The following is a 131659-nucleotide window of genomic DNA, read 5'->3' on the forward strand; positions in this document are numbered from 1 at the left end:
ATATTTATCTCCTCCCTATAAAAATCGTAGTCGATTGCTGCGATTGCCCACGCGAAAAGGAGTACTACGCAAAAATACTGTGGATTGCCTAGCCGGAGTTGGACTGATGAGGGTTATTTTTTTGAAGTGCGGCCGAAGGCCGCCTACGCAGAAGAAAGTTTTACGCAAAAATACTGTGGACAGCATAGACGATTTTTTATTCCAAATTTTCGGCTGCGGCGCTTTTTTTTTTCTTTTTTTTTTAAATACATAATTCAAATAAACTTTTATGGAGTTTGGATTTTATTTTAATTTATAATTATTGGCGACCATTTCCAACCTGGATTAATTTTTAGCGCACGGATATTTTAAAAGAAATTCTGCAATGAGGAGAAAAGTTCTCATTTCTTGATCAATCCTCTTGAACTAATTTTCGACAGTTAAAAGCTGTAATTTCCCATGAAGTTTTTGTGAGTTATTGTTCGAGTTCTCGTGAAACTTTGAAAGTCTGATTAGATTCCCTAGATTAGTATTACTCCACGCTTCCATCTTCTTCTTGGAATACGTTTACGGGCATATAAAGCAATATCCGCTTTCCTTACCCGTTCTTCGACGTTTCAATGGTTTCCAGCTAAATTTGGAGTCCAGAATTACCCCTAAGTACTGTGCACTGGATGAAAGTGAGAGAGTTTGTCCATTCATGTTTGGAAGCTTAAAAATTGGTACCTTAGGCCACAGCCTGCGGCTCAAGAGTTAAGCTCGCCTACGGCCCTAGTTCCCGCTGTTTGTCAATAGATGCTGCCAGCAGTGTGTGCTAGTCGATTATAACATAACCTAAACGTCATAAGCCACATTAGTGATTTTATTTTGGTATCATATGCTTTTGGTTTTGCGAAATGTCTGATTTTGTGCCGAATAATCGTCATTTGCGGGAAGTATGGATTTTAATCTTTCATTCGAAAAAAAAGGCGGCTGAAGCACATCGAGAGCTACAATAAGTGTACGGAGATGCTGCTTTAAGTGAAACAACTTGCCGAGATTGGTTCCGTCGCTTCAAAGACGGTGATTTCAGTGATTTTAATGTTGACGACCGTCCGCGTGAAGGAAGACCAAAAACCTTCGAAGACGCTGAATTGGAGGCATTGCTCAATGAGGATCCGTGTCAAACACAAGAATATTCACGCTGCGAAGGTTATGCCATATATTTGGTGGGATCAAGTTTGTGTTATTTACTATGAACTGTTAAAACCAAGCGAAATCATCACTGGGGATTGGTATCGACTTCAATTGATGCGATTGAGCCGAGCACTGCGCGAGAAGCGGTCGCAATACGCGGAGAAGCATGTAAAAGTGATTCTACATCATGACAATGTTCGGCCTCACATTGCCAAACCCGTTAAAATCTACCTGGAAACACTGAAATGGGAAATAATACCCCACCCACCACATTCTCCAGATATTGCGCCGTCTAGCTGACCAGCAGTTCCATTCATATGAAGACATCACAAAATGGCTTGATCCGTGGATAACCTCAAAAGATGAACAGTTTTACCGCGACGGTATACGAGATCTACCAGAGAGATGGAAAAAAGTGGTAGCCAGCGATGGGCAATACTTTCAGTGATTCACTTGTAACCATCTTTTCATAATAAAGTTGTATTTTCATCAAAAAAAACAGGGAGAACTTAGTAACTCACCTAACATATTTTTTAAGCCGAAAAATGGGGTTGGTGCAATAAATAGCCCTTCTGCCCCTTTTTTGGCATAAAAGTCTGTCTTCTCGTTTCCTTCGTGTCTTGGTAACCAAATCAGTGAGACCTGATTATGAGTAACGAGGTTGTTTAGTGCATTGTTACACTCTATTAGGACTTTTGACTTGATTGTGAAGCAATTCAATGCTTTGAGAACCGATTGGCTGTCCGAAAGTATTTCGATGTTTACTTTCTCGACCCCTCTTTTGGATATGATTTCCACTCTTTCTATTTCTCCGCATGGGAAATCGTGGTATCTGTACTTAGTGTTAAGGATAGGCCCTACTATTCCTGCTCCTACTCCCTGAAGCGTTTTGGATTAATCTGTATATCATTTTCGCGGGTATGATGATGACTTGGGTTAGTGTTCCACTCTTCCCTAGACGCAAAGATAATCTTGTATCTTTTTATAAAATTGAGAACGGATTCCGTGTGGTCATTTGCCTGGGTTATACATACTGCATGCTGAACCCTGTTCAGGAAGTGTCCAGTAATATCTCCTGGTTTAAGTTTTTCTTTCATATAAAAAGAGAGTGCTTGCACAGTAGCTTCCTCTTGTATTGCTAAATGTAGCGGTGGTAAATTTAAAAGAGCTTCCATGCCAGCAGTGCGGGTAGTTCTCATGGCCCCTGTTATGCTTAGGCACGCCACGCTTGTAGTTCACACAGTTTTGATTTAGCAGTAGTTTGTTTTAACCCACCATACCAAAACCCCATATAGTACAATATATTTAGTATTTGGATGTAGATCCAGAAGGTCAATTTATGGTTCAGACCCCAGGATTTACCCAAGAGCTGTTTTGTTGTCCAAAGATTGTTCGTTGCCTTCTTTATTTCTGAGTTGAGGTGGACCTCCCAAGTGATTATTTTATCCAAAATAATTCCTAGATACTTAACTTATTCCTTTAGAGGTACCTCTATTCCATCAAGGCTGGTATATTTAGAACCCTTTTCCTGGTAAATGGGATAATAGCGGTTTTGGAAGGGTTGATTGATAATCCCTCTTTTTTACACCACTCCCAGGTTATATTTAAGGCATCCTACATAACGTCCTTTATGGTCCTTTCGTGGTTGCCTTTAATTATTACAGAAATGTCACCTGCATACTCTATTGTTTTATACCCTTTATTGTTAGGGGTCAGACAGGATAGACCAGAGCAATGGCGATGGTACCCTCCTTGTGGACATCCTTTCGCGGCTGCAACACTTAGAGTAACTTGCCCCAGAGAGGCTCCTTAGGTTTAGCATGTTGCTTACCCATTTATCAATTGCTGGATCGGCTCCCCTATTGGAGAGTGCCAGTTCTATTGCTTGAAAGTTCGAATTTTTGTTAATAAATGGAGTAGACTTGTATCTCTTCTGAAAAAAATGGGTTCAGACCCATATTCATAAAACAGATTATTCAGGTTCACCCCAATGTGAGCGAATTCTATAAAATACAGGCATTCTAAGTTTAATTTGAACAGTCGTTATTAATAAAATATTCTAGTTTAAAAAATTACAAAAGTTATTTAACAAAAAATACAACTAATAAAATCAATAAGAACTTTGAATAAAAACAAATGCGAAATTTAATTCAAATAAACGAATTAGTTCGTCATCTCTCACGTCACCTCTTACATCACTCGACGGTGAAACTGGCTGAAGTCAATACAGCTGTCTGACTACATTTTTTGGAACAGAATAGCGATTACTTGCTAAAGAGGTAATTTTGCCTACTGCAAGTGAAGCAGAAAAGCGATTTGGTTCGAATCTCCATGCATGAAACACCAAAATGATATAAATTTTTGTAGGTACTAATAGCGGTCGCCCTTCACATACAATGCGAAGCCTCTGAGTGTATTTTTGCCACGAAAAAACTTTGCGTAAAAAGGAAATATCTGTAGTTCGGAGTCGGCTTAAAATTGTAGTTCCCAAAAACGGTATACGGGGGGTGTTTACAAAGTATCGCAAATTTTGTGTTTTTTCAAAAATTATTTATTTATTCTTTAATATATATTTTGTCCCCTTCAAAGTAATCCCCACGAGATATTATGCACTTGTTGTGCCAACGTTTTTTCCAATCTTCGAAGCACTTCAAAAAATCATTTTTTTTGTCTTGTTCAGCGCCTTCTTTGATGCCGTCTTTATCTCGTCAATCGTAGCGTAGCGTCGTCCTTTCATGGGCCTCTTCAGTTTCGAGAACAAGAAAACGTCACAGGGGGCCCGATCTGGGGAACATGGTGGCTGTGGCATCATTAGTGTGTTGTTTTTGGCCAAAAAGTCGCGCACAAGCAACGATGTGTGAGCAGGGGCGTTATCGTGATGCAAGAGCCAATTTTTGTTCTTCCACAAATCCGGGTGTTTCTGGCGTATTGCTTCGCGCAAATTGCGCACAACTTGCAGGTAATTTTTCTCATTGCCCGTTTTACCCTGTGGCGCGAACTGATGATGCACAATGCCCCTGTAATCGAAGGAAACAGCAAGCAAAACTTTTACATTCGACCGAACTTGGCACGCTTTTTTCGGTCTTGGTTCATGCGGCAGCTTCCATTGAGATGATTGAGTTTTGGTTTCGACGTCATAACCATAAATCCACGATTTGTCACCAGTTATGACCCTCTGGAGCAAATTTGGATCGTCGCGGACAGAGTCCAACATCTCATTAGCAATGCTCATGCGATGCTGCTTTTGGTCGAAATTGAGCAGTTTTGGTACGAATTTTGCAGCGACACGTCTCATGACCAAATCATTGAAAAAAAATCGAATGGCACGAGCCACTCGATATGTCTAGGCCCTCATCAACTTCTCTAACGGTGATTCGACGATAGGCCAATACCATTTTCTTCACTTCATCACTTTTTTTGTCTGTTGTTGAAGTGCTCGGGCGTCCGGGACGCTTTTCGTTGTTCACATCTTCTCGGCCTTCTGAGAACATTTTGTACCACCGATAAACGTTGCTTTGGTCCAAAGTAGCTTCTCCGTATGACACAGTCAACATTCGGAATGCATCCGCGCACTTAATTTCGTTTTTCACACAAAATTTGATACAGGTTCTTTGATCCAACTTTTTGAATGAGTAAAAATCGACGACGAGCCGAAATACATGCAAGCAAAGCAGCTCTCAACAATTAACTGAACATTCAAAATGGCCGAACTCGTCGGCATGAGTGAGAGACCTGAGTACCATCCTATCGCCACAAAAAAATTGAAATTCGAATATACGTAACCTGCGAAAATTCAAAATTCGCGATTCTTTTTGAACACACCTCGTGTATTAAATCTACATAAATATCCTTCGTTTTTCATCTGTCATAACCATTTGGTCAACAACCAATTCGAAAAGAAAAACTCACACTTTGCATGCCTTCTTTTCTGTGCACTTTCCGAACAAAAATTCTTCCATATCTGTCTTCATTTTCCCGAACATAATTTCAATCTTAAAATATGTTACATAATTAATTTTTTTAAAGAATCTGTCATTCTCAGACAGTGGGTACCAAATATTCACTCGCACGATAGTCAGAAAAATACTTTACTGAAATAGTTGTGGCATTGGAAAAACTAAGCGTAGAAGGAAAAACACACCATCTGCTGAAAAACAGTCGCGCTGGCCAGTGTCTTCTACATGTTTTTCTACATTATTTTTCTTTGCATCATTTCAAAACAGTCCAGGTTCGGGTGCACCTATTGAAAACCCCTCTATATGGTGCTTTAATACAATAAATTTTGTTATAAGTTTAACGCCATTCGCTTTATTAATATAAATTTAATCCATTCCTTTCAGCATCGCATTGCGTATTCGCTGCATGTCGAAATCAAAGCAAAATACCGTAAATAATAATGTGATTAGGTGAATTCCTAAAGGTAAACCGCACCAACACACACAGCTCTCCATCATCGTCACTAAATTGTCAATTAAGAGCAGCACAGAGCGCCGCAGCGTGAATAGACACAAGCACACGCACACACACGAGAGCATATCACACAAACATACATGCATTTAGGCACATGTTAATATATTTGTGAATGAAGCTACGTGTAGCGATGTGTGTAGCAACCTGCCGCAGAGCGAAGGACACCGAAATGCTACGGGCATTGCAAATATTGTGTGTATGTAAGTACTACGAATGTATTTACCGCAAGTATGGGCATTTGTGTAATGTGACATAAGCGCTGGGGACTGATCATTTGCGAGCTAGAGCCGCACATTCGTCTCTGTGCGCGTATGGCGGCGCGTCTATCTATCTGTTTCCGCCCACGCAAGTGTTATTTCGTATTTTAGTGTATGCCCTTACACACCTCCGCACCCGCTGGCGCGCAAAAGCAACTACGAATGCAGCCACAGTGTCATAGTGAATTCCAAGTAAACGGGCAGCGTGCAAGGCAAGCAGGCTGGTAGGCAAGCACGCCAGCAAGCAGGCTCCTAAGCGTTGTGTGCAAAGGCTAGCAGGCAGACGGGCGGGTGGGCGAGTGGACGAACAATTTTGCCGCAACTCGGTCACTATTCACATTCGCATTTGCGGCGTTCGCATTTGTGACGGCGTTGCGTTCGCTTTCTGAGCTGCATAAATCATCGCCAAACAAGATCGGCGCACTATGCGCACACATTGTATCAGTTGAAAAATCTAAACTACACCAACAACAACCGAAAGCGAAGCAACAGAGACAGCAGCACTACCGCCGCCACCGCCATCGCCATCGCCGAAATAGCACTCATGCACTAGTGTGTGGCAGCCATTGGATGGTAGGTAGGCCAGCCTAGGCCAGTCAGCCACAAGCCAAAAATCCAAAATCTCAGCATGATTTATAAGATCGAATATTGCACAACGGCGTAAAGTGGCACGAAGTACCATCAGACTGAACCGCCAGCACCACCACCACCACCACCACCTATCTCGGTGCCGTCGCTACCAAATGCATAGACATTGTCAGTCTAACATATTAGCGTATTTGGTGTAGTGGGCTGCAAGCGAAAAGTCGCTTAGGCGCAGTTATGTACTATTGAAGATCGGCTGAAGATCGGTAGTACAAAAACAAAAAATCAGCATACTCAAAAAAATAGCAGAGGACTTAAGCAATGAACGCGACCGCTGCGAATAGCAGTAAACAGCAGATATCAGGCAGCATGCTGCCGACAGCCGACGTTAGGCCAACAACGCAGGCGCAGTACCAAGCGTCTGGCTGCTCAACTGCATAGCCTGACTGGCCGGGCGCTTCTTTGCCTGGGTGCTTGGGTGCTTGGGTGCCAAAGTGGAAGACCAGTCGCCTCACGGTAGTCACTATCGGGCGTTTGCAGTTCAACGTTCAAGTGGCAGTGTACGCCCTAGAAAAACGAATTGAATCGATTGTTTGGGGCCTTCATTGTGCTGCTGGTGCTGCTGTTGTTCAGACTTCAGCTACCACTATTGCCACTACTATAGCTTATGTTGTTGTTATTGTTTGATCTTCTATTACATATTATTAGTTTCGCAGTTGTTGTGCCAGTGATATTATTGCATAAAGAAATATCGCCTTGTACTCGCATTTGTGCCAAAAATTATGGCTGTTGATGATGATGACGATGATGATGACGGCAACCGCATTGCCATCAGCGCCAACCATCCAGCCAGCCATCAGCAATGCCGCTGGCCTCCAATTGCACAGCCCACCAATTCGTTGATCTACTGTGCCATAGCTTAGTTCCTTAGTATAACACTTTGGTCGATGATACAATCGCGGTTTTGACTTTGAAATGTATTATGTGGCAATAGACAGTAGATGCAATTGGATTGGATACGAAACTGATGCCACCCGCGCGCAAGTGGGGCGGCAAGGATTGCAACAGCAGCCACAGCAGCAGCAGCAGCAGCTAAAAGTCATGGCACAGTAGGTCAAAATATGAACAGAAAGTCAGCAAAATGTACAGATAAGTATCCCTTATAATAAACTAATGTGGTGACAAACGGAAATGTAACAAAAAATTATATATTTTAATTGCGCTTGACAAAGAAGGTCCCGATCAGGTCACAGACGAAAAGGAAAATAGCATCGGCGAAAAAAGATTGGCGGGCACTTAGACGAGAATAATTTATATAGTTTTTTTTCGTGACAACTCTTTGCCTTGAAAATGTCATATCTCTTTTGTAAATATGATATTTTCTCTATACAGCAAAGGCACAATAAGGCTGGTCATCGTATAGTTGGCTTGTGCGAAACTATCTTTCATATTTATCGTACTTCGGGCAAAAAATTGTGCAAATAACTCCAATTAACTTCCACGAATACGTTAATAGATGGTTCCTCTCGCTTTTGTATACCATAATCCTTGTTCACATTTGAGTTTTTTCTTTGCTTCGCCCCGAAAATGTTAAGTACAACATGAGATGTTGTGAGATGTCATATGAAACTTGGAAACTCCACTACAGAAAATTATATTTTAATGAAAAAAATACATACATACAATACAAATATGTATATGGTAATGAACGATTATCGTGGCCTCACATTTTGAGTACTAAACTCTTTAAAGGGATAACGTTTTCGATTCGGTACCAGCTGGTGGTAGCAGAGGAAGAGATAGGCCTCATTTGCATTGGAAATATCAGGTGGATAAGGGCATGGCTTCACTTTGTGTGTCCAACTGGCGCCGATTAGCACGAGAAAGTAACCACTGGAGTGGAAACATCTCAACATCTTCTTCGTAGCTGCCCTGCTCTCGCGGTGCAAACGCTTAGGCATCTTGGCTCTTAGTTCTTTGCTACCCCTGGTGATATAGCAGGCCTTGATATTAAAAATCTGATGAATTTCATCAGCAGCACAAATCGGTTCAAGCAACCGCAACACAGTCATCGTTCATAATCTGCATATACTTAACCCATCTCTAGAAGATCTTAGATTTCTACATACTTATTTATGGTCCTCTTCCTTCGTCTGACACAAAAAGTGCAAACTTGCAAAAGTCGGGTCTATACTCTTAGTTGGTATGCGCGTCTGCTTTGCTGATAATTAATTATAATAACGAGTCTGTCCAATAAATATGGTTTATAAGAGGTCAGTTCATTTAGCACTAAGCGCCGACATAATTTGTCAACCAGCTTTTCGGGCTCGTTTCCTTCATCTATTTTGTATTAGCTGCTTTGATAGGTGTTTCAACTAGTCAACCACTTCATCAGTTACCCTTCCTATCGGAAAGTTCTATAATTTAGAGTTAACAAAACGCCAGTTTGTTTAGCACTAAATGCTGGTCACAGTCGTCCGCTAATATTACAGATGGGTTCATGGTGTTCATCACGTCATTTACTATTAAAAATTTGCATGGGAATTATTGGTTCAACAATTCTGTGCCTATCGGGAAGTTTGGTGCCGATTAGCGCAAGTTCATCAGCTCTATATTTCTCTCATATTTCTCATTTACCTGAAACTCATTCTAATTTCGACAAACTTACTTAGATTACTCAGACATATCGCTCATCTCCATTAAACTTAATTCATTGCATGACTTCTATGGAGATTATCGACTTTTATGTAGTAGTCTGACTAACAGTTAAAATGTAGATATCATCTCACCTTTAAGCGTGAACGACGCCACAATAGTCAGATAAAATGAAGCTAAAAAGAAACATTGAAAAGGTTAAAATACACCCGCTGCCGTGTATTTACCAATGGATATTTCAACTCCAGATGCATTGCATCACACCACATTCAGTGTTCAGCCTTAAAGATACTACAATAGTCAGACAAAAGGAAATCAAAGGTAAACACCGAATTGGTTGGAATATACCTGCCGCCAAGTCTTTGTCCATTGAACTTCGAACGATCTGTTTTTAGCCTCTGCTCATCTCGGCCGTAGCCGAATGGGTTGGTGCGTGAGTACCAATCGGAATTCACATAGAGGTCGTTGGTTCGAATCTCGGTGAAATCAAAATTAATAAACACATTTTTCTACTAGCGGTCGCCCCTCGGCAGGCAATGGCAACCCTCCGAGTGTATTTCTGCCATGAAAAAGCTCCTCATAAAAATATCTGCCGTTCGGAGTCGGCTTGAAACTGTACGTCCCTCCGTTTGTGGAACAACATCAAGACGCACACCACAAATAGGAGGAGGAACTCGGCCAAACACCCAAACAGAAGTGTACGCGCCAATTATTTATTTATTTATTTTTCTTCTCGTCTTCTATCGTCCTTTTTCCATTACTCTATTGAGCGCAGGTGGTTTGTGAAGGCTGTAGTGAGAAGTGCGATCGTTAACACAGAGTTTACAAGTCCTGGAATGTTTGGGAATCCTATCAGTTCTGTGTTTGATCATTCTTTTAATGTCCGATAATCCAATAGAAATTAAAATAAAAAAAATAAAATAAATAAGTACTTTAGGGTAACCATTGAATTAATAACCAAGAAATATAACAACAAACACTTGTTCCTTTAATTTGTGTACCAACTTTCGCTCGGCAGGTACCAATATTTGTATCAATCATTTGATAATTCTTAAAGATAGCACACTGTGCGCCCCAACGTCCATTGTTCAGCACAGTTTCCCTCAATCAACTACTATTGGCCCCCACCTCTTACTCCCCCGTTCAACAATACGTATATTTGTAGTTCTGCTGCCAAAGCACTATTCATTCATCAACTTTGGTATCTGGCAGAATGTCTGTCCATCTAGTTGTAAGTACAAATTTATGGTTAACAATCGACGAATCCGCAACGTTGGTAGTGTCTTGACTCGGATTGGGCTGTGCGCTCGAACTTGCCACTGTAACTGCAGTAATTGCAGCTGTAATACACATTGTTGTTGGCGATGCCGTTGCTGAGGCTGATGCTGCTACATCGCGTGGTAGTGATTGTGGTGGAACTCCTATTGCTAACTATTGCCGCTGCGGCTGCGGCGGCGGCTGCTATAAAAACTGTAAAACATCTTGTTGAGGTGCATTATTGTTCGACCGACATCTTTCAATCGCTTAATTAAATGTTCTATATCTGGCCGCCATAGCAGCGATAGCTGGCACAGCAGCAGAGTAGACGAGCTCAGGTGAGCTGTGCTTTGCTGGGCAAAGCGTGTAATTTTTTAAGTTCCTTGGCCGTTTCTTGAACTATGGATTTTTTTTTGTTTTGGTTTTTATTTCTTGTTACTTCTAATATTTTTGTTCTGAGTTCTCCATTGGTGCGCGATGGCATGACTTCTGCCACTTCTTCTGCTTGATTTTAACTGATAAATAACCGCAAAAAATTGTTGTTGTTATATTTTTTATGCTGCTATTGATTGTTTATTGCTGCCGCTGTTTTAATTTTTTATACCTTGTTTTTCTTCCTTCCTCTACTCGGGCTGCTGCGCCTCAAGGTTACGCTTTATCACTCATTCACTCGCTCGCTTACTGACTCAATCCCTCATTCATTCATTCAGTCCATCGCTCATTATTAATAAACTTCTGTTTCAAAGTGGCAATTATAAAATTTGCAATTTCCGTAGTTGAACTTTTGGGTCAGCTTACCGATTTAAATCAAGACGTAATTGAGTTCGACTGCTTGTAAGAACAAAAACAAAATCGATAAAAAAACATTTACATCCATACATACACACTGATATAACAAGCGCACTACCAAAGTCATGTAGTAAAAAAAAAAATTGGAAACAAAAATTTGCTATCTGTGTGCAAAATAAGTGAAAAAGTAAAAAATTAAAAATTATTGACAAATTTTTGCCAACGAAACATATAGACAGACGTCGTATCTTTGGCTGCCGTACGAGCTGCGCGCCACATAACTGTCGTATTGATCCAATCGGCTGTCTATGTGTGTGCGTGTGTACATAGCTGTAGTGGTATGGGTACGAAAGTACTGCCATGTCTGATTGGATGGCTAACGGAATGGCTGAGTGGCTGAGTGGCTCAACGTCGAAGTGCTTGATTGACTTAGTGGCAATCTGTTGGTAATTCAGATCACAATGTAATTAAAATGAATTTGCGGAAAATCAGGTGAAGGCCGGCACTATAGATTGTACAACGCCCTGAAACTGAATGTTTGGTCCATCGAACGCTTCGTTTGAATGTTTGCGTTGTTTTTTTTTTTTCTTTTTTTTGTGACTGCCGTTTATTATTGTTACTGTTTGATTATTTTTATTAGCTGCAAAAGCTTTACGCGCGAAATTGTAAAGCACTGCAAATCACACCAAATCAAAACCAATCCATCCAATTCATCAAATTTATATGCTCAATCCACAACTGGAGCGTCGAATCTTTTAATCACACATGAATGATGCGAACAAATTGGAAAATAATGCCAGGCTAAGGCTGTGGATGGAGCAGTTGATGCATGCGAAGTGCGGCGTGTGGCTTGAAGATTGCATGTCAGTGATGAGTCTGCAATTCCGCGCTTTAAAATCATAGTCTACATATTAAACTTATATATGCAGTACACAAATGAGGCGCTAAAATGAAATAAAAGTAAAAATAGAAATAATAAAATCGAGTCACTTTGAACTTGAATATCATCGCGTGATCTTAAAGGCACGTACGTAGGCAATTTATGATTATGTAAATTAGTGAGCCGCTATTTTTAGCATTCAAAATTTTACTTTTCCGTTAGCCAAGGCGAGACAAGAGAAGGCAAAAAGTAATGATGATTTAGCAAACAATCTTTTATTACGCATTTCTGCCTCTTCTTGAACGCCAAGTCCAATAAATCGCGTAAGGCGTTTTTTTTTTCTTGTGTTAACTGGCGTCAATTAGACACACCAAGTAAAATCAAGTCCGTCTCCATTTGATTTCTGCAACGCACAGTCGGTTTTTCATCTTTCTCTGCCACCAGCAGCAGATACCTCATCGAATACTTTCAGTGCTGGAGCATTTATATCCAGTCGTACGATAAGAGCAGCAGCAGCTGTCTAGATGAGGAGAAGAAGGATGCAATTTCGCACCTCCTATGCCATTGTCCTGCTCTATCCAGACGTATATTTATTACTTTAGGTAAATATTTTTTTTGATTGTTTTGATTTGGTCTAAGTGAGTTGACTGCTCGAAGCCGACTGTCACAAACACCTAACCTAACCTAGACAATTTTTCAATGAATAGGAAGATCTCAGTTCTGCGGAAATCAGGGCTCCTCTAGAATTTTTGGAAAGTACACACTGGTTTTAGGAGAGATAATTACAAGTTCCCACGCGGCATTACAATGGGCTGGCTATAAGCCTAAGTGTGTCCCACAGGACAACCGCTTAAACCTAACCTAATCTAGCCAGTGGGATCGCTGTATCTTCATTTGTTGTATTATTTTTAGGACGATGTAAAGCTCGCATAGCTTATCAATTTACAGGGTCCGACACTCGAAGTGCAACCATCTTCAGACTGCTCGCGCAGCTGACGCACGGGCACGCGAAAGAAGAAAATCAGTAATGGGTTTCAATCGTAATAGTGCGATTGCATATATTTGGGTGTAAAATCACAACCAGCGATTGTTCGTGAGCTCGAGCACCTTAAAGTAAATAAAATGTTTGTTTATCGCACCATTACTCGTTACAAAGATACTGGTAGCATCGCGAAACGTCATGGAAGTGGTCATCAAAAGACTGCAACGTCACGTGAAATGGTTCAACAAGTGAAGAAACGACTTGAGCGAAATCCCCGACGAAGTGCCAAACAAATGGTGAAAGAACTGAAAATAGGTGACCGGAGCATCCGTCGCATGCTGAAAAATGATCTCAAAGTCAAGCCCTACAAGATCCAAAAGGTGCATGATCTCACACCAAAGCAGCAAAAAGTCAGACTTGAGAGAGCCGAAAACGGTCAATTCACGAACATTGTGTTTTCTGATGAGAAAATTTTTCAAATTGAGCAATTCGTAAACTCCCCAAACGATAGGGTTTATTTGACCGACCATTCATACGAGAATTTAAGTCATGGAGCCAAGTCATTAAGTCAATGGTTTTGGCCGCTGTAACCGCAAATGGGCGCTCTCCAGTCGTTTTCATCGAGCCTGGCGTCAAGGTAAATCCGTAATATTATCGGGAAAGTAATCTTGAGTTTGCTTCGAAGCCGTGGGCAGGCAAACATGTCAACAGCAGACCCTGAACGTTTCAACAGGACTCGGCATCGTCTCAGAAAGCTCGGCCAAGAATGGCTGAAAAACAACGTAGCGCATTTCATAACGTCCGTTCTTAATTTTAGTCCAAAGATTTCCACCTCTGCGTAATAAAGAACTAACATCAAACACAAATAAAAATAATACGCCAATAACAACAGCCGTAACTAACATAATTCCCGAAGTCAGCTATGCTGATGTTGCATCTTCTTCAAGGGAACATAAAGCAGAGCAGGAGCTGACTAACAAATCTGAAAAAAACAATGATATCGAAGAGCTTAAAGACATGGTAAAATCCTAGTCAACCAGATGACAAATATGATGAATATAATTACAATGCTTTTAAAGAATATGAATGGACAAAAGTGAAAAAATTAAAATATTAATTTGGAATGCAAATGGACTAATACAGCACTATTTAGAACTAAAACAATTTTTAGCTGACAAAGAAATTGACATAGCATTGATTGCAGAAACACATTTTACTGACAAAAGTTTTCTGAAATTTCCTAATTATAAAATGTATGTGACAAACCATCCTGATGGAAAAGCTCATGGAGGGACAGCTATAATTATTAAATCAAGCATAACTCACATAGAACAACTCCAATATTCGACGCCTCATCTTCAATCCACGACATTGCAAATAACTATATGACAAAAATGGACCAGTATCTATTTCTTCCATTTACTGTCCACCTAGACATATAATAAACTCAGATGAATATGACAAATACATAAGAACGCTTAACAATAGATTTATTGCAGCTGGAGATCTCAATGCAAAACACATTGACTGGGGCTCAAGACTCACCAACAAAAAGGGCCGTATTCTAATTAACGCAATTAACAAAAACAATTGCAGATTTATAAGTACCGGAGAACCTACCTATTGGTCAACTGACGTGAAGAAAATTCCAGACTTGATCGATTTCTGCATAACCAAACACATAAGCCATAACCAATTGACAATTCAGTCGTGCTATGAACTTTCTTCTGACCACTCGCCGATATTACTTGAATATGTAAGTTATATAAAATCTATAGATACATCTTTTCGCATATTTAATGACAGAACCAACTGGGAAAAATTCCGCCACCATATTGACGATCAACTTATACCAAATGTGATATTAAAAACGCAACTTGACATTGAACGTGCCATTATCCATTTCAATGACGTAGTACTAGAAGCAGGGATCAGATCGGCACCAAAGCAAGAAAATAGAACAAATTCAGCAGTAACTGACATTTCTATGAAGAAGCAAATTATTGAAAAACGAAAGTTAAGAAAAAGATGGCAAAAAACTAGATCACCTGACGACAAGAGAAAACTAAACTTAGCCACAAAAATTCTTAAGGATACTTTAAACAAAAGAAATAACAAAGAAATCGAAAACTATTTGAAGAACCTGACTCCCAACAAAGATACAAACTACTCTCTTTGGAAATGTACCAAAACATTAAAAGCCCAAATAAACCATCAACCACCATTAAAGAAAGGTGACAATTCATGGGCCGTTACAAAAGAGGAAAAAGCGAAAACTTTAGCAAAATACTTTGAAGAGGTTCTATCAAATGACGAAGAAAAGAAAATTGACAACCAAAACAACTATCATTATGACTTTACAAAAATAAAAAGGACGAATACACACGAAATAATAGCTTGTATCAAAAAAGGACTTAAACATAAAAAATCACCCGGATATGACTTGATAACAGGAAAAGCATTAGTGGAGCTACCAACCAAGGCATATATATTTTTGCGAAACGTTTTCAATGCCATGTTTCGCTTGCAATATTTTCCGAAACTCTGGAAAGTAGCAGAGATTATTGCATTGCCAAAACCGGGTAAAGATCCAACTACCGTATCATCTTATAGACCAATAAGCTTACTACCGACAATATCTAAAATTGCTGAAAAATTACTGCATGATCGACAAACCCAATTTCTGGAGAAAAAACGTATAATACCGGATCATCAATTTGGATTTAGAAAAAAACATTCGACTATCCAACAGATCCACAGAATTACAAATAAAATCCAATCAGACTTTGAAAACAGTCGTTATTGTGCGGCAGTATTCTTAGACGTAGCTAAAGCGTTTGACAAAGTGTGGCACAAAGGCTTACTCCACAAAATATTATAAAAATAATGATTCCTTTTGACTACTATCTTATCATAAAAAGCTACCTAACTAACCGAAGTTTCTATATTAAATATGACAATCAATGTTCAGATATTCATCAAATAATTGCTGGAGTTCCGCAAGGAAGAGTTCTTGGACCTCTACTACATGTTTTATTCACCGCAGACATACCACCTCCTGACGAAACTAATTCATCAATTGCTACGTTCGCAGACGATACAATACTACTGGCATCAGATAAAAGCTTAACTATCGCTACTGAAAAACTGCAGCGATACACAAACGCAGTTAAGGAATGGTTCGATAATTGGTGCCTAAAAATAAATGAAGACAAAACCGTACAGGTTATATTTACTACCAAAACAAAATTTACTGCAGTTCCAATAAAAATAAATGGCAAAGCAATTACAATTAAACCAACTACTAAATACCTTGGAATACATTTGGACTCGAAACTAAATAGGAATCACCACATAAAGCAAAAGGTCAAACAAATAAAGGAAAAGCTTCGACAACTTCATTGGTTAGTCAGCACAAAATCCAGACTTACTATACAGAACAAGCTATTATTGTACAAAGCCATGATTAAACCAATCTGGCTATATGGACTACGGCTAAAAAGTCTCACCTAGTAAAAATTCAACGACAGCAATCGAAGATTCTTCGAATTTTGACCATGTCTGACAGGTACACGAAAAATGATGACATTCACAGGACTTTTAATATAGCAACAGTAGACGAAGAGACCAAAAAAATAGCAAGAAGCCACTTTGAAAAAATACAGGAACACAATAATGCAGAAATCAACAAACTTCTGGAAAGGGAAAAAAACACTGAAAGACGCTTAAAGAGAACTCGACCAAGCGACTTAATGAATGCTAGAAAATAATAAATGTGCAAAGGGGTTAAATTGCTGTTAAAGTTTTGTAAAATTGTAATTATGTAGAGTAAAACTTGTATTGAATATTATTTAATTGTATATAGTATTATTCCGTTTATTTTAATTTTTATCGCTTTGGCACTGGTCATTAAGCGATGTATGTAAATCCTGGCCAAATTGTTAAACAACGTACTTAATGTCAATGGACAGATGTATAAAATAAAGGGAAAAAAAATTTTACTATTGTATTTTTACACATTTTTTACTTTGAATTGAATAAAAGTAATTTTCCAAACTAAATTTATGGACTTTTTAATTGGTTACACTAAGAGTGCCAGACCCTGTACCGTCTGCAATATTCGCGGTCCATAAAGTACAGAAATCTTCCGCATCAGCTTTCTCGCGAGCGCTCGCTTTTAAAGTGCGGATTTAATTCACCGAAAGAGGATCTTATTGATCCATTTCCTCTTTAAGTGATCCATTAGGATATCCATCGTATTTCAAAACTGGCATAATTAACGGTAGTTCCCAAGCAAACGAAGTCTTGGGTCATTTCAAAAGTCGGTGCAAAAATAAAAGCTACTGAATTGTTTTGGGTGAAACTTTTTTATTTTTCAACATACTCTTCTTTTAGTCTTATGCGCTTCGTCCAATGCTCTTTTAGTTTATTGATATCTTCCGAGTAACAGGATTTGTATCAGCCTGAAAAAAACGATTCGTTTCTGCAATCACCTCCTCGTTTGAATAAAATCTTTTTCTTGCCAGCCATTTTTCAAATTGGAGGACAAATAGTTGTCGGAAAGATCTGATATAGCCAAGTCTGAAGAATAGGGGGTGTGAAACGAGTGGGAACCCTATTTCCATTCATTTTGAGACTTAAACTGCTGAGGCGTGAGCTGGCGCTTTGTCGTGATGGAAAAGGAAAATCACTAGACTTTCTCGGTTCAAACGAATGTCAAATACAAATAAATAGTCCGATCCTCCTGAAATTTGGTGTGTGTTCTTCCAAGAGTTGCTACTAACTAAACATTACCTCGATACGCGCCAGTAGTGCCATCTCTCTTTTCTCTTTTCTCTCGCTTTTCAAATGACGCTCACATTTCGGCACAGTGAGATTAGTGCCGAAATGCCAGTTCACAGACTGTTTGTTCGATGACGGAAGATAATTCGTCATGTTCTCATTAGCATACCGAACCATTCGTTCGTTTTTTCTATTCAGTACGGGGAATACAGAAGTAAACGCATAGTTATTACTGCAGCTAATTGTGCGAATATTGCTCAAACAACATTTTCTAGCGTTAAAGAAAAAAATCCACATTAGAGTGCCACTCTGCCAGAAATGTTAGGGCCGAATTGTCCTTCACACATCTGACGGAGCTTGTGGGCACGCTCATTATCATTTGACCTGACCGTGTTAAAGTATAACAAATTCAGTCAATGAGGCTTAGAGGTATCTTCTTTTCATGCTATCGAAAATGGCTTTAAAATCGACATAGATGGTGTTTGTTTATTCTTAGATAGATCGCCAAGATCCAACCAACTCATTGACGGCAGACTCTATGCAATTTAAAGCTGGTTAGTTTCACAATAATTGGTGTATTTCGTCATAGACAGGTAATTAGGGGTCATCTAAATAATCTTCCTTTGATGTCCAAGGGGCTAACCTACTCTGCGACTGACGCTGTTTTCATCAGTCAGCTAGTTAAAGTAGTGTTCGCTCCATAAGTGCAGTACACTCTGGACAACAATCATCGGGTAAGTTGCGAAATTTTTAGGTGGAATTTTCAGGCGTTTTTCTCGTAGGCCAGCAATTCTAGCTCTGGGCTCTCACGTATTTCGGCCTCTCTTGCCATTTCGAATAATACGTTTTTGCGCAAGGCGAATTCATTCCAGGTGATGGAACTAAAGCAGATGATTTAACGCTTTGGTGTCTTCATTGTCAAAGGGGCCTGCTTCTCTGTTGCTACTTTCAAATTTTGATATTAGGAATAACTTTTACTCAAACTAAATACAGTAAGTAATGAAATTTGACAATTTTGTCGTAACATTTCAACTTGAATCTTCAAAACTTATATTTTACCCATGAGAACAAAATAGTTCGCTTCCAGCGCCGCCAAGCATTCAATTCATCAGTTCATCAATTTACTTTTGCTCGATAAGACCCCCTTTTGCCTTCACTATGGCCTTGAGACGATCCAGAAATTTTGACCCAAAAAGAATAATCCATCAAATTCGTGTCTGGCGAATTTGAAAACCATTGTGTGGACGTTATGCTCAATTTGAAAAATTCTCTCGTCAGAAAACACAAAGTTCGGAAATTGACCGCTTTCGGCCAAGCGAAACAACTTCTTCGCTCTCTGAAGTCTGACTTGTTGCTGTTTTAGTGTGAGAACATGCCCCTGTTGAATCTTGTAAAGCTTGACATTGAGATCATTTTTCAGTATGCGTTGGATGCTACGGACAGATATTTTCAGTTCTTTCGCCATTTGATTGACACTTCGTCGGGGATTTCATTACTTTACTGACTTTCTTTTTCCGCCTTTATTTTCGACAAAATGCTTCCACGTGCTTGTAAACAATACTCTGGACTATCATTTCTCCAGCTAACAGACAGTTGATGCTCGCACATTAGCTGCGCGAGCGGTCTGAAATTGGGTACACTTCAAGTACCAGATCCTGTACAAACGAAATCGAAGATTTTCAGACGACACTGTAATCAAGGCGAGCGTATGAAATCTGTTTGAAGAGAAATCTTAATAATATTCTTCCTATGGCATAAGGCACTACATTCACGATGAAAAAAAAATTTAATTTGAAGGGAACTACTTTGAAAAATATGAATCCATACTCTTCATTTGACTTAGCCCATGAACCTAACAGCCACCCTTCGTACCTTCCAAGACATTTGGATTTTGCTTAAAAATATGACTCTATTACTTTTCTATATTTTTCTATATTAGTGCGAGATATGTTTGCCTTTGACGTTGCCCAGAAATGGACTTAAGGTCGCATGATAAGATCACATCACATGATGGTATCACATGTTTGATATATTATATTTCACATCATATACATTTTTTGATTTTATATCGATGTCAATCACTGTGTGTGCTTATACATACATACATACAAATCTACTTATACATAGTACATATGTACATACATATATTGTTAATCTGAAGAGCCAGTTGCACAACAATACTTCAGGAAAACTTGAGAAAAAAACTGAATTTTATTTACTTATTAAGATTAAACTATCGTATCTATTATTTGCCACTTGATTGATGATCTCAGTCTACAACATTTATAAACTACGCAATGCTGTCATTCAACGCGGCTACAGCTACTTCCGCCACAATTTAAATGAACGGCTACAAAAATTGTCAACAAAATCAATTTGCGTTCATTTATTATGTATTGCGAACGCTCTGCCAATTACTTACAAATACATTTATGGAAATGCATGCACACACACACACATACACCAATGTACATACGTAATGTATCCACTTATCAATTAAATTTTTTTTTTTCTTACAGTTGCTAGCATAAAAATCCGTACATGTTGGGAGCTCGCATTCAAAAGGTTATGGGGTCCAACAGTTATAAAATTGGTGTATTCTTTGAATGAAAGTATTTACGTAATCGCGCAGTGAAAGTTGAGATACGCATGTCGAATTTTAAGAAAATAAACGAATGTAAGTCGTAGAGAAAAATTTTGGTGTTACGGAAGGAAAAATATCTTACCGAGGAAATAATTAAGTGTTTTTAAGAATTGGTTACTTTTTGAAGAATTATGAGAAAATCAGGTATGTGAAGACTGGCACAGCAAGCTATCAGAAAGACAAGCTCAAGAGAGGGTCACCACTATCCAGAACGTATCAAGTTACAACTCCATTCGAATCGATCGAGGCGCTATGGCTTTCAGCGCTTTATTCAGTTGGCAAAACTTTTAGTATGGAGCTCTGGCTCTAGTTTGAAAAATTGATTCAAAAATTTCAAATAGCACTGCATAACAAATTAAAGGTGAAATTGTATTGGTGTGAAACTCCTTGGCGTCAGGTCAATATATCAAAACCCCCATTGAGTTCGACCCAGGGAGATTAAAATTTTCTTTTGGTGGCCAAATGTTTCGAAAAATTAGCAATAACATTTAATAACGATATGAAATGGACTATATTTGGTAAGAATACATATGAAGAAATAAAAAGTTTCTTTTATTTTTTTTTTTAATTTATGAGTTTTGTCTTTAATCATTTCATAAATTATTTTGTGAGAGAAAGCCCATAGCGAAAAGTTTCCAGAAAAATATTTATAGAAGATGTTAATGCTATATTTCTTTTTTTAAACGGATGTCTTAGGTACTTGTCAATAGTATGGTCAAATAGACCTATTATAAGGGTGGAAAATGGGTTAATATGTTTTATGAAAAAAATTGTTTAGGTATTTATAATTGGCGCTTACACTCATTTTGGGTGTTTAGCAGAGCTTCTGCTCCTATTTGTGTCGTACGTCTTGACCTACAGTCTTGGACACAAGACACTACAGTTTTAAGTCGACTACGAACAGCAAATGTTTTTTTTATGAGGAGCTTTTTCATGGCATAAATACACTCAGCGGTTTGTCATTGCTTTTTATTTTAAACAATTTTTTCTATAATTTTTGGGTTTCATGCACGGAGATTCGCACCTACGTACTTCCAAATGGTAGTCACGTACCAACCCATTCGGCTACGGCGGCCGCCGTAATAGCATAATTACTCCACACATAAACTTAACTTGAGTTACATAGGAACCTAAAGGTGTTTATTCAAGCAGTGAAAGTAGAATATTGAGACAATAGCATACCAAATAAATACAATAATTGAGCGCAGAGCACACAATTTTTTCATATGTTTTTCTACTTAGTTTCACAGAGCAGGATAAACACTCGTAACAAAAAGTAGTTCCTACCTCCTGTAATTCAATACTTACTGTAAACCTGGTCAATTAACGTAACTTAAGAATTAAAAATTAAAAGCTCTCTAGTTTTTTCTTAAGGCTGGAGTAATCGCTTATGCATATTTCTTATTGTCAAGTTGCTCTTAAGGTTGTTAAGTTACTTTAAGTCTAGAGTAATTACACTATGATGACTGACTTTTTAGCCAGAATCAGAAGAAAACGCTCAACATCGTCAGAAATTTTTTTCACAAATCAACGCGATTTTTGAGTCACGTCAAACTAAGACTTTATTATACCACAATTCAAAGGGCTATAAAACTGCATACCGGAAATTGTTCTAAGAATTCTGTTTAAAATAAGGAAATTTTAAGAAAAAAAAGTTTAACTTTTTTTTAAATGCACAAAGCTTGAAACTTGGATTTATTATATGTTTTTTTTTTTTGTAGTAGAATGAAAAATTGTCTCAAAAGAAAATTATTAGAATTAAAGGGGAAACAAATAAATTGTTAAAATTTGCCAATAGGACCCTGTGCTATAGTTATGAAACGTCTAGACTATTTTATAGACTATTTAGAAAAATATTATATTTTAGAAATTTCCGCAATCAACGGTTCTTTTTTGTTTTCAGGTTTAAGTATTTATCAGAAATGGACATGTCGCCAACAGATTGGCATGATATTAACGACGATTTTATACTCGCAGACAAAGACGAGTATGGTCACACATTTTTGAAGACAGTAGAAAGAGAGGTTGAATGCATCTGATTCTTCAAGAATTTTCAAAAAACGAAATTACAAAAGTAGTATTACAAAACTTCAAAACACAATGCAGAGCGCAGCTTTTAAAACTAAAAGACCCTCCGACTATTTGGTTGGAAAATACTCTGACCAAGTTGATTTAGCATTCAGCAACCAGAGCCATGTAATGAGATATTTTACAGTTTAGCACGCAGCTTGGTGATAATTATTGTTGTTGTTGAAGTGGTTGCGTACTTCTATCGAAATAATCCTAATTAGCAAACTGCGTCGTTTTACTACCACTGTTATCTCGTGTTTCTTTTTTTTTTTTATTGAGTCAGATTCATTTCGTGAGATTCAAGTATAGCAGCAAATTTTGTATCTGTAGGTATGTCCAAAATGTCATTAATTTGCTGTAAGAAAAACGAAGTCTTGCTCTAGTTAGAACTGGACAATCGCTTAAATAGTGAACAAGGCTTTCTTTTACCCCCTCCGCCTGATAGCTTCTTCGGATGGGATTGAAAGAAAGGTTAAGTGGGGCTGAATGATCCCCTAGATTTCAATAGCAGTGATACGTGAGATGCTTGGGCGAGAGAATCCTATAGGTAATTCGTCCTCTAGATGTTATACGATGGCCATGTTTTTCTTATTGTAGTGTTATTCTGTAGCAACGTGAAGCAATGGATGGCTTTATTATGTTGAATGAGGTAGCGACTGCCACCGCCTCTGCTATGTCTAAGGTCGAACCTTTTCTTGCTAGCTCATCTGCTCTTTATTCTTTTGATAGGGAATCCATATCAGTTGAATTTTAGGCCAATAGTCGAGCAATTCTAGTTCCTCTCTACACTGTAAAACTAGTTTTGATGAAATGGAATTGGATTTTAAGGCCTTGATAGCTGCCTGGCTATCTGAAAAGATAGCTACTGTTGCACCAATTTCTTTGTGGTTTTACTCGTGGGAATGCCTTTAAGTATTAGACATTAAATTGTTTGTGTAGATAGTGCATATGACATTTCTATCTGTGTACTTTTGATAAACTACTTAAGCCGACTTAGCACTTTTTCTCTGTAAGGTACAAAATTACTTGCTTTTCTGGAAGTATTGCATCAATTAATGATTAATAGCCGTAGCTTTAGTAACCATCTTAATAAAAGTTGAAAAAAATACAAAATTTGTCTACTATAGATTAGAATTTATTGACCTTAAAGCAAAACCTGTTAAAGTCACATTAATTGTTTTGCCAAAATCCACAGTTACGAGTAAATACACTTCTTTTTTTTTTTGAGTTGCATACACTTCACAATATTCTCACTATGTTTCACGCAAAAGTTTTTTCGCAAATTTTTTTATAAAAATATGTTTTATAACAAAAACTTTATAAATGAATTTCCAAACTTTGCACAAAATTCACAAAAATTTAACAAATTTCCCAAATTCAATTTCAACATTTTCAACTGCTTAATCAGCATCTTTAGAAAATTTCTGGTATGCAGTTTTATCATCATCATCATCATCGATCTGCGCTACAACCCGGGGTGGGTTTTGGCTTGCTCCACTATTCACTTCGAAGCTTTTCTATCATTTGCTAGTCACCACCAGTTTCTCACTCCAACTGTTTTCAGATCATTTTCGATGCAGTCTAGCCATCTTTTGAACGGTCTTTTCCTTTTTCTCTCCGCTATCAGCGTATGGTCCACAATGGTTTTTAGAGCGCGAGTACTTTCGGTTCTAATGACGTGTCCCAGCCATCCTATCCTGTGCGATTTGATGAACTTGACTGTTATTTCTCTGTGCAGTAGACTGAGAAGTTCCAAGTATGCAGTTTTGTAGTCCATTCAATTTTAAATAATAAAATTAATCGCTCAAAAATCGCGTTGATTTTTGAGAACTACTTTTTCTTTTAGGATGTGGAATATTTTTTTCCATTTAAATTATTGTACATACTTGGGAGTATTTTATATTAAAAAAATGTTTAGAATATTTATTTAAAGCCTTCTATTTGCCTCACCTATTTCATACATCTTGTTGAGTTGGCTATTTTTGACCTAAATATCTCCATCTAACGCGCAGCGATCTCTTCGTTGTAGACGTGATATGCCGTGAGGATGTGTGCGAGAGCAGTAGCAAGAGAGTTACCACCCGAACTCTTGCGTAGCTTTCAAAATATTTTTCTTTGTTACACTTGATTTCAAATCTTTCTCATATAAAAAAAATGTAATGCTGCAAGAACTGAAATTTTTTTCGTACGAATTTTTTTGCCAGCAACTGTATGTGCACATAGTTAATCGCTGCGCAATGGCGATTGCTTAAGTTGGCGTAAATCGAGCGACAAATAAAGTTGGCTAATAAAAAAAACAAATTGTATCAGAATCGTTAAACTATGAACAGGTTTTCAAGTGCGTCGCCAGTCTCTTCACTGCTCGTAATAAAACTACAGATACCCCACAATTCTTTCTACCTGCAATATTTAAATATTCTTTCAATTATTGAGCACACCTCGAAATGAAAGTTGCCTTAATAAAATCTAAAGGAAGTATTAAATTGACTGTCGAAGCTTATGAAAAATGCGATTTGATGGGAATTACCCATCCTAAATGGGCTCAGCTGCTCTGGCATATTCAGCAGTGTATGGCAAACGCTCGTCTCCAATTTTCATTATCTCAAACATTGACATGCTACGCATGCGCTAATCTATGCCTGACAGTATAACGAACTTTGGAAGGCAAAGATATTGAAAGAAAAGGAGGAGATCGAAAAAAAAACTAAAAATCCAATTGACAATCTCTGACAAATCTTTGAACGCACTAAGCTTACTGCCGAGGCGTGTTCGCATTATGTTTGTCATTTATGATTTTCAACAAGCTGCTGAATATCCGCGCAAGTCAATACCACCATTACTATTATGTTTCAAAGATATGTACCTTCTAATTGAATATTTGTGGGAAGGCAACTATTTGTGCATACACCCATACAAACATTCACATATTTCTATGCGCACATGGCTGATCAACTCAACTCAACGCAGCTCAATTGTTTTCCTGAACATATAAGGAGAAGAGTCCGCTGGTTATTGGTGCTGGTGCTGGTGCTTTTGTTGGCGGACAACCGTTGTTGTTGGTACTAGGTTGGCTGTTGTTGGCCACAAGCTGATGGCTGATGGCTTTTGGCTGTCGTTTTGACGCTTAAGCGACTGATCGCATGATCGGCTGATGGCTTATTAGATACGGCCCCCAAAAAAGAGTGACGAGTCATCCGTCGATCGGATTATGCCACCTACGTTTATGTCCCCCACATCAGTTGCCTGCTCGAATAACTTTGAATATGTGTACTTATATGCAAATGAATAGATAAACAATACACATACATACACATATCTACATATACATATATATTCACATGTGTGTATGTGTGGGCATTACTTTGGCAATAGGAAGCAACAAAAGCCACAAATAATCTGTTACATTGACACTTCTTATTTTTTGACGCGCTTCTAAGCCGTACAAAAAAATTCATATTTAACAATAGGAAATCAGATATTTAAAATCATTCAGTCATGTACAAAACTAACTATCGAAAATGCTCTCATACGCAAGTGTTGCCTCCCTCAAACTGACAGATGGCTCATTATACAGGTTGCGTGGGGTCAGAAAGTGAAGTTTAGTTTTTCAGAAAATTACTGAAAGGGCCAGGGTAAGGTAAAGGGGGAGTTTCGGCCATGTTGGGATAACGTTAAAGTGTTCAGCGCTTTCAGAGTTTGGTTATTATATTACGAGTAACTTTGAGAATTTTATGAAAATTATTTTCTTCATCCGTAAGTCACTATTCGATATGCTTGGTTCGCTGTGGGCATCTTAGCTGCTGTTTTATGTGAAGACTAACGTCACTATTACTGTGATTTCCGATAAATACTGAGACGATGCAAAGATTTTAAGCATTTAACAAAAGTAGTGCAGTAGTAAATACCTGCATTGAGTTTTAACAGGACGGTTGGCATTGTAATCGTGCCCCCCGCTCTGGGGGATCTTGTTATTCCTAAGGGGTGCGTTCCCAGCTAGCGGATGTGGAAACGCCTCCGAGACAAAACTACACTTTGCTCTTTGAACGCACGCATCTGTGTTTCAGGCGGAGGTGTATGCTGTTCAAGAGCCGATGAACTTTACTGTGGAAAACAGATGGAGAGGCAGATCTGTATGTGTCTGCAGCGACAGCAAAGCTGCGCTCATGGCCTAAGATAGCACTCCATCCACTTCAGGGGTAGTTTAGGCCTGTAAATCCAAACTGAACTATATCGGTAAACATAATATACTCATGCTAACATGGGACCGACCCAGGACACGTAGGTATCACGTGTAACGAGATCTCCGCCTCTTTAGCTAGGATGGGCTCTGAGGCCAACTTCTTTTCCCGGAGCCCGTTCTGCCTCACCCTTCTGCAGACATCAAAGCCATGGTTAGCAAACGAGCTACTTCAACCCACAAGCGAGCTTGGCAGGATGGACAAGAAGCTGCAGAAGGACAAAACTGATGTTATCTTTCATGTCCACCGACTGTCGCAGATCCTACTGTCATTAAACAAAAAGCACTGTATGCATGGGTTGGACTAATGACGGGTCACTTTCTATGGGCAAAGCACATGGAAAAGGTAGGCATCTCTGACAGTGCACTCTGCCCAGCATGGGGAGAGTAGGATAAGACAGCGGACCACTTTCTGTGCGTCTGTTCGGCCTTCGCACGAATCAGGCTTGAAGTATTTGGGCCTGATGTATTAAAAAGCGACCATCTTGGTTCCTTGGCACCACAAGACCTACTCAGATTTCTTCGAAGATCGGGTAGATTTAAAGAAAATTACAAAGGGGAACCGGAGTGAAGTACAATGGACTTAAGGAGTTAGGTGGGTTTCAGAGGTTGAAAAAAAGAAGATTTTGACTATTTTGTTTTAGTATATAAAATCATATATTTTATTTAAACAATTCACTATATGTATCTTAATATATAAACAGTATTTTGAGAATTTTTTATTTAAAAATTTCGAAAACTCAGCCGTTGGTACCTCACCTTCCTTGAGGTCTCAAAAAAAATGCTCTTGCCGTGGACAGCATAACTCATTATTGGTTCATCTAAAATCAAAAAGCCAAACGGATTTCGTTAGTCCATGGATAAATCTCATTGTTGTACGAAGGAAACAAAAAAAATTAAAATTTGAATTTTTGACAGGCTTTGAACCAAAAAACACATTTTTTAGTGAAATTTTCGACATACATTGGCTCAAAAAAAATAGTTGTAATTAAAACAAAAATCCTTCGTTCAGTAACTAGATAATGTTATTTTAAAGATTTGTACAAAATTTGAACTAAATCGCTTCATAACTTTTCGAGATATCGTGTCCACCGACTTAAAAGATGGAGTTTTGAGATAAACACGTATACCTGCGATGCGCTCAACTGACGTGGCCTAATGGGCGGAACTTCTGAAGTGTCTATCTCTTAGAATTTTACTCGGATCGACTTAAAATTTTAGGAGAGTATTTTAAACATACTGTACTATTTAATAATAAAAAAAATCGATTTTTTGAAATTTTCAAACCCACCTAACCCCTTAATGGTGTCTGAGTACTGTATTTGCTAGATTGTCCCGACAAAAGAACAAATGCGGCTCGCTAAAAAAATTGTGGTATGACAAATAGAACTAGATGCCTTAAGATGTATTCACCACTGCGTTCCCAACTGACGTGGCCCAGCCGTGAAACCAAAATACCCAAGAAACAGGACTCCGCCCTATGTTCCGACTAGGAACGACACTAAGTTGTAAGGTTACATTAATATTTTTTTTTTTGGATTCAATTTATTGTCAAGGAAATAAAAAAATAGTTATATGGGGAGAGTGCGCAACACTGTCAGGGGGGAAAAATTATCAAAAATCATGGAGAACTTTGAGCCCCTTTAAATTTGCACTTAGTATACTGAAATTTAATAGGCTATAAAACTGCGTAGCCAAAGTTTTTTAAATTCTTATTAAAAAGTTTGAAATTTTAGCGAACATTTTTAGGAATTTTTATAAAATTAACACAAAATTTTAAAATTTTATTTTTAATGATATTTTTTTATGTATAAAAATTTAATGGAAATTAAAAAAAGGACAAGTAGTAAAAACTTGTGAAAAAGTTGTCATACTATAGCTTTTTACGCTCGGTAGGTCAGTGCTTCAACTCGACATCAAAAATATTCTCGAAGGTAATATTGCAAAATTAGACAGGAAAAAGGACTACATTTTTTATTGCATTTATCGTGTATTTTTCAGATGTACAAAATTTGGCCTATTTTTTTAAATATTTCCACCAAACGCTAAATAAAGGCTTTCAATTCTTAAATCGTCAGTGGCTTATCAGGATTGATTAATAGCTTGACTTATATTTAGTAGAATTTCAGGGCTCCCTAATATGTGTTTAGAATCAAATAACACAGGTATTAAGGAGATTAACAATACATTCACTTCAGCTAAATAACAAAAATCGCACTTTGGAGTGCCCGTAAAATTTTTGAATTTTATTTAATTTTTTTTGTCTCTATTTCAATAAATTCTAATGAAAATGCATATATTAGAGCTCTCGATTTTGTTCGCCCGTTTTATAGTATAATAGACCGAGCAAATGAGCAACGAGTACTCGCACACTTTTTCAATGCACTTTTACTCGAAAATTTTCGCACTTGAGCTCGAGTATATCGAGCTTTTTCGTGTAATTTCTCTACTACTTTGAATTATTTTGAACTTTTTGTCAGCACTATTAATCGAATATTTGCTTAAATTTAATCTAAAAAATCTTAGTTTTTCATATTTCCCACTATTTATAGCACACTCTAGACTTCATAATCCGCGTAAGCTGTTGAACCATGACCCAAATGCAAAATTAATAAAATAATTTTGCTTGATATTTTTCTGATTGGTTGTTTTGATTTTGTTCAACGAGGCATAGCAACGGATGCCGGATATTGAAATATTATGGTTATTAATAAAAAATTGTTTTCTATGAAATTATTGTTTGTAATTCTTTCATATGGGTATTTCCAAACCGGCGTGACGTGACATTTGTATGACTAAATGTCAAAAAAAAAATGCTTTACTTAACATTTCGAAACATTTTATATGCATAGTTGCATTGTAATAAAGGAGACTTTATTTTAGTAAACAAGTTACCGAAATTTATTAATAACACTAAATAATATAAGCTAATATATAGGCTGGCGTAACGTTACAAAACACGGAAGTCCCCCTTGTCTTGAATTTTGAAAAAGCATAATTCTTCGAATTTTGTAGAACTATTCGAGTGAAACTTTTTGTCAGAATATTTAAATATTTAAGATTCACATTCCAATTTCCTATGTTAAAAAAATGGTTTCGGTTTTTTTTTTTTTACCACACAAAGTCTCTGGCGTGACGTTACCTGACGTTATGTTACTGAAATTTATATAAATTATTTTTTTTGTTGATATACCAATTTTTACATTTTTTGTAGAAATTTCAAATAGAAGGGGTGTATGTACATAGATATTCAATTCGGGTTAGCGCTGTGTTTTTGATGTTTTGAGAAAATAAACCAAATAAATAGGCACATAACTTTTGACGTTTAAAAATAAAACAAGAATTTTATTTCAAAAATACGATTTTGTTTATTTAAATATTCCAAGTTAATTTTATTATTATACAACACTTTTATGTGAAAACGCAGTCTCGGCTGCTTTTATCTGAATGTCTTCGCTGCTTGATAAATGATGAATTTTATGTATTCCAAAAATTTTCGGCAACTCATTCCACTTTTCTATTAGCAAAACAGAAAACTCTTCTATTTGCTGTGTGGGAATGTAAACTAAGTTAACTCGAAATATATGATTTCGAGCACATTGGTAAAAAGAAACTGCAGTATCCAAAATTATATTTTTCGTTCTTGTTACCTGCCAAACTTTTCGTTTTATCGTTGCTCCTACCCCATCGACCGCACCTTTACCATGAGAAGTTGCAAAATAATTCCACTCTAAAACTTTGCAACCAAATTCAAAAACAAAATCTGGCAAGCCTCGCGCAATATACTTTATTTTTAAACTGAGAGCTACTTCCATCCAAAAAAATATAATTAAATATTTTGAAATTGCCCATCTTCTTTTTTGCTTATGTCTACAAGTTTTGTTAAAAAACAGCACACATCGAATTTATTGTGAGTGAGTTTGTCACTGATTATAGAGTACGATTTTACTTCGCCAACCAGCCAAGCAACGCAAGTAAAAATGGTAACTTGACGGTAGCTAAAATGTGCGCTTTGCACCTCATTTTGACAAGTTAACCTATGTATAATTCTCTGCGAAATCAATTTGAAGAATTAGATCGTCGAAGCTAATGTGATTTTTTTTGCTTTCGAAATAGTTTTGTTGGGAGCGTTTAATAAAAAAGTGGCGTTTAAACAAAGGTAACTGGGCATCTAGTTCGTACAAAAGATCAGACAAAGATCCTTCGGTGTATGTCAAAGCAATGCGGTCTTCAACTTTGCGCCAATGTTTCCATTTAACAGATTCATCCATCAATGGCCAATATTTTAAGGGCACTAATTCATTTCTTACATCCTGAACACAATGTTTGCACTTGTTCATCATACATTTTTCGTTTTTAATGTTGCAACAAGCAGATTCGAGAAATTTTTTAAAGTTGGATGAAAAAGGTTTTATAAAATCCGCACTGCTTTCCAAAACAAATGCAAAATTGGCGTGATGCTTACAAACACACATATTATGTGGTATTTTGCATGATAGTTGCACATGTTTTGGTCGCAATTCGTAAAATGCAGACTTGCTAACGAAGTTAGTAGTTTTCTCCAATTTGTAGAGTACGTACGACTCAGCAACAGATAGCACCATAAAACGCTTGGCCACTACTTCCCCATCGACAATCAATGTGTCGTTTCTACCTGCGGCTTGGACACTAATATCATCTCTTGAGTAAAAGTCTACGACAAACTATTTTTTTTCTTGTATTGCCGATTTAGATTCGTTCTTCAATGATAATGTACCATATTTTTTGTATAACAAATCAACAATATATCTTCTTTTCTGTGGGTCGGCCGGCAAAGCAGTTTTGGCTTTTTTTAATGCCTTTCCTATTGTTTGCCTGCATTTATAGGGCTGATTGGCTTCTGGGCTATATTCTTTGGCACATTCATTTTTCTTTCTCAGGCGAAATGCTTGATGTCTTTTACAATTATGTTTTCATATTGCATCACTTTTATGCTTGCTGGATTCTAACCTTTTTCTGTACTTTGATGCCCTCTCTTTTGCTTTTAAGCGGCTTCTCTCCAGCCTCAGTGGGTCAGTTTTTAGTTTTTCCCTATAGCACTTTGAGTATTTTTTACAATTACTCGAAGAATCCATCTACATAAGATATGATTGAATTATAATTCAGAAAAAGCCATCACCTATCGAGAAAATTACTTACAATATGGCGTGACGTTACGAAACTTTGAAGCTCAATACGACAGAAATTCCTTGCTTAAATGGCGTAATTTTTAATTTAATTTGTAAACTTTATCAACTTTTATTAAAATACCAAATTAATTGCATCTACAATCGCCAGCGCAGTTATAATAAGACTAAATAGCATTTGTATGGCGTGACGTTATTGATGAATATCTTTTAAAAGTAAATGCAAAATTTACCGTTAATTGAAACGTCACTGCTCTTTTACATTGGTTTTACGCCTAGTTGTTGTTATTGCCAAATTGTAGCTATTAGAGTTGAATTGCAGAGTTACTCCTAGAAATTTAAACAGCACAGAGAAAACGCTCTTGTAAATAAAAAAACTGATCACCAAGTGAACATGAAATTTGTGTTCCGATAACTCAAGAACGCAATTAAGGAAAATTTTGAAAATATTACTTTTATGATATTTAAATAGTTTTCTTTAATAAATCAAGCAATTTTTTTTGTTTAATCATAGTCTAGGTTTTCGGTTAAGGTAGACTTTTCTGTGGAAGTTCCCATATACATATCCTAACTCCCTCAAAACTACTTCTACGCGAGCGGGGCCGCGGGTTAAAGCTAGTTGTAGAATAAAATAAAATTTACCGTTTGAAAAATTTTACCATTTTTATTCAGCTAAATTGCTTAAAAGCTCGAAAATTTCAAACAAACACTTGAACAATTGAGCAATGAACGAGTTTCGAGCGAGTACCAGGCGCGTGTCGAGCTACTCACACTGGTCGATACACGGGTATCTGGAGCTCTAACACTCCAATTCTTGACTAGAATAATAAAATTCAGTTAAAGCATTAATTTGACCAGCACAACAACATCTATAACACAAAAAAAAAAACAAAAAAAAACGAAAAAAGTGCTTTAATAAAATAACCTTACCACAGATTTTACTATGCTTACTACGCTGCTACATTTTACGTATGCTTTAAAAGCACCACCGATATGTATGCAAACCGTTAGGAAGTAATACACAAATTAAAATGCGCATATGTATATTGGGAGCGAGCCAACACTTTTTATCTTCTCTTGGCGACCCTCATATGGCCCTAATCGATGGATCTTTCGAACGCTTGAAATTCGCTAACTGTGTTACCAGTCACTCTGGTGGTGCCAATTGGGCATCTCGGAGCTAAATTTTTACAGCGCTATATATTTTTAGATGCGCCATGGAATAACAATGTAAAGCTAGCAATTCAGAAACGATTCAAGCCCTTACGCTGAATGTGGTCCGAACCAAACGTGAGATAGCACTCGAAGTTTGACAACACAGTCTTCGAAAATTTGATAGAGCAGCATTGCAGCGCAGCCAGACGAAAGACACAAATTAACGAAACAGTATTGTATGAATTTAGTAAATATTTGCTCATTTTTTCCGAATTTTCTGAAAGAAAATTATGTTTCTGTTATTTATTTATTTTTTTAATTTTTCTTAAGAAGCTTCTATTTTTACCTCTCTTAGACACACATTTATGCAATTTTTCTAAAATTCTATACCAATACACACAATTAACGTATATCTCCATACATATGTATGTATGCATATGTTAGAGAACATGCCAGCATACTTGCCAAGTATCTAATTGTTCATTCGCCTTATGTATTCGTATTATTTCCTCGTCGCCTTCACGATTTTAGTGTTCTTCTGATTCGCTGAAATGAAGATCGCTGCTTCTTTTTATTTGCTGTTGCTCTTTATGGCTTCTCATTGTTGTTTTTGCTGAGTTTCTTTCTATTTCTACAGCCAATATCAAGCTGGCAAGTAGCGAACTGCAAAAAAAACGAACAAATACAGTTGTTGCTTTTGTTGTCTTTATGTGATTTATAATATGACGATCGTTTGCTTTCGAGTCTCGAATTGACAACACGTTTCATGCTGACTGTTTAATGCATATTGCCTTCACTTTGACTCTCCACCTCAAACACACGCACACAGCGAACGAACACACAATATGACACACGCCGCACAGCACGGCATAGCATGGCTCAGTAAATATGTCCCTCTCGCACCACCGCACTGCACCACACCGCACCTACCTAACCCGCACATACATATGTAAGTCACAAAATACACAGCAATACACACACAACTCTTTGTGTTTATGTTTGACTTTCAGCTCGCCACGCCAACTGCTGACTGCCAAGTGCCAAGTGCCGTCGGTCGATATTTCATTGTTTATTTTCAACGTTTATTTGCTTGCTGTATGTGTCTCTGCATATTTATTATTATTTTTTCTTTTTTTTTTGTAATTTTTGTTGTTGTTTGCCTCTGCTGCTCATTTTCCTTTCTTTTCATTCGTTGATTCACTTCGATGAAGCGGGCGGGTCTTCTGTAAATACATAGCATCGGCTAAAAACACGACGACAACGAAGTGCGGCGGCATCGACTCCTCCGACTCATTTATTTATGTGTATGTATGTATGTATGCATGTGCATGTTTATATATTATATGTACGTATGTTAAACATACTTAGCTTTAGCCAATTATGTGCATCTTAAGTGCGCGCACTTTACTCGCTGCTGAGACGGCTTAGCACAGCTCTCCGCCGCCCTCATCGTGCGCACGCTCATCGTGATGCCTTATCCACCATGAAGTTTGACTATTCAACGGAACAAAATAAATTATTTTTAAACGCTGTCGCTTACGAGTAATGCGCTCGAGCGAGAGCGCGAACCATAGTGAGTACGATGATGCGAGGAGAAGAAGGAGTTTACAATTGATTGCTTAACTAAAAGATGGAGTTTATTTTACGGATCGCTTAACACTAAACTATATAATCGAATATGTGATGAGCCTGTACTTACTAAGTAGCAAGTGATGGGTGCTGCATATATAAGTGTATGTAGCTTGATCGCGGAAGCTCTTCCATGATAATATTTACACGTACTCGTATGTATACATATATCTACATACACACAAGCATTTGTAGACAAACATATTTATGTATGTAGACTAAATCGCATGAAGTGTATCTGCCGGAATGGACGAAGAAGATCAGTGGCGTTCATACTTTTACTTGAGCTAAATTCAATGCCGTTAGATGCCACACCCTCACTAGGCGACACAATTTTCCTTGCCATTCCGACTATCCAGATGCGCCTACATGGCGACTCCCGTTCGCGCGCGACAAACATAAACCACAAGCATAAAATGGTTTGGATTAAGATGCGCGATATGGAATACAAATGGTTTTGCGCACAGGCATATTTAGGCATAGGTGATCATCCAGGGCCCCTTTTTTAACCTTGCATATGAAATGATATTTTTTAGTTTTATTATTGTTAGTAGTTGAAACGATTACAATTAGACAGGCAGGGTTAATAGGCTCTGCAAATTATAGACCTGTGCTCTCAATTTAAATTTCGCTGTTATACCGAAACAGAAAAATATTTTTTTTAATACAGTTTTTATAATTATGTAGATACATATATTTATTTTTTTCCTCTTTGACAAATTGTTAACGGAAAAAAAATTGGAAATAAAGTTTCTTTTCAATTTGACTACAGTAGGGAATACTTGGAGGTCGGTCCATATATTTTTCACAAATTGGGGAGTTTTAAATACCTGGATGTAAGCCTTAGCAGCGTTGCATACCCCCTAATCGGCGTGAATGATGGACTACAAGCTGCTAATAGAAGTTTTTTTGCTCACGTGAAACTTCTCAAAAATAAATTACTATCGAGGCCGTGCGAACTACAAATCTACAGGACGCTAATAAGACCAGTAGCAACATAGGGTTGCGAAGTATGAGTACTGACATCCAACATAAAGAACAACCTTCTCCGCATTGAGCGTAAAATTCTAAGAAGAATATTTAAAGCAGCAATGTAAGCTGATGGATCTTACAGAATCAGAGACAATGATGAGATCAAATAGCTGATATCAGGTCAAAACATTGGGCGTTTCGCTAAAGCTAGCGGCTGAGTATGTCTGGACACCTACTCAGGATGGACGACAGCAGCATTACGAAAAAGACTTTCAACTCTCTTATTAGGGACAGTAAGAAGCGTGGAATACCGTCAAGAAGATGGGCAAACGATTTTAATACAGATTTACGCCTTATATTACATTCTAGCATTTAAAAGCGACGCAATGAACCGTGTCGCATGGAGCGCGATTGTGAAGGCTCACCCCGAGCTGTACGATGATGAGTGTATATATGCGTATAAAGTATAAGAGCACAAACAAATATTCCTCGCCTTACTGACGTGACTCATTTCATGTGCAGATTCGTTATTCGGAGTTCAGAAGCATTTTTGCCTCTCTGAATGCGGGGATTTCAGTTATCTTTAGTGGATAAAACTGAGATTCAAGATTTTATCTTTGTCAGATCTCGCCTTTTGCCCTCTAGACGTGTGACTCCTTTGCGTTGGAAAGACCAGGTGGAGAGGGGCTCGGAATGACTTGATGGTTCAAATTTACTTCGTTTATCACGAAAACTCTCTGTTCAGCTGAACTCAAATCGCTTAGTCGGATACTACGGCAAGCAATATTGGGGCTTATACCTTTTTTGGGTGTTTCGCCGTGCTCCTTCTCCTACTTGCGGCGTGCGTCTTGTTGTTGTTCCACAAATGGGAGGGCCTAGAGTTTTAACTCGACTCCAAACGGCAAATGGTTTTTTATGAGGAGCTTTTTCGTGGCAGAAATACATTCGGAGGTATTGCCATTGCTCGTTGTATATCTTCGAATCTTGGATTTATATGTAAGCCTCGCTACGGATATTAGTCTCATAGTTTCGTTTCGAACTCCACTGAAATAAACAAATCGTTTAATAGAAAACGAGGAAAAGCACGGAGTCAAATGGGCTTTTGTATCGCCATAATTCAGTGCACGGTTCGGCCAAGAAACAGTCAGTCTCCCTAAGCATGAAAGTCTCCCATGACAGAAAGATGGATGGCCATCAACAGTAGATGTAGAAGCTGAAATCAAGAAGAATCTAAGGAAACAGTTTTTCACTGCCTGTGAGAGTGCTCAAGTCTGGGTGCTCTACGGCATAGAATGCTGGGGAACTCTCGATGGTTAACTTGTAAGAAATTGCAGAAAAGAAAATAGACGACATAGGCAGGTTCATAATCAAATCAAGATGGTTCGATAAATAATAAAAAGTAGGGGTTCTACGAGTGGTGTATCAAAATGGCATGTTTAACGCTAATTGGGTCTGAACTGTGCCAACCAGACAACACCTCCATCATCTCCACCACCACCCTAAACCAAACAGGCCCCTTCAATATTTACCTGGCCAAGGTTGAATTGTTGTACAAAACCTACGCGGGTGTCTTATCATCCTCAAAATTAAGTTCGCATTCCATCTCAAAGCGCTATGCGCCCACCAGACGTCGCTGTGGTATCTAATTATAGATAAATAGATCTATTGACGGAAAACTCTTCAAGCTGGCCAAGCAACCAAATCGTTTTGCCTGTCTGAGGCTTCTTATTGCTCTCCAGTACTTACACCAAGTTTACTCAGTAATAGTTCGAGAGGAAGTTGACCAGTCAAGGTTATATGTCCAGAAGCTAAACAGCATCATACAACTTCTTAAAAAGCTTAGAGGAAGAGGTCCGATTTTGGAGATACTTTTTTTGGAGAGATCGGCACTCATATAATTGACGCTTAAACTCTTTTTTAGATGTTTCGCCGAGCTCCTTCTCCTCTCATTTGTGATATACTCCTTGAAGTGTTTTCAAAAATGGAAAACAAGTTTTACGTATCCTCCGAACGGCAGATCGTTTTTATGAGAAGTTTTTTATTGGCATAAAAACACTCGGCGGTTTTCCATTGCCTGTCGTATGCGACCCCTCTTTGAGAAAAACTTTTTCTATCATTTGGCGCTTATCGAGAGGTTGATCACCTTAATTGGAAGCGTGTTGAGCCATTTGCCCAACTCGACAGAAGATTTGGTTATAGGTCCTTATTCGCTCATCCCTCTTTGGTCGACCAGTGTACCTTAATTTATATCTGGAAACAAGATAAGCGAATTCGCTTGTGCAAACTCTTTAGGACCTACGTCTTATAACTCTTACATCGATATGCATCCATAACTAGGGGAGAGTAGATAATTTGTCTTGAGGCATACTAAAGAGATTCATGCTCGAATAGGGTAAAAACCCTTGCAACCTGTGCCGCAGAAAATACCCGTGCAAATCGAAGTTCACCTTTAGAAAAAATTACTCTTAAGTCTATCCTGCCAGCACCTAACATTTTTGATAAAACCTAACAAATCTCCTACTTTTTTTCCTTGTGGTGGAAAGACTAGCTTCTTTATCCCAATGCCAATCTCTTTGTAGGATTTCAGGGTTCAGAGGATTTTTCTATTTCCTCAAATAAACTCATATTCTTTGGAAAAAGTGTTGAAAATACGAAACATTTTCTAGCATCAAACTGAGAATGCTCACGGGCATTCCACAGGTTACTGCAGATTGCGTAGTCACATGCACAGATTGAGATATGATCCATCGACTTCTGCCGTTTCTGCGATCAGTCCCCGGAAACTCCAGCACACCTTCTTCTAGAATGTGATACTATAGCGCGAAGAATGTTAAGACATCTTGGCCGGATGCGGCTGGAAAAAAGGCACATGCAACCAACCCAACTGAACTCTATCTTAGATTTATTAAGGAAACAGGGTTTGGATGAGATACTGTGATGAACAGAGTGCACAAAAGGCAATGCGGTCGAGGTGCAAGCCACATTTTATTAATTCCTTTAGCATCAAATAACCTTAATTAGACTAAGAAAGTCTGAACGCCCTAAAATCGAAAAGTGTCACCATTCTTGCAGCATCCCAACAATTGACGTAAATCCGCTCGTGGCACTGAGGAGCGCTGAGCAGCGACTGATGCACGGATGCAAATAACACATCGCAAACCAACTTAACTAACGATCATTCCCAATGTCCGTCGCCAAGTACCATTCGAATGAGTGCGCGTGCCCGCATCCGTTTCGAATGGCGGAAAAAAGTAGATAGTCTCTGCTTTCATTTGTTTTTCTGAGACACAATCGTCGGCACAAACGTTCGGCCAACGGTTACATTTGTAGGTAGAGCTGGTTAGCTGCCCTGGTATGCACTACATTTCACTGCTTTCCAGGCTGACACACGAAGCGCTTCTGTTGTTTTTCACCGCTCGAAGTGAAGGTTATGTGCGCGCGTTTGTGTGTGTGTGTGTACACAAATGACATGCAAGCCATGTTCAACTGTTCAACTGTCACTGTCCAGTCATTTGTGATTTGATCGATTTCGTGCAACGACGCTATGGACGCTTTTCACTGCTCTCTTAGCCAAGGAAAAACCATGAAATGATTACTTATGAGCTTGTGTGTGTGTACCGTAAAAGCGTGACACTTTGCTCTACTTGGCCACACTTGCATGTTTTGCCACGTCACTTCGGGTTTACGGTTTGGCTTGCATTGCCCGCTTTGCACTGAATTGAATTGGCGTGGCATGGTCTGTGCATTAATCGGAAGCCTGCACGAGAAGACCTTCTCAACTGCATAACTTACAATATGACGCTGTATAGCTGTAGAAGTGCATAGTTGACAGCCAGGACTGGCAGAAGTTCAAACGGGCTAGAGCGCATTCCACTCCAATTTCCAAATGTCAAAATGCCCAACTCAGTAAGATAGACCAGTAGCAGTCGGAGCCTATGATGTACTTCAATGTGTGCACCTCTACTGGTGGTGCGGTTACCGCTAGCCGTTCTTTGGCTCAGTCTGTCTGTCGCCTTGTCCATCAACCGCCTCTTTGTGTGCACGACCAGCTACTTGGCTTACTTGCCAGCCGGCCCGTTGGGCCAAAAAAGATGGCAAGGTGAAGGGTGTGACTTCAAGAGTCACGGACCATTATCATGCAGACAGACTTCAAGACGTACGCGTAAGTCTGATACGAACTATTTGACTTCATATATGAAGCGGTAACTTACGAGTGCGCAGACAATGCACACCACATCAGCAAGAAGTCCGCAAACAGACTGTCAAGCTACGACTTGTAAAACTTTTAGTAAGCTCATGCTCTTCTAGCAGATACGTCCTTGTTTTTCTTTGCTTTTTGTGCGCACAAAAGTCAACAGAGAGCGAGAGTGTTCATCTCGAAAAAAGCATGATCATGACGAGTAACCCGCTCGTGGTCCAACTTCACTTTTGCTGGCCAAACAATTATGCACGACGACGTCGACGATGACTACCACTAGTGGCCCGTAATATGTTCGTCAACAAACGATGCCGTTATGGGCCAAATCATTCAACTCAAATTTGTGTTCTACGTATAGCAGAGAGAGAGAGAGAGCGGGAAGAGAGCAATCGCAGACTGGTTGCGTGTGGAACGCATTCGAGCATTGCTTGCGATCAGTGGTAGTGGCCGGCTGTGGCTCAATCAAGCGCAACGTATTTGGGCGGAAGATACTCCACCCAAACTTAGATACAGGGCACACACACACACAAATACCATATATAAACTACAGCGCTGAAGCTTACGTTGCTGCTATCTTCTACGCAGTCTTCACACAAAGCCGGCGTCGTCTGTTTGCCTGCTGCCGACTGCAAGATTCATTCAGTAAAAGCCGCTGCCGCTGTCTAGCTTCTGCGCCTCCATCTTCAATTTGTTTTTGCACTCGTAAGCCATACTTGCGCTCGGCTTGTTTTGTTACAGTTGTTCGTCTGCTTCCTCTGTTCGTTGGTAAAGAAATTGAGCGACTCAGCTGACGATGCCAGCGACGATCTCATTCGGACATTTTTGTGGCTTTGTTTTTTCTACTCAGCAATGTTGATGCCAGTTGGTGTTTCCCTTGTTGTTGTGCTGCGGTTGCTGGCATTTTGTTGTGATATTGTCGATTTCCTTCATTTTTGTCTATTTGTCTGTCGATTCTAAGTCTTTGCCGCTGCGTTGAATGCCTGGCTTGTCTGCAGTACTTACCTTGTCTTGCCCAATTCCACTTTAGGGTAAACTGAAGCGTTAAGATCACTTTTATTTCAGTACACCACCGCGTAGCTGAGAAGAATGGTCGAGACGCGCCAAAATTTGACTGTAAAAATACATACCTACACATACTGCTAATTTTAAGAGACCAACGTATACCGTTACCGCCACCGTTGTTGGAGACATGCACGCCAAAGCATTCTTCAAATGCATCAGCGTTGCTACTGCCGTCGAACGTAGTGCCGTGGTTGCGAGGGTGTGTCTGCGCATCTAGTGTAAGTGGTTGCATGCGTACTCGAACTGAGGGTGGTGCATTGAGAAAAGAAGAAGAAGCAGCAGTAGCATTAACAGCTCACATATAGTCCGCGCCATACTACCAAACGAACGACTGCAACGACTTTGCGCGCCGACCGCAGTTGTGCTGAGTAGCGCGCGTTCCTCAGCTCAGCTCAGCTAACTGAGCTCCTCGGCTTCATCGTAATCGATGTGGTCGTTCGTTACATTGTGGTATGCGACGTTCACGTCATCGGTCGGCTGAATTAGAGTAAATTTTAATAGTCGCCCATCCGCTCGGTGACGGCTATCGAGGCGGTGGCGGTGGTGGTGGCGGTAGCAGTGGCAGCGGCAGCGATTACTCGATTGGCAATTGTTACATTTCTTCAATGTGTGGATCTATTTCTTGCTGCCCATATTGCTTCTTCTTCTTAAAAGCCGTTACTGTCGTTAGCCATAACATAGCAAAGTGTGTGTGTGTGTGTATGTGTGTTTGTCTATGCATTTGTTTTGTTATTGTTGCAGACTTGTTTTATGAATGCAGAGCAAGTTCGTCGCGCTCACCTCGATCGTCGCGTCTGAACTGAAGCATCTCTGCCGCTTCAACTTAAGCTTCAGTTTCAGCTTCAGCTTGAAGTGAAGCGTTGTCGTCGTAGCGTTTTGCGATGAGTTGAAGGAAATGTACGTCGGCTATGGATTATATGCGCGCGTCATCCAGTCAGCAAGACGATCTCTTACTTTACGGTTGTGTTTTGTCGCAATGTCCGGTGGTGCGCAGGACCAAAATCGAACGAATTCAATGTGTGCGGTGTGTTGAGTGAGTGTTGTGCGATCTCGAATTCGACGAGCATGAGTGTGCGCGCGCGCGAACATCACCGTGGTGTTGTATTACCCGACTAACGGACACTTGGTGGTGTCGTCCGCAATCAATTCGCATAGTCTGCGATTTTTGGTCCACAGTCCGACGTCCGTGTGCGCTCTGATGAGTTTTTGGGCGCAGTCGGTCGGATAAGATTTTGCCTTCTTTTTCCATTTACTACCAAATTTTGTGTGAAAAGAAAATTAGTTAAATACACACACATACACATGTACATAAGAATTTGAAAATGACCTAATTTATGCTCCACTTATGGTATGATGAAAAAAAAAACTAACACAATTATAATGAAATAACGGCATCGAATAGCTAGAAATTATTGTAGCTGATTTTAGAAAATTAAATAATAAAAGCTGGAGACCATTTAAATAAAAAGCAATCACATTATATGCAGAAAGTAATTGCGTTAATGGATATTGTGACTAAATGAATCTTAATGCTGCATTTAAATCGAATCATTGCGGAAGTTTTATGGCAGCAGTGGCTAGTAATTGTTCGCAGTGATAAATGTAAACAAATTGAAGTACTCGTATACTTATAATATCACTCGAGAAAATTGAGACGTTAACATTTTATGCGGTAAATAAATGAAAACAAGTGGAAAAATTATTTAAACGAGTGACTGCGGAGAAAATAAATATTCAATATGCATACAGCCTAGTAAATTAATTGAAATTGTTTTCGCTGGAAGACGCGGAAAACTATTAGCAAAATCAAACTAATATAATATTTATATTAACAATAATTCAATAAAATTAAAACGCATTATTATTGCAACTAAATTAGATTGAATTAAATTTAAAAAAATTAAAATATGTAAATCAAGTTAGCTTAAACTCAACTAAACTTAATTAATCTCGACTAAATTAAATTAAAATAAACTAATTCAAATTATATGTAATTAATTTCAATTAAATTACAAGAAATTAAATCATTTAAATTAAATTCTATCTATTTAAACAAAATTAAATAAAATTAAATTATTAAATTAAATTAAATTAATTTACTTGCATTGAAATTAATCAAATTTCTTAAATTAATCAGAATTATGTTAAACTCAAGTAAAACATTTTATATTAATTATTAAATTAAAGTAAACTAATATTCCAAATTGAATTAATTCAAATTATATTGAAAGAAAACGTATTAAATCAAATTAATCTGAACGAAAATGAAATTAACTTAAATGAATTAAAATTAAATATTGTTTAATTTAAAGATATTATTTAAACAAGTTTAATTAAATTGAAACAAATTAAATTAATTTAAATGAACGCGTATTTGGTTAAACCTAATAAAATCAGATGGAATTGAATTAGGCAAAATAAATTAATCGGCATTAATTAAAATTAAATATAATTAAATTGAATGAATATAATTAAATCAAGTATATTTTAATTGAAAGATTTTAAGTTGAATTAGGCAAAATTAAATTAATCGACATTAATTAAAATTAAATATAATTAAATTGAATGAAATTAAATCAAATTAAATTGAATAGGGCAAAATTAAATTAATCTTAATTAAATTCATTTAAATGAATTCATATTTAGTTAAACCAAATTAAATTAATCGACACTAATTAAAACTAAATATAATTAAACTGAATGAAATGGCATTAAAACAAGTTTATTTAAATTGAAAGGCTTTAAATCAAATTAAATTTTATTTGGTCAAAATTGAATTAATCTAAATTAAATTAAATTGAATTGATTAAAATTAAATTTATTTAAATTTAAATATATTAAATTAAATCAAATGTAATTACATAAATTAAATCAAACAAAATAAATTAATTTGAACTACATAAAAACAAATAAAGTTAAATTTAGTTACATTACACTAAATTACTAAACTAAAAGCCAAATAAAGTAAATTATATATATGGTAGAAAATTAAATTACAATAATACAAAAATTAATTTCAACTATTCAAAATATGGTTAAGTCAAACTAAATAAATTGAAATTACTTAAGTTAATTTAAAATAAAAAAAAACTAAAAGTATTTTAGGTTACTAAATACTTAAAACTAAATTAAATTTAAAAAATTAAATTATATTAAATAAGTTTATATGTAAAAGATCACTTAACATGTGTAATTTAATTTCTTGAACTCAAGTTTTTTTTCATTAAACACTCTATTCCAAAAAATTCCTCACGTTTTATTGAAAAAGAAGACAAAATTTGTTTAATAATGAATATATGAGTGAATATACGCCATGTGCTTCGTATCCCAGTTTTCGAGTCACATTTCAACGTTATCAAACAAGCTATCTGTTATCCCTTTTAGGATGGCAATCACAGTGACTTAAAAGGCTGCAATTAATTGACGACCCCTCCGCTTCATCGCCAAATGCAGTTTAGTGCATAGTTAAATCAAATGCAAGACGACGAATTATGCAACGAAATAGTTTGCCTTTTTGTCAGAGCATCAAATAGTGCATTATTGTCGTCTGTCAGCTTGGCGAAAATTGCGCTTACAAAGTTATTTAAAACTTTATTTTAAAACTCAATAAAACTATGATATATATTACAATTTTTTGTGGACTTCTTAATTCCATTTTACAAACGACTTCTTAATATTTCTAACGAAATCACGCACTTTTCGATGATTTCTGCGAGTAATTCATGTATATGAACGAATTGCCGCTTTTTTTAAACATATTTTCCAGCTTCTGTAAAAGACACGCTAGCAAAGCTGATGCAATAACTGAAATTATTTACATTCGCATACCCTACTAATTTCACAGCATTAACGAATTCACAAATGTTCCTAAAGATGGCGCTTTTTTCGAAAAAGTTCGGTTTTTTGTGGAATAGAGAGTGTAAATGAAATTAGAATAATATAAGTGATGGAACGAAGATCAGTTGAAATGAAATAATGTATGGTTTTTAACACAAAGATTATCACAATTAACAAAAAGAAATTATGTGAAATTAATAAACTCAAATAAAGTACTATAACTATTGGCGTGCAAAATTAATTTCAAGTGCTTCTGACTTCGCTCTGTAATGCCCTTTCACCGACACACAGTTGCTTACCTGCTTCTGCATTTTAAATAGGACTATGAATAAGTTCGTGCGGTTTTTTTTCGAAATTTGAAACTTTATTGACGTAAAATGGTTACAAATTTAATATTCAAAATATTGTCCATCGCTTACTACTACTTTTTCCCATCTTTCTGGCAATTCACGGATTCCCTTTGTGAAAAATTCGGTCGGTTTTGCCGCAATCCACGAATCGATCCATTTTTTGACTTCATCGTAATTACGGAAGTGCTGGTCAGCCAGGCCATGTTGCATCGATCGGAAGAGATAGTAATCGGATGGCGCAAGGTCTGGACTATACGGCGGGTGGGGTAGGACATCCCATTTGAGCGTTTCTAAGTATGTTTTGACCACTTGTGCAACATGTGGCCGAGCATTGTCATGTTGCAAAATAACTTTGTCGTGTCTATCGGCGTATTGCGGCCGTTTTTCTCGCAGTGCTCGGCTCAAACGCATCAATTGTCGTCGGTAGACATCCCCCGTAATCGTTTCATTCGGTTTCAGTAGCTCATAATACACAACACCCAGCTGGTCCCACCAGATACACAGCATAACCTTCAGGCCATGAATATTCTGCGCCGACGTCGATGTTGAAGCATGGCCAGGGTATTCATACGTTGCCCGACGTTTTGGATTGTCGTAATGGACCCACTTTTCATCGCCAGTCACAATTCGATGCAAAAAACCCTTTCTTTTGTGCCGTTGAAGCAGTTGTTCGCATGCCATAAAACGGCGTTCAACGTCTCTTGGCTTCAATTCATACGGCACCCAATGGCCTACCTTTCGGATCATTCCCATGGCTTTTAAACGTTTGGAAATGGTTGATTGATCAACTCCCAAAGTTTTTGCAACCTCTTCTTGCGTTTGAGCCGGATCTTGATCGAGCAATTCCTCCAATTCGGTATCCATGAACTTTGGCGGCGCACCCTCGCGTTCTTCGTCTTCCAAGCCAAAATCACCACTTTTAAAGCGTGCAAACCACTTCTGGCACGTTCGCTCAGATAGAGCATGCTCACCATAAACTTCCACCAAGATACGATGACTTTCGGCTGCTTTTTTCTTCATATTAAAATAATGAAGAAGAATTCCCCGCAAAAACACATTATTTGGCACGAAATTCGATATTTTCAAGTGTGGTAAAAATATTGTTGTTTACGCTTCAAATAAAAAACTTATACTGACGTTTGTGCCTTACGACAGTAGCTCTCCAATGAATGTTTGGAAATGTGGATCGATGGAATAATAATCAAGTTACGCCATCTGTTGTAAAACCGCACGAACTTATAAATAGACCTATTAATTTAGGTCAGATATAGTTATCCGTGCTTAGAATGCAGGCACCTTTACCAACTGAATAACTTAACTATTTAAAGGGATTTTTCAACTATGCCAATATTTTGACGTTGTCAGTGTAATAAAAATATCCGAAAAAAATTTATTTTTTTTTCAACAAAATATTTTTCTATTGCTTTCCCTGACGATTCGAGCAACTTAGAACGCATACTAATTATTTTTCAAATATTTCAGTAACAAAGAAAAAACAATACAAAAAAATGTCCCATAGAACTTAATTGCATAAATGCTCCAAAACATCTAATCTGGCCTCGCCCAATTAACTTAGTGCTCAAAAACTTAATCCCTCTCTTCGTTTATCGGAACTTTTATTCTCCACAAAGCAACAAATACATAACTGCAAGTGGCTTACCGGAACCACCACAACTAAAACAGCAAATACTTTCAATTTGAAAATAGGTTTACACTTTCCGCCATCAGTCAATGCTTCGTACCTATGCCCGAGAGCTGTTACATTTATTGGCGTGCAATTGTCCACCTCAAACACATGCAAAAGTACGTGTGTGCGAAGCCATCGGAAGTGCCAACCGTTAGACAACACGAAGAATTGTCACTACTCGATGAGACAGCATGCAAAACGGCAAACTGAGCGCCATCAGCAACAGTTTCAAATCAACAACAACAAATCGGACTTTAAAACAACAACAATAGAGTACAAAATTGTCAACTAGAGTGATACAAAAGCAGCAACAAACTGCCACAGGCGCAACAAAAACAAAACAACATAAAGTGAAACAATAAAGAAAAGAAAAAATAGCACAAACTACAAAAACGATAAAATTGCTTGTATTAACAAAACGACAAGAAAAGCTGCAATAAAAAATAACTGTAAAGTGCAACATCTCTGTGCTGTGCACAGTAAACAACATCCGTTGGTGCGCCGACGGCTGAAGGAGGAAGTGTCCCAGTGCGCGCCTGCGCGCTCACACGCTTTACAACAACAGCGCCGAGCAGCGCAATAAAGGATGCAATCAAGTAGCAGCACAACAACAACAACAATAACGCACTACAGCGCTTTGCTAGCGGCAGCCATTTAAAATAACGGTTGCACACAAGCTGCCCACAAGTGCACAAATAAAGAAGAAGAAGCAGAAGAGGCAGAAACAAAATAAAGCAGAAAAAGAAAAGAAACGAGACTCTGCTGATCATTTGAATTGTGATTTGTGATTTCTTCCTGCCTGACCAACTGGCTGTGGAGCAGCCTTACAGCCAACCAACCAACAACGAACCAACAACCTATCTGTTGTCTGCCCGTCTCTATGTACAAGCGTGTTTATCTGACGCGCGACCGGGCAGCGGATATCCGTTCCGTTTGCAATTATATTGGGTGTCCGTTGTGCAATTAATTGCAAGCAGTCTCGTTTTAGATGCGGGAAACTTATGCGACCTGGTGTACGAGCTTAAACGGTCCCTACATACAGCCACACACGCACACACAAACACAAACATGCACTTTCGGCTTTCGTACGCTTGCTGAAACCGCATGATTCCGTTGCTCATTTGCAATTTAATCGGCAGATACGGCACTCGAGTGCATTTCCAATTGGTGCTGACCAATACAACGAATAACACGTCGATGTTACAGTTGGTTGGCCGATGTAGCCGAAAGTCCATGCTGCTCAAATTCACAACAATAACAGTAACAGTAACAACAAGAGCACTACAAAACCAGCATCACCGTTAAAGCGCCAAAGGTAAGTGTTAGACAGTCACTTCAGCATTTCCTTCTACAATAACTGGAATTTAAAACGAAACAAAAGAACAAAACCAAAAAACCACTTGTCACACTGTGTAGGTGGAGAGAATAAATTGTGCATAGTGAAATGATATGTCATCTTCAAATGGACAGTTACATGAAAGAGTTTCTTACCAATTAGCATTCAAATATAAATAGACGTAGGCGAAATCGCACTTATAAGCAAATGGCTGTTTGTAGTAAGAGGAGCACTATTTATGTATACCGTGAGCCTAATACTTATTTAATAAGGAGAAATATTTTTTATTGAAAATGTCATTCTCGTCTTTCAAAATATTCTGCCTTCGGATCCATTCATAAATAAGAGTTCGACCCATTTCTAAAAGCATTTAAACCATTCCACTTGAGAAACCTGCAAAAACATGAACGTTCGAATGCTTTTGAATGGCTTTTCCTGCTGTCAAGATTATCTTTGATTTGCAAGCCGCTGACGCTTTTTGGCGCTGCATGGCTAGCGGCCTCTATCTTTCAGAATGAGTCCGTTTCGGCACTGCATTTGAATGACAACTGAATTGATTGTCAGTATTTGTATATGTGGAGTGTCATATTCGTGCGACACAATTTGTAGGAATGATTAAAAGACGGCCAAATCTCTCCTTTGGCCTTACGGCAAGTCCGCCGCAACAACAATTTAGGCATCTTACATTGCAAAACAACTGATTTTCTTGTAAAGGGTGATCAATTTAGAGGTGTTAGATTTTAAATTGAAATTAAATCACGAAAATTCAAATTGATTGCACAGTCTCTATTATTTTTGTGTACAGCCATGCATGACATTTATTTTTTAAAGATAATCCTTTTCAAATGTTGGTCGCAACTGCACCGTAATTCTGCCACTATCCGTAAACATCAATTTTGAATGACTCGCTGGAGGATTTCTGTCGGTATCACGTGAAAAACTTTAGTAATGTTGTCTTCCAATGCCTCAATCGAAGCTGGTTTACCCACAAAGTATTTAGACTTTATATACCCCCACATCTCAAAGACACAAGGTGTTATTTCACAATCTTGGTGGCCAATCTACTGGTCCGATTAATTGCTCACCGAAACGATGGCGCAGTATATCCTTTGTTTCACGGGCTGTATGGCAAGCAACGCCGTCTTGTTGGAACTATTATTGTGGAGATCAAAAGCTTCAACTTCCGGCATCAAAAAGTCGTTTATCATAGCGCGATAGCGTGCGCTATTCACTATTATTATGGCGCCAGCCTCGTCTTTAAAGAAATATGGACCAATGATTCCTCCAGCTCATAGGCCGCACCAAACGGTTGTTTTCAATAGATATAATGGCTGTTCTTAAATGGCTTTGGGTTGCTCTTCACCCTAAATACGGCAATTTTGCTTATTGACCAAGCCATTAAGCCAAAAATGGGCCTCAACGCCAAACAAAATTCACGTCCCAAAATATGAATCTTCGCCGAGTTTTTCAAGAGCCCAACGACTGAAATTATTTGCTTTATATTTACAGCCGCAATATTCTCTTCACTTCGAGCTGTACGTGCTCTAATCGGAAGAGTATCATCCAATACCATAAAATTACTCTCAATTTTGCCGATGGTTTGCCGAATAGGGCGTGCGGTAGGACGATTATAGACACCAAAATTTGGCCTGACCCCGCGATGAACACTTTTCACAGAGCATCAATTTTCGTAATACAGTTGTACAATTTGTAAACGTTGTTGAAGCCTTTCCATGAGGAAATGTCCATGAATACGGAAAAAAACCCTATTGGAAAAAGTACCTCCAATCTTCATTAAGACAACCTTCTGCGTTTTGTACGAAAACTGGGACATTCTGGTGCGGCTATTATTCATTCAACCATTCTTTCATTTTGATCAGTCAAATAGTTATTTGAGTTGATGTGTCCGAACTCTGTTCGAGGAGGATAATTATCCGTCCATTTTTTTCAAACACTCAGACCAACACTTTGATCATTAGGCACTAAGCACTCAAAACCGGCGCTCTGGTAACATATAATAATACTCAGAATTGACCGCTTACTTCGCTTTATTGACCTAACGCCTTATAACATTTTTCTCCTAACAAGCAGCAAGTGCTTCGAGTGTGAAAAATTTCTGTTTAGTTTTGGTTAGGTGTGAAAGACCCATGTGGCGGATTTTTGTTTTGTTTCAGATGCATGCGCTTAGAACTGTGATCCGTGATCTGTAACGATCTTAGAGACGTCTTCGGCAGCAGATCGACTTAATTGAGATCCAAATTGTTATTGTTTACAACTTAATACGAGACTGGCTTTTATGTTTTCGCCCAATAATGAAATCACAGTAAAATAATAATAAAATGGGATTTTTTCTGTTTTCAAAATATTCTCCTTGGAACTCAACACACTTCTGCATACGCTTGAACCAACTTACAAAGCAGATCTTCTACTCAAAAGTGGATACCTCCAAAACGAGCTGTTAAAAGATTCAACAGCTTCTTCAGACGTTGAGTAACGTTGACCTCGCATTTTATTTTAGATGTTCGGCAAAAAACGAAATATTTAAGGGCCAAAGCAGTGCTGTAAGGCGTATAATCCAATAATTCAATCTTTTGATCAAAAGCTCTCTTGTGTGTGCCGATGATTTTCTTTGATTTTGAGAACTCTTCCGAAACTAGCGACCATTTGATTTCAGGTGCTTTTTCTGCGATTAACCGATCGTTTCTGTTCTGTTTCCGGTTATTATATGCGTAGATCCAAGATTTTTCAAAGACGTGCTTTGAACTACCGCGACTAAATTTCTTCAACATTTCTTTGCGCCGATCGGCACGAGTTCTTTTTTGAACGATTGTCAAATTATGTAAATATCCGGGTTTGGCAACTAAACGATTAAGGTCACTGGGTGATCCTTTCTTCGACAGCCTGGGGCAGTGCGTCAACCTAAATTCAATCAATTTTCCCCATTACATCAACAGCTCTGGCTAGCTGTAGATATCTGCCTGTTGGAGGTCTCGTAATGGTATCAAAACAGCGCTTTAGTGCTACTTCTGAAGTGGCAGTGTGACACTTCAACCATTTCGTCAACATACCTAACAAATTATGCGGTATCCAACGGGAACAAGTCCGCTTGGCGACCAAATTTTAATGCATTATTGAAGGTATGTTTGTCTCACTAATGCCTAGAGATGTGTCTATCTGGCGATAGATGGCGTGACATGACAAACTTGCGTTATCAATTGACGCACAGCATCGATTGTTCCTGGCACAACAACAGTTTTTGGACAGCCTTCACGAAATTAATCGAGCAAAGATCGACGATCGTACCAGTGTTTCATACCAATGGTACTTCAACGCCAAAAGGCGAGGCAAGTTGGTCAATGCACTGCTGTCTCAATAAGTCACATCGAAAACCGTGACAAATTATCGCACGAAAATTGTCACCAGTTAATTTCATCTTTTGGACGAGATGAGTTTTTCAACTCAATAAAAAAAGAATTAGTAAAGAAGAAGAGATTCGAATAGAAAAGAAATGCGGAAGTCATAAGAACTATGGGCATATCTGATGTCAAAGAAAAGCTGAAGGCCGAGCGACATGGAGGCGAATTGTAATGAAAACAATGGGTCCCCCCCAACTGCCATGCTATGATGATGACGAACTGAAAATTTTATAAGTTTATGCCAAGAAATGCCAAAATTTTCGATAAAAACATAAAAGTATGAAAAGGCGTAAAGTATAAAAGGTTTGAAGGTGATTTCTGCTTACTTTAAAAGTCGGCCAAGTAATGGAAAAGTTTTTACACAGCTGCAAAATTCCACCTGAGTAATCGAGCGCAAATAAGTAAATACCAGAACCATGGAACTCAGATTAATAAAACAACAACTTTTTGTATAGCAATAAATATTAAAAACTCACTACACCGCTCTCAAATTAGCTCGTTACTAGCTCTTGCTTACTTCTACTGACTAAAGTCAACACGCCGATCTGGCCACATTTTTTTGAGCAGAATAGCGATTACTTGCTAAACAGATCTATTAGCCCACAGCAAATGAAGCAGCACGTTCATAGCAGCTGCCGTAGCCAAATAAATTGGTGCGTGACTCTCATTCGAAAGTGAAACGCAAAATGATAGAAAAAGGTGTTTCTAATAGTGATCGCCCCTCGGTAGGCAATGTCAAACCTTCGAGTGTATTTTTGCCATGAAAGAACGCCCCATAAAAAACCATCTGCCGCTCCGAGTCGTCATCCGCAGGTTCCTCTCTCTGTGGAAATCCTCAACAAATAGGAATAGGAGCTCGGTCAGGTACCCAATAAAGGGTGTATTTGAAGAACTTGACAGTTTAATCATAACACTGTCGGAAAAGCTGACTGGATCTGCCAAAATATCGCATTCGTTTAAGCCTAATAAAATATAGGACTGCGGTAATCCTTGCTGAGCATTACTGTGGAGTTTTCATAAAATAAAAATACTTTTTTTTATTATATCTTAATCAAGTTTTCCAGATTAAGTTATATTAAAACTTTCCTTTCAATTTTTTTAAATGAGTTTTGCTAAACATTTTTCTTTAAGAATTTGTTTATTGTTAAGAACTAATTTTTCTATTTTTGCTGCTATTAAAAAAAATGTATTTAAAAACAATCAAAAGTTATCTTTGAGAGGGGATAGATACTACAAGAAAACGATTAGAAACAGGCTTCAGAGAGTTCAATGTATGGCGCTTATATGTATCAGCGGCGCTCTTAGAACCGCACCTTCTACTGCTCTAAATACACTTTTCGATGGCGCGATTTAAATGTTAAACACACAGCCATAACACTCGATCTAGGTCCAACTAATCCTGTTGACTATTGCTTGGATGAACCATATTCTAATAGGTCATTTACTACTAGAATTCCTAACAGACGTAAGTGAGTTGGTAATGTACCTGGTCGGAAAACCTGTTTATGGCTCTTTACTGATGGATCAGAGTTTAACAATATGGTAATATGGTTGGATTTGGCGTCTACTGTAAGAAGCCAAAAGTAAGCGCTTGGGTAGGTCTTCCTAATCACTGTAACGTATCTCAGACGGAAACTCTAGCCATTAACCTCTTGCCTTATGAATCGAGCGACGATTGCGTATGTCACTTTTGAAGAAAGACCTTTTCGTGCAAACTCGTATTTGATACGAGGTTCTCAGTCTTGGCCAGAACAAGTCATCACGTCTCTGATACGAGCTTTTCACTTTTGAAGTAGGATCACGTCTCCCACACGTCGTTTTAAGGCAAAGGGTTATTAGTATTATTAGGCTACTGCGCACTGCGTCCAAAATAGATCTATTTTGCAAAGCCTGCTGAGGTAACCTATATTTTGTGGCTTTTTAAAAATTTTAGCTAATTCTGGGGTTTATTGTTCCATAATTTATATGGAAGCACGGCAGTACCACCAAGGTGGTCTAGCCATTTTCTTCCTAGTGCAAGACATTTACATAAAATGTGTTCTGAATTTTCAATGTCCATTTCCAATTCCACATCCACACCCAATTTTATGTAAGTAGTAAATCAGGCTGTGGCCTGTAAAGTACCAGTTGAAAGTTGTATGTCTACTCGGCTGTGTGAAAGTACCTTATCCGAAATTCTTTTGTCCGACGTTAGGAATTGTTTCGCTTGTCGCTGACCGATAGAATGTCGCCAGTATTCAATGAACTTCTTCTCCTTCGACCTGATGAGAAGTTCGGTGATGTGCCCCTTTGTAAGTCCACAGACCAAATTAAGGGCATGTTTGTCCCCTTTTCAGCTAGACGGTCCGATATTTCATTTCCCTTGTGTCCTTCGTGTTCAGGGACCCAACCTAGTAACAATGTGTTGAAGTTCCCTAACATTTAAAGCAGATTCAGGCAAACATGTACCATTTTTGAGGTGAGTGTAATTGATAGAAAAGCTTTCAAAGCCGCCTGATTATCTGAAAGTATGTAAATGTGAGTGCCTCTCCCTCACACACATCTCGATGGAAGATTGTTGGGTGGAGACCCATCGGAATTTAGGACCATTGATTCCCGTCCCAGTTCTACCATCTTCTAATTTCGATGAGGCTAATTAGGTAGCTATCTGATTATGACAGCCTTTAGAGAAACCTATATTTATTCTGATAGCCAAGCGGCGCCTAAATCTCTTGGCGAAATTGTGACTAATTCCATCATTGTTCGCGAATGCCGGACATCTCTTAACGAGACTGCGGAATATTTCCGCATCCATTTGATATGGGTGCGAGGACATAGTGGCATATAAGGGAATTGGAAGGCGGACAAATTAGCGAGAGAAGGCACTACCACTCGCCTCCCTCTTGGTATAGAGATAATAGGTATGCCACTCTCAACCTACAAACTGCCTGGTTCAAACACAATGGTAACTTAAGCTAATGCGAGATAGTCTGACATCTAACGCTACAAAAAGAATTTGGACCATATGGGATGTCAGGCAGTTAAACGGTCAAGGAAAATCGTCTCTATATTAGTTGTTTTGATCACAGGTCATTATCTCCCAGATCGGCATGCTCAAAGATCGAATGTACCTCATTTCAACTATTGTAAAAGCTGCAAGAATGGGGGGGAGGAAGAGCCCGTTGAACACCTTCTCTATTACTGTCCTGCATGGTATGCCACTAAGTTTAGATACTTTGGCTCATCGTTTGTGAATGATAGATCAATGGGTTTGCACTTAAAATGATATGGTTTAACGAGGAGTAGCAGGTAAACTGTTTAGTGAGCTGGTTTCGAGGCCGGCTACCACTTCTATCTACTTATCTACCTAAATACTACAATCACAATGAACCTTTGCTGCCCATCTAGTAAGCTACACTTCTTCTAAGATCGACATGATTTATGACAGATTTCTAAGCGCATCATTACGAAACCTCAATTTTTTTATTCGCTAACTGCTGACAATGCAAATACTTGCAACTAAGCTCGAAATTAGCAAATCAGCTTTTGGATGAGTATTGGCATTAGCTAAATTTGCTCTGCAGTAATGGATTTAGGAAGTGCGCATCAAAGTACCTTACTTTATACTCCCTATATTATGTTAATCTACATATTCACGTACTTCACGACCACAATTTATAGCGCTTCTCATGGATTCGTAGTGTAAAATTTCTGTAAATTGGTAAATTATTGCTTACAGGTGGTCTCAGCCTTTTTATTCAAGTTCACATCAAATGAATTGGCACTCGCATACAGATCCATATGCACATTCACTCATGCATACGAGCGCAAATCCACATTCCTTGCAGCCCACCCGATTTTAAGTGAGCACTTGCAAGCATAAGTGCATAAGCAAGTGTCTTCATAACTGTGCCCATCAAATCAATGTAAGGTCATAAAAGATTTTACGATCTCTTTGGTGTCGAGCTTTTATTTGAATTGGACGTATGTATTAAAGTTGACACTTTGCGTGAGATAAGCGTTCTGACTATTAGCCATGGGCATGCCCGTCGCAATCATCATTAAAACCATTGCCACAAATCAATATGTTCTCTAATAATCGATGCATTAAAATCATTACTCATTACACAATGCATTAAATGGAATCAACTTGGCCAATTTGCAGTTAGATGCAGAAGAACAAAGAACGTTATTTTAATGGAAATTCATAAAATCACACTTAATATCCATATAATGGGTGTTACTATAGGCGTGGTAAACTTTCGATTGGGATAACCTATCAAATTAGCTGCCACACGAAGCTCATGTTTTTGACACTCGTGCTCAGGATACGCTGAGCTATTTTTATTTAAAATATAATTATTAATATTTTAAAAACTATTTTTCTTTTCGCGATGCTGCTCACTTAAATTTAGCTTTACAAAACGGAAGTTTCAGCCAAGCTGACTTTAAGCAAATGAGTTGTGACTTTTTAATTTCTAACGTCAATACCAAACTAGTAAACTCTTGTAAGGAGGAGATCAAATCGTTTGAGGGAAATGAAATTGCTGACTAGCTTGCCAGGAAGTAGACTAAATTGGTCTCAGAGACCTCTTACTCGATCATCGGTATCCCGCTAACTGTTGTTAAAAGGAAATTGGACAACTTATGTGTTTGGCATCTAGTCTACAGTGCACTAACCTATATCCCATCAATCTTCTCCATTACATCAAGAACTCTGTTTGGCTGTAGATATCTGCCTAGTGGAGGGCTCATAATGGTATCAAAAGGGTGCTACTTGGGGAGTGCCAGAGTGCTACTTCAAGCATTCCATCTATCTACCAACTGTAACTGTGCAAATGATAAATCCTACAAAACGGATGATGAGGGCTTTGTAGAGCCTAGTTTGTGTTCGTCGAAATATTCAACTGCTTCTCAGCTGTCTGCCGAGCCCGAAGTTACACCTGTTGTCATAAGTTATCGTTCATTTGATCTCCATATTATTCGTACTATTAATAATGGTAAAACAAAGTATTTTACAACCTTGGATCTATACCTGCCTACAGTTATGTATTCCCCCAATGCGCGAAGATTTCTTATGTATTACCAGAAGTTACTTTTTTATATCCCCGTTCACCACTAGACCAACCTCTTTTGCTTCCTTCTCCAAACTTGAGTGTGCCCCATCGATGGCCCTGATGTTTACATCTCCACGTACGCTAGCAGCGCGATCTTATGTCATGGCTATTCAGATTTCCAACTCCTATTATGCCTTCCAGCATCAGATTAAAGAGTCACATGAAAGATAATTGCTTTGTCTAAAACCTAGCTCAGTTTTGAAAGGCTCGCCGAGGTCTTTACCGATTTGAACAAACCTGAAACCACGATAGTCGGTTCCACGTTGCCGAAACGACCCGTATCTATATCCCGCCAAAGAACTGACTGATCTATAAAAAGATCCCACTTAGACCTCTCGGGTTTATTGTGTTGCCAGTGATTTGCATTTGAAGTCGAATTATTATTTTATGTAAATCGTAATGCACATCTTCGCGAGTTTTAACGAGCTGTTTAGCCTTTTGTCAGCAGTATCCCTCAAGGATGAAAAATATGTTGATCCTAGGCACATTTATCGATTCCTAGAAAGAATAGGGTAGTAGTGCAAAGTAGGTGTTCCAAAGTTCCCCTAAAATCCCATTTTGGCTGCATGATGTGAAATAAGACAGTATTCGCTCAGTACTCTAACCAATATGTTGCAGGCTTTTCTAGAGAGTAATAAAATAAAGTTTGTAGTTTTCGTATTCCAAGTCCTTTGCATAATTTTGGCAGTTTTGTACGAGGTTAAGTGTTTCCATATCGACTGGGTTTCCAGAGCTAGTTCCTCAATTATCAATGGATAAATGTCTGATGTGCTCAATCTCGTCAAGCGAACCACAACCATAATTATTCTATAGCCGCTTGGTTATCAATGAAAATATTTGTCCGAGCATTAAGAGCAGTTAATTCCAGAGCAAATTCAGCTGCTTTTGTTGCGACATAGATTTCAGCTTGAAATAACTGCAGTAATTAGGGTGTGTGAAAGACTTTTTCAAATCAAACTGCGGACAAAATATAGCCGCTCCTACTCCTTCCACTATGTTGGACGCATCTGTAAAGAAACTGTATGAATGGTACGTGGAACCGAGACGATAAATAGTTCCTTATTTCAAACTGCCCTTTGATGCCTTTCGTTTTCTCAACCAGCCATCAAATGAAAAATGTTCAATAACGAAACTTCAGCAACGAGCGAATAATTTATGTGAAAATTAGAATTTGAACTCAAACACTTTGAATCTCGCTACAAAATAGAGAATATCAACTAGCCCTTAAATGTATATCGAGTTTAATAATGAGAGAACAAAAATGCATTTACCGACACGATGATTTGTGACTCTAAAACTCTATGTTAGTTAATAAATCAGCTCTAATATTAGTAACCTCGGTAGCCGACTTGCGGTCCCCACAGCGGGTTACCAAGATTAACCAAGACAGTCTGCGTACAAATAATTTATTTTTCCGCCAAAGCTAACCTAATATACAAGTAAAGGTTTTCACATTTAAATAACTTCATTTTTGCTTTCGAAAACCGCATCCCTTAAATGCGAATTTTTAGAGCGGCCATTGTCCACTGTGCGCCGCATATTAAGTGGCGCGCGTATAACTCACAATTATTCCTCATTATGGATGCACAAAAAAGGAGAAGGTTAAAGTATACAGCACATACATGTGTATGAATGTAAACATGTGTGTGTGTGTGTGTGTGTGAATATTTGAATTCTTTTACTTCTCTCTTATTTTCTATTTATTTGAATTTGTGCAATTTTAATAACACATTTTCCTTGCATTATTATACGAAAATTGCCCCATATATATTTGCATTGCCATTTTTAACGCGGACGCGGAGCTCGTGTGCGTTTCGTTGAATGCGCGCGAGGCCACAAGAACACACAAACTCACATGCACTCTTCCACTCTTCATGTATGTATGCGCGCGCACTTATGCATTTCGGTGCAGTTGCATTCCACCCACAATCGAGCCGCCGCCGCCGCAGTCGCGCGCATTGAAGATGCAATTTGGAGTATGAACGCGCGTGTGCAGTGAACAGTAAAGTGAGCACCTTTGGCGACAGTCACCACACAGACCAATAGTCAGTTCGAACTATCCAAATACAGAATGCATTTGAATTATTGAACAGCTTACGTAAAAGAAGCGTTCAGCAAGAAAAAAGAAAAGCGAAACGCGGCGCACCACGTAAGTAGAATGAAGCGCAGCGCGGCGCGACGCAAACGAATAAGCGACAGCCTTGTCCGACACAAATAGCACCACCGCCGCTGATTCAATGGTGCCGCAAAAAAAAATGTAATACAATTTTTTTTTTTTTTCATTTCAAACTTTTACGTACAAAGTGTTATTCTGTGCAAACGTAGCAAAACGCAAATCGAATTGTAGTTGTAGTGCAAGCGCTTGGAGTTTATTTTGTTTCACAACTTTCCCAATTTCAATTTAAAGCGACCGTTTTCGATTTACATTTACGGCCAATAATAGCAAAAATATTACCGATCAGCGGGGATGTCCGTCGGCCGTCGTGTCTGTCTGTCGTCACCGTTCCACAAACAACATAGCGTGGCGGCAATGTGCGGTTCGTAAGCGCACTTGGTTGGTGGTGTGTGGCGTGTTGCGGGCTGAACGATTATCGGTTTACCTTAAAAATCAGACACGCCAAGCAGTGAAAAATAGTCAACTGACTTACGAGCAAAACATATAGAGAACAGGCAGAGAGGACGAGGTGGACGAGGCGGTTTGTGGAACAGAAAAAAAAACGTTTTCAATTATCGCAAAACGTTTTTTTTTTTGCTAACGGTCTGCTATGTACGTAAGGAAAATAGCTCAAAACCCCCATCACCACTCTGGTGTAATCACAAACGGTGCATAACCGCCAGCAATGCGAATTAAAGCTTCCGGTTACTTCAGTATGCCGCATGTGTGCGTGCGTGTGTGTTTCTATCTCTGTGTGCGTGCACAATTATCAATTAAGCTTAAATTATTTTAACTTTTAATAAAAACCAGCTAAACGTTTGCTTATAAATACTAAAATACTAAATGAGCGATTATTTTTCGCATCAAAACAAGCTTTGAGGGAATTACACGAAATCGCATAAACATACAGTGAGTGTCGCTCATAATAGGACTGCTATTTTTTTGCATATATTTGGTTATTTTATTTAGCTTATTATAAAAATACACTTTTTATGCAAGGCGGTGCGCAATGAATCACCCTATCGGAAGATTTATAATTTTTGCAAAAGGCGTCGTACGCCAAGCATATTTGACGCTTGTGAAGTAGACAACTGCAGTAGACAAGCAATGAAGTGCGTAAAGATCAAAGTAAAGATTACCATGACCCAAAATAAATTTTTTTTATTTTGTAAAATAGTTATTCAAAAACAAAATTGGATGATTAATTTTGCGCCACCTTGTATAACAAAGTTTCAAAATCAACAAAAACAAAAACTTAAAAAAAACCCAAAAAATTAAAAAAAAATCGAAATCTCATACTTTTCGTTCATTCATCATCATGCATAGCACTACAGCATATAGATAGGAAATATAAAAAGTGGGTGGTAAGACGGATAAATTAGTTTGAGGACACTCTTCCACAAATCTCTTGGATTCATTCATGAATCTTAAGAGATCCGGAAGAGAAAGATTATGAACTTTATCCATACTCAGTATATCGCAGGATATTGGTCCTAAGTCTGATTCTGGAAAGCGACAGACAGCTACAGAGAAAATGTTCAGCAGTGTCGTCATCCTCAAGACAGGGCTGTCGACGACCCCCATGGCAGCCATATGCTGACCACAAGCTTTGTGCCCTGTGTTTACACCCACCCGTACTCTCAGGTTCTTTAGGCTGAGTTTTAGGGGAAAGCTCGCTATTTTCCTGTTTAGTTCTTTCACAAAACACTTGGCTACTCTGCACGAGTTCAAGCCAGATCAACGTCCTCTGTGGGTAGACCTCATGAAATCGGCAATCGGAATTGACACCTAGAAAGGGTTCGGGCCTAGTAGCATACTTGCAGAGCCTTAGCCAATTTATTAGCTAACTCGTTCCATGTAATATCATACCACAAAGTCCAGGCACCCAAATAAGTCTAACTTTGTTGTGTCACCGCCTAACTTCGAAGAGCAGCGTGGGTTAGCAAGGGCTTTCAGTGTAGCTTTACTGTCACTACAAATTCCAATCCTGCTACAACGCCACTTTTTCTCAATTAGCCAGTACGCCGCATTCAAGATGGCTTAGACTTCCGTAAGGAATACCATGGCCATCTGTCCTGTGGCATAGGAGTACTTAATGTCTTCGTCTAAGTACCATCCAGGTCCGCTACCATCACTGGTTTTGGATCCGTCGGTGTAGAAAGTGTGCTAATATCCCGTTAATAGCTTCTCTGAACTTAACCATTGATCTTTATCTGGGATCAAAACATCATATTTCCTACCGAATCTAACGACAGGCACTCGATTGTCCACTGGCATGGAGAACAGTGTGCACCGCTCCGACGCCATAGGCATACTACGATAGTTAGTCGCTCCTATGTTTCTTAGATTCTCCTCAACGCCGTCTAAGCATTTCTTCCGGGGTCGCCCCCTTCCCTTGACACTATACATGCGTGAATACAAAACTTTGCGAAGTATTCTTTTATCTGCCCTTCTGCAAAAGTGTTCTAGTCATCAGATGCTCTGCGATTAACAAACCGCACGAAATTTTCACCTTGTAGGAACTCCTCTAGCTCGTTATTATATCTGTTGCGATAGAGACCATTTTCTTCTCGTAGTGGACTCAGTATTCTTTCAGTGCCCACTTTTCACATCCACATGATGCCACTGGTCGAATCAGTGTTTTATATGTTCTGATTTTCGTTCTTCTACTCAAAAGTTTGCTTTTTAACAGTTTAACGTGGGCAAAATATGCTCTGTTTGCAACCTGCACACGTTCTTGGACGGCAATAGTTGTACCCTCCATTCTACTCAGAAGCAGTTTAGATATTTAATTTGGTCCACGCTTTCAAATTTATGATGACCAATTGTAAGATCTGGCACTTTTCTCAACGTGTTAAGACTTGTGATGTATTTTGTTTTGCTTTTATTGATCTTTAACCCACAGAATTTTGCTTTTATTTATTCTTTTAGAACATTCATATTTCTCACCAAAGCCACATATTTAGAAAGTTTTGGTGAATATAGTCTCTGATGGATCAACATCTTTAATTTCATAGTCTTGGGTCAGATTGAACCCTATCATCAGAAAGTACCGGGAATGTTTGAATAAAAGGCAAATTTATTTTACCTCCTTCAAAATATGGCTCGCCTGAAGCAACACACATGGGCCAACGTTTAACCTAGTCCCCCATGCACCCCTCGTAGACCGACGAAGGGATGGCCGTCATCTCCTTCGCCGCATTCTCTTTGATCTCTTCTATCGACTGAAATCTCCTTCCACGAAGTGGTAACTTCAACTTTCGAAACAAAAAGCAGTCGCGCGGGGCCACAGGTGAATACGACGCATTTACGATGGTATTTACTTGGTGTTTGGTCAAAAAATCCAGCACAATTTGGGATCGGTGGATTGGCGCGTTCTCATTATGCAAAATCCAAAAATTGTTTGCCCAAATACAGCATCTCTCAATCGCTTCAAAGCGGATAAATAATATTCTTTATTGACTGTCTGGCCCGATGGAAGGTACTCATGGTGCACTACGCCTTGGCAGTCGAAGAAAACAGTAAATATCACCTTCCCGGTACTTTTTGATAATAGGGTGTAGAACATTTTTGTTAACCATTTCATTTGGACACATATGAACCAAGTTTGAAGTGGTTTCTATTAAGAGTTACAACTTAAAGGTGTTTTGTTGACAGCCTTTTTCTGTATGTCAATGCGCATATGGACGAAATATTAAATGGGTGGATTAAGAGTAGCAACTACCATCAGTTGTTTTAAGGGGGCAGTATGGTTAATTCGGTGTAAAACAAGCATATTTTTCGAAATTTTTTTTGTCGACACAGTTGATTTATTCAAAATTTTAAAATTACTTCAATATAAAGTCAAATTTAAAGAATATTGTGTGAAATTTTCATTGATTTTTATGAAGAAATGAGTTGGTGGCAGCGAATCTTCGCGGACGTCTCATAAAAAAGTTTGTCCCTCAGAACTCATTACTGGATCAACTAAAATCAAAAAACCAAATTGATTTCATCAGCTAATAAAGTTTCGCAGGTAACAACGTCGAATTTTTTTTTTTTTTTTTTTTTTTTTTAATTTTTTAAAGCGCTTTGAAGTCAAAACACCGATTTTTCATAAAAAAAACTTGAAAACTTTGTTGTTTTAAAATATGACAAAATTTAAAAAAAAAAAAAACTCGACGTCATTACCTCGTGAATAAAGTAAAGAAACAAAAAAACCAAATTTGAAAAGAATCGGTGCAGTAGATATGAATCTACAGTGGACACCGACCGTAAAAAAGGCAAGTGTGAGAAAAACGCGTTTAAAGATTTGTGAAGATTTTTACAGCGTGAAATCCGGTTGGAGAGGTAGATACTTAATCCTTTGTGTCTTTGTCAATTTTACTCTAATGCACTTCAAACTTTCACACAATAATCTTAAGATGTTATAGAATAATTTAAAAAAAAAAAAAAAAAAAAAATGAAAAAAAAAAAAAATACCATACTACCCCCTTAAAGGTATCGTAAATTTAAAATAAAAGATGCTAAGTTCAGTAAAACTATTTTTAGACCGCGAAGGAAAATTCAAACGCGGCATTTATCAGGCAGCACTCCTAAGAAATCCCTGCACTGTAAGAAATTGTCCCGAGAATTTTCATGAAATATTTGACTTATTGGTGCGAATTTGCGGCGGCCGTAGTCGAATGGGATGTTAGTGACTACCGCTCGGGAGTGCGTAGGTTCCAATATCCGTACATGAAACTGCAAAAGTAAGAGGCAGGCAATGGCAAACCTCCGAGTGTATTTCTGCCGTGAAAAAGCTATTCATAAAAACCATTTGCCGTTTGGAGTCCGTCCATGTAGGTCCGTCCATTTGTGGAACAACCACAAGACGCACACCACAAATACATAGGAGGAGGGTCTCGGCCAAACACCTAAATAGAAGTGTTCGGGCCAATTATTAATATTTTTTTATTTGATTTAATTTAATTTCGCCTTCCAAAAAGGTAGTTTTCTATTTGGTGGAAGGTGATTTGTGTGTCATCAGTCAACAGCGATACCTCCACTTTGTTTTCAATTTCCACTCCGATTGTTGCGATGGATGTAAGTTATAGTAGGTAAATATTTTCAGTTCTGACTTTTTTTCGGCACTTAAATTGAACTTTGAGCTTTGGTGTATTAAGAGACTTTTAGTGGAATTTTTTGCCATTTATTTTTATGGTACATTTTAATCCGCTATATCCCTCTGTTTTGAGTATTTTTGACCCTTTTTCGCGAAAGAGATAAAAATACGCAGTTATTTAGAAGTTAGAGCGTTGAAATATACCACAAAAATGTTCGTAATTTTCTAAGAATATGCAAAAGAATGCTCCGGCCACGTGATCTCCTATGGCGATTTACTATAAGCATATGCTAGAAGCGGAGCAACGATCCCTCCAAACAAATTTAGACACCAACATTCGAGTCGCTGATACCCGTTTTTTGTTTGTTTTTCGCTCACTTCTACCAGAACTCATTATCGAAACCTTGTTTTTATTTTAAGTTTGATTTTTTCGTACATTTTAATCGACTGAGGCTCTCAGCGAAACATTTTGCAACTTTTAAGCTTTTACTTGTAATACGCTTAATATAGATTGAGCTAAAAATTCTATAGCCAAAAATATTTTAATAAATCTGATTTTTTTTCTATTATTATTATTTAATTTATTATAATTATTATTTAGTTATTACTTAAAATAATTATTATTTAAAATCTAAACTATATTATGGGAAATAAGCAAAACCCAAAAAAAAAAGTCTGAAAAACAATCGCTGTACCATTTTTAATGACACTCACTATAAATATTACATAGGTATGTATTTTCACAACTCACATTTTCACACTCTTGCATTTCGCGAACTAAAGCTAACGCTGTTAACTATGAATTAGATGCTCTATTAATCGTTTATTAACTCAGAAATATTCAACAAACTCACCTTTTTCGGATGAGTCAAATCATTTTTAGATTTCTTTACGCTTTCGATTGTAAATAAGTAGCTAATTTATTGAAGTAAAGTTTTTTTTCTAATATAACTATTTATAATTATTTGCGGTATGGAATAGCTCAAAAAAGATTGGAAGTTATGAGCCAAAATTATAAGTCTATAAAAAAAACTCGAGCGCAAATCATACACCCAAATGAAAGGCATCTCTGACTTAGATAAAATTACGTTTTGGAACAGAAATGTGCTAGGTGGCCCAAATATACGTTTACGTATGAGAACTTTGCACAAAGAGTTTATACGAGTATTATTCCCTTACTCTTCACATTATTTTTCACAAAAGGCGCATGAGCAAAAGAGATCTAACTTCCATTCACTTCATTATTGCTTCTTCTTTGATCGAAATGGACGGAAAGTCATATTTGCTGAGGCGGCGCATACTCGTATTCATCGAAGTGATTGTTTGTTAATAAAATGCTCGCAACTTCGCAACAGAAGCTGCCAGAAGCCAAAATATTAGCAGATATTGACAGTTTGGTACAGATTTAGATGAGTGGTACAGATCAGTAGCACTTTTCCTGAAATAATCAATGCTTAAGGTTAATACTAACGACTTCAGGTGAACTAAATATTAAGCCTTGAATTTGGACAGTCTTTGCTTTCAGCAGCATGGCACACCAGGGCACTCAGCCCACCTGCGATGAGATTCACAGCGACGGCAGAGATTGGATAAGTTGCGTACTTACCGCAGAAGAGACTTAGATATTTCAGTACGACTCTGAGACCCATAAATAAAGTCAGCAGTGAAAGCAAGGATATCCGCGCCACAACTGAAGGCGATGTTGATAGTTATTATCGATATTCGCGAAATCTTTGATCGGGAACATGTTCTTGTGGATGGACAGTGGCAGCTTTATTTGTAGTGCGGTTAACCAAAAGGACGTTCCTGAGTGACTACATCCAAGCATAATCCATGGGCAGCCCAAACTAGGCTGGATCTTGCAACGCGACATCACATCGATCCATTGCTCGTTCCTTGTACAAGGGATTTTGACGAAAAAGTGCATTTCAACGTTACCGCAACCAGTCTACTACGACTTTTGCTTATTTCCCAAGACGAAGTCGCATCACAACAGTACTTATCATTGCCACATACAGGAGGTGAAAGAATCTGCAAACGGAATACTGAGCGATTTAACTTCGGAGGTTTACCAAGCATGCTTACTGTCAGCAACATTGTGATCGTTTTGCACAGTCCGAGGGAGACTATGGTAAAATCCGCCAATAAAATTTTGCACGTAACTTAATTTGACGCCCCTCGTTTGGAGACATATTGTCTTTGTCGAATTATCTTTCAACTCTTATCAGTCATATTATTAGTTTGGGGAAAAAGAAATCCATTATTTTTTCTAAAATTTGTTTTGCAAATGGTTTAAAACTGTTTTAAGGTCGATCTTTAGCTCCTGGGCGATACTATGACTACTAACATGCCGGTCAGCTTCGATTATTTCTGTGATTTTATCGACATTTTCTTTAATATCAAAAATGCCTGAACGGAATCGACGAGACCAAAATTGCACGTAATTAGCTATTACAGTCGTTCCCACAACAGTCGGTTCTTCGTAACCGGAATGACCCGGATTTATATCTGGCCAAGGACTGTCACTTCAACAGGATTCCCCGTACATATATGGCAAATGTTTATGCTGCTACAACAACAACAAAAGCTGTTATAGTGTAGGCACTATAACACCATTCACAATTTCAGTGGCCTGGCTTGCATTAGCGCCTTTATCAAAGAAAAACTGTAAAATGTACCGAATTCTCTCTTCCCTCCATTGTTAACACTTGGCAACTCATAACTAAACGGAACAAAAAAAACGGCAAAATAATTTTTTTTAGTGTGAAATGTCAACTTGACAACGAGCATAATCGAGCGATATATCGATCACTGCAGACATCCACCGAGAAAATAATGTTTCCCCCCAACGCAATATTTTTTCGCCATAAACTCAAACAAAATTTACTTTGCAAGCTAACTGAAAAGAAAAATATTTATTCATATTTATTGGTATTCGAATAAAGCACCGCGTAAATTGAAAGATTACTACAAATTCATTATAAAAATTATTTATTTACCAACGAAATTCATTAAGTCATCATTTATTTATTTATTTGAGGCACTTCAATTACTTGATTTATTCAATTTCGGGTCCTTTTCAAGTTCATAGCGTAAACACTTGAAATGTAGCACTTAAATGGCTTTTTTACGTAATTAACGGTGTTCACCTTCACCACACCCATTCGCATTATGCAAATTTTCAATGAGTTACACTTTCGCTAAAATTCACTTTCGTATAAATTCGAATGCGCGACAAATCCAATAGTGACAATACAAAATGACTTGGCTATATAATCTATAACAACAGCAACAAAAACAACAGGGGCATGTTCACCAACTTCGCTATCATCTTGAAGGTCAGGTGCGCACACTCCGCTCAACACCTTGTACGTTTTTTTTTCGTGTGCTTGAAAAATTGGAACAATTTCCACGCTATTAAATAATCGCATTGTGATTTATTTAATTTTTTCTTTTTTTTTTTTTTTTTTTTGTTCCTTTTTCTTCTTGGCAACCCAACTTACAGCTTCCTTTTCACGCTTGCGTACGACCGCCAACAATTGGATGGCATTGCATGCGGGTATTTCTGTTTATCTACTACCTTTTTTTGTAGCGTCAATGAATCTAAGTAAGTAAATTGTGCGCCATAATGAAGTGCCATTTGCACCTGCCGCAAGATGCTGCAAAAAACAAAAATAAGACAACAAAAAATGCTTGGAAAACTACAAAAGCCACGGTTGCGCGTTAAATTTTGTAGAAGAAAAAAGTTTATGAAAAAGTCTTTTAAATACAAAACAATGAAGCATGGAAAATCATAGAAAACTTGAGTTCAAATTATTATATATTATTAAAAAAAAATTATGACAACAACAACAATAATCAAATAAACTGTAACCGTATTAATGGCGCTGATGAGTTATTCAGTGAGCGCTCAATGTAAATGAAAACGAAAAGAACAACAAAATATGATCGTTTTTGTTGTAGTTTGTCACTACTGATTACAATGGGAAATAATCCCACAAATTACTTTAAGATTCATTGCAAATCAAATGGAGCTATAAAGTGAATACAAAGAATAAATGCGGCGCAACGCTGCCGAGTTGACCTTGGGCCATACAAAAAATTTACGATTCACATACAAACGACAACAACAACCACAAAAGCAACGTCAACAACTAACTTAATTATCATCGTACTCGTTCATACGACTATTTGCAGCAAACGACAGATGACAATAATAAAATTAAAGAATCAATGGAGATGAAGAAGAGGAAATATAATTGAAAAAGAAGTACGCGTATGTAGATATGTAAGAGTATAGCAGCTAATCATGAGTTATGGTGATGCACAAAATGTGTGAAGTTTATGATACAACCCAGCAAGCAGCAAAAACGTGTTTCGAAAAAAATTTGAGAAATTTTTCATAAGTAAATTCTTTTTAAGATCATTCTAAAATCCAGCTCAGGAATTTCAAAGATTTAAAATTTGTTGATGAACAAGGTGATGTTATTACACCGTGCAACCAAAAACAACTTTTTTGCCAATTAACAAAAATCTCATAAATATACGCATCGTTTGTATTATCATTCCTCTCAATGTTGTTGTTGACTTCAGACTAAAAACTAACAATTCCAAGTTGTGAGAACACGACGGGCAACACCAAAAGCGAGTTCGCAATGTTGAAGCTACAAAAGTTTCCCTGTTTGCAGGCGATCTAAAGAAACTCTCTTTAAATGGAGTTGGCAGCATTGAGAATAGTGAGTTATACCAATTTTATGAAGTATACCCATACTTTGTTGTTGCTTTCACATGCAAATTTTTCGTCAAATGAGCAGAGCCCAGAGGTAACACCTATTTTTTTTTGGTGGATGAGGTAGGTTATCAGAAATCCTAATGATATCATTTATTTGCCATGGAACTATTTGGATCGAATTCCGAGTGCACGACACCATGATAATCAAAGAAAACGAGTAGCATCGCTTCCACTTTTGATCGATTTGGACGTGGTTTGTTGGGTTTCGACTCATATGGATAGCGCCATTCAGCCGCCTGTTGACTATTTTGCATGTCAAACTCATATACCTAGGTCTCATCACCTGTTGTGATGCGCTGGATAAACGTTGGGTTCGAATTCACTTGCTAAAGCATGTCTCAGCCACCTTCTTTCGATGAATTTTTTGAAAGAAATTCAACTCTCTTGGAACAAGTCGGGCAGCCACACGTCTCATGCCCAATTGATGGTGTGAAATGTTGCGAATTGATTCGTGAGACACGCTAAGGTCACGAGCTATCACCTTCAAACTTAAATGATGGTTTTCCAGCACCATTTCCTTGACTATGACGACGTTTTCATCCCTTGAAGACGTTGATGGACGAATAGGTCGGGGCAAGTCTTCCACGACTTCTCGGCCTTCTGCAAAAGCCTTATACCACTTATTGACCCGTGTTTTTGATAAAGTACACTCGCCATAGGCTTTCTGCAACATTTTCAATGCTTTGGCACACGAAATCCCATTCAAAACACAAAATTTAAGACAAATTCTTTGTTCGATATTTTTATCCATAGTGAAAGTCGCTAAGCGCACCTGCGGTTGACTAATATAATTAAATGCCAAAAACAAGCTAATTGACAGATCTCGCTCACACTCTGCGAAACTATAGAGGACAGTTGTACCAACATTCCAGCAAAAAAATTTTAGACATATATGTAACGCGTGCTTTTTAAATAAACAATTCCCGATACTTTTTGACATAATGTGAAAAAGGCAAAGGCAGAAATGTGGGCTACAGATAAAGCTAACAAAATAGGCAATAAAACAAAATTTACAAAAAATCAAAAAACTATTTTTGTTGACGCAGCGACGAGCTCTTCTTCTTTCTTCATTGCTATAGCGCATTCTTGTCTTTGTTTGTGGCTGCTGCACAGTGAAATTTTTGTCATACGCGTCAACAAAATTAGTTAAGAATTAACGTTTGTTATTTCAGAAATACGTTAATGCTTTGTTTAATCTTAGGTTAAACTCACCAATAATTGTTTATTGGGAATAAAGCAGAGTAGCAGACAATCAACAAAGTCAAGTTATGTACACATAAAACACTTGAACTAACATTGTTTTTTTTTCGTCTGCAGTATTTCAATTTAGGATGATATATTAAAATGTATATTTACACACACGAATGTTTTGTTTTTTCTACACATTCATCTTCCAAGAAATTCCAAACTAACCACCTTCTAACCCCCAGTCTCACAGCTTTACGCTCTCATTAGAAACAAGCATGTCAAATTCAACACGCTTCAGTAGAATGGGTAAAATGGAGCACAATAGCAGCGAACCTTGCCTTAGCTACCTTCACCTCTACCACCACCACCACCACCACCATCATCTCCAACACCCGCTTCTTTTTGTTTCACTCTTGAGTCTCATTGCTCGTTTCCCACACAAACATTTAGTCATGCTGATGGTGCCATTTAACACGCCAGCACACAGGTGAACAAACAGACCAACTAGTTCATGTGTGTATATATATACGTATGTACATATGTACATGCCCGTTTAATGTCTGGTCTTAATGTCATACTTAGATACTTAATTAGCTGACTTAAATGAAGCAGTCTTCCTAATGATTACCAATTTACGTCGTAACAACCAAAGAGCCCCAAAGTCAAACAGCCGTCAACGATGCGTATGAGTGACGTCGTGGCATGCAAGTGTACACACTCACCCATACATGCATACTATTTATGTATGTATGCATGTAATATGTACCGTGCGGCACTTGTTGTCAACGCTTTGATGGCAGTTCTGGTTACCAATTCCGTCGTAGCCGTCAAAATATCGGCCGCAAATGGTGAGACTGAAATTCTTGTATACGTATTTTTGTATGTGTCCAATCTTGATTCGTAAAGGAAATTGATTTTGAAATAATCAAGACGAATAAATTGCGAAACATATGAATTAAGTATTTTTTCCATTGAAAAATACTTAGAAACAGTAAACAACATTGGCGTAGGTAATCTTGCGTATGTGCGTATGTGTGTATGTACGCGCAGCATTCGATTGTCTACATGAACAATTTTAACCATAGGTGTAGTAACGAAAATTGAGGACAACAGGTATTCATTAAGAGTTCGTCTTGGCAATGTACAGTGTCGCCAAGGTAAATCCAGAATACTGCGTTTAAAAACCAAGCTAAGGCATAAGTATGCATTATAACTCAAAAATAATTATATTTGAACGCTGTTTGGTAATGTCACATGTCACGCAGGTCATAGAGGAAAATTATTCACTGTAAGCTCCATGTGTATGAACTCCGATGCGGGGTCACCCTTAAACCAACCAACCAAGCTCCATGTGTACGGATGGCTCGAAACTGGACGGAAAAGTTGGTGCAGGTGTAATCTGCGAGGGGCTTCCCATCAAGCTCACATTTAGACTTTCGAACCGCTATAGTGTTTGCCAAGCGAAGGTAGCCGCATTAAAAGGAGCAATTTGTTATTTGGGCGTTCGAAAATAGTCGGGGAATGCCTGACTTCTCTCTCGACTACATCCGAATACTTCGATATTAGGCTCATTTGGGTTCCCGATTAGAGTTTCATTGAGGGAAAACCTGTGAGCTGATGCACTGACTAGACAAGAAATCCCGGAGATGGTTTCACTTCGAAATGGGAAGTTTGGGGCTCTCTTCAAAACCAGTGGTCTACTCCTGGAAAAATGGGCCCCGAATCAACTCAGCGAGCGTTCGGTTAGTACACAAACGTTCAAAGTCGCGAGATCCTTCTGGCCACAGGTAAATCGGAGGCGTTCGAGAGAACTTCTAGGGCTAACAAAGTCGAAGCTCTTGATTTCGGTGGGTATCCTTGCCAAGCATTGTCTGTTAGGTATTTAGGGGGTGAGCTATGAGATTTCTTCAAGTCATTTATGAAGAAGTTGTTTGGAGGTTGAGGTGAAATCATCTGAGCACGTTCTTCTTAGCTGCCCTGTTCTCATCGCACTAATATTCAGACATTTGGGCTCTCACTTTTTTGCTACACCTGCTGATATATATATATATAGGTACATATATATAATTGGCACTTTCACCCTTTTTGGGTGTTCCTTTTTGGCCAAGTTCCCCGTCCTATTTTTGGTGTGCGTCTTAACGTTGTTCCACAAATGGAGCCAAGCCGAGTCCGAACAGCAGATACTCTTTTAAGAGAAGCTTTTCACTTCAGAAATACACACAGGTTTAGCATCGCATTTAGGTTTTCTATGCACGGAAATTCGAGCCTACGCATTTCCGAAAGACAGTCACGCACCAACCCATTCGGCTACAGCGGCCACGTTGATAAAATCTTTTAACATTCTTATGCAAACCTTTTTAGATAAACTATTATCTGAGCTTATTTCTTCATGTTTTTTTTTTTAATATATTTAAAAGCTTAAAAAATCTGGATTTTTGTAAGTATTTTCAAGTAGGACAAACTCACGTAAATCTTTTTTTTTCGAATTATTATTTTATGATCCCATTCAAAAACAGCACCTTTTTTTTGTAAGGCACCCTAGTGTGCATAACAATTATTATTATTGACACCTGCATTGATTGCATGCCTATGTAGGTGGCATATATGATAGAAGCATTAGGGCAGGTGAATTTTTTTTCATATTCAAATTTTACAATAAATTCTAAGAAAAAGAAGTACCCAAGTTTTTAAAGAATCTGTCATTAATTAGTGCGATGTTAATATGAAGATCGTTATTTACTAAAGTATTAAGAATGCCATTTTTTACCACAAATTCTTACTTTAGGATTTTTTGCTACAAAGAATTTGCTTCTGATGTCTACTTTATATTTAAATAACCGCTAGATGGCGCTAAAAAGCAGATTACAGTTGAGTCGCGATAACTCGTAGCCCAATGGGGCAACCAAAATATTACGAGTTATCGCGGTTTTCGAGCTATCAGAATTACGAGTTAGCAGGCAACATTAACTGAGATCTTGGACTTGTCCAACCCTCCACAAATCAACTGAGATTACGAGTTATCAAGCACTTTTGCAAAACCCAAAAACAAAAATAACGTTTAAAATAGATTTGCCAATTTTTACAATTTCGTAGATTATGTTTCAATTTGTATGCCATATGTTGCCTTCTGTATTTGGTGTGACATTTGTTCGCTTTATTTTTGAAGTTTGTGCTCCTTCTTCTCCTGCGAGCAGCCAAATCTCTCGCAACTGCAGTTTGGATATCAAAAACACACTAAAATGACCATTTAAAGAAAAAAGAACCAAATTTTTATTAAATTACTTAAATGAGAAATTATCTTTAAAATATACTTTTTTTAAATAAATGTTTTTTGATTATGTACAATCGACTGTATGGAAGTGCCAGTCTGGTTGAAGTGCCAGTCTGGTACTCCTCAAGTAGCACTGAAGCGTCGTTTCGATACCATTATGAGACCTCCAACAGGCAGATATCTACAGCCAATCATAGTTGTTGATATAATGGAGGAGATTGATTGGATTTAGGTTGACGCACTGCCCCAGGCTGTCGAAGAAAGGAGCGCCCAGTGACCTAAGTCGTTTAGCTGCCAAATCGGACATTTACAGAGAAAGTGCTCTACAGTCTCCTTCTCTGAAAGGTCTCCACAGCTTCTACAATGCGGGTTAAATGGTAACCTTAGCTTTTTCACGTGTGTACCGATCGTCCAGTGACCGGTAAGCATAGCTACGAGTTTGGAAATTGAATGGCGAGGAGTCCAAAGGACTTTCTGAGCCCTTCGTATATCGTATTGGAGCCAAAGGGTTTTCGAAATAGCACATGAAGAAATGGAGCTCCATCTTTTCTGCACTTTCCTGAGAAATAATTTCGTTAAAAGGCATTGAAAACATTTTTTTTTTGCTATATTCAAGGCTGGGGAAAAAATGTGTTATGCTTTATTTAGTATTATCTGTTATTTTTTTGTTTATTTTTACTATGAATACACCTATAAAAAGGTTTTAGAATTTTTTTTTAATGTACGAATTTTTTTTAACTTCTAGTTGATTAACTTCAAAATTTTTGGTAGCTTCAAATTAAAAAAGCAGAAATAAACATCAAACTCAAAAATTTTCGAATTTTATGTGCAAAAAAGCACTAAATTTATAGTGTGACGTCAAGCAATCTCTGATGGACGCAATCTTGTTTCTATCAGTTGAATTTGAATATGCTAGGAAAAATGTCGAAAAAAATTCAACTACCCTAATGTATGTACATACACCTATATATGCATGCAATTAATGCAGATCTCAATAATAATAATAGTATTGTACATTAGGGTGTCTCAAAAACAGTCTTATAATTTTATGTAGATTCCGGAACCGCTGGAAACAATGTCGAACAAAGCCGCGCTATACAAATTCACCCGCCCTAATGTACATACCTATACTCCCAATTTCACGTTCGGAATATCATCGTATATATACATCAACACATACATACATACTCATATAATACTTTAATAAGAGGTCTAAATCTTTAATTAAATCAAAAATGAAGCTTCCACTTTCTTTCAAAAATTACTTCGCTTAATCGACGCCATTTTTCAAACAACTATTTTTAATATGCCATTCCAACGTCGTCATTATATTTATTTCGGAAATTATAGTTTGTATGTACAAGTATGTGCTTGTGTAAGTTTTTCCACAGTGAGCGCATACATGTCAAAGTTGCCCCATAATCAATAATAGACAGAAGCAGACAGCAACAACAACGTTAACTGAATGCCATGTTCTGCCTGCACTTAACATTCCCTTTTAGCGCCGAATGGGCACACCACACACACACACATACACATACTTGCACGAGCACTTGAGCTGGTAGCCAGTTAGCCGGTCAGCCAGGCATGCGATGCACTGCAGTTCAACGCCATTACCTTTCCGCACAACTACATATTTTCATTTCGTATTTTTGTTTTTTTATTTTTTATTGTTTTTTTTTCTTTTTGTGTTGTTTTTCATTTTTCCTCGCCAACGATGAGGTGCTATTAAATGAACGCTGCAAATCATTGCTGTGAAGCGACCTGTTGAGCGGTTGATCACTTCAGCATAGCTAAAACGTATACGCCCCCGCGCGCATATACACGCAAACAAATGCATACGATGAAAAATTCCAACTAAATAACAGAAAGAAGATAAAAAATAAAGGAGAGTAGCAGTGAGTAGCCTTTTGCTTCGCCACGTGCGGTGAGCTAATTTTTGTTGCGAATTCACAAAAGTTTCATTACGGCAAATTTGCAAAAGCATTTCATCGCGATTTTCAAATACCGGAATATGCGATGACGCGGGCTGAGTAGGCAGGCAGGCAGGCAAGCAGGCTGGCTCGCAGGCAAGTAAGCGCGCGGGCGCATTCGTATGAAGCTACTTGCTACTGGCGTTGCCGATGATAACTTTTGGTTGTTTTGTTATTGGAGGCGCTTTGTTGTTTGGCCAAATTTTTTGCACAATGTAACGCAGATGAACCGCGTTGGCCTGCAGCGACTGCCTGGTTGACTGTCTGTTGCTCTGACAACAAACTATCCGCTTGTTGCAAGTTGCATGCTGCAACTTTTTGCTGAATTTATGGTAGCAACAACTAGCGCACAACTAATGCACACACATGTGCTCGGCAGCGTCGTCCAAGGCACTTGAGTGAGTCCGTATATCATGCCGCAATTGCTGCTGCATGAACTCCTTTTTCAACATTTTTAGTTTAATTCATTTTTCGCCACTTTTTTTTTGTTTTCTTTTCTTGTTTTGTTTTTTCTTGATGAGCACTTTTTCTATTTTGTATCTTTCATTTCAATTTTATTGTTATTGCTTTTGTTGCTGCGCGTACTTGTGTGAGTGCTTGGCTAAAAAGTCAACATACGCCAGACCAGGCCATCAAGCGGACAGCAGGAGCAGCATAACGATGCACACCAGCAGGCTGGCTGGCAATCGCCTAGGAAAGCGTATCATAGCAGGAAGATGGACCGAGGAAGGTGAACGGCGAACGGTGAACGGTGAATGGTGTACAGTGGATGATGGTAGGTGGTGGTAGATGGCAGGTGGCAGGTGGGTTTTTGGTGGCGTTAGACTTTTACGAAAATGCTATAATGCTCACGCTAACGGTAACAGTATCTGACGCTGAAATGCCAAACGGCAGTAGTCGCCGCAATAACGCTGTGCCGTGCTACGCAGGGATAGCATCTTAATAGCCCAAGTGTGCGGCAGGCAGTCGGCTGCCAAACAGCGAACTAGCGAGCACACAAACAACCAAATAGTCAAACCTGGTGGCAAGCAACCGTAATATTTAGTTAGCTGGTGCATGTGCAGCGAACGCCTTTAATACTTTTTTGTTGCCGTTATAGTTGTTGCTATGCTATTGTTGTTGTTTAGCTAGCCGCAGATGCAACCAGCAATTGGAGCACTTTCACTTTGCTTGTTGTCATCGTCATCATCAGTGGAATTTCATTGATTTTCTACTTTACTTTTGTTGCCACACACAAAACGAAAATGAAAACAATAACAAAAACAAAAATTGAAACAGAAACAGAAAAACTAAAAACAAACTAAAAAAAGCCTAAGAAAACTGTAATACAAGAAACAAACAAACGGACGCGCATCATTCGTTGTGGTCTCGTTGTGCCACAATTGTTGCGACTGCTCTGGTGCTGCGGTTTATGCCGCAACAATAGCAACAGCAATAGGAGCCGCATCATTGGAAACCAGCGCAATAGCCATCATCACCAAACACCATCGCCAGCACCGTCACCGTCACCATCACCAACACCAACATCAGCAACACCAATAATGGACAATTCGTACAGCGACCAACAATAGCAGCAACAACACGCGCCAGCTTCATAAGTAGTACATAATATTTGTGGCAGCAGTAATGGTTGAATTGACAGTGGCAGTAACAACAACAGCCTCGGCGGCAAACATTGTCATCGTTATTAACAAGTGAATTTTTGGTGTCCAAGTAGCTGAACTACATGCACAGACACACACGCATTCACAAAATATAGTCTATGCAAACATGTCATCACACACAGTTTTCTGCATCTATGCATGTTTCTGTAGTAATGCGAATCTTGGTATTTCCACTTAGGGTGTGTGAGCTACTGGATGACTTCTGCTTCTACGGCCAATGACTTACGCTGCTAAGCGCTACTTAAGTATTCGAAGTAATAAAACAATCCTGCGCCAAGCTGCTCTTTGAGTGCTTCCTGAATTTGTTGAGCAAGTTTTTTTTTTTGTTTCCCCAAAGAAAGACTGTACCACTACGAGATAAAGAATGCAGGGGTGTGGCAAACATCAAACCGTTAATCGGTGCTCAGCGCATTAGAAGAAATCAGAAGATTTGCAGACTGTTTTACTGAATAAATAAAGATGATTTTGAGTAATGAAAATCTTTATTTTGACCTTTACGTGTTCCATTACTTGTCTGCAGCTGTTTAGTTCACAAGTGTGAAATTGCTTGACGTACGACGCCAGTTGCCAAAATCATAAATATTCGGATAAGGTGATCAATTTTGCAACACCGTGTGCGTAATTTAAGTAGATTGACCATTTACCTGCATCAGATTATGGATATTTGTGTAAACTTCAGTAAAGTCCGTAAACTTCAGTAGTTTACGTTGCCTTAGTTATCACTCCACATGAAAATTTCGAGGGGTCCACTTAGGCCTTTGAGGCCATTGTGATACCACTTGTTTGGGCACAAATCTCCCCCTCTAAAAGACGAAAAATTGTGTGGAAGGTTGCAGATTCCAAGTCTGCCAGACATCCATTGAAATAAGGGCCTAGACAGCGATATCGATTGGAACGATTGTGTTCTTCGGTCTTGTTTTCTTATTAGGAACTCTATGCTGCGACTGATCGCCCTTTTCACAAAAATTCGTAAGCATCTGCAAATTATTTAGACTCATCAATATTTTACTATTGGCATCAAAAGACTATCCGGTGCAGCAATTTCAAATTTGGAAGCAAAAAAATACCTAATATTTCTCTTTATCTTAAATCCGCTCAAAACATTTACTCGGTGAGAGTTAGATTAGGTTGATTGACTGCCATCCGACACACTTAGGGCTGAACAGTCCCATTGTGATATCACTCACTGAAGCTCGTCTTTTACATTCCTGAGTCTTCTCTGAACCAACCTGTGAATTTTATGAATTTTTTTAATTTCGGCAACCCTATTTGAGAGACCTCTTCAATGCTGTCATGAAAGGTGAATTCGAGCGTGGAAACCCGTTTTCTGTATAGAGTAATGCATGTACACAGGAGGTGTTCCACGGTTTTCTCCTATCTCCTAAGATTTGTAGGGATTTTGTGTGGCCGTGGTTCCATTTGGACCAAGTTTGCCTGCTTATTTGGCAAAAAGAGGATTGCCTTCAAGGGGCATTAGCAGCATTGTTATAGTGTATATCTATTAATAATTTGTACATAGCTAAGGGAATCGGTATTAGTACATTGTCTGGGTGTACATTTCATTACACACAGCCTTGTGTTTCTACTGTAAGAAGTCAAGTCAAGTTTACGAAACATTTGACGCATCAGCCTTATGATCTATTCTATAATACAAGCCAATATGGAATATATCCATGCACTTCGTTAATGCTTCTCAAAGTAGCCCAAATCAGACGTCGCGCTTAGCGCTAAAATGATTTTGGCCGTCTTGTTGGAACCACAGCTCGGATATATCGATATTGTCAAACTCTGATTATAAAGCATCGGTTCACATTGCTCAATACCAGGATCGTTAATGAACGATAAATATGTATCCTGCTAGTTGCTTGCATTGCTGATTCGTCGAACGCTTGTAAATGTATTCGCAGCAATAACGGTAATTTTCCTTTTTGCCTTAGCCACTTAGCCGAAAATGGTCTTCATTCGGGAGGATAATTTTTTCACTTCAATCCGGAAATATATACAACTGGGCAGGAATTTTTTTGAAAGTTTCTACACGTTCGGCAGTCGTGAAACGATGCATGATGAAATGGCAAACTTTGCTAAATATTTTGACAGCTGGATGTCGCTGATAACTTTGACTGCTTTTAAACATAACTGCCGTTGCTATCTAGCCACCCATTTATATACAGGTTTTATTTCCATTCTCATTTCGGGCTGAAAGGTCGGCTGAGTGGTCGGCAAATTATTAGGATTCGCCAGTGCATTTCTACAATAATAAATTTTCTAATAAATATTTAATGCACGTAAATTTTTTAACGTAAAAGAGAACTTTTGACTCATCTGATTATTATTATTATTACTACAAGAAAAGTTAGTAAATATTGCCCATAGAAGTTTAAATTTCATAAAAATAATGATACGGCAATTAATTTGCAAGTGGAAGCTCAATGTTAGCTCATTAAGGAAACTATAGAAAAATTGTCAATAATGTAATAGCGTTTTTTTCGCTTACCGATTTATAGTCGTGCGGGGTAAAGTATCCCAACTTAACTTTCAATGGGTATGAAATTTGAATCAGAGCAAATACTTACAGTTGACAATGTTGTTTCTTTTTACACAAATATTATGCAGTAACATTTTGGCAATCACACACTTGACAAAACCATTTGAAAATACACCCATGAATATATATGAATGCACACAAGTACAAATGTACGTATGTATGTGAAATGGCTTATTTTTTCTTCCTCGCCTCGAATTGTGCATTGAGCGGATAGTAAAAAAAGTATTAAAATGGAATAAAAAGTTTAGTATTTGATATGCCGTAAAGATTTGATTTCACGTAACTGTAAATAAGTAGCTAACTAACAACATTCTTCTGCTTAAAAGAGTCATCTAGCGCACCTCTTCAGCTGACCAGTAGCGTACGAAATTGTAACGATTTTAATATACAAATCTTTCGCTGAATATACTCGTGTGTGTAGATAGTACATGTGTGCATGTGTACTAGGTACTCAATAAGTTTTGCGAATCAATAATAGAGGGCATTGCTACTAGTCTACATTTTTTACCTGTCGTTTTGGTACATTGGTCAATTCATTCTTTGTTTACAAACCAAGTGTATCGACGTGCCACAGAAAAATGGAAAAAATCAGTTATCGTGCAATGATTGAATTTTTATTTGCAGAAGGTTCAAACGCAAAGGAAATTTATGTACGAATGATGAAAGTGTGTAAAGATTTTTTCGCCACCAGTTGGTACAATAGAAAGATGGATTGCAGAATTTAAACGAGGTCGTACCAGCCTTGAAGACGATCCACGTCAAGGACGTCCAAAAACAGCAACATCAACAGAATTCGTAGAAAAAATACAGTACATCGTATTGGAAAATCGTAGAGTTATTGAAAGAGATTTAGTAAAAGCCATAGGCATCTCATTGGGCAGTGTATTTTTTGGCTGGAGTATTGGGAGTAACAATGGAGCGAAATCTCATCCAAATGTGACTTTCTAAGCAACTTTTAGAGCATTTTCGAAAAGATAAAGTGGATTTTGTGCATCAACCCATCACTATGGATGAGTCTTAAATCTATCATCATGATTCTAAATCAAACCAAGAAACTAAAGAGTGGTGTGAAACTGGTTCTTCGGCTTCAAGACGAGTTCGTGTCCAGAAATCGATCAAGAAGATTTGAGCATCGGTTTTTTGGGGTGCGAAAGAAATTTTGTTTGTGGATTACTTACAAACTAGTAAAACAATACAGTTTGTATATTATTTTAACCTTTCAGACCAGCTAAAGGAAAAACTACGTGAAAAGGACCCATTTTGCAAAAGATAAAAAATATTTCTTCTTCAGAGCAATACACCGTGTCACAAGAGCATTTTGGCAATGGCTCAAATCCATGAATTAAAGTTCAAATCGTTGAAGACTCCACCGTATTCACCAGATTTGGCGCCTAGCGACTTACATCTGTTTCATTCATTCCTCCATTTATGCGTGGAAAGCGTTTTTCATCAAATGATGAGGTCTTAACAGCTGTGGAAGCGTATTTTGCAACTCTTCCAAATTTTCACTTTAGGGATGGAATTTATAAATTGCAACCTCGTTGGCACTAATGTATTGATGTTCAGGCAGACTATGCCGAAGAATAAAGTGTATTTCAAAACATAAAGTTTTGTCTTTCTTATCGAACCGCAAAACTTATCGCACAACCTAGTATATGACTCGAGCTTCTGCATTACTTGGTTTCTTATCAATGGTTTCCTTTAATAATTCACAATTTTACAGTATTCAAAAATATATGAAAATATTTTACACATAAAATGGTTTAAAGTTTTATTTTTATTGTCGCTGAAATTTTGAGTGCTTGATAATTCACTGGCTATGACAAATGACAAGATGACAGCAAATTGCAATTATTTTAAAACAACCAAAACTTGTGACCTAATTAGGCTGGCATATTTAAATGCATATGTATGTGTATATTTACACACATACACACAAAGTGGTTCATCACGCTGACATATACTGGTTTTATATTTTACTAATAATTTTTCTAAATTTGTGTTCACCGATATTAGTGCGCCCATCCAATTACCCTATTTGCATGCTTGCTTTGCTTTTTCCAATTTAAATATAAATTTATGTGTAAAATAAAGTTCATATATTTTTGAATACTGTAAAATTGTGAATTATTAAAGGAAACCATGATAAAAGTAATTACAAAATGAAACAGATGTTTACTTTAATATATCTATTTGACAATTTTTTTTAATATAACCTTGAATTTGCATAATTTGAAAAATGCTTGCTTCGGTATGTTTGTGTGCATGAGCGAGTGCTGCCAAACAGGTTTTTCCAGAATTCATAGAAATTTCATTACTAAACTGAATAAGGAACAATATATATATGATAGATATTCCATGCAAATGTGTGTACGTGTTTATCTGTGTACTATGTTTATATGTGCATACATATATACTTTAAATGTAAATTAATTTCTGCGTGTAAATGCTGAAAAAATTACGTATACGCAATGTATCACAGCACTGCTTATGATTGCTTCAATAGATTTTATATGGAAAATTAGAGCCATTGTCTGATTCCTTTCTCAATTTCGAATATGTTATACTTTCAAATATATTTTAATATAATAGTAATTATCCTTAAAAAGGATATTTCAAAAGTAACGCCTAACTATCAGTAGTGAATAATTCATCGACGGTATATCTTTTTTAAGTCATCTTTGACGTTTGTCAAATAGATAGGTGCACAATTTCACACGATAGAATAAAACGTTAAAATTATTGAAAGTTATTATGAAAATGATTGAAGTTTAAGAAAAACATATCGCAAAATTCGTGATTTTTTTGCTGGAAATAATCGGCCTAATGAGTCGACAATTCAATGAAAAATTCCAAAAAACTAGTTATATCGAAGATAGAAAAAGGGCTGGTAGACCAAAAGCTAGATCTTCCATTGAAAATATTGCTGCTGTAGTGCAAAGTTTTGCTGAACCACCCTCAACATTGATGTCTGTACATTCTTAACAATTAAGGATTCAGGAAACGACGGTTTAGCGGATTTTACCTATAGATGAGCTCATATTGGACATTTAAATGATGCACTGACGTCAAATAAAATTGTTAAAAGCCGTATTTTGAATAAAATTTCCATTTCAATGCAAGTGTGCAGCATTTCAAAATTTACATTGATTTTTGGTAATTTTTGTCTTTTTTCCAATATGAAAATCTTTCCATGCCTGCGTCAAAGTTAATTCGATGAAAAAGGCATGATTTTAAGATTTTTTTTTGTTGAGAAACAGATCGTATTAATTTAATCAATCAATTTCAACAATACTTTCCTAAAATTTAATTGTAAAATATTTTAAATTTAATGAGATTCAGTAAATTCTCTGGAAGTGCCTCGAAGAAATGTGGTTTTTGTGGTGTACATCACAGCTCACATGAGAATCATCTGAAATAAAAAAATCAAAATGCATTTGTTAAAGCTTTTTAAGAGCTTGAGAACTTAAATTAAAACACAAAACAGAAATATTGTTGAAATGATATATTTTTTTATTATAATCTGTTAGATAATTTCATGGTATTTATTTATGAATTCGATTCGGTTAATTCGATTAGTCCACTTTATCACTACTTTTTCCAATAATGGCGTCAATAGTTTCTTGAATATTACAATAACTCGATGGTGAAGCGCGCTGTAGGGCAAATTACACCGTCTTGTTGGAACAAAATGCAGTCAATGTTTAGCTAATTAATTTTAGGCAACAAAAATTCAGACACCATTGTTGGATAGCACTCCCATTCACCGTAACGGCAGCTCTCTCCTCACTCCGAAATAAACAAGGACCGATGATACCGTCAGTGCTCTATAGGAACTGCGCGAACAGTTTTTTTTTTTCAAAGTAAATTTTCACAATTTGGCAGCGTAGTTCGGGCGTTAAATGATTCATAATGACTTCCAAAACTTACTAAACAGAAATGTCAACACAATTTGCCATTCTCAGCTGTCAAATCATAGTCATCGATATCGATAGTTTCCATGCTGCTAAAAAAAAAACACCAGGTATTTCTCAAGGTATCCTTGAAAGGATCTTTTTTTGATTTTAAAATTTGTTGTAGCACATGAGAGCCAAAAACCGGTTCTTCACTAAACAAAAATCGGCGAATTTGTGATTTCAAGATTAATAATTCTTTCTTGAGAAACAATTCGAAAAGGTTACAGTGATACCTTCTAAATTATATGAAGAAGTAAAATGATTGAGCTTGTAGATTTTGAGTTTTGGCATATATGACCTACAAAAATAACAATCAGCTCAATAAATCCAGCCTTTGGACAACATACTCATAACTTTCAGGACTTTTTACCTCACCTAATGCATGAGCATTAGACTATGAGAAAGCTCTTTTCAACGTGGATGCCGCGTTTGCTCATAACTTTGTTTCATCAAGACAATGCATTGTGTCACAAGTCAATCAAAACAATGGAAAAACTACTTGAATTGAACTTTGAGTTACTCCCACATCCACCGTACTTGCCATATTTGGCTCCCAGCGACTACCCAGACTCCTAGCAGATCTAAAAAAAATGCTCGCGGGTAAGAAATTTCGCTCGAATGAAGAGATTAAGTGGTATTGGAATGGTAGAGCGGCGCTGAAAGGATTGCGTTGTTCTTGATGGAAATTACGTTGTTGAATAAAGCATGTTTTCTTTGTTAGGCTCGGGACTTTTCAGCCCATGTCTTTCTATCTTACTATAATTAATGAATTTGAAGCAAATAAATTAAATAATGCCTAACTCTGATTTAAATTTTTCTTTGAAAGCCCATTTCTTGCAGAGTTCATTTGACTCGTCTACCGAAAATACAATTCTAATTTCCAATTAATTTTAATTGGTTTTTCTTATTCCTCTTTTCATTTCCTTTACTAATCACGTAATTTCCGTAATTCCAACTGTCTTCTGTACTACAGTTTGGAGCTTATACAAGTGAAATTTAAGAAAAGTTAAGACACTTCCGCGAAAAAAATTAAAACAATTAAAACTTTTCCAAACTAAGCCAATGTTGTAAAAAGAGGCGAAAGTGGCTGTTTACAATCGAAATGGGAAGTTTCGTGCAAATTTTAAGTAATTATCGTAGAAATTGTGGTGAAAGGTTTTAACAACCCAACGCTGCTTTCCATACATTTATTTCTGCAACTAAATTTTGGCTTTGAAAATGTGGCTTCATAATTTTTTACTTGAGCTATTAACCACGTTTTTCTTTCCTGTTTTGAAACGGAACTTAACTAATATTTGATGGTGTAATAAAATCTACCGAAAACGTTCGTTCTATCATTTGGAGGTTTTCGTTGGATAAACACTTATATGACCGCATCCATTTTCAGCTCTGCAAACGTGGCGCGGGGAGCAGACTCCTAATAAAACAACATTAAAGAAAAATTTAAGTGACAACAGTGGAATATTAGAAAAATAATAGAAATAAGAGGATATACATATCTACCTATCTCTCTATCCTATTTCATACAAATACTTTGAATCCATTTAAGGCGTCTGGGGCCGGTGTGGATGTACTAAGGTGTCCATCGTCAGTTGGCGGCTTTTAACTGAGATTTTGATCAAAAGCCTTCAATTAAGGAGCATATACTGATATGGTAGCAACGTAAGAAACTAGCATATTTTCGAGATTTTTCCAATTTTTTTCTGTACAACGAAATAAATGAAAATTCTTAGAAAGGTAGTTCGATGTACCTGTCATGAACTGTATAAATTATTATTTTGTTTTTTTTTAAATAATATAAAGGAAAGGAAAAACAGCTAAAAAATATTTTCTTTGAAAAAAAATTTCTTTTTTTTTGTTTTTTTCGCCTATCTGAATCGCCCTATCGGCAAATTTTTAATTCTTGCAAATGGGGTCATATGTGAATTATTTTTGACACTTGTGAAATAGACAGCTTAAATATATAAACAGACAATGGAAGGCGTAAAATAAAAAAAAACTGTATTTATTTAAAAACTTATTCAATAACCCAAATGGATCAGTACATAAAAATAGCTATGGAAATATTTAGGCATATTTTGATCTAGCAATCTTTGTAAAAATGGCGAGATTTTTAAGTTAAAAAAAATTTTATTTAGAACATTGTCAGAAATTTTTTTACAATATCGCACGTCCATGCACCATATAATTATGAATGTATTATTAAAATTTCAAGTCCAAGATCTTTTCGAGTTATTAGTTCGGCCAACTAGATAAATTCAATTTCGTGATCAACGCATTTAAAATTTTCGGTTAGCTACCCATTGAACTGAGAGGGATTGCATCGAATTTAAAAATAGAAATATTTACAAGTATTTTCCTCGGAAGGGTTTTTGTTAATAAATCAAAATAGACTAACATTAAAAAAAAATGTTGGGCATTTTTTGATGCACAAAACTAGGCTCAAATTAAAAAAAAAAATTGTTTAACAGAAATTTTTCAATAATTTTTCACCTAAAGAGTATGTAGTATAAAAAATCCATTCGTACTTCCATTCAAAGTGAAAAATTTTAAATCAAAGAGTAGAGATTTGCTCAAGTCAAGAGTCCATATGGCTAGAAAACTATGGTTCCAGAAAAAAGCATTTAAAGTTTTCGGTGCAGTAGGCCCCGAACTGAGACGGGCTGCCCCGAAATTTTAAGTAGAAGAATTTAAAAGTTTTTCCCAGGTTTTTTTTTTTATATTAAAATAGGCGCATTTTAAAAAAACGTTAATATAAAACGATCGTTAAAAAATCATATAAAAATTTTATAAAAATGTGTTCAAAAAGTATCGCGAATTTTGTGTTTTTTCAAAAATTATTTATTTACTCATTAATATCTATTTTGTCCCCTTCAAAGTAATCGCCATGAGATATTATGCACTTGTTGTGCCAACGTTTTTTCCAATCTTCGCAGCACTTCAAAAAATCATTTTTTTAACTTGTTCAGCTCCTCCTTCGATGCCGTCTTTATCTCTTTAATCGTAGCGTAGCGTCGTCCTTTCATGGGCCTCTTCAGTTTCGAGAAGAAGAAAACGTCACAGGGGGCCAGATATGGGGAGTACGATGGCTGTGGCATCATTAGTGTGTTGTTTTTGGCCAAAAAGTCGCGCACAAGCAACGATGTGTGTGCAGGGGCGTTATCGTGATGCAAGAGCCAATTTTTGTTCTTCCAGAAATCCGGGCGTTTCTGGCGGATTGCTTCACGCAAATTGTGCATTCCTTATTGACCGTTTTACCCTGTGGCAAGAACTTATGATGCACAACGCCCCTGCAATCGAAGAAAATGGTAAGCAAAACTTTTACATACGACCGAACTTGGCGCGCTTTTTTCGGTCTTGGTTCGTGCGGCAGCTCCCATTGAGATGATTGAGTTTTGGTTTCCCCGGCATAACCATAAGCCCACGATTCGTCACCAGTTATGACCCTCTGGAGCAAATTTGGGTCGTCGCGGAAGGGGTCCAACATCTCATTAGCAATGTTCATGCGATGCTGGTTTTGGTCGAAATTGAGCAGTTTTGGTACGAATTTAGCGGCGACCCGTCTCATCCCCAAATCCCATTGAAAAAAATCGAATGGCACGAGCCAATCGATACGTCTAGGTCCTAAGCAACTTCCCTAACGGTGATTCGACGATTGGCCAATACCATTTTCTTCACTTCATCAATTTTTTCGGCTCTTGTCATCTTCTCGGCCTTCTGAGAACATTTTGTACCACCGATAAACGTTGCTTTGGTCCAAAGTAGCTTCTCCGTATGACACAGTCAACATTCGGAATGCATCCGCGCACTTAATTTCGTTTTTCACACAAAATTTGATACAGGGTATTTGATCCAACTTTTTGAATAGGTAAAAATCGATGACGAGCTGAAACACGTGCAAGCAAAGCAGTTGTCGACAATTAACTGAACATTAAAAATGGCCGAACTCTTCGGCATGAGTGAGAGACATGAGTACCAACATATCGCTACAAAATAAGTTAAAATTCGAACGTAACCTGCGAAAATTCAAAATTCGCGATACTTTTTGAACACACCTCGTAAGTATAATATTTGAAAAACTACATTCGTACTTCACTCTACAATGTAAAATTAATGTTTAATGGGTCAAGATTTTTTTCATGACACTGGTCGTAAACTGGCCAAAAATGTTACGTCGAGAAAAGCGCGTTTAAATTTTCTTACACATTGGACTGAGAAGCATTTGGACATTTTTCCTTCCCAATCCTTCGAATATGTCATTGTTAAGTAAGGTAAGACACCTTTTAAACAAACACAAAATCGATTTATTGGAAATTCTACAGTGGCCTAACCTCTTAAGTATATTTTAGTTCTGAATTGAGGTATTCCATCGACTTGCGGAAAACAGCCCGACATGTCATAGGAAAGCACAGGATAGATAACTGCATGTAGCCAATATATACATATGTATGTGTGTGCATTAGGTGCAACATTCTCCATAAAGAAGACAAAATCTGTACAGATTTTCCATCTGCATTACAAGATTACTTATATTTTAAGACCTCTGCCAAAATATTAGTTTAGGGAAAAAGAAATACATTTTCTCGTAGATGGCTGCAGTGGAATCGAGCTATCGGTCAAACAATTTAAAGTTTACGCTTGTTGTGAAGTTGACATTTCACACTAAAAAACCGTTTTTGCTGGTTTTTGTTTGTTCCATTCCGTCGTGAGTTACAGGGTGTTAACAATGGAAATCAACAAAGAGAAACTTCGGTACCTTTTACTGTTTTTCTTTGATAAAGGCGAAAATTCAATCCAGGCCGCTGAAATTGTGAATGGTGTTTAGGGTGCCGTTACTGTAACAGCTTTTGTTGTTGTTGTAGCAGCATAAATATTTCCCATATATGTACGGGGAAGGCTGCTGAAGTGACAGTCCTTCGCCAGATATAAATCCGAGTCGTTCCGGTTACAAAGAACTGACTGTCGTAGAAACGACTGTAATAGCTAATTACGTGCAACTTTGGTTTCGTCGATTTCGTTCAGGCATTTTTGATGTCAAAGAAAATGTCGATAAGCTCACAGAAATTATCGAAGTTGACCGGCAAATTAGTAGTGTAGCATCGCCCAGAAGCTAAAAATCGACCATAAAACAGTTTTAAACTATTTGCACAAAAATTTTACTAATAATGGAAAAATATTAAGATCTACCTGAGCTGACACGATTTAAAAAAAGTCCCAAAAATCTCATTATCTTAATTACGTTGGTAAAATTTTTAACATTTTTATACAGACCTTTTAAGCTTAAACTCTTCGTTGAACTGAGGTGAATTTTTGAAAGAACTAATTTTATTTATAGAAGAAACTCGATTCTTGGCAGAGTTTTCAAATCAGTTCAGCTCCTATAAATCTAATCTCAGTTAATTCTTTCTCCGAATTATTCTGGCTAAAATCTTAGAATATAATAAATTTTATAATTCCTGAAGAAAACCACTACATTGTTTGGTCAGGCACCTTACATACATACATGCATACATACATACGTACCCGCAAATAGGTCATGTTAAATCTCAGCATATTTTGCTAATTAACGAACTTAAACATTCCGCAGACCTTTAACAAAACGATTCTTCCAACACACTCATTCAACAACACTCTGAACACCATTCCTAACTGCATACTTTACTCCAATTCCATTTCAATAAATTGCATTCCCATCTAAACCAGCACAACACAGCACATCAGTCTAAGGTTCAACTGTAGTGACTTTGCGCTAATGAAATTGACGTGCGTGCATTTATTTTCTTTATGTATTTCGTATCAAAGATCGGAAACGTGCAAGCAACAAAAACAAACATCAGCGCTAAAGCCAAAGAAATAAACAATCAAGCAACAACAACAGTAGCAGTAACAGAAACAGAAATAAAAATTAAAAAAAAAAAATCGAATAAAATAACAAGTGTATAAATACGATAAAAAATTATACGATGGCATAAAAAATGGCAAATCCAAACCCGACTATCAAGTTAAACAGAGATACTAAGAAGAAGAAATTATAGAGTGCAAATACATAGTAGATATGTATGGATGTTGGTGTGTACGCTTGCTAGTAAGGCTGGACGCGCGATCGCCTGGCTAACTGGCTAGCTGCACTCACACACACAAACATTTCCAGTAGACGCGCTTAGATAAACACTGATACACGTAGCTACAATTGCATGTTAGTACTCGTTTGTATGTATTCGAAAATAAGTTGGCTATCGGCTCGCGGCTGGCGCATTGGCCTGCTTGGGAAAGCATTCGCACTGGCGATTTCATGCGCAATGCAGAAAAATTGCCGCTGTTACACTTTTCGACATTCATTCATTACGATGCAATGCAGCAACCGCAACCACAACAACAACAACAACATCACTACTGCAATGCGATGCGACAAGCGATTGGATTGCTGGCTGGCATCTACTTGCGGCTGCTGTTTGGTTGCATGCTTGTTGACTGCTTGCTCGTTTGTGATGAAAATTGAAACAATTTCCGATGTCACTCTCACTTTTTATATGCATAGTAGAGCAGTGAAAAAGCGCACAAAAAAGCGACTGCAGTGCGCACACACACTCGCACACATGCGCACACGTAGAAAATGAGAGCAACAACAAATCGGTGGTGATCGGCGATCAAGCGGCGGCCAAGCGGTTACAACACTTGTCCGCTGGAAAGTGCATCAGCGACAGCGACAGCAATGGTAATGGTAACGACAACGTTAGCCGCCGCATATGTTGCAGCAGTGACATCGACAAAATCACATCGCTTCTTTTACCACCAGCTGCCACAAGCTGTCTTGCTTGACTGTGCGCATTTAATTTTTATATTTTATTTTTTCGCTCCAAGTTTTATTTTACCCTCGTTTTAATGTTACCTTATTTTATTAATGTTATACTGTCGCGCGACGCTTCTATTTTGGGTAGCTAACGCTGGCGGTTTCAAATTGCCTGCAAGCAACAGACGCATCTCGCGCGCTCTCATGAATGTGTATATGTGCATGTATGCGTGTATGTGTGTGTGTGATGCTTGAATCCTGTCCGCTAACGCTATCAGTCTACTTTGCGCACGGACATTTGTTATCTTCACTTTACGCGCTCACTAAAACACACACACATAGATATTTGTCGCCGCACACTGTCACAGCCGCCATGAGCTGGTCGGACGGTGGGTCGGTCGGTCGGTGCCTTGGTTGCGCTGATGTAACAAGGTTTAATTTTCCATTTCAGTGCATGGAATGTTTTTCTTTGGATTACTCTCGTTTTTCATTGTTGCGGTTGATTATGCCGTCGTCTGTTGTTGTTATTATTACTGTTGCTTTGGCTGCAACACCGCTTACTTGCCACATGGAGGCTGCATTGGCGCGCATCATAATGCAATTGCAGTTGGTCGACTTGCTGTTGTTGTTCTTTTCTAGTTTGGTACTATAGTTGTTTGTTGTTGTGGCTGCCTGCACGCTTGTTTGCTGATGGGTTGCGTTAGTCGCTTTAAATGAATTAAAAATCATTTTAACATGACAACGGTAATTTTTGTGTTTTTATTTCTTTCTCTGATATTTTACAGTTTTTCTTTTCGTTTTCGTTTTTCTTTTTGTTTTTATTTTTTTTTGGTTTTGCTTTACTTTTCTCTGTTTGCCATAATTTTACTTTTGCTTTCGCAGACCGCATTTTGAAATTGTCAACACCACAGCACATTCACTCTTGTTTGCTGCGTGTGCATGTATCTGTGCGTACTTATACACACATACGCATACAAGGATGTAACAGTGATATTGTCGGTAAAAGATGATACCATTTCAGAGCTGCTTAAGTTTGAGTAGGGGTTACCTACTCCCTGCAAGGCTTTCCAGGTTCTATCAAAACTCTTTCTAGCGCAAACTCCAGGATAGTGCCTTGCAAATAAACTGAAGCATTTAAGTCCTGGAGAAGCTCTAAAGTCAGAGAATCGAAAATTATGCATGCAATTAATTGAAGTTTCCTGAGGATGTGGAAGGGCTCATTTAGAACTATGGCGCATTATAATAGGGGAGGGGGCCCAGTTGTGACGCAGGCCCAGTTGTGACGCAGCTAAATATTTTTGACATGCGGTATGAAAATGACAGTTTGAGCCCTGCCAATCATGTTCGTTTGACGTTCAGCAGTTTTTGTGCAGACACCAACGTTAGTAGTCGCATTGTGTATACACGCACCAAACATCGTGTTGAAAATCGTGCGAAAAAGTTATTTTGATTTTTTTCAAAGTACCAAAATTTTGTGAAATTAACAGTGAAAAGGCGAGTGTAATGCATCAAAATATTGTATTTGCCGTATATTTTGTGATTCTATATGGATTTATGTGATTATGTGGTGTCTATAAAAAACTTGCTTGTCATACACAAAATAGCATCGTGACCCGGTTGTGACTCAGCGGGTGGCCCAGTTATGACGCACCTTTTTTTTGCACTACGATCATATAGAACTGCCGAATTCCTACATTTTTGTTGTTGTTTAAAAAAAGCCAACTGCCAACTCGATCAATTGCAACGTATGCAAGCGTCCAGTTCATTTGAAGTGCGCCAACATGCAGGCAAGTTATTTCACTTGCAAACACTGCGAAAGTGACGTGGACGACGACTAGGAATATTTAGATGACGATGATGAATAAAAATCGTTGTCATTTATGGCCATTGAAGGACATTTTCTTTTGTATTTTTCATTATTTTTGCCATTGAAAGCCTTCAAAATAAATAAATCATTAAATCACAACAATTGGTGTGACATTCCTTTCATATTTTCTCGTTTCCAGTAAATTTCTTGGGGTGCGTCACAACTGGGACACTTTTTTTTGTCCTAAAAAAAGTTATCCTGAAAAAATTTGTTCCAAAATTTTTTGAGTAACTCAAATAAACATACTTTCTTTGGAGAAAAGTTGCGTTTGGTTAATAGTTAAATGTTAAACTTCTTCATTTTTCAATTTGCGGAACTGAGGAAAAAATTTTAATTTTTTTCAAAACCCGCGTCACAACTGGGCCCCCTCCCCTACCATTTACTTAAGTGATATTCAGTGCACTACACTGGACTAGTTTACATAGTCGACCCCGACATACTCAATATATGAAAATCCGCACAATATTAACCGTCTATTCACATGACCTCCCAAACCCACTCACCTCACACCGCTCTGTTTCTGATCGAAACAGCATGTCGACGACGGTCAGTGACTACACCACACTGGCAGGGCCTAGTAAGCTGCTAAAACAACAACAATAACAACCATTTGCTTAGAGCTCAAGTTACCACCTCTAGCTCTGGATGTAGTGAAACAACTTCGACTCTCGAATTAACGATATATTAGAGTAAAAGAAATAAAAGTTTCAACAGCGATGTTGCGTTCTGGAAAAAGCGGGATCATGAAAGAGAAAATGTTCTACACTCTCCACTTCCTCCTTGCTTCTGTAGCTGCAACCGGATTCATTTTGGCTATTAAGCAGTGCCCGGAGATAATATCAGCCATTGTACTAATGGAACTTTGTTCTATATTCATAAGGGGCCAAGTTCTGTCTTCATTCATTCTAGGTCAGACTTGCTTCACCAATTGACTCCGTAGGCCATCAATGTTGACTGGCATGTTGTAAACGGACATCAGTTCATTTCAGAGCCTGATTATGATGGTGATGATCGTGCCGATCACCAGGCGCATGGCTTGGCGATAAAGGTATGCCCACATACTGATTTAAGCTCAGCTCAACATAACCCAGCTCATCCCTGATGCAATTTCCTGCCATGTCTCTGTATTCAGGATATCAGACCACGTTCGTTATTCGCCGTTAAGGTGAGTTTTACACTACTTCTGAGCTAAGACTAAAAAATAAGAAATAAATAGATAAATTGATACAACTTGAAAACTGTCACGGTTTAGACTGTGGGCTCAAAGCGAATGATAGGTCATGTAGTGGGTTTTGCCTGAAATAACAGATACTAAATTTTAGCGTACAGCCGGCTGGTCACTACCTCTTGCTGAACTAACCGTTATGCGAGTATTTCTGTAAACGAACAGCATATCGTCAAAGAAACCTCATTGATCTACATGGATGGTATCCTATGAATGTAGTATGGGTTCCTGATCACCGTGGCGTGCCTGAAAACTTATTCATCTTCTTCTGTACCAGTACAAAGTTGAAAACTATGAATCGATTTTTTCCAAGTTCAACAAAGCACATCAATACTTTGTCTCAGCCTCGTTCACCGTCAAACACTTTCCCTCCGTTTCTTTATTCACTTTGGAAAATGCGGACAGATTTATCCTCGGTAAATTTTATCCCAAATGTGAGCATCTTATTATCTGCTTACAAGCATGTGCTTATGTATACCGGTTGTCCTAGAAGGCGAGAATGAAACTAATATGAAATATGACTAAACAAATCTACCAGCCAAATATTGGGTGGAAAGGCTTTAAATCACTAATCTGCCTTGCACTTTTGAATATGTGAGTTTACGGGACACGAGTATTTACTTTAATCTTTGTATGTTAACTCATCATTATCGGCGTAGGCCGATGACCCTGTAACTGACCTTAACAAGCACGCTGTTACATCTGCCTTTTCTAAGCCGGCCAAAGAAACAAAGCATTTGTCTGGTGGTTACCGCGTCAATTCGGAAGAAAAGGAGAATTTTCATTTAAAAAAGTGTAGAGAGTTAATTGTTTTAATTTTTATCGAAATAATTTATTGAAAGTATTGAATAAAACAAAACATTGATTAAAATTATTATTATTATTAAAATGAAAACAAGATTATCCTATTTGATACCAATAGGAAAAATCCCTTTGAGGTCAAGTGGAAAGTTACCAATTCCTTAACTTGATAACTAAGAAAAACTCCACGTAGAAAAGTACGTTTTAAGTTAGGTTAAGTTAGCCAGGTTGTTTGTCTAAGTCGAGACACTCGGTGGCCTACATTTGATATCCATCCCATACCTAAGTTGCTTAAGCCACTTAGGTCTTTCTAAGAAGGTAACTAGTCCCTCCAGTGAGACATTTTGCAAATTTCCCAGGTATCCAAAGAAATAATCGCTTGGCAAGGCTTCTTTGAAGCACAGGACATTCACAGAGGAGGAGATGTGCCGACTCAATTTCTTCTTCATCTTCACAACTCCTGCAGAAGCCATTGTGAGCACCCATACTACTGGCTACAAGGCCAATAGTGTAATAACCCATTATAAATAATACCTCTGAGGGTGCTGGGGGTTAAGCTATTGAATCCATACAGACATTTTGTCCTTTAAGATTCAGTTTTGATCAAAGCGTTTTGGAGATTCTGCAGTTAATAGTCAGAGACCACCTTTTATTGTTTCCGCGATAACGCTCAAGTCAGTCGCAGTATACAGTTCCTTTAGAGGAATACTTATATCCCCTACCACCCGCTGAAGGTCAAGCTCACAGCCTTTCCTTGCACACTCGTCCGCTCTTTCATTTCCCTCCACTCCAGATTGGTCGCATTTATAGCACTATAATCCGCGCGATGAGCGGCTGTTGAAAATTAACGTAGGAGATTTGAGAAAGCTATTTCATATCAAATGCATCTCCAGTTGATTCGAACAAAAAGGTTTATTGGGTAATTAGGAATATGAAGTTCGATTACGAATACGAGCATGAATAAAATACCAATATGACCAATTTGCCCCTCAATAAAACCGAGATTTTCTTCTTTGCGTATTCATATTATGCTAAAATTTACAATAATACTGCATAACAACGACTTAACTCAAATTTATGAGCAACAAAACTAGTGACGATAGTAACACTTGCCGAGAGGAATCCAATATTTACATTGATTTAAGCATTGCATTTATTACTTATTACTTTTATGAGGATATAACTCTTACATATTGTACTTATGTATGTACATTAGGGTGCAACGCTGTCCATACAAACAAACGGTATTATTTTTCCATCAGAAATATACAATTTTAAGACTTTCGCCTAATATTTCGGGGCGCTGAAGACATGTGAAAGTACGTCCATAAATCGAGCTTTTTATAAATAAAATTATTTAAAAAAAATAATAATTTTTCCAAAAAATACTTCAAATGATAGAACAGTTTAAGGTAGTAGTCCGGTGTAACAACCGAAATTTCGACGTTTTTTCATGAATCTTTTTTAAAAAGAAAATAAAATGGGTTTTAAAGTTTTCCCATGTTTTTATTAGTGTTTTGAAGTATATAAAAAAATGTTTTAAAGTTAAGTTTATATTAATTTGTTTAAAATGTTTGACGTCAAATTGGAGTCTTTAAAACAAGATGAGCTGGTTCGGGGAAACACACAGCCTTCCAAAGTCATCTGAATTAAAAAATTCAAAAAGAGTATTATTCTGTAGGCTTTATTTTAGGTCCCGAACCTAAAATATACATAAAAAACAAAAACAAAATGGCGGTCTTGTGGAAAAAGTCTCAATATCTAGTTTGTTTTCTTCATAAATTGTTTCAATTAATTAGTTTATTATTAAAAAATTAAATGTTTTAAAGGTCCGGGATAAGTGTGTCTAAAATAATGGGTTAAATTTTTAGCCAAATCGGTTGAATAGTTTTGAGTCAGTGATTCCCCGAAATTTCGCAAGCATGGTTTTGAGAAAAACGCGTTTAAAATCTCGACAACAGCTGCTGCTGGCGTGTCACACGCTTTCATACAAACTACGGCGCGCTCTCTTATTTTAGCTATAACTTTAAAAATAATTAAAATTTCTGTCTGAAATTTTTGTAGTATATTTCTAAGAAGTTTTTCTTCCGAAAAATGTAAAAAAAAATTCGATTTTTTGAACCTGTCACACCGGGCTTTTACCTTAATCTTAAAAGGTATGCGTAGATTAGGTCAGATTAGGTTGGACTTGGTTGATGTTGTAGATCACACATAGGCCAGAAATTGATCCACAGTGATTTTAAGTGTTTGAATGGAGAGTTTAAGCACTCTATATTTTGCCGTTGAAACACAGTTTAAATAATTAAAATAGGCCATAGTTTCAGTTTGGCCGCGTACGATGGAGTGAGACAGTGTATCCCCACTACAAGCTTACACTCTTTCTTGAGAAGGGATAAAAGATAGTTTGTACATCTGACACTTTTCCTACGTAGCACGAGGTGCGCGATCCTGCATGAACTGGTTCTTTTCCATGTTGAGTTTGCTTCTTAAATCATTGCTGCAAGCAACTGGATAGCTGTTTGCAGAGAGGTTTAAAAATTTCCTCAAAGAAATCAAAATAATGAGACTTTCGATGCCTCTTTTGACTTTTCCAGGAAGGTCGATTTCAGATTTAGACATCTAAGGTAATATTGAATATATTTTTCTTCACTATTTTCCATTATTTGAAATATTCATTTTTCCTAATTTTTTTCATAAATTTCAATATTTTGATTTTGCAAATTTAGGTATAAAATTTATAAACATGTTATGTAGATCTATTAAGCTTAATCTCTCCTTTTTTCGAAGGTGATTCTTGGGAAAAAATATTTCCAGCAACTATTTTTTTTTTTTTATAAAATACTAAATATTTGGTGATACTTTCAAATCGGTCCTGCTCTCTTCAAACTTAATAATAATTTTCCGAAATATTTAGGCGGAAGTATTAGTATATGCATTAGGGCGGGTCGATTTAAAAATCGCTCAGTGCTCTGTGAAAATCGTATTCTAGGGATCAAAATAAGAAACTTTGCCGAAGGAACCATACCTCTAAAACGAAGTCTAATGTCCCCCAATTCGGGTCGAACGAAAAATCCCACTTTGACCAATTTAGACTGCTCCAATCGAGTCCAAATGTATGACCGACCCCCACTAACTTTGGACGGCCGATCCACCCATGCCAGTGGCACACCCCCTGGAACTCCCCTGGAGGGTTCCCCGTACAATCATTTCAAAATATCACCATTTTTGGCCTTTACATGAGAAAAGAAACTAAAAAGTTCGACCCAAATTGGGGGACATCAGAATTCGTTTTAGAGGGGTGGTTCCTTCGGCAAAGTTTCTTATTTTGATCCCTAGAATATGATTTTCACAGAGCAATGGGCGATTTTTTTGCCTCCCCACAAATCGAGCCGGCCTAATACACATATATAAAAAAATTTATAATTCCAATGGAAAAACTTTACTTTTCGAATCATCCTAATGTACATACATACGAGTATGCATGTATATACACATTATAAATTTACGCAAAGTAATAAACATAGTAATTTCCTCTTTCCACATTCCTCAAGCCCAACAAATGTTGTGATATTCATTGTGAAGTAACCGTAGACCAACAGAAGACCTATTGTCCATTTTTTTTTAAGAGTTTGTTTACCTCCTGAGCTGAAATGCATTATTTTGAACCTGTGCTTTTCTTGGTAAAGTAGATGAATGCAACTGATAAATTTGTGTCTCTGACAGTTTCCCGTCATCGTGCAGAAACCAACACTTGGACCACTTGCTGAACTTTTACTGTAGTAGTGATACTTTAAATATATTTTTTTAAATTTTAATCGGCTTTAATACATAAAAGTAGATTATCGGGTATTAGCGACCTGAAATTTTGGTTTTTGTTTCGACAAACATTTGAGCTCATATTAGCGAAAACGAGCTGCCGCGATCCGAAAAGCTGTCTGCAACTCTACCTATTCAACGAATGCAGATACCAAGCTCGACCTTCAGAAATTGAGGCATCTATGAAATTACTCCATTTACAATGCCCCCTTTACCTTTCGATGTTAATAGGATGACAGCTTCATCAGTTTTTTGAATTGTAGGGACAGTAGAGTGCTATAACTGGCAGTGGACCAAAAATTGTAATGTATAAAATCAAATGGTGTCTACTTACTTAACTTCTAGTTGCTTAGTACTTCATGTCACGCTATACGATGGTTTTACTGTCAAATAACCTATTTTAGTTTATAAAGAACCTTTTTTAGTCTATCCAACAGTTGCTCTTCATGATATTTATTTTTCTCATAAGCCGTGTAATAAAACCGCAATGCAAGCCAGATGAAAATCTTTCGGGGAAAAAGAAAGACAAAGACTTCGAAATCATGTAAATTTATTGAGGTTGCCATCATAAGTCTATCGATTTTCTCCACAGGAATAAGCGCAGAAGTGTGTAGAGTATATGTAAATTCGGATACTTAGGACACAAACAATACTAAGGACACTGAAGTTAATTATGGATCCTTGGTCACGTATCTATGCTTTGCAATAGACACCACAACGCGTATATGGCATCCGCTATAAATTATCCATTCAGGGCTCAGAAGTAGGACGATGACTTTTTTAGCAATGCAGGAAAAAATTATTGTGGCTTTGATTGCAAAACAAAATCATGAGCTTCAGTTGAATGGCCCCAAATGAAATATACTCATATTAATGACTGAAGATCAACACAGATTTAGACTGCATGAATGACGCGAATAGGTTGTGCCCGGTTTCTAATAGCAGTCGATCCTCGGCAGGCAATGAGAACCTCCAAGTGTATTTCTGCAATGAAAAGGCTGCTCATAAAAAAACACCCAAGGAGTCATCCGCAGGCTCTTCTATTTGTGGAACTATATCAAGGCGCACACCACAAATAAAAAGAGAAGGTCGACCAAACACCCACCACAGAGGGGCCAATAATTATTATAATGCTATTAAGTATTTCAACAATTGGCCCCAATGCACCAATAACCAGTTTAACGGTCAGTAAAAAAAAGATGTCAAAGCCAAGAAATAGTCAAGATTTTGTCCCCCAAAACATTCGAGAACCTCCATGGGAGCCATGGAAGGCCACATATCTCTTAATGAGGATTTTACGTGGGTTCCCGTCCATCAAAGGGAGTTTAAGAGTAAATGAACAACCGAGACTCAGCGCCAAACATTGCCATGATATCGGTATACCCTTATAGAAATGTTAGCTATTTGTTTTTGAGAAATATGAACGAAAGATGGCGCAACGAGCCTACCTACAGACTTTTCTGGCAATTATGACCGACTCTTAATACAGAATCCCCGCTGAGCCAAAGTAAACATACTCTTAGCATACTAATTTTTATTATAACGGGGCATTGTGTAAGTTTGGCGTGCAGACACATTAATTTTGCAAAAGTTATCAAGATGAAGAAGAGGAAAAGACGAGTATCCACCTTTTGTACTACTCTCCAGCTCTATCTAGACGATGATTCATCATTATACATAGCTAGACAATTTTTCAATAAGCGGGAAGACCCTAGCGCTGTAGAAAGCAAGGAGTAGTAAGTTAGTAGTTTTTGATCAATTTACACTGGTTTTAGTAGGTATCGGGTAGTGTGCCCAATGGCCTTCACTTCGACGACTTGATTTCATTCGGATCCGTTTTATCTCGCCTGTGTTTACCAATGCAATAAATTGGCAAAAGAAATGCTCTGAAGTTTCATCATCTGCCAGACAGAGTCTACACTCTGTCTCATTCCCAATGTGAATTTTTTAGCGATGGCAATTGAAGTAATAGTGACCTATCAGAAAATCAACCATTTTCCTTATGTCTACTTAACGCATGTTATACAGTTCCTTATTGTATGTAAAAGGTGTTATAAGCCATTTGGCTTAACGGAGTTCTTGTGTGACGTCCCAATGAGTAATTCTTTGAGAGTAATCTCTCAACTATTTATTACCCTTGCAACCTAGCCTAACTCAAGATTTCAACTAGCATACATTACGAGAGTTTGGTGTATCCTCTCTACCAAAGTACGAGTAGTTGCTTGAAATTGAAAATTGAAATTTGAATTGGTCGAGCCAAGGAGCACCAGGAGATTTGGTGGCTCCTAAAACACTCAGGCTAAAAAGCCCATTGTATTTAGAGCTCTGGAAGAGAGTAGGTAGTCAAGGAGGAAAGAAGAAAAGTATCAGAGAAAGAGATAGGAAAGAATAGAGACAGGAACAAAGGTTAAAGTTAATCCTGTGAAAACTTTCCAGACTCTTTGGCAAATCTGTAAATATCCTCCAGTTTTAGAGAACGAATATTACTCATTCATTCGACATCGGAACCCAAAATTCGTAACCTTGTTTTAGCAAGGGCAGGACACATAGAGAAAATGTTCAGTGCTATCCGCCTCCTCCAAGCAAGACAGCATCGACACAATTCATGATTCCTGCGGAACTGATTCCGATTATTGGCTCTGTGTGGGAACCGCTAATCCACGATTGGCCAATTCATCGGCAATCTCGTTTCCTTGAACATGGAGAGTCCTGGAATCCATATAAGTACAATCCTGTTCTGTCTTGCGACAGAATTAAGCTTCTTCTTATATTCTTGAACAATCTTCGAGTGCACTCTGACTGTCACTGAAACCTCCAATCTGTTTCCCGCACCATCTGCTCTCAATTATCCATTCGGCTACTTTGAGCATGGCAAAAAAGTAGTTAGTGGCAGGCAACTTGAGGTCGCAGAATTATTCAAGCCAACATAGCATTAGTGAATAAATCATACAATACTTGGTAAATTACTTGTATATCCCACTCCAAGTTACCAATATTTATATGAAGAGAAAAATCCATCCCACCAGTTCAGTTTTTCCCCGCAAAGTAAATATTCGCCACTTTGGAATAGTAGTGGTGTATATAAGTATGTATGTATGTACCTGTATTTTTGCGATTTTCAGCATTCCGCTGGACATGCTATACTAGGCTGCCTCACTAATGTCTTACTGTCACTTTGGCACGCCGCATGCACATCTACTCCTCTACCTACCTACGTACGTACAAGTACAAGTACTGCAGCTACATGAACAAAATGTCATAAAAGTCAAAAGCAGCGCTAAAGACCGAAGACGCTAATGTAATTCAGTGCAAGTGTGCAAATTTTATGGCGTTTACGGTGATTTCACTTTTATGCTACCTTCTCCCCGAATGCGATGAGGAGGCGGCAGCGGCAGCGGCAGCCACAGCGACAACTGTGGCAACAGTGGCAAATGTAACAGAGGTCAGCGTTAGTCCAAATTGTGACAATTATGTATATTGTTGCGGAGTTGCAAACAGCAATAAAAGTATTTATTCATAATAACTGTAAGAGTGCATTTAGCAGTTGCATCTTTGCGAAAAGTTTCACTTTTAATTAAAGACGAAAAATAAAAACTTTTCTTTGGCTAAATGTTTTGTTTATGTGAAGTTAAATAAACACCAGCTAAATTGTCTTAAATCTTCCATTTTGAGGTCGCTCTGTTTTTGCTTGCAACCACTGTGGCTCAAGGTCGTATATGCAACCGCAAAATCACCTTTCCATACATAACTGTATACAAAAAAAAAACGCATTTTACATTACATTTTCGTTGCATTTTTCCCAGCATATGGCACATACTTGCATACTTTATGTGAAAACTTCGTTCGCTTCCGAAACAATAGATTTAACTTTAGATGTGGCCCGGGTCGCCCTCTATTCCATTGTCCGCCAAAAGGTCTCACGCGCGCGTGTCTTCAACCACATTTAACCGGTAATTTTGGGAATTTGCATAAATTGTCACCGAGTTCTACATTTTTACTACTTATTTTCAAAGGGGTTCTCAGCATCTTCTCATATGCGATAATATCTTTGGGCCAGCTCAAACGTTTTGTTACCGCTAATGTTCTGTTGCACGCAAAATAATCTTTATAAGTGCAACGAGTGTGCCCGGCGCCAGGAGCGAACTTGCACAAGCATGGAAATTTTGAGGCCGGCAACAGTATTGGCAAGCAAGGCGTGATAAAAAAAATTCACTTAATGAATTCTTGACTAAAGCAAGCGCTGATGGCGATTACATAGTACGTTAAATTATTTAAGAGAGTTAGCGGGAAGTTTCAGCAATCTGTGGCTAAGCGATCCACCTCTGAAAGAATCAGCTGAAAGAATGCAGTCGTCTGTATTATGGAAATCGTCTTTACTATAAAACTCTGAAACTCGTGCAATACATTCGGTAACAAAGCAGGGTAGATAAGAAATGATGGTAAGATTAGTGCTCTCTATTGTCTTCGAAACAGATATTGGAATACCAAACTCTACAACCAACTTTATTCCGCTGGATAAAAAATAAAATAAATAATTAGAACGTACACTTCTGTTACGTGTTTGGCCGAGCTCCTCCTCCTATTTGTGATTTACGTCTGGATGTTATTCCACGAATGAAGGGGCCTACAGTTTTAAGCCGGCTCCGAAAGGAAAATATTTTTTATGACGAGCTTTTTCAGGGCAGAAATGCGGAGGCGATCGCTATTAGAATACAATTTTTCCTAATTTTGGTGTTTCATTAGTGTTTTATGCACGGGGATTTGAACCTACATACTACGAATGGTAGTCACGCACCAACGCATTCGGCTACGGCGGCTGGTTACTGTTCCCTGATTTCTAACGCTGGCGATTATTTAATACAGACATCTGGCGAGGACTCTGATTAAAAAATAAACGGCTATTTCCGCAGTCTTTGCTGATTTTTCACGGTGCGGAACTTAACACTCTTTCCTTTAAAATCCACGGCTACCCCATTTATAACAAGGGCGCAGAGATCAAACTCCAACTAAAGGTAAGAGACGTAAGCACACCAATTCAGAGGGTTAACAATCTCATGTTACTGAACGCCAACTTTGACAGTTTTCTCTCGATCTCGGCGCATATAACGGTGATCACAACTGAAGTCCAAATTTGTCACAAGATCCTCGCGTCGCTTACAGGTAGCGCTAGGTGCAAGGACAAAGATATGACAAAGAACCATATAGCACCCTCTAAGTCGAAGTGGATGAAGCTACAGACCTTTCAGAAGACCAAGAAGGCGATGGGATGCCTTCTAATGTATTCAGAGCACCTTCTGCATAGTGAGATGTGTATGCTCCCAGCTAAAGATCATACTGCCATGCTCTGGAACTAGTTTCTGCTGGGATGCGGAGACACCTCTTAGGCACGTCAGAAGTCACATCTTTTAATTTACTCACCATTTCCTAACTTACATAAAACAACTACCGGATCCGATGGGATTCCAACAGCGCAATGAACGGCATTCACGGTAAAAATCGTTTCATCAACCATCCTATCATTGGACGTTGTCAGTGACGATGACTAACCGATCTAAGCAGAGTTTAGTAAGCTGCTACAACGAGACAAGTAGAAAGCCATTTCGAAAATGCCCAGTTTATCGACCCGCAAATTACTTTGATTAAGATAATATGACGGATCATATGAAAATCTTCATGAAATTTGTATATAAGCCCATAAGTGCGCGCGATGCAGTTCTTCCAAAACTCAGTCTCTTAACAAACTTTTACGTAATTGTTGCGGATCAAGTTCTCTGGAAGGCAGGAAATGCGTATACCAAACTCCGTACATAGACTTGGTATACAGATGGATCAAAACTTGAAGATGGTAAGACTATGGCTGAATCAAGATAAGGTCTTACTGGACAGCCATAAATAACTCCTGGCGCGTCTTATCTTGATGGAAGGAGCTAATCAAGCGCTGTGACGTGCACTTCCTCAACAACTGGCAATCTAACATTATTCCAAGCCGTGACAAGATCCTACTTTCCATAAATCGACGAGAAATGCAGATTAAAATAGGGCATGGCGTCTTCTCCCAGCAATTTACACGGAGAGAACAGAGGTTCTGAAAAATGAAATTCCTCGCGGAAATATTATAAATGGAACTATTGGTCATGGAGCCACCTGGTAAGCAGACTAGTAAAACAAATTCTGTAAGAGCTATAAAGATAAGAAAAAGGCAGAGTTCATTAAATTGGTCTAGGGCGAATACACGACACGACACAAACACTTTTTTGCAGAGCTGAAACATCTGAGAGTTGAAGTTTCAAAGCATCAATGGACAGAATTGATTTCGATTCAAACCGAACAATGTTTGGAATTCCACTGACAAATAACTATAAAACAGAATAATTTGAAGTAGGAATGAGTAACTAACATTCGTTTGTTTCCGGGTTCGAGGCCTATGTGAATTTTAGTAAAGCTCCGAGCCCATTTCTGCCGCAAAGCCGCTTCTCATAAATCCATATGCCGGTCAGAAACGACATGAAATTGTAATTCGCTGCATTTGTAGGACAAGATGCCCATCACATAGTGGAGGAGAAACTCGGCCATAAACCTGACAGAGGATGTATGCGCTGCATTATATATATACATACTTTTGTGTGCCTATTTTTGAAATCTACACACGTGAATATCGCACTCGAAGGGCGCCATTGTTGAGTATCCATCCCTCGTTCAATAAATGCACAAAAAACGCCCGCTAAACGTTGTCATCTATATTCTATATGGACTATATGGGGAAGCATGCGCGGCTATTGTCTCCGAATTGGACACAGTTGCCGCAAAGTACCTACACATACGAGTACACTCATATAAACTCACCGGTGTATGCGTGTATGCTTCCTACTGCCTTAGATCAGCGCATAAAGTGAGGCGACTACTGCAGCTAATGACGCACCTCCATCACCAAACGTTTTGCGATCGACCTTAGAACACTTTTGCACATTGCAACATCACCGGCATTTTGTTCGTGGCACATTGCACAACAATGCAAACAATTCTTTGCCATTGTCTCATTGCCGTACATACATATCTATAGCACATAAATAACTAATACAACTTGACTTTTAGGGCTTTGAGGTGGTAACGCTTTGAATTGGTTTATCGTGTGATAGTTCGAAGGCGCTCGTAGGCAATACGGCAATGCGGCAATGTTGCATGTCATGCGTTGTGGCATGTGCATGTGGCAACAATTGTTAGTTCCAAAATGTCTTAAGTAGTTTATAATGTAATTGCTGTACATTTTTTTTTTTTTGAGTATTTTTTATGAACGGAAATGATGATTTAATTGTTCGAAAAAATTAGGTGACTTGGAATTTTCTGCTTTTAAATGCAGCTGATTTTAGAGCATGAATCATATTATTTGTTTGAATCATATTGTATTATATGAGACGTATAAGGTTACCCAAGTACAGTAGCATAACCATATTTTGGTGGCTGAAAAGCTATACAAGGTGTATTATAAAATGATAAAATTATTAGCAGCTTTTAATTGATTTATACTACAAATACCACATTGATCAAAAAGTGCCTGAAACAACCGCCAGGTGACGCTCTGAGTCTACTGATTTATACACATATATACGAGTATATGTTCCTATGGTTCCACGAGGTCACAAAGGGCTACAGATTTGAGTCAACTGATTTGACTTCTGTTTATTTTTTTTTTTTGGTAGATTGTCACATCTAACATACCTACCAAAATTGTATCGCCATTGCTTGCATTTTTTTTTTTGGTATGCGGTCCAGGAAGTTAAATCTTCTAAAGATATTTATAATCCGTACTATAGGCATGCAGAATTCCCTCACCCGCTCTACGACTAAAATCACCTCTTTCACGTCTTAATCCTGCTGTTCCTTCCGGAGCCGTCAATTAAGATACCCCTTTGTAAGGCAGGCTATTTGGACGTTTCCTCCGCTCAGTTGCTTCTCAGACGTTGCTCATCTTGTCGAAGTCTCACCATTATTATCTTCAAAAATTTGTTTCCTATGTCCCACTTTTCAACAGAGAAAACCATTTGTGGAATTAGTTCGTTGGCGCGCATTGTGTAATTCAGTTGCTGCTCAACCCTATTTTTTAAGCCTGAAAATTTAATAAAATCTAACGCATTCTGAGATTGCATGTTCAGGGTTGTCTATTTTGTTCTCACAGAACTGACAGAATGGATCATTTATATGCTTTAATCTATGGAAGTATTCTCTAAAGCAGCTGTGATCAGTAAAGAACTGAGTCAAGTAGAAACTGAGACTGATTGTTGGCCTATTGATCCAGGCGTGCAGGTCAGGGATCAGATGTTTTGTTCATGAAAGTGATTTTGTTACGTTGCAACCTACGTACTCTCATGGGAGTATACTATTGCTCCACTATCTACTTCACTCGAAATGTGTTACGGACGCTTTTTCTTCAAGGCCTATAGGGAGCCTTCCTGCCAGAACCCCGGCTGCTCCGTCAGAAACTGTGCAAAATACTCTATATACCCTGAGGTTGGCTAAACGATGTGCCTGTTTCTATTATTTAAAGTATTTTCCGTACCGCATTGCATCTGCCCATATCGGAGCTGTATACAGCCTTATGTTCGGCATTATTCTTGCGAGCTGTTTATCCTGCCTGCTTGAGATGCTCTTGGAAACAGAGTCTGTGATCAATGATTACCTCAAGAAACTTAATGATTTGGTTTTGCCCCGTGTTGTTGCGAAGTTGGTGCCAAACGACCTGAATTTCATGCATTGATATCGCCAAGCACATAATTTTCAAGACTTAATCCGGCCCAACATTCATTAAACGCATCATCACTGGAGACGAGACATGGATTTAGAGTACGACATGCATTACAGATATCGGGCGAATGAGTGGAGGGATTCGAATTGCAAAGACTAATAAAACCATGTCGTTTTCAGTCAAAAAAGAAAGCGATGCTCTACTCTTCTTTTCCAAGGATTGCAAAGGCATTGCACACCACTAATTTTTACCAGAAGGTCAGACAGTTAATAAAGACTAATATTTGTGTCTTATGAGACGTTTCCGTGAAGCAATTCGCCAAAAATTAAAGCTTTTTAAGGAAAAGAATGGATTTGGCACCACTGGTAACGCACCGGCGCACAGTGACATCAATATCCGTGAATTTGTGACTGAAAACGAATCGAAACGAATACCATCCAACAGCCACAGAATTACCCTGATATGGCGCCCTGCGACCTTTTTTTCTGTTTGATCGAGTCAAAAAACGATTACGGGTAACGCGTTTTAACAGCCAGAAGGAAGTAAAGGAAAAATCTAAGAGGGCTCTGATAGTTGTACCGAAAAAAGAGATGAAGAAATGTTTCGAGAGCTGAATCAAACGCTGGCATAAGTGCGTTGCAGTTGATGGAGAGTACTTTGAAGGCGATAAAATCGCTTTTGAGGAATGAACTTGAATTTTAAATTTTCTGAATATATTCCGGGAACTTTTGGATCAAGGTGTTATCAGCAAACATTTTGGTATAAACAAGAACTTTGTGTACGTAGTTGTAAAATTTAAATAATATATGTATGTATGCACGTACAGAGCAGGTAAATTTGACCCGAATTCAAGCAAATAGCGATTTTATTGTTCTAAACACCAGAAGTAATGTATTTTTAATTCCTTTGTGATACCTTAAGGCAGAGATAATTACAATACACTAGTACAACTCTCACCTTTGCTCTGAACCAAAACAATCAATCGATTTCTTGAGAGTTAGTAGCCGTTTAAGTGGAGGTAAGGTTAGTTCAGTGAAAAAGGCACTTTTTTATGGTTTTTTTTTTTTTGTTGTTTGCTATACAGATAGTGCTAGTTTATTCAGTTAACTTCCGTATGATAATGCAATACTTGAGCAATATTTTCAAAGTTTTTATTGCAAAATATTGAAAATTATGCAAGCAGCAGTGAATCTCCAGAGTCGCTTTGGAAAAAAGTCGGTTTTCGATGTAGATTAAAACTCACAGCAAATCAAACTGAAGCAAAAAATTAAAGTGCGTTTATTAAAGGAAATATTTTTTCGAGGTATCCCTTGCAAAAGGTTTTTTTTTTTAATTTTTCAAGTTTTCGTAGTTCTTGATAGGATAGGGATTATAAGTGAATACAACAGCGCACCGCACAGCAGTTGAATAGGAATAGAAACTCAGCTTGGAGCTACGGACGCTCACATGCACATAACTGCTTAAAGTAAAGAAGAATGCCGTATTTTGCAATGATTCGCAGTACGCATTTGAACATAACTTGAAAAGTTATAGGAATCTCACTATGAGAATTTCAGGGATTACTAAATGTAATGTAAAAATCTGAAGGGGAGTATTTTTCAAAAACGACAAAAACAATTCACACACAAATTTTCAACCAAGAACAATATTGTTGTTTTCAACAAATTTTTCCCAACCAAAATTTTTTCCAAAAAATATTTCGCAAATTTTTTTTTGTATATCTTGTTTTGAATAACTTATTTATTCATATATAAATTTAGTCTATAAAAATACAAGTTCCTTAAAGACTATATGCAAATAAAGGGTTTTCCAAAAACAGGTGTTACAGGTGAATGGATTGTGCTATCGAGAGATGATTAATGATTTTTATGGCCGGAATTGGATGGTATTTATCTAGACAACGTTTATTTTCAACAAGACGGCGCTACGTGCCACACAAACAACGAAACCATTGATCTTTTACGGGAAAAGTTTCCGAACCGTGTTATCTCTCGAAGAGGTGATCACAATTGGCTAGCGAGATCTTGTGATTTAACACCTTGTGACTTTTTTCTTTGGAGCCACGTGAGAGAGAAGGTCTACACAAACAGTCCAGGATCGATTCAAGTCCTCAAAGATGAAATTCGTGAGCCTATCGAGGACATTGGGGCAGCCCCTTTTCAATTCGGTTATGGAAAATGTCATGCAAAGGATATAAGCGTGGTCATGGTGTTCATTTGCCTGATGTCATTTTCCACTATTAATTCTTTAAAATGAAACAAACATCCGATCATTTATATTAAAAAATAGCATTTTTCTTTGAATATCAAAATAACACCTGTTATTGGAAAACCCTCTACAAAGTTTATTATTTAAAGCAGTAACTATTACAAAAAGTTAGGAAAGTAAAATATTAAAAGTAAGAGTTCAAATTTTTAGCAAATTCATATTTCGCTAAAAAAAAACAATTTATATAAAAATCGAGATCCTATCAAAAAAAAATTTTTTAAAAATATTAAAAAGAATCGAAGAAATTTCACTTTATACTCCCAATTTTTCCCAAAAATTTTCCTAAAATTTATCCCAGATTTATTTAAGCACATTTTATTCTAAAAAATTAAAAAAACATCAAATGATTCACAAAAAATTTGTTTCCCCAATGTTTCCCAAAAATGTTGCCCATATTTTTTAAATATATTTTATTTTAAGTATATTTTATTCTAAAAGTAAAGAGTGGTTAAATTTCAAGGGCCGATGTTGAATGGGAACCACACCTAAACGTCAAGCTTTTTTCTGCATTTTATTTCACATTTTTCAATTTTAGACTAAGTCAATTTGAACCAAATGTACAATCAAGCAACGCGTTAAAGTTATTCAGACTTATTATGAAAACGGGCGTTCAAATCAAAATGCATAACGCGCACTTCGTGAAGAAAATCATCTTCAGAGCACATTTTCACCTCAGTGGATTCGTCAATAAGCAGAATTGCCTCATTTAGGCGAATGATAATCCAAGAGTGATTGCCGAGAAACCAATGCATCCACAAAGAGTGACTGTTTGGTACGGTTTATGGACCGGCGGCATCATTGGGCCGTATTTTTTCCAAAATGAGGCCGATCAGGCAGTTACTGTGAATAGTGTTCGCTATCGTGAGATAATAACGAACTTTTTATGACCCGAATTGGAAGATATGGATGTGGACGATATGTGGTTTCAACAGGATGGTGCCACTTGTCACACAGCTAACGAAACAATGACTCTTTTGCGCGAAAAATTTGATGGCCGAATAATCTCACGTCGCGGCGATGTCATTTGGCCACCAAGATCATGTGATTTGACACCGTTGGACTTATTTTTTTGGGATTATTTGAAAGAAAAGGTGTACGTCGATAAGCCAGCAACAATTCAAAAGCTAAAGGATGAGATAATTCGGCACATTAACGGTATAGAACCTCAATTATGCCTCAGCGTCATCGAAAATTTGGACCATCGGATGGAGGTGTGTCGCCGAAGCCGCGGCGGCCACTTGGCCGATATTTTGCTCCATACGTAATTGAACCATAGCAATATTATCATAATAAAGAGAGATTACAATAATTTCCTAAAAAAATTGTATTTTATTTAAAATCAACACGGGCCCTTGAAACGTATCCACACTTTATATTTTATTCTAATAAATTAAAAAAAAAAAAATATTTAAAAATGTTAAAAAGAACCGAAGATAAATATTACGTGTCACTTTAAAAACTCCACACCAAAATTTTCAACTTTAAATAAATAACTAATAATCAAATTTATAATTGTTTTTTAATGTTTTCAGTTTACTTCTTATTACACTCAAGCCTTTAACTAGATCAAAATTCAGAAAAATTTACGATAATGTCCAAAATACTTAGATCACGTAACATTGAATCGCTCAGTTCTCATGTGTCAAGTGTAGAGGAAGCACCCTGTACTTATCAGTGTTCCTAAATTTGTATAGGAGTAGTTAATAAGTGGCTGCTAACTTTTCCTATCATGCCCTCCCGGTGATGTGTCTGCTTAGCATTGCCACATTTTTTGGTTACAGTGCAGTTTTCTCAATATTTCTGCAAGGGAGTACATAGTTTTGCCGCGGCTAAAATGTATAAAAGCTAGAATTTGATCCCCTTTTGCGTTAGCAACATTACCAGCTATAACACGCTAATCAACCAGCTAGTTCGCCTTCCTGCAAATACTACTACTCTATTTAACGCTAATAAAGTATCTAATTTAACTTTTTTAAAATTCGCTTGCTAAAGCACACAGTTCGTGAGCAGAATTCACTTCACTTTCAAACTACCCGCCAATCAACGCACTTTTGTCAAACGCTACCTTTTGCGTTCGAACGATCGAGGTTGTCGATCACGTCACCACACTAAGTGAAAGCAGTTTAGAGCCGCGCCCACAAATACAGCAACAACAATATCCACCACAACCATCATCCATTCATCTCCAAGCACACTCGTTAATACGAATATGGAAAATTGAATCACATACAACAACATCATCGTACAATTGACGGAAGCAATTTTGCTCAAGCGATCAGTAACAAAAGCTATTTATTTCTTATTTCTAAGCACCTTGCTACACTCATACCTGTGTATATATAATATGTGCGTATGCACATGTGTTCATAAAAATAAATATGAATAAAAAGTACGGGCATTACAAATTAAGAAGTTTGAAGTGACAAATATTAAGACAGTCAATAAATAAATGTGGAGTCTATACGAGAATATGTTTGTGTGTACATATAAATTTTTGGAAGTACTCTAGTAGCAGATACAAGTACGAATATCAGTGTTAGCTTATGAGCAGATAAATTAGTATTTGGTGAAGTAAAAAGTTCTGAGCGATTTTTACATTTTTTTACTTTTTGACGATTAAATTAATATGTTTAGGATTACACTGTGCAACAAATTCAGGTAAGCAAAAATTAGGTCCATTCTGAGAGTGGCGGGTGAAAATAGAGGCGAAATTAGAAGACCCGTATCGCGCCGTTTTTTTATGTTAGTTCGAATTTTTTTTTAATCGGCCTTCGAAGTTCGAAATCGGAGCAAAATTATTTATATGGTTTTTTGGCTATAACTCGTCGACTAATTGATATTTTTTCAATCTGTAAAAGCCAAATTATTGCTAGAGACCTGTGCAACAATTACAATTTTTGAAAAAATTGATTTCGAAAATTTTTGTGGTACTTATGAAACAATATACTGAAAATCGGCATTTGACTGCAAACTTCGAAGGCCGATTAAAAAAAATTCGAACTAACATAAAAAAACGGCGCGATACGGGTCTTCTAATTTCGCCTCTATTTTCACCCGCCACTCTCAGAATGGACCTAATTTTTGCTAACCTGAATTTGTTCCACAGTGTTATCAGATTTAGATCAAAATTTGTTGCAGATGATTTTCATTTCTTGAGCCTATACCTATATAATTTTATTGATATGGAGAACGCTTTGCAACACGAGCAATTAGGCACCATCTCTCACAACATTCAAACCGACATTACAGAAATATTGTAAGAAATGAGTTCGGGAGATAGGCTGTGTGTGAGTATGAAGAAGGAAAAAGCATGACGAAAATAACACCAGGTAATAATAATAATGGAGTCCCTTAGTTATATGTATAGGGTTTTCCAATAACAGGTGTTATGAATGAATGGATGGCGCTATCTGGAGATGATTAATGATTTTTTATGGCCGGAATTGGATGGTATTTATCTAGACAACGTTTATTTTCAACAAGACGGCGCTACGTGCCACACAAGCAACGAAACCATTGATCTTTTACGGGAAAAGTTTCCGAGCCGTGTTATCTCTCAAAGAGGTGATCAAAATTGGCCACCGAAATCTTGTGATTTAACACCTTGTGACTTTTCACTTTGGGACCACGCGAAGGAAAAGGTCTACGCCAACAGCCCAGGGTCGATTCAAGACCTCAAAGATGAAATTCGAGAGGCTATCGAGGACATAGGGCTGCCACTTTGCAATTCGGTTATGGAAAATTTCATGAAAAGAATATTGTTTATCAAAATAACACCTGTTATTGGAAAACCCTTTACTTCCTTTACATGGAATCCAACGCCAAGATATAGAGTATTGTTATTGTTGAGACTAAATTTCTTTCTCAAAAACGTATTTCTTAAAACCCTACATGTGTTATACCGATCCTGTGCATTATAGTTGTAATGGCGGAATGGCTTTTGGGACGTCCGAGGTAAAGGTACCTGCATTGCTGAAATTTTGGTTTCGCCGAGACGATGCGAACACGAAAAAAAGCAATAGAAATGGGAATACAGATATGCATACAAATACGAATACGAATATGAATTCTAATAAAATTAAGAGTGCAGATACGATTATAAATACCAATAAGGATATGAGTATGAATATGAGTAGAAATATGAATATAAATACAAATTCGAATATGAATACAAATTCGAATATGAGTAGAAATATGAATAATAATAAGAATACGAGTACAAATACGAATACGAAGGCCAATTACATCATTTTCATAAATTTCTCCACTCCTTCAGATGTATTTTTTTATAAAAAATAAGCATTGGTTTTTATATTGATATATAAATATATGATGATCCATTCTGAATATGAGTCAAATCGGACCCACATCAAGCTACAACGAAACTTTCAATAAAGCAAAGCTCGATAGTATCTTTCAATTCGGATACGCAGATGATATTGTCGCAGTCATTACAGCACGAAACTCTGAAGAAGCTCGCAGAAAACTTAACCAAGTCATGGCATGGACATAAGCGTGTCTAGATTCGATGGCCTCAAATTAGCCACATAGAACACGGAGCAAATACTGCTAACCAAGAAGCACCTCCCGTTAGAAGTTAACATGCAAAATTGCTCAAATACGCGTTCTAAATTACATAGGTATAAGACTGGACCAAAGACTAACTTACTGAGCGCAAATAAAACACGCAGCGGAAAAATCCGCTAAGATGGCATCTCTTTTTTTTTGTCGGGGCAAATAGCAAGTACAGCACTCAGGCAACATTAAGTCCATTGTACTGCACTTAGGTTCTTTTTTTAATTTTCTTTAAATCTACTCGACCTCCGAAGAAATCTGAGTAGATCTTGTAATGTCAAGGAGCCAAAGTGATCGCTTCTTAACACAAAGACCTCACGCCTGATTCGAGCGAAGGTCGGGCAGATGCACAGAAAGTGGTCCGCTGTCTTATTCTCCTCTCCAGATGATGGGCAGAGTGCACTGTCTAGACGCGCATAGAAAATGGCCCGTCATCAGTCTCATCAGCTGCCTACAATCCCTTCTGCTTAATGACAGGAGCATCTGTGACAGTCTCTCAGCCTTCCAGGCTCACTTGTGAGTTAAAGTAACCCGTTTGCTAACCGTGGCTTTGATGGCTGCAGAAGGGAGTGGCTGAACGGGCTCCGTGCCATCGTAGCTAAATAGTCAGAGATCTAGTTACACATGATACCTATGTGTCGCGGGACCCATGTTAGCATCTACCGACACAGTTCAGCCTGGATTTACAGGACTCAACTTCCCTTGAGGTGGTTGGAGGGTTGTCTAAGGCCATGAACGTAGCTTTGCTGTCACTGCAGACACACACATACAGACCTGCCTCTCCATCTGTTCATCGCTTCTTGAACAGCATTTCTACTAAATAAACTGATGGCAAACATTGGGGACCAACCCAAAGAAAACGGAAAATAATGATGGCTACCACGCTCTCCGTTCTCTTATAAGGAGCTGAACTGTGCCAAATGCGCTAAAGACAAATCACCGGTGTAAGCTCCTGGCATCGAACGAACGGCAGCTCTGAGAGTTGTGTCTGACTACCGCACAGTATCAGGGTCAGCTGTTCAAGTATCAAGCGGTTCAATACCGATAGACTTACTAGCTTTTGAAGGGAAAAGGCTATGGGCATTAAAGAAAGGATGGAAGAAGGAGTTAGCAAACCCAAAGAAGTGACGAAACGCTAAGGGTAGGGGAGACCGGGGATGGTTGACTAACTTTCGACTTAAGCTCGTATATCTCTGATGTTTAATTTAATATAACAAAAACAACAATTGCTACCGATAAAAGAACTATTCAGGTACCTAAAATATTCACTATTATAATACTTATTTTGCTGATTTTATAAACCCCTGACGCTTGGTCAACCTACCCCATGTTCGGGGCAGGTTGACTATATGTATGGGGTAGGTTAACTTAGGCAGTAATTAGTATAAATTAAGAGAATTGGTATAAAATAAAACACAAAAATTTACTAAATGATAGAAACTTTTTAATTAAAATGAACAAATATATATGTATATAATGAACAAAATACTGCAATCGTTACTAAAGTGCCTCTTTCAGCCGATGTCATTTTCCCCAAGTTTTTAATACCTCGGTGAGCTATGACTCTATTAGGCACGTGAACTGTTGTAAGTCCCGTCTCATCAACATTCCAGGTATCACCTGGGCTAAGATTTAATCGTTCGTAAACTGTTTTCAAATTACCAAAAAAAATCATTTACGTTTTTCTGGTTGAACGACGTAGCTCTAGACAGACTCGTAGCTTGAGGTGATCTTATTGATAATGAGGGATGACGTTTTAAAAAAATACCAAGCCAATCTTCGCCAGCCATTAGTTTTGTTTTCCAAGATTCAGGCATAGTTTTATTATTCTTTTTTGCGTATTCAAATGCAAACTTGCGTGTCTCATACGGTGTCAATCCATAATAAATATCAGCAGCCGCCTTCAAATAAGCTGCCAGTTTGTTTTCTTTGTCATCGCTAAATATCTGCCTATTTCTTATGTACCCGGCCGTGTCCAGGGTCAAATCAGCTCTCGTGAGGTTAGGATTACTTTCTAACTTATTTTTTAATTAGTTAAGTTACATAACGATGCAACGTTTTGTACGGGATTTGGTATTGCTTCGACGTGGCGTTTATGCTTTCATTATCAAAAATAATCGCGGGGCAAACTCTTTCTATGATATTTTTTGGAGAATTACCCCTTTCAGATTTTCTTTTGTAAGTCCTCATTGTCTGTAAAAATACAACAGTAAATTAGAATGTGACAGAAGACTATAGAGCAATTCCATGAGAGATGATCATGAAAGTAGGAGCGACTGGGGTTGGTTGACTAATTAGTCAACCTGCCCCGAACAAAATTTGTCAACCAGCCCCTAACGCCATTTTGCATTTTAATTGCTCATAATATGCAAACTTTGGCACTAACATAGGAGCAATACTGCGTTATAGATAGTAGAACTATTATGTTTTTATTTGGCATAAGAACAAAATTGTTTCTAACAGATACATAGGCAATATAACAAAAAAAGTACGAGCTAAAAAAATTACTTATCGAGAACAAAAACACAACATGTGATCTCACTCACGAACGCCTTGTGACTGCCACGGCTCACTTCGGGGAGGCATCGATATTCATGATTGGTTGATGAAAATCACGTCATGATGCGAAAATGCGAAACGCTGAACACACCTTTTTCCAACGCACACATTGGGAACAATAACGTCAAACGCTGGAGAATGCAGCCTGGCACATAACCACTGAAAATGTAATCGACAAGATGCCAAGCAGTGCAAAAACGTGAGAAATCATCAGTGATTACGCGATAAAAATGCTCCAGATGGAAAAGCGGAACCTGGACCCAGGCTTGCACGCATTGACCTTGTAATGAGGAAATGGAACGCCACTCTGAATGCGAGAGCGGTTGCAAACGAGGGGGAGTTTTTAGGTCTCCGGACATACCATTGCTGCGACGGCAGCTTTGATGATACATTAGGCATTTTCAACCTCCTCATCTGCAAAAAAACAAATCGATCCATAAATACTATTCTTACAAATATCTAAAATCCAGCACCAGCCGGCCGATTATGTTAAGTTTAAAACCATCCCAGACATACCTGCAACTACACAGCAAAATTTAATAGTAATCAAACGATTTGTGCCATTACCCTACATGAAGAACAAAAACCAAGCAGAAGGGAAAAGACATTCGCTTTTATAGAGTGTCCCAAAAAATGTATACACACTCACCATCCTTGCATTTCCACCACTTATGGAGGCACTTTAAAATAAATTTACGTTTTTCAAAATCTGCCAATATCTTGAATAGGTTGTATCTAGAAAAAATAAAATAAATTAGGAATAATAAAATTAAAGTTTAACACAGGCTGGTCCTTACAGCTCTTTTTTATCCATAACCTCTGCCCCGCTAGAAATCTTGACAGAAAATCAGTGTCATATCTGCATGGAACGAAATAATGCTTAAAAAACGTCGGGAAATATCGCAAACTCATTTCCAAATGTTAATGTTGTACGTTTATTGAAAATAAGTCAAAATCCTCTTTTCTGACGAAGTGCTTTTGCATCTCAGCGGCTATGTGAACCACCAAAATTGCTGCATCTGAGGACAGGAAGCCTCGCATGTGGGCATCAAGAAGCAAGAGCATCTTCAGAGAGTGGCACTTTGGGGCCCTATTTTTATAAAAAAAAGTCATTTCGTTGAACGGTGAGTGCCACAGAAGCATGATAAATAATTTTTTGCGTCCGGAATTTTAGGATATAGACTTGGACGATATTTGGTTTCAGCAGTAAGGCGCGCTATGCCATACATGTCATGCCACAATAGATAATTTGCGTGTCAAGTTCGCTAATCGTGTTTTCAGCCATCTCGACGATGTCAATTAGCCACCTCGTAGATGCAATTTAATGCCGTTAGGCTTTTTTGTCGTGTCATGATCGATGCTATGCGAATCAGCCGTTGAGGATTCAGGATCTTAAGGTGAATATCGAGCAAGCCATTTGTGAGATAGGGTAATAAACAGTTACCAAGGTCTTGGAAAACTGAAATGCAACAGGTAAATGCAAAGCCCGCCAATTCAACCACTTAAAAAAATCATATTCCATAAATAATGAGAATATTTGCTCTTATTTGCGAATAAAGCAATGATTTTTGTGATTTTTTTTTAAGAAATATGGAGCACTCTGTATATACATTTTTACGAGTAGGAGTAGTTTCTCAAAAAACACTAAAGCCTTCTGAAAATGTTATATCTGCATGTGGGTAAATCTCTTTCTACAATCATAACTTTTACCCCACTTAAATAAAAAATTGAATCTTTGTGCTACTTTTTTCATATAAAATATTATGCAATGTTTATATTTATACACTCTATGTACTCAAAATATTTGGAACATACAGAAACACATTTATTCAAACTGAAACATGAGGCATTGGCAGAAATATCTATAATTTCATCGCATTCTTCGAGTAGAAAAATCATTCCGTCCACGGCTTATGGAAACCCAAAATTCAACCTCCACACTTTAAATATTTACTCACCTCTTATAGATATAACTAAACATACAAAAAGTGCGGCTTTCAATAATACACTGTTGTTTTTGTTGTCACTTTGTTATTTTCTATTTAATAGCCGAGGTGTGCATACGGATATATGTATTTAACTTTAGAAGCATAATCTGTGTTTTTCCATTAGCTTCCGAATATTTGGTTTAAAGAGAGAATAATAGTCGGGATTAGTTCGTTTGCTACTCTTTTTACTACTTCTTTACAAAATATTGAAAATTATTTAATTAAAGAAACAGATTTTCTGAATTTGGCATAAGATTGAATTTACAATAACATTTGTTTCTCTCTCTCTCTCTTTCATTTCAGCCATTCCCAGATTTGATTAGTTCCAACAATATCTATGCGCCACACAATTCGACGCTCAACAGTTAGTGTCATGACTTTGAGTAGCGTCCGCAAGCACAAAAGTTTTACCTGTAAGCTAGCAACAAATTCACTACACAACGAAATTCGCCAGTGATGAGAGAGAAGGACCACTCACCAAGAAAAATGCTGCCCAGCCCTAAGCAAGGGTGCGTTTATCCATTGTTAGGCCTTGTGCCCACCACTACATATGCATCACAAGTACCTTATGATCTGTCGGTGACGGCTGCGCGCACCTCATCAGCGGCCACAAGCACGTCACCACTCTCGCTCACAATATCCGCCTTAAGTCAAAGCCACAAAGAAGCAAAAACACGCAAACGTTGCAGCAGTTACGATCAGCCGCTCGACTTACGACTAGCGCACAAAAAGCACGACGGCTCAAGCGCAAGTGGTGCTTCCTCGCCGCTGGAAGACGAGAACAGCAATCTTATATACAGTGGCACAAACTACAATAACAATACAAACTGTCACACCACAGCCAAAAGCGATGTGTCGCCTAGTAGTCATAGCAGCCACAGTACGCACACGCCGTCCCAAGGTGCGCGAACATTCAATTGTCGCGCACAACGCGAAGCATCGCCGGCGGACAACAGCTGTGAAAAAGAGCTCAATAACAACAATCTGCCGTCTTTGTGTCATGATGCGATTGCCGCTAATCTGGATAGTTTGAGTGCCAAACATAAGCAACGTTTGCGCACGCAAAAGTCCGATTTGGGCGTGGCATGCTTGCGCATCACGGAGTCATTGCATTTGAACGCCGCCGCCGCAGCAGCGGCTGCTGATCGATTGCCATTTGTCTCGTCTGCCTTGCATCCAACATTATTGGAGGCGATGGCTAAGGCCATACCACTACCCTATCGTAACCCATTCGTGCTGCCTCGTCCACCTACCGCGAGTTCCTTTCCCTTTCTGCAACCACCTATGCAAAAGGATATGCTTCCCAATGCGTTACAGCTACAACAAACCACGGCCAATGACGCGCAACTGGAATTTCACTATGATGGCGGAGGCAATCGCAATACTTTGCAGGATGCGCTAACGCACCCACATGTGGGCGCCAATATGAACACCACCGCAAATAAGGCATTGAGTTCTGGCGGTGGCAATGGTGGTGGTGGCAAGCATCTGCAGCAGCACACCAGCCAGCAGCAGTTAAATCACCATGCGCGTCAGCAGCAACTTAGTGCTACCAGTAGTGGTGGTCGGGCAACGCTAACTTCAGATGGTGTGGTTGTGCACCACAATACCAAGAAGTCGACGTCCACGTCCCGAGCTGGCTTGACCGCAAATACGGCAAACAACCCCGCAACGACTCAGTACAAAAGCAAAGATCGCTACACTTGTAAATTCTGTGGCAAAGTCTTTCCGCGCTCCGCCAATCTAACTCGCCACCTACGCACGCACACCGGCGAGCAGCCGTATAAGTGCAAATACTGTGAACGTTCCTTCAGCATATCCTCGAATCTGCAGCGTCACGTGCGCAATATACACAACAAAGAGAGACCCTTCAAATGCGAAATCTGCGAACGTTGCTTTGGCCAGCAGACCAATTTAGATCGCCATTTGAAGAAGCATGAAAGCGATGCCGTGTCATTAGGTTTGGGCATGAATGAGCGAATACGCGGCCTGCGTCGCGGTGGCTACTGCGATAATCCTACAGAAGAGTCCTACTTTGAAGAGATACGTTCCTTTATGGGCAAAGTGACACAGTTGCCACTCTCCAGCGCAGCTGCGACCGTAGGCCTGCCAACGTCACACGCAGCGACCGCCAGCAATCAAGCAATTGCGCCCAAGTCGCCATCAACGCGCAGCTCTACGTCAAGCAGTTCCGATCGCGAATCGTCAACTAGTGGAGGAGGTTTGCAAATTGTACAAAACGAATTCAATTTAGAGCCGGAAGCGGAGGTCGATGCCGTTGCCGATTCACAGTTGGACGCGGATAACGGAGTAGCGGATATGGCAAGAGAAACTAGCGCCGAGGCGGATGTCGATACAACACCAATAAAAAAATGTCAAGATGATGACGAAACGGCAGCCACAGAGTCAATTAGAACAGCCACGATAAAACAAACGACAAAAAGAAGCATTTCCCAAAGCGCGCGGCAGTCAGGCGACAAGAGTGTATACTTTTCACAGCCGGAAGTGTGTATCAAGCGTGACAGCAGCAACAGTAGTGGCAGTCCGTTATGCGCTACCTGACCTGGCTGCCAGCCGGTTCACCCACAATGCCTGCGCCAATACTTTTGTAGTGGATTTTATTGTAAAAAAAAGAATATAACTATTTTTTGCGCATTCCAATGTACAGTTACATATGTAGATATAAACTTCCAGGGTGTTCATGCAATTAGGTGCATATGTATGTGAACAAGAAATGCGTGAACTCGTTTTAATTTAAACTAAATTTTATCTAATTTGATAGCAAACAAACAGCTGTTAATAGAAAGAGAGAATGATTTTGGGCATCCACGCTAAATTTACATCGCCGAAATGCTTGCAAATCGATTATAAAAGAACCAATGTTAAATCAGCCTTCCGCTTTTCATGAAAAATCAAATGTTTTTAGAGAGTTTCAAATTTTGCCTATTGTTAGGCGCACAAATCTTCAAATCCTTTTTCATATTTTCGCGGTAAAGATTTGATGATAGAAAGTTGTGTATTGCACTAGAGATACCGTAAAGGCGAAAATACATAGAGCTAGGAACACATACATACAAACATACATACATATGAATGCCTACATGCCTTTGTATGAACACCACATAAATACTTGTATGTATTAAACTAAATACTATTTAGAACCACACAAATCTTCTGTGTAAATGTTCATTAACTACCTACACAAATATATATATTTTACTCATACGTTTATATATGTATGTATTAGTTGTATAAGCACATTTTGTATATGAATTTTGTATTTAAAGTATGTGAAGCAGTTTATACTTATGCATATATGTACGTATACTTACTCCTACATTCACGTACATACATATGTACATGCACCATATGTAGGTAAACCAACTATTTTAGGTTATGTAGTTACTCGTTTCATTGCGTAGAATATAAACGAACATATTTGGTGTATCTAGCCCGTGCAAACACTCAGCCAACAACAACCTATTTCTTATTTGTTAAGCTAAATGTATAGGTTAATGAACGTTGACAAATGATTACCAATTTTTTTGTTAAAGTAGTTTTTCTTTTATTTTTATGTTAAGTACCTTTTATTAGTCTGTTAAAAAGAAATTTATAAAATTGCCAGTGAATAAAGCAATACAGTTGAACAATTAAAGCTGTGTATTAAATTTATATGGAAATTTGATAGGAGAGGCAATCAAAAAGTAATGTTAATCAATATACGTACTTACATGTATGTGTATACACTCGTGCTCACAAGGCGACATATTCAAAGTCCATTTTTTTTAACTCTTTTATGAAAACATAGTCATATTACAGCGAAAACCATATAATTCAAATTTTTAAATTTTGCAATAAATAAAAAATAAAAATTTTAAATCTTTTATCGAAAGTTCAAACTTTTGGACAGCATATTTAGAATATTCTAAATACGCAGTTTTGCAGACCATTACGTTTTGGGATAATATTGCACACTTAACTTTTTTCTATAATATTTTGACGTGATAACGTCTTATAATTCGATTTAGCCGGCTGCACGCACGAAAAAATGTGTCGTTACCTTGCTCAATCGTCATTACCTTGCTCATTGGTCGTTACCTTGCTTGAACTGCAAGCGAAACGAACGACAAAGAGCACAATCGGCCCCCGCGTTCGGCAACGTTCGACATCTGGCTCTCTCCTACTTGAATGAGCATATATATGTATGTATATGCGCATGTGTATTCATATATAATATTTGTATTTGCATATGCCTACTTCCTGTGTGCATGGTAATGAACCATTTCTCTGTTGAGAATAGGACGATGATAGGAAAAGTAGGAAATGAAAGCGAGTGTTTCGAGTGTAACGTGTCTTGAAAAAGTCAAATCGGTGATGTTGCCTCTTAGTGTTGTTTACTTATTAACGTCTGATGCACAATCGAAATTGAACATATCTTTCATGAATTTGATAAATGTTTCGTCATTTTTTCACGTTTGTGTAAATGTAACTTGACCTATTCCATTGCAATTCCATTTACCTCCTCCTCTATATCCATACAAAATATCTATCAAACAAATAAAATTAAAATTTTGTTTTGAAAATTACAACAATTCCATCAATATTTTCTTATGACGTTGTCACGTTAAACTATCGTCAGTAAACCGACTTTACAGACAACCTCTTTTTTTTTAAATCTAGTTCTTCCTTTCAAGCGTTTAATAGAATTCAAAAGAATTGTTTAATATCTTCCATTATTTCAAACTTTAAATTCTAATAAAAATGTAGTTCATGCTATTTCAAAAACCATCTAATTCAAAGTTTAAAAATTTGTAAAAAATTAAACACAAACTTAAAAAATGTGTAACATCCAACTTTTTAGGCAGAATTTTTAGAAAATTTTTAGATATGCAATTCTTTAGCCATTTAAATTTTTTAGCCCTTTAAATATGGACTGACCTGATATAAAATTGCACGTTTTTTTTCTAAAAGTTCCATATAATTCAAAGTTTAACTTTGTAAAAAATTAAACACATCAAATTGTAACATCAAACTTTTTAATGAAATATTTAGAAAAACTCCCAGACATGCAGTTTTGTAGACAATTAAATTTTAATGCAATCTTGCAAAGTTCATTTTTTTTGTTTTTTGTTATAAAAATTAGTTTTTACCACAGTAAAAACCATATAATTAAAAGATTCAAATTTTACAAAAAGGTAAAAACATTAAAAATAAAAATGTTTATTAAAAAATTTTAACAAAATTTCCAACTTTTTCGGCAGAATTTTTAGATTAATTCTAGATATGCACTTTTGTAAACAAAGTTAATTTTTTTTTAATTTTTTGTCAAAATTTCAAACTTTTTAGACTAAATTCTAGAAAAATTGTATGCAGTTTTGCCAGCCATTAAATTTTTAAATAATATTGCGAAGTTAATTTTGTTCTATTTTTTTATTAAAATGGTAATTCTTACTACAGCAAAAATCATATAAATAACTAACTAACTTCTAACTTAAAAAAAAATTTAATTTTTATCAAAATTTCAAGCTTTTTAGAAAAATCTGTGTATGCAGTTCTTTAGCCCATTAAGTTTTGATCAAGAATTGAAAAACTTGTTGTTTTTTTATAAAAACATAGCTCGTACTACAGCAAAACTCATTTAATTGAATGCTCCAAGCTTTGGAAGCTATTAAAAAAAAATTAATTTTTATCAAAATTTCAGACTTTTTAAAAGAATTCTGTGTATGCAGTTTTGTGGATCATTAAATTTTGGCATAATGCCAGTTTAAAGTGGTTTTAATCCCACGTTGATTCCCGATAATATGTTTTAGTGGCGGTATTATGCAATTTCTTCCACATACAATCATTCGATATCAACTTACTTTTACATCTTTCGGGTAAAGGAATAAAGTATCGAGTACTGAACAAATATCGGAAAAAATAACGCGTATATATATATCGCGTATATATAATATCGGGTAAGAAATTTGAATAATAAAAATGAGAGATTTTTTTTTTGAACGGTAACTCTTTTTCAGGTTTTTACAGGGGAAACTACACAAAAAGTTACATTTTTACAACTAGCAAAACATATTAGCAAAAAAAAACAATTTTTTCTACATTTTTTCATGATAGGCAGTGCCTTTTTTGTGCAGCTATATAAACATTTTTTTACATATTTTACTATATGCCACAAGTTTATTCGAGCAAAATTTGTCGAAGTTTTTCCGAGCGGAAGGTATTGGAGGCATTGCAAAATCTCAGCTTTTCAAAATCAATTGCATGCAGAAGTTAAAACAAAAGTAAACACCAAAAAACCTATAGTACCCCTCAAATGAAGAATAAAATTTGAAAAATTTAACATATCGCACTTGTTACGTTAAAGCGTAACAACTCAAAACAAAAAGGAAAAGAGTAACAACTCAAAAATTTGTTATTTTAGCGCAACTACTAAACAAATAAGAATGAAACAACCGTTATATTGTTTTTAATGATATTTTCGTGCAATTACATATTTTTTTCCTTGTAATACCTATATTACACAGTCCTGCGAGGGTGAGTTTCTAGAATGGCTGTACTTGTTTCTTGTAGTTTTTTATGCGCTGAAAACGAATCTGACCTTCAAAATGCTCCATCACGTCAGGATTTTTGGTAAATGAAGCCTAAAAGGTCAAAAAATGGCCATTTTAGCCATTTTTGATAATTTTTTTTGGGATAGAAAAATTTTTTTTTTCAATTTTCGACGAAAAGGTTGCATAGTACAACTCTTTAGCTTTAAAACCCATTTTTTAAAATTATTGTACGATTTTTTAAAAAAAAGTTATGACATTTTGAAATTAACAGTTTCAGTTACGTATACGTTGGGTATAACGTCTATTGGTCTGAGGTACGTCTCAGCTAATGGTATAGCAAAAGGTATACAAAAAACGAATCAAAAAACTAAGACCAAAGGTAGAGATGTGTTAGATGAGTAGATTTCAGTAAGCATGTGAAGAGGAGCTTAGTGACATGGAGGGTATATTCTCATGCCACACACATAAAGAGAATGTCAATGTCAATTCTGAATAACTAGGAGTTTAACCTGCTTCGAGTATAAGGGGCCACGGTCGTTATGTTCGAGAAGTGCATTTGTTTACGTTCACTTTGCTTGTTTGACATTTTAATATCATACACTCAACACTGATGCCACTACTCACGAAACGAATAGCGAAGTACTGGTCAATAATCAGGCATTTATTTTACTAGCTGAGAAATTCCTACAGGGTACATTTCTTTATATTGTAAGCATGTACGATTTGATGTGTTGTGACAAAACAAAATAAAAGTGCAAATGAAAAAACCATTACCAACTACTGTTATTTGTTCAAGTGTTACTTGGTTTTAGTAATATTTGTAAACATGTAGATCCTCTTCGCAACAACAACAAATAATTTCGTTTGCTTTGTGTATTAAACGGTTTCAACTGAAATACTGGCGCTAAATTAATCAGCCTATCAGAAGATTCGGCACACTCGCGTATCGGCATCCACGTCACTGTTGACAGTTAAGATTTCGAGGTTATAAGATGCTTCGTGTGCTTAGGAAGCAGCATTAACATCGATACCATTGTCAGCCTTGAAATCCCACGAAGAATCTCTCTTGCCAACACGAGCTACTTTGGACTAAGTAGGCAAATGAGTAGTAGTAAAGTCCTCGAAACACTTTATAAGGCTCCCATCATGCCCATCCTAACGTATGGCGCAAAAGCTTAGACGACGACAACATCCGATTAAGCGTCCCTTGGAGTGTTTGAGAGAAAGATTCTGCGGAAGATTTTTGAACTTTTAGAAGTTGACGACGGCGAGTATCGCAGGCGATGGAACAATGAACTGTATGAGCTTTACGACGACATAGACATAGTGCAGCGAATATACATACAGCAACTTCTTTGGCTGGGTCATGTCGTCCGAATGGAAACGAACACTGCGGCTCTGAAAGTATTCGATGCGGTACAAGCTGGTAGTAGCAGAGGAAGAGGCAGGCCTCTTCTACGTTGGAAAGATCAGATGGACTTGATGGAAGGTCATGAATTGGCTTCATTTGGTGTTTCCAGCTGGCGCCGGTTAGCACGAGAAGGAAACAACTGGTGCGCATTGTTAATCTCGGCCAAAATCGCGAAAGCGGTTATCGTGCCAATCAAAAAGAAGAAGGTCAGAAAATTTACAACTTTTACCAATGGTGTCGTACTCCAATCATAATTGACACTTGTGAACTAGACAGCTGCAGTAGACAAACATACAAGCACTGGAGCGCGTAAAGGTCCCTAGCATTTCAAGGGGAAGTTGAGTTCTATAAATCTAGGCTGAGGCATGTCTTCAGCTAGGATGGGCTCTGAGGCCAACTTCTGTGTCCGGGAAACCGTTCTGCCTCTTCCTTCTGCAGCCATAAAAGCCACGGTTAGTGAAAGTGTTACTTCACCACAAGCGAGCTTGACAAGCTAAGAGAGGCTGTAGAGGCTTTTGTGTGTAAATGGACAAAGCTGATGTTACCTGTCATGTTCGACCGACTATCGCAGATCCTCCAGTCATTAAGCAGAAGGGAGTGTAGGCAGCTTATTGCACTGATGACCGGCCACTTTCTATGGGCGAAGCAAATGAAAAAGATAGACTTCTTAGACAGTACACTCTGCCTAGCATGTGGAGAGGAGGATGAGAATGCGGACCACTTTCTGTACGTCTTCCCGGCATACGCTCGAAGCATTCTTGAGGTCTTTGGCACTGATGTGTTAAAAAGTGACCACCTTGGGTCCTCTATTCAAATTTTTTCGGAGATCGGGTAGATTTAAAGAAAATTAGAAAGGGAACCCGAGTGCAGTGCAATGGACTTAATGTTGCCTGAGTGCTGTACTTGCTAGTTGTCCCGCCAAAAACAAAACAAAAAGAGTAGAATAATTGGAGATTCACACTTCGACCTAAAGATATTTTGTGCCCTCTACTCATCACAGTACCTCATCCGAACCCAGTTCCGTAACTAAACATAAGATGCAGCTGGGTTGGGCTGCGTGCATGTACCTTTCTGCTCCTACCAGTCCGAGATCTTTACTTCTTCTTCTCGCCATGACATCAGATTCGAGTAGAAAGTGTGTTGGAGTTTCAGGGGACTGATCGCAGAAACAATAAGAGTTGGTGGACTATATCCCAAGCCTCATGCAAATTGTTTGAAGCATATATTTCTTAGTCATGTACTCTTTGCTTTTAAGCTCTTCCTTGATGATATGTTGTTACTAACTAGGACCAGATGGTATGTTTTTCCATTGCAAGGAATAGCTCGGATCCTATTAATCGCGAGTTCACAGCCTTTCTAGCCATTACATTAGCCACCTCAAGTCCACTGTATTCACCAAAAGTTCTGGGACCGATATGAGCCAGAGGCGATTATGCATTCCTAATAAATTGACTCAAGGACTAGAAAAGCACTCAAGGATCTGTGAGTACTTAAGCTCGTAGGAATATAAAGTCTTGAATACACATGAGGCTGTCACTCAGAACGCCATATTCGAGTATTCCGTGGTTTTATTTCCAACTTGACCTCTGCACATAGACAAATGGTATACACTTCCGCTTAGAAAATGCTGCAAAAACTACCCGCCGATACGGCCAGCTTTGTTTTGGGACCATACCTTTCGGTGTCTTTGAACCGTCTGTATACCAGTGCAGGGTACACTCTTGAAGTTTTCTTTCATAGATGATAGCCGTATGTAACTAAAGTCATATTAAAAAAATGTGTTATTATTACTGCATCCAAAATGTGTACGCATTTAAAGTCTTAATCTGAAACTTATTGCAATAAAAATTTCTAATAAACAGATTTTACATTTTTTCAGTTCGATATTTAAATTTTTTTAGGATTCCAGAACTAATACAAGCTAGTCTCGGGCTTTCCCGGACATCAAAAACTTGATACTGGCACGCCTAATATCTACCTACGTTTATACATATTAGCTTTGTAGACATAAAAAGTCATCACGATTATTACATTGTGCACAAAAGGCAGACTGGGGCAATCACTAAACGTCTCGAAATTGCCTATTAGAGTCCCCATATTTAATTGTTGTAAATGAAAATTAAATTATAAGTAAGTCAATAGTACAACCGGCAGAATTTTAATGAATTTTAAATTGATAGCACATGATTCATTTTATATGTATATCGTTCGTACGTATGCATGTATATAAAAAACTGTTATTAGAAAGTTTTTTGCTCAAACTATGTCATTTCACTGGAATATTTTCACATTTTCCGGGTATGTGAGATCCGCTTATAAAAAATTATTTTCAAATGTAAATCACCAATGCTATAAATATATGTATTTATATATAATTTTTAAAAGCTTCGAACGCATAAATTATATGCGCAAATTAAAAGTAAATTTATTTAAAAGAGAAAAATTTTATTAAAACACTAAGCCTTACATATTTCGTCTTATGTTTTTAGAAATATGTTTGTATGCATGCGCATTAGGATAGTCCATGCTAATATGAGCGAAAACACTGCGTTAGAGTGCTCCCATTGTTGTGGTCTTCATATTTAAAATATAGAAATTTACAACAACAAAAATTCTATATAAAGGGTTTTTCAGTAAGAGCGCTTCAACTTTTGAACTTTTTTGAATAAAACACAAACGGTTTGACTTTTTTAACTAATTTTTTTTTATTATCGAGTTTGAATCCAATCCAATCGTTGAACCCAATTTTCGACCACTCTTTTGCATAAATCGGCCGAAATTCCAGCAATTTCGCGTTCAATATTGGCTCTGAGCTCACAAATCGTCGCCGGCTTGTTACTGTAGACCAATGACTTCACATAACCCCAAAACGGGACGGCTTGTTAAATGGACCGTAAAATGACTGTAATGCTCTTAAAGTAGCAGCAACAGAACGATTATTTTCATAAAAAATTTGCACGATTTGCAATCGTTGCTCAAGTGTGTAGCGTTCCACGATGAAACGAATACTAATGAAGTTTACAAATGACAAGCGAAAAATAAAAAATATTGCGTCGTTCGCCCTCCCTATCGGAAAAAAGTTGAAGCGCACCTATTGAATAACCCTATATAAAAAATCAAAATTGTGCGAGAATGGAGCAATAAATTCTATAAAATTAGAGCAGATGGCTACGACCATTTTAAATTCACCATTTTGCTTATCAGAACTCATCCAATTTTTTAGTCCTGTTAGCCTTGAATTAGATTTTACTTGGTTTTCAAAGAAACTTAGAGATTGTTACTCAGTACCGACGTCTCGATTGCACCAGCCATATTAATTTTTCGTTAAACAAATTTACAATATTTTGTTGTGTCTATATTTTTTACAGTTCGCTTTGACGCGTTGTCATATCTTTTACATTTTTTACGAAAAATCAATGTGAAGTAATTTTAATCAAAATAATTTAAAAATTTTTTTTAAAGATTTTCTCACGGCTCTCTTTGCACTTAGATACTTAGCTTAGGAATCTCAAACCTAAAGCTCTCTAACTTTTAAGTTAACTTTAAAGTTAAGTTGAGTTTTGGCTAACTTGGAGACTTGGCTCTTTAAGGCTGATTTGTGTAATAGTTTAGCAGACGACTATAAGCTTTTTCGCAGAATAGAAAAAAATTTTCCTGAAGAGACTGAAGGATTTGCTTTCCCCAAGCCAAGATATGGTTTTAATATGAGTTGAATCAGATCAAAAAGGGTGATCAGATTGGAGGTACTTTTTTCAATAGGGTTTTTTTGGCAGATCACATGGGACTACTGTCAAACTAAATACATAATTTTTTTCAGTAGGTATTCATTGACATTTCATCATGGAAAGACTTATATCTCAACAACGTTTACGACTCATACAACTGTATTACGAAAATCGACGCTCTAACCAACCTGTGATGCTCAGGCCCATTTTTGGCTTAATGAGAATCCCAATAAGCAAAATTGCTGTATTTGGACTGAAGAGCAACCCGAAACCATTCAAGAACAGCCATTATATCCACTGAAACCAACAGTTTGACTCGGCTAGTTAGGGGCTAGAGGAATCATCGGCACATATTTCTTTAAAGACGAGGCTGGCGTTAAAGTAACTGTGAATGGCGAACGCTATCGCGCTTTGATAAACGACTTTTTGATGCCGGAAATTGAAGCTTGCAATCCACAACATTTGATTCTAACATCACGGCGTTTCTTGCCATACAGCACTTGAAACAATGGATTTACTGCGTCGTCGTTTCGCTGAGCAATTTATCTCTCGTCTGATCGTGTGATATCACACCTTTGGACTTTAATTTGTGCGGGTATGTAAAGTCTAAATGCTTTGTGGATAATTCAGCTTCGATTGAGGCATTGGAAACAAACAAACTAAAGTTATTCACGACATGCCGACCGAGGTCCTCCAGCGAGTCATTCAAAATTGATGTTTAGGGATGGCCGAATTACGGCGCAGTTGCGGCCAATATTTGAAAGATAATATCTTTAAAAAATAAATATAATGAATGTTTCTACACAAAAATAATAAAAATTGCCCAATCAATCTGAATCTTCGTTGTTTTATTTCAATGTAAAATTCAATACCTCTAAATTGATCACCCTTCACATACTTCGACATCAGCGCCAAAAAGTCCATATCTTGCTGAGATAATTTCTGTACCTAATAGAGAGCCGCCGTGACTACCATTCGATTTCAGTGGGTTCGAGGCCCGCTGTGGGTATGATAAGCCAAATGACAGAAGAAGTATTTTTCTAATAGCGGTCACCCTTCAGCAGGCAGTGCCAAGCCTGCGAGTGCATTTTTGTCACAAAAAAGCACTTCATAAATAAAATCATTTGCCGTTCGAAGGTGCGGCATAAAACTGCAGGTTATTCCATTTGTAGAACAACGTAAAGATCTATGGCACAAATTGAAGAGAGAGTTCGGCCAAACAGCCAACAAAAAAGCTGCATTCAAAGAAGCAAATAGACAAACAAATGGTCTTAAACTCCTTACATACTTAAATTTATAATCTCTGGTATTATTTTTAATGTGTAGCTACGACAGTCCTCGAGTTTATCGGTGGAAACGCTATTTGAATGATGAATGTGGCATTTGAGTTCACAATTCGAACGAGTTTTTGCGCCGTTTAATAACCACAAATTAATATTTTTTTCCCAATACTCCAGGAACTAAGAAGGAATCGGAACAATCGAAAACGAAGAATATGAAAAGATGGTGGCTACTATAACCAGACAATAGTCAATCAATAAGATTACATTGAAAAAGCTAAAATGATCAACAACACTAAAAATTAACTGCTTCGTTGAGAAAAACGCAGACATAAGCTACATAATGACGAAATTCCATGAATTAAGTTCGGAATTTCTCCCTCTTCCCTCATATTATACAAAATGTATCTCTCTGGGCGGCCGCCGTAGACGAACGGGTGCGTGACTATCATTAGGCAGGCCCGGATTCGAAACCCAACGCTGGTCAAATGATAGAAAAAATGTTTACAATAGTAATCGCTCCTCGGCAGGTAATGACAAACCCCCGAGTAAAAAAGTTTCCCATAAAACCATCTACCGCTCTGAGTCGACATTAAACTGTAAGTTCCTCCATTTGAAAGCAAGGCATCAAGACGGACGCCACAAAATGGAGGAGAAGCTCTACCTAATAAAGAATCATTCCCAAGACAATCTGTTCTACGTTACCGCAACGATTCAGATTTATATCCGGCCAAGGACTGTCACTCCAGCAGCATTCCCCCAATGTATGG

At 37.7% G+C, this 131659-nt stretch overlaps 1 protein-coding gene across 4 annotated transcripts; it reads left to right on the forward strand.

The window, feature by feature from the left end:
• Positions 1-41556: 41556 nt before the first annotated feature.
• LOC128863673 (uncharacterized) lies at positions 41557-121597 on the forward strand. Of its 4 annotated transcripts, none has more exons than XM_054102949.1 (3): positions 41557-42616; positions 46614-48133; positions 118226-121597. In XM_054102949.1, exon 3 carries the CDS (start codon positions 118379-118381, stop codon positions 120482-120484), a length of 2106 nt encoding a protein of 701 aa, XP_053958924.1. In that variant the 5' UTR covers positions 41557-42616; positions 46614-48133; positions 118226-118378; the 3' UTR covers positions 120485-121597. The 4 variants fall into 4 exon arrangements, with proteins under 4 accessions (XP_053958924.1, XP_053958926.1, XP_053958925.1 ...); XM_054102951.1 differs by having other exon boundaries at positions 41557-42546; XM_054102950.1 differs by having other exon boundaries at positions 41557-42292.
• Positions 121598-131659: the final 10062 nt, after the last annotated feature.

The sequence above is a fragment of the Anastrepha ludens genome, chromosome 5, assembly GCF_028408465.1.
Source record: "Anastrepha ludens isolate Willacy chromosome 5, idAnaLude1.1, whole genome shotgun sequence".
NCBI lineage: Eukaryota > Metazoa > Arthropoda > Insecta > Diptera > Tephritidae > Anastrepha > Anastrepha ludens.

Excerpts from the sequence above, each read along its gene's own strand:
- LOC128863673 (XM_054102949.1), top strand. The coding sequence starts at position 118,379 with ATGAGAGAGAAGGACCACTCACCAAGAAAAATGCTGCCCAGCCCTAAG.